At 41.1% G+C, this 143,800-nt stretch overlaps 6 protein-coding genes, 1 long non-coding RNA gene and 1 pseudogene across 26 annotated transcripts in view; 4 read left to right on the top strand and 4 right to left on the bottom strand.

Annotated features, from left to right (window-relative positions):
* Positions 1-8,054, top strand: part of ZNF599 (zinc finger protein 599) — a 13,268-nt gene extending 5,214 nt beyond the window's left edge. For all 3 annotated transcript variants that reach the window (XM_005596140.4, XM_070222876.1, XM_070222875.1), the window contains one exon: positions 5,582-8,054. In XM_005596140.4, the coding sequence (XP_005596197.2) occupies positions 5,582-7,107 (1,526 nt within the window). In that variant the 3' untranslated portion in view covers positions 7,108-8,054. The remainder of the gene's footprint in view (positions 1-5,581) is intronic.
* Positions 8,055-30,595: 22,541 nt separating this feature from the next.
* Positions 30,596-40,265, bottom strand: LOC100057907 (zinc finger protein 181). Of its 17 annotated transcripts, none has more exons than XM_070222874.1 (6): positions 39,779-40,265; positions 38,855-38,924; positions 34,469-34,589; positions 34,112-34,207; positions 32,768-32,841; positions 30,596-32,548 (listed from the first exon to the last, which is right to left on the bottom strand). In XM_070222874.1, exons 2-6 carry the CDS (start codon positions 38,861-38,863, stop codon positions 31,355-31,357), a joined length of 1,494 nt encoding a protein of 497 aa, XP_070078975.1. In that variant the 5' UTR covers positions 38,864-38,924; positions 39,779-40,265; the 3' UTR covers positions 30,596-31,354. The 17 variants fall into 17 exon arrangements, with proteins under 17 accessions (XP_070078975.1, XP_070078974.1, XP_070078971.1 ...); XM_070222873.1 differs by having other exon boundaries at positions 39,504-39,831; XM_070222870.1 differs by lacking the exon at positions 39,779-40,265 and adding an exon at positions 39,504-39,643 and having other exon boundaries at positions 34,112-34,210; positions 38,855-38,997.
* On the top strand, positions 40,023-59,343 carry LOC102149838 (BCL3 transcription coactivator). Its single transcript, XM_023651240.2, is given in 14 exon segments — positions 40,023-40,170; positions 40,387-40,523; positions 44,192-44,281; positions 51,126-51,500; positions 51,502-51,670; positions 51,673-51,859; positions 51,861-51,973; positions 51,976-52,090; positions 52,092-52,159; positions 52,162-52,363; positions 52,365-52,497; positions 54,501-54,631; positions 56,010-56,166; positions 59,236-59,343. Coding segments are annotated over 14 exon segments (2,133 nt in total).
* An 18,065-nt stretch (positions 59,344-77,408) lies between these two features.
* Positions 77,409-103,357, top strand: LOC102149499 (zinc finger protein 543). Its single transcript, XM_014734177.3, has 3 exons — positions 77,409-77,657; positions 89,093-89,219; positions 96,498-103,357. The coding sequence occupies exons 1-3, from the start codon at positions 77,625-77,627 to the stop codon at positions 97,919-97,921; spliced, it is 1,584 nt and encodes a 527-aa protein (XP_014589663.2). The 5' UTR covers positions 77,409-77,624; the 3' UTR covers positions 97,922-103,357.
* A 13,489-nt stretch (positions 103,358-116,846) lies between these two features.
* On the bottom strand, positions 116,847-119,249 carry LOC138915881 (zinc finger protein 773-like; annotated as a pseudogene).
* LOC100057598 (zinc finger protein 792) lies at positions 116,847-124,295 on the bottom strand. Its single transcript, XM_070224019.1, has 5 exons — positions 123,539-124,295; positions 122,792-122,830; positions 120,672-120,798; positions 120,005-120,140; positions 116,847-119,365 (listed from the first exon to the last, which is right to left on the bottom strand). The coding sequence occupies exons 1-5, from the start codon at positions 123,626-123,628 to the stop codon at positions 119,341-119,343; spliced, it is 417 nt and encodes a 138-aa protein (XP_070080120.1). The 5' UTR covers positions 123,629-124,295; the 3' UTR covers positions 116,847-119,340.
* LOC138915880 (uncharacterized) lies at positions 123,683-131,414 on the top strand. 2 transcript variants are annotated; one of them, XM_070224018.1, is made up of 4 exons: positions 123,683-124,324; positions 126,407-126,439; positions 129,767-129,911; positions 131,166-131,414. In XM_070224018.1, the coding sequence occupies exons 1-3, from the start codon at positions 123,683-123,685 to the stop codon at positions 129,884-129,886; spliced, it is 795 nt and encodes a 264-aa protein (XP_070080119.1). In that variant the 3' UTR covers positions 129,887-129,911; positions 131,166-131,414. The 2 variants fall into 2 exon arrangements, with proteins under 2 accessions (XP_070080119.1, XP_070080118.1); XM_070224017.1 differs by lacking the exon at positions 129,767-129,911 and having other exon boundaries at positions 131,166-131,402.
* Positions 131,415-135,469: 4,055 nt separating this feature from the next.
* Positions 135,470-140,901, bottom strand: LOC138915879 (uncharacterized). The gene is made up of 3 exons (XR_011422292.1): positions 140,742-140,901; positions 140,156-140,235; positions 135,470-136,988 (listed from the first exon to the last, which is right to left on the bottom strand). It is a non-coding gene; the product is annotated as an uncharacterized lncRNA (long non-coding RNA).
* Between the last annotated feature and the right edge of the window lie 2,899 nt (positions 140,902-143,800).

Raw genomic sequence — 143,800 nt, 5'->3', positions numbered from 1 at the left:
CAGTCTGCTAAACCTAGCTACATTTGAAAAGGGTAGTAATAATAGTTTCTGCATCATTGAATTGTTTGGGAATATAATTAGATAACACGAATCTGCTTGTTAGCACATGGCCTGGCCCAAAGTAAGTGGCTGAACAGAAGTTACCTGTTAGTAATAATCACGTATTATTAGTCATAATGAATAATGGTATCTCAAACTTACTTCCGGATTCAGAAAAGACAGTCCTTTCTTTTTCTGCAGATTACTATCTCCAGCTATACTTTGCATCCTACCCTTTTCCACCTTCTCCATCCAATCATTTATTTATCTATATATCCATGCATGCATCCTTCCATTTGTGAATCAGATATTCAGAAGTAGTCCCTAACCTTCTTGTCTTCCTGTCTTGTAAAACCTCAAGGGGATATTTACCTTTGTCAGCCCCACGTCTGGGCTGCTAAGGGCCACTGGAGCCATCAAGTATATGGATAGGCACCAATGCAGGTTCGTGATCTTTCCCCTCCCCTCTTCCTTCAGGCTGTTCGGACAGCTCATGAGTGTCTCTGGTCAACCCTTCCTCAGTCCCTCAGAGTCTGTCTCACACCTTCACCCCTCTCTACAATTCCACATCTTCACTTGAATGTTTCAAAGGCACCTCACACCCATCATGCCTAAAAAAGACTTCATGATCTTGCCTGCTCCTCCTGTCTCCCATTTTCAATTAATGGTCCTGCCATTCAGTAAGTCAACAAAAGCAAAAACAAACTTGGACAACCCCTCAACACCTCCATCTTCCTCATACTGAATATCCAGCCATCCCTGAATCTTGATCATATTGCATCATACATGTTTCCTGAATCCATTGCCTTCACCAGTTCCATTAGTTCCAGCATTAATACCCTAGTCCTGGCTACCATCATCTCTTGCCTGCATGATTCTAACAAATTCCTAACTGGTCTCCCCAGATCTACTCTGCGCCTCTGGTTAGCTCTGTCTTATATCCGCTTCCCCACCCACTCATGTCTTGTTCCAAATTTCACCACCTCCGTAGCCACTGATGATCTCAGCATACGACCTACTTCCTGTTGAAAGTGAAGGCTGTGCACTTGGTTTTCTTGCACTTAGCCCTTACTGACTCATCCCTGCAGCTTCCTTCTCGCTTCTGCAGAGGAGTTCTCATCCCTGGCCATGGCCGATTCCCCCAGCAGAGTCTAGATCACACCTCACCTGCCTTCTCAGGTGTATTAGTTTTCTATTGCTGTGTGGCAATATTACCACAAACACAGTAGCTTAAAATATCACTCACTTACTGTCTCTCATCTGTGGACCAGAAGTCCAGGCACAACTTGGCTGGGTCAACTGCAAAGCTGCAATCGTAGGCAGCTGACAACATGTCGGCTTACTTCTTCAAATCAAGTAATGGTGTGAGAGACTCCAGCAAGAGGGACGCTTTCTCTCTTTCTTTCTCTCTTACATTTACATTTCATCATCTTTGCCATATTCTCTTCTTTAGAATCAAATCGAGGTCCAGGCACAGGGGATCCTAAAAGGGTGTGAACACCATGAGGCAGGGATTATGGGAAGCCCTACATAAGTCTGTTCACTGCTTCAGGGGACATGCTTCTTATTTCCTACCTCTTCTATATCTTCATCTTCTCTCTATTTGACATAAAAAAACCTGTGAAGTTCCTGACATGTGGGGGAAACATAGACCAAAAAATGTTCTTAGCTCCTCAATAGTATCTAAATGTTGTTGACTCGGAACAGCCAAGCTTCTTGGAGGAGTTTTCTCATTCTTAGAAGAGACATCTACACAGGACTCCTCTTTACTATTTTGACTGTTTTCTTTAATTTTTGTACTGAGGTATAATTTATACATAGTGAAGGTACAAATTTTAACGGTTCATCTTTATGAAATTTTACATATATAAACCAGAGTATTCACCTCACAGGTCAAGAAATACAGTATTTCCAGCACCTCACAGGCTTCTTGTGCTCCCTCCTTGTTAATATCCCCTTCTACAAAAGGACCCTATTACTATAGATGAGTTTTGAAGGCTTATAAATAAACCCCACAATACATAATACTGTCCTGTCTTCTTTTGATAATCATGACTCTGAGATTCCTTCATGTGGTTGCATATATTTGGAGTTAATTTCTTACTGTGCAATATCTCAATGAATGAATAGATACTATACCCATCTTTCTGTTGATGGGCATTTGGCTTGGTCTCCATTTTCCAGACATTACAAAGAATGTTCTCAATGCTATGAATGCTATGGATATTCTCAATCGTATTTTTTCTTGTCTATAAGCACACATTTCTGTTGGGAATATACAAATGAGCGGACTGGCTGGGTCATGGTATAGGTATATGATTAGCTTTAATAGAAAAACAATCAGTTTCAAAGTGACTACACCATTTCAGATTCCCACCGGTCATGTGTGAGAGTCCTTATTGCTCCACATACTGGTGAGCAGGAGGTATCTTCCCCATTACTCTTGGAGGCCCAGTAGTGGTATTTCTCAGCACCACAGTACTGGAAATGTTCTTATTCGGGTTACTGTTGACATTCTCATTGGCAAATGCAACTGTAATAATTATAATAGATAGTGGTCTACCATTTACTGAACATTTGCCATGCACCGTGCTGATTGATTTAGATACTTTTTCTCATATAACTTGGTTATGGACTGAATGTGTCCTCCCAAAATTCATATGTTGAAGCCCTAACTCCCTGTGTGATGATATTAGGAGATGGGGCCTTTGGGAGATGACTGGGTTTAGATGAGGTCATGAGGGTGGAGCCCCCATGATGGGATTAGCATCCTTATAAGAAGACAAAGAGAGACCGTAGCCTTTCCTAGGTGTGGTCTGTGGTGCTGGGGATTGTGGAGGGGAGAGGGAGAGCTCTCTGATGTCTCTTCTTTTGGGGCACTAATCCTATCAGATCAGGGCTCCACCCTTATGACTTCATTTAACCTTAATTACTTCTGTGAAGGCCCTATCTCCAAATACACATCGGAGGTTATGGCTTCAACACATGAATTTGGGGTAACACAAACATTCAGTTCATAACAAAATTTGTTTTTTGGGTAAATATAAGGCTATTCAGATATTCTGCTTTTTCTTGTGTCAGTTTTGGTAATTTGAGTCTTTTAAGGAATTGTCCGCTTCATCTAATTATCCTATCTGTTACTTTTAAAGATTATTTCATCTTAAAAAAAAAAGATTGTTTCATCTTAAAATGGTAAATTTTGTATTATGTATATTTTACTGCTAAAAATAAATTTAAGATATGTACATATCATTTTTGCCATTAAAAACTGACATTCTCAAAAAATTTGCAAAACTGTTTCATTGTACTCATGTGAGTATATTTCACTTTTTTATTTAGATGATTATAAAAAGTATACCATAGTTTATATTGTCTTAGGGGATTTGAACTTTTTGTTCAACAGTATATCACTAAGCTTCATGATGCATATAGCTATAGTTTACTCATTCTTTTCTTCTGTAGCTGTTTGCATGAGTGTAACACTTTGTATTTATGCACTCTCATGGGCATTTCTTGTTTCCAGGTTTTTTTACCCACAAACAGTGCTGCCATGAAAATTCACATACATGTGTCCTCATGCACATGTGTAGGAATTTCTCTTAGTTCTATTCCTAGGACTGAAATTTTTGAATTACAAGGTAAACAAAAGGAGACCTTCACTAGAGGATGCTCTGTTGTTTTCTAAAATGGTTAGTTATGCCCATTTACACTTCACCTGCATTGTATGAAAGATTCCTTGGATCCACATCCTCTCCAACACTTGATATTGTCAGGTTCTTAAGTTTTTTCAGTCAGGTGAGTATAAAGTGGAATTTAATTGTGGTCTTAATCTGCCCTTTCCTCATATCCAAGAAGGTTGAGTACCTCTTCATATGTTGATTGGCCAGTATACATCTTCTGTGAAATGTAAGTTCATAGTAATATGTTCAGTTTTCATTTTGGGTGTGGAGTGTTGAAGTTTCCAGCTGTAATTGTGGTTATGTGTATTTTTCTTTTCAAATCAGTTTTTGGTGTATATATTTTGAGCCTCTGATATTTGGTGCCTACAGACTTAGGATTGTTATGTCTTCCTGATGGGTTGATCCTTCTATCATTATATAATATATCTCTCCTTTGTTTCATTTTCTTTGCCCTGTAGTCTATGTTATCTGATATTAATATAGGCACCTTTGTTTGTCTTTTTAAAAATTTTATGTAGTTTAGTCAAATTGACTAGTCTTTTATAATTAATGCTTTTGTATCTTGTTTATGAAATCTCTCTCATTCCCAAGATCTCAAAGATATTCATTTTTACTATTTACTAAACATTTTTAATGTTTAGCTTCTAACTGTTAAGTCTTAATCAATCTGGAGAGAATTTTTTGTGTGGTGTGAGGTAGGAATACAATTTCCTTTTACCCCATATGGCAGATGTCTTTACTAGACCCATTTTATTGAATAGTCCCTTCTTTCCCACTGGTGTCTCTGCTACTTCGTCATATATCAAAGTTTCGTATATACATTCTGAGCTCTCAGTTCTGTTTTCTTCCTATTACATTTTGATAGTATATCTTATATCTGTGCCTACATCACACCACCTTGATGTATATAATTTCATCATAATCCTAATTCCTCAAAGGGCAAGTCCCCTACTTTACCCTTCTTCTTCAGAGATATCCTGATCTCTTTGTGCTTTTCTGTAAATTCCACAATCAGCTTGTCAATATCCATGAAAAACCCTATTGGGATTTTATCTGAAGTTGTATTGAATTTATAGATGAATTTGAAGAGAAGTGACAACTTATATTATTAATCTTTCTTTTCATATAGATCTTCATTAATGTGCTATTTTATAATTTCTTCATCTAGATTTACTATTTTGTGTCTGTTCACCTAGTCTTTACTCAGACATAGTAGTAGACTCAACATGTGCACCCAGTTGCTTCTCACCTTCCTGTACTTTCACACAGTTCAGAATCCTGAGATTTTGTTTCTCCTCTGTCCCTGCCTGCCTCTCCATCCTCATCTCCACCATCCTCTCATCCTCTTCACTTCGCCTTCTCTCAAGACTCTCAACCTTTGTACTTCCTGTCACCTGCTGCAATCTCTCTCCTAATTCCTCTGTCAGGGAGATCCTACTCTCCTTTGGAAATAAGCTCACATAGCCTTTCAGGTGGTCCTCGCTGACCTCATTCTGTCTCGCAGCTGGGCCAACTTAGGTGCACCCTCCCTGTGCTGTCATAGCACCATGAGATGTTAGAGCACAGACATTACATACAGTGTAATCATTACTCTGCTCACCAGCCCCCATCCTGGAGTGAGGAGGAGTCTCCACTCCAGATTCTCTGTCCTCTGCCCCAGCTTTTCCTCCTGGGTTACCTTTTAAAGATATCTAGAGTCCAAGGATTAGTAAAGGAAGAAATTGTGAACCTGGGTTTAAGAGATGTAAAAATGCCATGGGCATTAGAGGCATTACTTTCATCTTCATTCTACCACCAAAGTGGTAATTTTGTTTGTTCTCTGTTGATGTCACTGACACCTTTTTTGTATTGGATTTCCTCAGGTGAAAGAAGAAAACACGAGACCACAGAGCTTACTGCTGCTTCCCACCTGGCCTTCACCGAGGAAGCTCCTTTCAAGGAACAAGTGACACAGGCAGCCCCAAGAGATTCCAGATTGGGGCAAGCAAGAGATCAGGAAAAGCTGTCAGAAATGCAGGAAGGGAACTTAAGGCCAGGAACAGACCCTGACGAGGAGACATGCCCTAGGAAGTTGAACCGTAAACATGATTTGGAAACAGATGATAGTCTGTGTTTAAGGGTTTTACAGGAGCGAGTCACTACACGAGATGCTCTGCATGAACATGATTCCCAGGGACCAAGAAAAGACCCTGTGATTGATGCAAGGAATAACCTCTACAAATGCAAGGAGTGTGGAAAAGGGTTTAGCAAGAATTGGGCCCTTGTTCGGCATCAACAGATTCATGCTGGAGTGAAGCCCTATGAATGCAGTGAATGTGGGAAAGCCTGTCGTTATATGGCAGACTTCATTCGACATATGAGGTTTCATACTGGGGAAAAACCATACAAGTGTATCGAGTGTGGAAAAGCCTTCAAACGTAGGTCTCACCTCACAGAGCACCAGCGTATTCACACTGGAGATAAACCCTATGAGTGCAAAGAATGTGGTAAGGCTTTCACCCACCGCTCCTCTTTTATCCAGCATAATATGACCCACACTAGAGAAAAGCCCTTTTTGTGCAAAGAATGTGGGAAAGCTTTTTACTACAGCTCTTCCTTCGCCCAACACATGAGGATTCACACTGGAAAGAAACTCTACGAGTGCAGTGAATGTGGAAAGGCCTTTACTCACCGCTCCACTTTTATCCAGCATAATATGACCCACACGGGAGAAAAGCCCTTTTTGTGCAAAGAATGCGGAAAAGCTTTTTGCCTCAACTCATCCTTCACTCAACACATGAGGATTCACACTGGAGAGAAACCCTATGACTGCAACGAGTGTGGCAAGGCCTTTACTCACCGCTCCACTTTTATCCGGCATAAGAGGACCCATACTGGAGAGAAGCCCTTTGAGTGCAAAGAATGTGGGAAAGCCTTTTGTGACAGCTCTTCCTTAATTCAACACATGAGGATTCACACTGGTGAGAGGCCCTATGAGTGCAGTGAATGTGGAAAGGCCTTTACACACCACTCTGTTTTTATCCGACATAACAGGACCCATAGTGGAGAAAAACCCTTGGAGTGTAAAGAATGTGCAAAAGCCTTTTACTATAGCTCTTCCTTTACTCGACACATGAGGATTCACACTGGAGAAAAACCCTATGTATGCAGAGAATGTGGAAAGGCCTTTACCCAACCTGCAAATTTTGTTCGGCATAATAGGATCCACACTGGAGAAAAACCCTATGAGTGCAAAGAATGTGAGAAGGCTTTTTGTGACAACTTTGCCTTAACTCAACACATGAGAACTCATACTGGAGAGAAACCCTTTGAATGCAGTGAATGTGGAAAGGCCTTCAGCCACAGTTCATCTTTCACTCACCATCGAAAGATTCATACCAGAGTTTAAAAGATGTAGGAAGAGCTTTTGCAAGTGTGTTCACTTCAATTTTAGTGCACTCATACTGGTGAAATACCTTTCCTTTTGAATATAGCTATTCAGGAAAATCTTTTGGCCAGAGAAATATCTTACTCAGTATCTGATAATTCATACTGAAGAGAACCATCATAATTGCTATCCATGTGAAAGCTTTCTGAGGAAGGTCATCTGAAGGGTCATTAGAAATTGACCTGCCTAAAGCCTTATGCTATATCTGAAAATTATCCACAAGAGAGACCCAGGGGTTATCATGCATTTAGGAAGAATTTCAGCAACAGTTCTGCCCATGTTTATACTACAAATTCATCTCGAGTATTTTAAAAGAACAAGGAGAGGTAGAAGAGGAAATGTATAAGAGAAAAGAAAAAGAAATGCGTTTATGGCTTCTTTTTAGTTTCCCTGCCAAGCTTGTAACAATTTGTCATTGCGGGGAGTGGTGTTGGGGATACAAGAGATAAAAAGGCCTCATCCCCTTTATGTGTTTTTTATACATCCATAGTCAGGTGGGTTGGACCATTCAGGGCAGCTCTGCCAACATTTATTAAAAGTATTCTTTACTCCAAAACATTGTCCTGTCCACCCTTGAGAAGCATAAGTCTGTGAGAAATATAAAGGCCTGAGTCATGGAATACTTCTTACAGATACACACACACACGCCTATATAGGTGCAGTCAATTCTTGTTATGGTGGTTAGATTCTATAAATTCACCACGAACACTGAATTAGTGAATGCTGGACCATTGCTCCTAGGGGAAATACAGGTTTCGTTTCCTTTGAGCCTCTGTTCACATTTTCCTCAACCAATCAATACATAACCTTTATGGAATGCTTTTTCTCTGTTTAAAGACACCTTATTTAATATATGTTTCTTATAAATATATGCAGTATTTCATTATAATAAAAATATTTCAATTACATCATCTTTGTATAATGTGTTCTATCATTACTGCTTTAACTTTCACTCAGTCATACACACATGTAAACAATAGATGCAGTGCTCCTACAATAAACACAGGAAATGCTATACAGTACAGTCATGCAAAGAAAGTCCTAGAAAAACATTAAATATTAACTCAAATGAATTAAAAATCAACATTAACTACAACTCTAATTTTGATAGAGTTGCAGGATGTGTGATGGGGCAGTGCACTGTGTGGATAAACCTCTTGCCCTTGGCTTGCCCCAAGAAAACCAAGGGAGAGGTTGAAGGAACTTAACTCTGTAGAAGCGGAAGACATTGACGAGGGTGGCATGTCAACATCTAGCCATTCTACCTCAGGACTGACTCTTGCCACTTGTTGATGGCATCAGCAATTTTCTCTCCTGAACCAGCCTGAAAAGTTGTATCAGCCTTGTCTGCTTGGCTTTTTGCGTCAAATCTCTAATTGTCTCACCATAAGGAGTGAACACGAGTAGAGGTTAGGTTCTTAATTTAAGACTGCATTCAAGCATAGAATCACATTCTTTCATGTCATTGAAAATTTTCCCAAGGCAGAATTTCATTCTGCTATTTTGGCTGCTATGCGAGGGACAATTCTTGGAGTCTTAGACTGGTTTTCATCACCATCCTCATCATCACTGAGCTGATGCCTTACTTTGCTGTCTTTGTTAGTGGGTTCTACTGCCTTCTCTGCCAAAATTTTTTCCACATCTTTCATCACGTCATTGAAGCCTTTTCCACTAACTCACCCTGTGATGTGCATGATATGTATGACACAGTCCTTTATATTTTCTGTAACACCTTCAAGGCCTTTGAAATTTTTTAGGCAGTCTGGCCAAACATTTTTCCAACCGTTATTGATAGTCTGCTTGATGCTATCCCAGGCTGTGCCAACACAGTAACAGTGCGAATAGTGACTGATTTCCAGTAGTCCATCATGGTGTCCTTGTTGGTGTTGAGAGCTTTGCTATAAAGCTCCTTTGTGTTGTGCACATGAAAGATTTTATTATGCCCTAGTTGAAACGTTGGAAGACAGATACAGTCTAGGTTGGGGTGGGCATTTTCAAGTTCTTCATGGCAATAAACTGAAACATCATCCAAAATTAATAAAACTGTGGAGGCAGAAGTTTTGCCCTGGAGATAGCATTCAACTTCTTGGATAAGCAGAATATTTCTGACATCACTCAGACTTTTTCATTCCACCTACTGTGGACTGACACATGGTTCAGGTTTTTCCTTTAATTTCCTGTGGATTTGGGGCTCTGTACATCACTAGGGACTTGCACTTAAAGTTACCCTTGGCATTGATACACAATAGCACGGTTGCATCATATTTGAAAAATTTAAAGTTGGGGAGCTTTGGAGGCCATTTGCATCGTATGGGTTCATTTGCCAACAGCCTTGTAAAGCAAGCCAGTCTCATCAGCGTTGAACCCTGCTCTTCCACATAACACGCTTCCTGTATAACACTTAGAAGGCATTTAAAAAATTATTCCACAGCCCCCTGATCTGCAGAACCTGACTTGCCTGCAAGTTGAACATTTGTCATGTTGTACTGCCTTTTGAAATGTATAAATCAGCTAGCACTAGCTGATCAGGGTTTCAACATTTTCCTGACCTGGGTAATGTGATCGTAAATTTTGACTTTTACCATTACAACAATGGTGTCTCCTGTGCTTTTTCTTCATCAGTCTTCATTTCATGAATCCACAACTTTAGCCATTTTTCCATCTTTTTCATAGCTGCATAACACACTATAAATGTTTTAACACTTTCTGGAATGGCCTTATGTACCAGTGAATTTCCCCTGTCTACTTTTGAATATGCCATATTGTTGATTTATTAACATTGAACTCACACCCAATAGCAGTATAATTCATGACTGAATGATGCCTATCTAGCACATGTATTTTTTTCTAAGACACACCACAGCCTTTCACTTATGAACACTAGACAACACCTTACCACTAGGCTTGGAGGCCAATTTCAGCAGCAAAATCACCACTGAAAAAATGCAAAAAATGTGGCATTAAATAGTTCATGAGAAGGACACTTTATAGTATGAGAGTTGAAACTGGAAGGCAGAGTGACACTTTGTTTGACCTCAGCTGGTAACATGCATGTTGGGTGACTAATTTTTTACCATTCTGCATGTGTCTGCAAATGACTGTGAAAATACTACAGGTATTGATTTTGGGGTTACAAATATATTTTAGAGAATAGGTGAATTTGCAAATAATGAGGATTGCTTATTAAAGATATATATAGTGTGTATATATAGTATATATGTGTATGTATACATACATACATATATATATATATATATATATATATATGTATGTTGCATAGTATAGTTTTCTAGTCATTGGGAATGCATTGCCTCTCGGAGACCGTGTCTTCCCTCAGGATGGCCATCTGTGCTATGGCTGTGGCTGTACCTGTAGCTGATCCTGGTGGCTAAGAGCCTAGACTCTGGTGATGGATTGGGATTTCAGACCAACCACTGTTTATAACCATGTAACAGTAAACACAAGGCCATGTCACTTAGCCCTGGGCCACAGTATTCTTGTCTGTAGGAGGTGGAAGGTGGACATTAAAATTTAAAGCACAAGAATGGGAACCAGCGGTAAGCTAGGTGATATTCAGACCTAGGCAACATGCAGACGCCCTAGCTAGGTTCAAAGGTGGGGAATAGCAGTCCAGGAAAACAGAACTGCATATCCAAGACCCTGAGGTTGGTAAGAGCTTAGTCTGTTGGAGGAACCAGGTCAAGGCCAGTTTGGCTTGACAGGGAGAATAGAAATTGATAATTGATGGGGTAGTGTAGCAGGGCCAGATGCACAGGTAAGGCACCATAGAAATCTGGATTTAATTCTAATTGTTCTGTGAAACCATAGGATCATTTCAGCAGAAACAAAAGATTTTCTCCTGTTTTTAAAAAAAATTTTACAGTTGAGTGTTTTACATTTTGGTTAGAATTTTTCAACCTTCTAAAGCTGAGATCATTAATTTGAGATCTTTTTTCTTTGCTAATAAAGGTTTTTAGTGCTATACATTTCACCCAAAATACTGGTTGAGTAGCATTCTATAAATTTTGACATTATGTTTTAATTTTCATTTAGTTCTAGTAATTTTTAATTTCCCCTTTGATGTATTCTTTGGTCTGTACAATTTAACATAATTTGATTGTGGTTTGAGTACATACTTTGTATGACTTAAAAAGAATCCTTTTTTGTTTATTGAGATTTGTTTTATGACCCAGAACGTGGACTATCTTGATAAATGTTCCATTTACCTGAAAATAATGTGTATTCTGCTCTTGTTGAGTGTTTTGTAAATGTCAAGTTGGTCAAGTTGGTCAAGAGTGTTGTTCATGACTTCTATGTTCTGATTTTCTACTTGTTCTACTAATTATGTAATGGTTTTTAAAACTCCTACTATAAAGGTACATTTGTCTGTTATTTCTTGCATATCATTTTTTCATGCATTTTTAAAACTCTTTTATTAGGTACATATATGTCTTTGCCTGTAGTCAACTCTCTGATGTTAATATAGCCCCTCTGGTGCTCTTTAGCTTATTGTTACAATGGTTTATCTCTTTTTGCCCTTTGACTTTTAAACTATTTGTGCCTTTATAGTTGAAGCAGTTTTCTTATAGGCAGCATATTATGGGTCTTACTTTTTATCTACTCTGAAAATCTCTGCCTTTTAATTAGAACATTTAAACCATTTACAGATAATTTGATTATCCATACTGTTGGGTTTCAACTAACTATCTTGCTATTGGTTTTCTCTTTATTCCATCTGTTCTTTATTTTATTTTCCCTCATTTTCTGCTTTTGGATTATTTTTTATGATTCTACTTTATCTCCTTTAATTGATTTATTAGCTTTTTTGAGTTTAGTGATTGATTTAGAGTTTATAGTACACATCAGAGACTGACAAACTTTTTCTCTAATGGGCCAAATAATAATTATTTTAGGCCAAGAGGAAAAGTCAAGGATATTAAATCAGTACATATATAACAATTGAGAAAACAAATTTCCACACATTTTTAATTCTTAAAAGTCAAAATAAAATAATAATTGACCATATTTTTTTGCAATATAGGTATATCAATGCAATGAAAAGAATTATTTGGGGGGAGCTAACATTTCACTTAACTATAGATGAAAGTTAGTGTTTTTATCAAAATACATTACAAATGTTCATCTGTTAATGCTCATCTGTGATGAGATTTTACCCATACCACTTAAAAAAAAGTACAATGAATTTTAATTAAATTCAATATAGCACCCATAAAATGTTACTATTTCATCTTTTAAACTTTCTTGAACACACATTGATATACTATCAAATACTGACACAATCCATGAGCATTTTTATCACTTGGGTGGCATTTATAGAATTCAATTAGATTCTCTTTTTGACATTTGCCCTTTTTGCATGTAATTACATGCAGATTAATCACTTCCAATTGTGGTGATTTCCTGTCTGGAAATTCCTCAGTGGCACAGTTAAATGGGTTTTTAAATAAGGAAATTTCTCTTTCACTTGCATCAAGGTCTGAAACCCATGCTGTAGTTGTAGTTGGAGCCTGGGAACCATATCAAATGCAAATGTGTGAAGTGAAGCTCTCTCGTTATAACTAAAGCTGCTTGATATTGTGATTGCAAAAAGGTTAGTTTTTGATGAAAAGAATTTTCTGTGGTTTAACTTTTGTCTGTAAGTGCTTATTTGCCTTGTAATTTTAGCTTGAAGTCATTAGGAAACATCAAGTCTGAAGCAAAAGCTAATTTCCAAATGTATTGTGTTCAATAATAGCAATTGAAAGTTTTTCTCATTCAAAAAAATTTTATTCTTGTCACTGAGTTTAAAAAATCACAATAAACTGCCACTACTATGTGATTGAACTGCTATATGAGGGAGCAATTCAAGATATTCAGTTCCTATTTCTGCCAAAATTCATGGAACTGATAATAGTTAAGTCTATGTGAATGAATAAACCATTGACATTACTAGCTCACTCACACATGATAGACTCAATTATTTTCCACAAAGTACCTACTGTGATAAGATATTCCAATGTAAATTTCCAAATTTTTCTGACCACATTTTTTGTGAATAGTGAGGAGTGCTTAATCTGGTATTACTGATTTATTGTTTCTATCACAGCTATAGCTTCATTGTATATTGAGCACAATGTTCTGTCATTTAATTCAATAACAAAATAACACATTCTGCTGTGCCTTAAAACAATCATATTTGAAGTCCACTTTTCCCTTCTTATTTTGACATGATGGATGTACACTGGTAAAAACAATAATAAAATGCCAAGGTATGGAGATATGCATGTCACTCAACCTATTTTTAACTTATAGCTGGGACCGGCCCCATGGCCAAGTGGTTAAGTTCGTGTCCTCCTTCAGTGGCCCCAGGTTTCACTGGTTTGGATCCTGGGTGCAGACACTGCACCGTTCATCAAGCCATGGTAAGGCAGCATCCCTCATAGCACAACCAGAGGCACTCACAACTAGAATATACAACTATGCACTGGGGGATTTGGGGAGAAGAAGAAGAAATTTAAAAAAAAAGAAGAAGATTGGCAACCATCGTTAGCACAGGTGCCAAACTTTAAAAAAAAGTTATAGAGGAGTGACATCAGCAACATGGCAGAGTGAGCTCGCCCAGGACTCTCTCCCCTCCAAATTACAACTAAGGGGAGCAACTGCATTCCAACCAAAGAAATCCTAATAACACAGAAATCGTCAGAGACCCACAGCAGTCAAACGAGGGAGGGCAGAGAGGCTGGAGCTGCCCTCAGAGGAGCTGAATGGGGTAAGAGAGAACTTCGCTCCCTCCCCTAGAGACTGGGATCACTGCTGCAGGAGACTCCATGCAGGAAGGAGCAGAGGAGGAGAGGAGTGTCCGTAGGATTGTCCAGGACTCCCACAGACCCGTGCAGTGGAAACCCTCTAACGGGGGAAGGCTTTCACATGGGGGGACTCCAGCAAGCCAGGGCCCTGGGAGCCCAGAGGGCGACAACTGATCAGAGTCCAGGTCTGCACACGGGAGAAGGTGCCCCTCCTCACCCAACCAGTGCTGTGCACTGCCATTGTGGCTGAAGGTGGAGGGCTCACAACACGTGGCTCTTGACCCCCATCTAGTGGTAACAGGCTGTAACTGAAACTGAATAATAGCACTATGTGCAAAAACCGCTCCTCTACCATCCAGCCATTTCTAAAAGCTCCAGACCTAAAGGAAAACAATAAAAACACAGAAGTATGTCCTGAGGACTTGGAAATAGATAAACTAAGTGAAAATGAATTCAGAATAGCTATCATCAAAAAACTCAACGAGATAAAGGGAAACAGACAAACAAGTCGACGAGTTCTGGAGTTACTTCACAAAAGCGATTGAAACTATAAGGAAGAATCAATCAGAAATACTAGGGATGAAAAATACAATGGATCAGATAAAACAGAATACGGACTCCCTGAACGCCCATGTAGACACCATAGAGGAGAAAAATAGCATAATCAAACATAGACAGGCTGAATGGCTCCAAACAGAGGAAGAAAGAGAACTAAGAATTTAAAAAACTGAAGAAAATCTCAGAGAAATATCTGAGTCAATGAGAAAATGCAGCTTTAGAATCATCAGAATTCCCAAGGGCGTGGAAAAGGAAAATGGAGCAGAAAGTGTGCTCAACGACATAATATCAGAGAAATTCCCAAATCTAGGGATTGAGAAAGAAATGTGTGTGGAGGAAGCTTTCAGATCTCCTAGATTTGTCAATGTAAAAAGACCTTCTGCAAGGCATACAGTAGTAAAAATGGCAAAAATGAATGACAAAGAATACTCAGGGCAGCAAGGCAGAGAAGAAAATAAACCACAAAGGAACCCCTATCAGACTTTCAGCGGATTTCTCTACAGAAACCTTACAAGCTAGGAGAGATTGGAATGACATATTCAAAACTTTAAAGGATAAAAATCTACAGCCAAGAATACTCTATCCAGAAAAAATGTCTACAGATATGAGGGAGAAATTAAATCTTTTCCAGACAAACAAACGCTAAGGGACTTCATAGCCACAAGACCACCCCTGCAAGAAATCCTCAAGAAGGCTCTCATACCTGAAAAAAGAACAAAAGGGAGAAAGGGGTCACAAAATACAGAGTAGGGAGACAAATACATAGAACCAGAATAGGATAGCAAATATTCAATTATAGCATTAGGATAAAGGGAAGGAAACCACCAAAGCAAAGACAATCTTATAACTCTAACCACAAACTCACAACACAAGTTGGAATAAAAGATGAAAATAATAAATTAGGAGGGGAGAAGGAAAGGGACTGAATCAGTTTAGGCTAAGGACGTAAGAGGCCACCAGAAAATGTACTATGTTATGCATGAGATTCTGAATACAAACTTCAGGGTAGCCACCAAACTGAAAAACAGAACAGAGACACAAAACATAAATAAGGAAAAAGACAAGAAACCCAGCATAAGAAATTGTAGAAGTCAATGGGTAGGCTAAAACACACAGGACAAGAAACAAAGGAAACAGGAAAACGGGAAAATGAGGGACAGAATGACAGCATTAAGCCCTCATGCATCAATAACCACTCTCAATGTAAACGGATTGAACTGTCCAATAAAAAGACACAGAGTGGCAAGATAGATTAAAGAACAAGATCCAACAATTTGTTGCCTCCAGGAAATACATCTCAGCTCCAAGGACAAACACAGGCTAAGAGTGAAGGGGTGGAAGACAATATTCCAAGCTAATAGCAAACAAAAGAAAGCAGGTGTTGCAATACTTATATCAGACAAAACAGATTTCAAGATAAGGCAGGTAAAGTGAGACACAGGGGGCCAATACATAATGATAAAAGGACACTTCATCAAGAAGAAATAATGCTTATAAATAGCTATGCACCCAACACAGGAGCACCAAGATTCATAAAGCAACTGTTAACAAACCTAAAAGAAGATATCAAAAATAACACAATAGTGATAGGGTAACTCAACACTCCACTCACATGAATGGACAGATCATCCAGACAGAAAATCAACAAGGAAACAGGGGAGTTAAACAAAAAGCTAAAACAGTTGGACCTAATACACATATATAGATCACTTCACCCCAAAACAGCAGAATACACATTCTTCTCAAACACACATGGAACATTCTCAAGGATAGACCAAATGTTGGCAAACAAGACAAGCCTCTACAAATTTAAAAAAATTGAAATAATTACAAGCATCTTCTCTGATCATAATGCTATAAAGCTAGAAATTAATTACAAGGAAAAAGCTGAGAAAGGCACAAAGATGTGGAGACTAAACAATATGCTATTGAACAAACAATGGATCATTGAAGAAATTAAAGAAGAAATCAAAAAATGCCCAGAGACAAGTGAAAATGATAACGTGCCATATCAACTCATATGGGATACAGCAAAAGCTCTATTAAAAGGAAAATTCATCGCAATACAGGCACATCTTAACAAACAAGAAAAATCTGAATAAGCAATCTTAAACTACACCTAACTGAATTAGAGAAAGAAGAACAAGCAAAGCCCAAAGTCGACAGAAGGAGAGAAATAATAAAAATTAGAGCAGAAATAAATGCTATTGAAACAAAAAGGCAGTAGAAAGGATCAATGAAACAAAGAGCTGATTCTTTGAGAAGATAAATAAAATTGACAAACCCCTAGCCAGACTTACAAAGAAAAAAAGAGAGAAAGCTCAAATAAACAAAATCAGAAATGAAAGAGGAGAAATAACAACAGACTCCACAGAAATACAATGGATTATAAGAGAATACTATGAAAAACTATATGCCAACAAAATGGATAACCTAGAGGAAATAGATAAATTCTTGGATTTGTACAATCTCCCAAAGCTTAGTCAAGAAAAAGCAGATAATTTGAACAGACCAATCACAAGGAAAGAGATTGAAACAGCAATCAAAAGCATCCCAAAGAATAAAACCCCAGGACCAGATGGCTTTCCTGGGGAATTCTACCAAACTTTCAGAGAGGATTTAATACCTATCTTTTTCAAGCTATTCCAAAAACTTAGGGAGGATGGAACACTTCCTAACACATTCTACAAGGCCAACAGCATGCTGATACCAAAGCCTGACAAGGACAGCACGAAAAAGGAGAACTACAGACCAATATCGCTGATCAACATAGATGTAAAAATTCTCAACAAAATTTTGGCAACCCGAATTCAGCAATTCATCAAAAGGATCATACATCATGATCAGGTGGGATTCATACCAGGGACACAGGGATGGTTCAACATCTGCAAATCAATCAACGTGATACACCACATCAACAAACTGAGGAATAAAAAACACACGATCATCTCAATAGATGCAGAGAAAGCATTTGACAAGATCCAACAGCCATTTATGATAAAAACTCTGAACAAAATGGGGATAGAAGGGAACTACCGCAACACAATAAAGGCCATATATGACAAACCCATAGCCAACATCATACTCAACGGGCAAAAACTGAACCCCATCCCCCTGAAAACAGGAAGGAGACAAGGATGCCCTCTATCACCACTCTTATTTAACATAGTACTGGAGGTCCTGGCCAGAGCAATCAGGCAAGAAAAAGGAATAAAAGGAATCCAAATAGGGAGGGAAGAAGTGAAACTCTCGCTGTTTGCAGACGACATGATCTTATATATGGAAAACCCCAAAGAATCCATTGGAAAACTGTTAGAAGTAATCAACAACTACAGCAAAGTTGCAAGGTATAAAATCAATTTGCATAAATCAGTAGCATTTCTATACTCCAGTAATGAACCAACAGAAAAAGAACTCAAGAACACAATACCATTCCCAATCGCAACAAAAGGAACAAAATACCTCAGTGTGGATTTAACTAAGGAAGTGAAAGACCTATAGACGAAAACTACAAGGCTTTTCTGAAAGAAACGGATGATGACATAAAGAGATGGACAGACATTCCATGTACATGGATTGGAAGAATAAACAGTTAAAATGTCCATTCTACCTAAAGCAATCGACAGATTCAACGCCATCTCAATCAGAATCCCAATGGCATTCTTTTAAGAAATAGAGCAAAGAAGCCTAAAATTCATATGGGGCAACAAAAGACCCCGAATTGCTAAAGCAATCCTGAGAAAAAAGAACACAGCTGGAGGCTTCACAATCCCTGACTTCAAAACATACTACAAAGCTACAGTAATCAAAACAGCATGATACTAGTACAAAAACAGGTGCAGCGATCAATGGAACAGAACTGAAAGCCCAGAAATAAAACCACACATCTATGGACAGCTAATCTTCGACAAAGGAGCTGAGGGCATATAATGGAGAAAAGAAAGTCTTTTCAATAAATCGTGCTGGGAAACCTGGACAGCCACATGTAAAAGAATGAAAATTGACCATCCTTTTTCACCATTCATCAAAATAAACTCAAAATGGATTAAAGACCTAAAGGTGATACCTGAAACCATAGGCTTCTAGAAGAAAATGTAGGCAGTACACTCTTTGACATCAGTATTAAACGGCTCTTTTCGGACACCATGTCTTCTCAGACAAGGGAAACAATAGAAAGAATAAACAAATGGGACTTCATCAGACTAAAGAGCTTCTTCAAGGCAAGGGAAAACAGGATTGAAACAAAAAAACAACCCACTAATGGGAAAAAATATTTGCAAGTCATACATCCGTCAAAGGCTTAATATCCATAATATATAAAGAATTCACACAACTCAACAACAAAAAATCAAACAACCCAGTCAAAAACTGGGAAGGAGATATGAACAGACATTTCTCCAAAGAAGATATACGAATGGCCAATAGGCACATGAAAAGATGCTCATCATCGCTGATCATCAGGGAAATGCAAATCAAAACTACACTAAGATATCACCTTACACCCATTAGAATGACAAAAATAACCAAAACAAATAGTAACAAATGTTGGAGAGGTTGTGGAGAAAAAGGAACCTTCATACACTGTTGGTGGGAATGCAAACTGGTGCAGCCACTATGGAAAACAGTATGGAGATTCCTTAAAAATTTAAAAATAGAATTAACATACGATCCAGCCATCCCACTACTGGGTATCTATCCAAAGAGCTTGAAGTCAGCAATTCCAAAAGTCCCAAGCACCCAAATGTTCATTGCAGCATTATTTACAATAGCCAAGACATGGAAGCAACCTAAGTGCCCATCAACTGATGACTGGATAAAGAAGATGTGGAATGGAATACTACTCAGCTGTAAAAAAAGAACAAAATCATCCCATTTGCAACAACATGGATGGACCTTGAGGGAATTATGTTAAGTGAAATAAGCCAGTTAGAGAAGGATAATCTCTGTATGACTCCACTCATATGCGGAATTTAAAAATGCAGACAAAGAGAACAGATTAGTGGCTACCAGAGGAAAGGGGGGTGGGGGTGGTCACAAAGGGTAAAGAGGTATACCTACAACACGACTGACAAACAATAATGTACAACTGAAATTTCACAAGATTGTAACCTATCATTAACTCAATAGAAATTTTTTTTAAAAAAAGTGGGAGGGAGAGCCAGAGGCAGGGAGCAGAGGGGGCTTGAGTGAGACTCCAGGAGAGAGTGAGGGAAGGGGGTGGGCCTGAGACTGAGAATGAATGTGTTAACATATTCCCTGGTTTAGTGTGCAACTGTGCCTTGCATCCCCAAGGTTGGCGTGGGAGACAGAGTAACCAAAGTTTCTGAGCTTATTTTGTAGGACAGCAAGAGGACCACTGATGAGACAGCTTGCTGACAGCCCCCAGCTGGACTCAATGTAGTGTGGGAGTGTTGAGAAGCTAGAACAACCAATTGTAAACTTTAGGCGTCACAGACTAAAAATCCACCACATGCAACACATAAACCCCCTGAATTTGCACGTGATCTATGAAGAAATATGAAAGACAGTCGTGCCTGTGCAGAGGACTCTTCAAACTTCAATCCCCAAAGCCCTCCTACTCACTGTCCTACCCAAAACCCTAGACAAAAACCCCAACTTTTTTCCTTAAGGCAGGTGGGTTTGAGTTTTAGCTCCCATCTCCTCATCTGGCTGCTTTTTGATAATAAACCTCTTTCCTTGCTACCAAAAAAAGTTTTAACTGCATCACTGTAAGCGTGCACATGCAGCATTGTGAAGCAGTGAAAGTACCACGTCGTCTGTTTCATAACTACTCAATTCTGTGACCACAGTACCTAAATAGCCATAGACCATATATAAATAAGAGTGTGACTATATTCTACTAAGGCATTTTTTATGAAAACAAATCTTAATTTCAAATAATTTTCATGTGTTGTGAAATGTTATTCCTCTTGATTTTTTCTAAGCATTTAAAGTGTGAAAACCATTCTAAGCTCATGGGCCACATAAAAACAACAAGATTTGGCACCTGAGTTGTAGTTTGCTGACTCCTGATAAACATCTCTAACTTATTATAGTGTACTCTCAGTGATATTAAACTGCGTCACACAGAGCGTAAGAACTTCACAAACTTTTTTTATTGCCTCCCATTCTCTCTGCCATTATTGTTGAACATTTTGCTTCTCCATGTCATACACCCCACAACAAATGTCTATTATTCTTTAAACAGTAGATTATCTTTTAAAGAGAGTTAATTACTAAGAAACAAAATACTTTTACCCACGTAGCCACTGTGTCTGGTGCTCCTTCTTTTGGTTTTCCTTTGGCATTTCAAGTATCATTTTTCTGGAAGGAAAATCATATTTTCTTTTTTTTAAAGATTTTGTTTTTCCTTTTTCTCCCAAAGCCCCCCAGTACATGGTTGTACATTTCAGTTGTGGGTCCTTCTAGTTGTGGCATGTAGGACACCGCCTCAGCATGGCTTGATGAGTGGTGCCATGTCCGCACCCAGGATTCAAACTGGCGAAACTCTGGGCCACCAAAGCAGAGCACATGAACTTAACCACTCAGCCACAGGGCCGGCCCCTGGAAAAATCATATTTTCTGTATTCAAAGTTTGCTGGCACTGAATTTTTTGTTTTGTATATCTGAAATTGTCTTTATTTCACCTTTGTTTTTGAAATATATTTTCCAGGTAATTTCTTATAATATTTGAAAGATGTTCTACTATTTTCTGGCTTGCATTTTGCCAACAAGAAATCTGCTGTGATTGTTATCTTTTTTCCCATTTACATAAAATATCTCCCCTCCCTCCTTAGTTGCATTTAAGATTTTCTATTTATCACTAGATAGTAAGCAATCTGATTATGATGTGCCTTGCTGAAATGTTCTTGTGCTTGGCATTCATTAAACTTATTTGTTCTATAGGTTTATAGTATCCAACAATTTGGAAATATTTCAGGCATTATTTATTTGAATGGTTTTCTATCCTTCTACCTCTCTCTCAGCACCTAATATGTGTATTAGTTCCCTACCTCTCTCTCAGCACCTAATATGTGTATTAGTTCCTTTGAAGTTGTCTCACAGCTCATTGATATTATTTGCTTTTTTTAGTTTTTTTCTCTCATTTTCATTTTGAATAGTTTCTACTGCTATATCTTCCAGTTTCCTAATCTTTTCTTCTGCAATGTCGACTCTGCTTTTAGTCCCGCCCAGTGTATGTTACATCATAATTTAGTTTTTATCTCATAGTTAGATTAGGGTCTTCTTTATGTCTTTCATGGCTCTACTTAACATGTTCAGTTTTTCTTCTATTTTCTTGGACATATGGAATACATTTTTCTGTTTTAGTGTCTTCTACTTTTACTATCTGTCATTCTATGCCTGTTTTGAGTGATTTATTTTTTTTCTCATTTTGGATTATATTTTCCTACTTCTGTGTATGACTTTATTTTTGATTGGATGTCAGACATTCTGATTTGGGAATATTTTTGTATTCCTGTGAATATTCTAGTGAGGAAACAAGCATTCTTGCAAAAAATTATATAAACAAACGTAAACCGACAGTTCTGGCAATATCTATGAAAGGTGGAGTCCTCAGAAGGGCCATCAAGACTGCTCTCAATTCTCTGCATTTAGATGCCAGTGGGTTTGTCCTTATGTACATCTCCTGGGGGCTGAAATGATCGCTGTGATTGGCTTTTACATGTTAGAAAAATTACACCTTATCAAGCCTACATCATTTGTACAGTCACAAATAATAGTAATCTACTCATCCTCCTATTTGACTTGGTAGATGTTGTGTCTCATATATGAAAACATAACTGGATTGCTTGTAGGACCAAGACCTCAGTTCTACCTCCAACCAGGTGCTTCCTGTGAGTCCACCTGCAGCCCAGAGGTGTGGGTTAAGGCCCCCCAAAGGGTTTGTAAAAAAAAAAAGTCTGACTCAGTTTCCACTATGGAGAACCTGGGCAATTTTATAATAGCTCTGGGCCTGGCCTCCTGTGGAGAAACTGAAAGACCCTGCAGTAGAGGCTGAATGCCTGAAACAGTGCCTCCTAGAGGTGGGATCCATTCTTCTGTGTACTATAGCCATGCCCAGCACTTGTTCCCTTATTAATGGTCCAGTCTGTTTCTGGGGCATGAAGAGGGTGCCCTTTTGTTCCAGTTCCCCTTTGCTCTTAGGATGGAATCCAAACCCATAATGTGTCAGAAAAAAATACCTCACCCTCCAGTCCCTCCCCTCTCTGCCTTGATGAATGCTCTCCCAACCACCCCAAATTACCTCTACCCAACAGATCTTCTTCCCCTCCCTAAAGCTCAGTCCACCCAGCTACCAGACCTTTGTTCAGATGTTCCTCTCTGCCAGGAATGATCTTCTGAGAATTTGCATTTCTCTCAGGTTTCCAGGTGATGATGATGTTGCTGGTCCAGGGGCCACACATTGTAAACTATTGATTCATTTAATTATTATAAAAATTCACATATTCTCTAAATATTTCCTGTGTCCATGTCTTGGGCCTTATTTCATTGCTTCAATTCTCCCAAGATTTACAACCAGGAAATGTTCTGGTATCATCCATATCAATTTCAAAATTTACATCATTACATAATTAGCAAACTAAGGTCATCAACAAATGGTTGCAGACTTGGTTATTTTCTCACATAAATACTGACTAATTATCAATGAGTAATCTTGTATGAGACTACTATTTTTACAAAAATAATTTTTGAAGGAGAAATAAAACTACAAAAACTTAAGCAATTTCTTTACATATTAGGACCTGCCACCTTTCCAGGAGATCAGATTCTTCTCATTGTAATCGATGAGCACTTATGGACTTCATTCTCTCTGTCTGTTTCTTGACATGTTTCAGTATTGGCATGTAATTTCCATTAACTCGTCTCCTGATGGGTTCTAACAGAGATAGGTTAGCTCAGTTTCAAAAGAGATAAAAGCTAGCAGGTGTGGTTTGTGGCACTCTGAAAATTACCCTGAAATAATGATTGTATATGGGATTTGGATAATTTGATTGGGCTTCTCCCTTTTGCCATACTTCTCTTAGAATCAAAGGCATAACATCTAATTTCCCAAGAACAAGGAAGGCTATTTTGTGTATTGTTTTTCTGTCTTTTTTTATTGTAAGATATATATAATATAAATTTTACCCTTTTAACCATCTTAAATGTAAAATTTAATAGCATTAAGTACATTCACAACGTTGTGCATCCACCAGGACTATGCATTTCCAGAACTTTTTCATCCTCCCAAATAATAACTCTGTATCAATTAGACAATAACTCCCCCTTCCACACTGCCTCCAGCCTCTGGTAACCTCTATTCTACTTTATGTCTCTATGAATTTGCCTATCTTAGGTACTTCATACAAATGGAATCATACAATATTTGGTTTTTTTGTCTATGGCTTATCTCACTTAGCATAATATTTCCAAGGTTTATCCATATTACAGCATGTATCAGAATTCCATGAACTAGAATGAACTAGGAAGTGTTGCCTCCTCTTCAAATTTTTCAAAGATCGTGCTTTCCCCTTGAATGGTCTTGGCATCTTTGTCAAAAATTAATTGGCCATATATATGTGGACTTACTTCTGGGTCCTCTATTCTATTTTATTGGTCTGTGTCTGTCCTTATGTCAGTACCATACTGTTATAATTAATGTAGCATTGTAATAACTTTTGAAATTGGGTAATATGAGTCCTCCAGCTTTATTCTTTTTAAAAATTGTTTTGGCTATTTGGGGCCCTTTGTAATTTCATATGAACTTGGGGATCAGCTTTCCCATTTATGCAAAAAAGGCTTTTGGAATTTTGATGAGAACTGCGTTGAATCTGTGTATCTCTTTGGGTAGTATTGACATCTTAACAATGTTAAGTCTTCCAATTTTCTTTTGAACATGAGATATCTTTCCATTTATTTAGGTCTTCTTTAATTTCATCCAGCAATGTTTTCCAGCTTTCAGCATATAAGTCTTATACCTTCTTGGTTAGATTTCTTACTAAATATTTTATTCCTGTAGGAAATATTATAAATGAAAGGAGTTTCCTAATTTCCTTTTTGGATTATTAATTGCTGTTCTATAGATAGACAAATGACTTGGGAGTATTGATTTTCCCTGCAACTTTGCTGAATTCATTTATTAACCTTATTAACTTTTGTAAATTCTTTGGAATTTTCTATATATAGGATCACACCATCTGCAAAAGATAGTTTTACAACTTCCTTTCCATTTTGGATACCTTTTATTTCTTTTTCTTGTCTTATAGGTCTTTTGTCTTTTTCTGATCTTAGGGGAAAAGCTGCCAGTCTTTCACCATTGAGTATGATGTAAGCTGTGGGTTTTTCACAAATACCTTTATCATGTTGATGAATTTTCCCTCTATTCCTAGTTTTCTGAGTATTTTTATCATGAAACATTATTGGATTTTGTGAAATGCTTTCCTGCATATATTGAGAAGATCATGTGGGATTTTTCTTCATTTTATTAATGAGATGGATTACATTGATTGATTTCCTTATGTTGAACCACCCTTGCACTGCTGAGGTAAATTCCACTTGGTCATAGTGAATAAACTTGTTAATATGATGCTGGATTCAACTTGCTAATATTTTGTTGAAGATTTTTGCAACTATATTTACAAAGAATATTGGTAATTTTCTTTTCCTGTGATGTCTTCATCTGGCTTTGGTATCAGAATAGTGCTGGCCTCATAGAATAAGTTAGGGAGTATTTCCTCCTCTTCAGTTTTTTAAAGTTTGAGAAGGATTAGTGTTAATTCATTAAATGTTTGGTAGATTTCACCATGCAGCCATCTGGCCCAGGACTTTTCTTTGTTGGGAGGTTTTTGATTACTAATTCAATCTCTTTACTTTTTATAGGTCTGTTGAAATATTCTATTTCTTCTTGAGTCAGTTTAGGTAATTCATGTGTTTGAAGGAATTTCTGCTTGGTTATCTAATTTATTTACACACAATTGTTCATTATATTGTCATAATTCTTTTTTTTTTTTTATCTCTGTAAGGTCAGTAGTAGTATCTCCATTTTCATATTAGTTCTTTGGGTCTTCTCTTTTTCTCTGTCAGTTTAGGTAAAGCTTTGTTAATTTTGTTGATCTTTTCAAAGAGTCAACTTTTGATTTCATTGATTTTCTCTGTTGTTTTTCTATTTGGCTTATCTCCACTCTACTTTTTATTTCCTTTCTTCTTTTGGTTTAGTTTGTCTTTTTTGTAGTTCCTAAAGGTGTTATGTTAGGTTATTGATTTCAGATTTTTTTTTTTTATGTAGGCAATTACTGCCATAAATTTCTCTCCTAGCACTGCCTTTGCTGTATACCATAAATTTTGGTATGTGTGTTTTCATTTTCGCTAGTCTTTAAATATTTTCTGACTTATTTGTGATTTCTTCTTTGACCCATTGGTTGTTTTCTTAGTCCATTCAAGGTGCTATAACAAAATACCAGAGACTGAGTAGCTTATAAGCAACAGAAATTTATTTTTCACAGTTCTTGTGGCTGGAATTCGGAGATCAGGGCGCCAGTGTTGCCGAGCTCTCTTCCAGATTGCAGACTTAGCATATCCTCACATGGCAGAAGGAGCTATATAGAGACCTATGGGAACTCTTTATAAGAGTACTAATCCCATTCCTGAGGGCTCCATCCTCATGACCTAAGCATCTGCCAAAGGCCCTACCTCCTAATACCATCACATTGGGCAGTAGGATTTCAACATATGAATTTTGGGAGGACACATTCAGACCACAGCAGTTGTTTGAGAGTGCATAGTTTAATTTCTGCACATTTGTGAATTTTCCAGTTTTCCTTAATTTCTAACTTGATCCTGTTATGTTCAAGTTACCTAGTATGATATCCATCTTTTTAAATCTATTGATACTTGTTTTGTGGTCTAATATAAAAGCTACCCTAGAGAATGTCCCATGTGCACTTGAGAAGAATGTGTATTCTGCGGTTTTGGGGTGGAGTGTTAATTGTCCGTTAGATATACTTGGTTTATTAAGCTGTTCAAGTTCTCTATTTCTTTACTTATCTTCTGTGTGGTTGATCTATCCATTATTAAAGGTGGGGTACTGAAGTTTCTCACTACTAACGTAGAACTGTCTATTTCCTCCTTCAATTCTGTCAATTTTTGCTTCATATATTTTGATGGGTGTTATTACGTGTAAATATTTATTGTTATATCTTCTTGCTGTGTTAAACATTTTATTAATATATAATGACCTTATTTGTCACTTGTAATTCTTTTTGGATTTAAAGTCTATTTTGTCTGATATTAGCAGAGACAGCTCAGCTCTCTTTTGGTTACTATTTGCATGAAATAGCTTTCTCCACTCTTCCACTTTCAACCTATTTGTGTCTTTGGACATAAAGTGAGTCACTTGTAGACATCATATAGTTGGATCACGGTTTTTTTTAATCCATTCTGCCAATCTCTATCTTTTGATTGGAGAGTTTAATCCATTTACATGTAAAGTAATTACTGGAAAGGAGGCACTTACTTCAGCCATTTTGCTCTTTGTTTTCTATTATGTCTTATTACTTTTTTATCCCTCATTTCCTCCATTATTCCCTGAAGATTAGGGGTGCCACCTAAAGTGAACTTTGCAAGGTGGGCAGCAGCCTCTCCAGCAGGTGAGTTTGGTAATAAAGAGAATATGGGGGACATTCTAGGCTGAAGTAATAGCACAGCCAAAGAGAATATTTTTTGTTCAAGGAGGCATGAGAGGACCTGTGTGATTGCCAAGAAAAACCTTGATATTCTGAGACAGAATATTGCCAGGAAGGCAATTTGTATGTATGGTCTTTTACTGGATGTTCAAATCGAAGCTATGTTCCTGAAATGTGTGACTCTGGAAGACTTGCTAGAGCCGCCTGAGTCTCAGGTCACTGACAATGCCATAAAGATGATTATGGCACTTACATTATAGTCTGTGGGAGGATGAATAAAAGAAAAACACACCAAGCAACTTACATGTGCCAAGCACTCCATTGTTGCTTACGAATATTTTCTCTTTAATTCTCACAACCACCTGGTAAAGTGGGAATTATTTTTGTTTTGATGCAGAAATCAAGGCTTGAGACATGAAGTAACTTCCCCAAAATTATATAGAAGGTAAGTGTCAGTGTCAATAGGCTGATTCAAACACGGGAATCTGGGTCCAGAGCTAGGAACTACTGCTTGAATGCCGCAACATAAAGCCCTCAGCATACAGTCCAGCTATACAGTATACAGTCCAGGTATACAGCCATGAGGCTCAGCTGCTACTGCTGTTAACAATTACAACAATTACTTGTGTTATTACTACAATTTTTCCCCTATTCATCTGTAATGCCAGAGCTCTTACTTTCTGTGCCTCTCAAGCCACAGAGACTTGTCATTGTTTTTTATTAATGGCTTCTTCAGAGGTTTTTTTTTTTTCCTAACACAATTGCATCCTGTTTAAAGGCAGTGTCTGACTCCCCCTTGGTACTCTGCACAGACCTAACCTCCCAAGAAGTACTCAGTGCCTTGGTTCTTTCAGGATCTTTACCAACGACTGCACAATGGGCTCTAATCACATCTGACTAGCCCAAGGCTAGTGATTCCAGGCATCATTGAAGGTTTTCAATGACATGGTTGTAACCTCTATTCAGGAACAGTCAGGGCAGTTGCACTCAGCCCACAAGACCTTGTACTGAGAGGTGATGCCAAAGTCCTTTAGGCTTCTTGTCTCACTGGGTAAAGCTTCACCTCTCCTCCATATGGAGACCTCCTCCTTCGTTCTGCCCTTTCTCCAAAACACATCTGTAGAGCACCCTCCCAACTTCCTGCAGCCCTGCTGTATTCGTGTCTCATCTTCTCCTATCTGGTGCTCTTTGCGTCACCTCACAATGTTTTGGGTAATAAATATATTCCCCCTCAAAATGGTTCAAATACCAAGTAAGAATCTGTTGGAAGAAAATGGAAGCATCATATAAGAACCCCCCAAAAAGTGAAACAGTAAGTAGATAAGAGTGGCAAGTGACTAGGAAGACCCAGCAGAAGATGTGACATTTGAGACCAGAATGATGAACCAGCCATGTGAAGATAATGATGATGATGATAGCTAGTACTCACTGAACGCTTTTGAGGTACCAGGCATCATAAGCATTTTATCGCAATTAACTCAATCTTCGTAACAACTGTGTGGCATGTTATCACCACCATTTTACAGATGGAGAAACTGAGGCATAAGTGAAGTAATTTGTCCAAGGTCATACAAAGCCAGTATACATGCAAGTTGGATTTCTACCCTCTAGCTTTCTTTCCCTAGTTCAGCATCACTGGGAAGTACTTCAAATCAACTGTAAAACATTATCATGTGTATGCTCATGCTTTTTAAATGACTAAGCATGGGTATTTGGATGAATCCTCTCATAACAAAATAAGATGGCATAAAACTATGTGTATTGAAAGCAAATAAAATCTGGGGGATTAAAGGACTACTTCACCTTTGAGGTACCAGTGCTTGGGAGAGCTGAAGGACAGAGAATGTGAGAAACAGAAAGATACTGCCATTATCCCACAACTATATATACATAGCAGCCAGTCTATCCATAATTACAACTGTTCTTAATCCTTGTTTGATACCATGCCATGCTTCCTTAATTATCAATCTCTCAAAGATCCTTCAACATTTCATAGAATATCAAAATAAATCTCATGACTAAAAATAAATCAAAGGAAAGATTAAGTCCTTGCTTAATATTAAAACTTCACCATCCCATTCCAAACCCACTAACTCTATTGAGAATTGCTATGGAACATGCCTTCACCTCTTGGCTTTCACTTAAGGCAGCACAAGTACTAGGCTCAGAGAATAACTTGTCTAAAGTTGGAAACACTATCACTCATTTCACACTAGAATTATCGTATCAGTGACATTCCTTTTTAAAATAATTTTACTTATTACTATCAAATATCATAGAGAACATAATCTGAAACATGAGCTACAGTAGCCCCCCTTAGCCGCAGTTTCACTTCCTGCTGTTTCAGTTACCCACAGTCATCCATGGTCTGAAATACAGTGCAGCATTTTGAGACAGATCACATTCACCTAACTTTTATTACAGTATATTGTTATAATTGTTCTATTTTATTCTTATTGTTGTTAGTCTCTTACTGTGCCTAATTTATCATAGGTATGTATGTATAAGAAAAAACATAGTATATATGGAGTTTGGTTCCAGGTATCCACTGGGGGTCTTGGAACGTATCCCCTGCAGATAAGGAGGGACTAATGTCCATAACTGCCCTTTACATTAAATAGTATTTACACAATCCTAATCATTGATCTGTATTACCTTTATCATCACAAGATAGGAAACCATGGAGACAGAAAAGACTATTCCATTTATTATCTAAAATTTAGAATATCTGAAGCCATCCTCCTTACAAACCATAATCATCTGTCAAAGTACAGTGCAGAAAACAAAACTCTCAAGTATTTCAAGAAGACACATATTGCAGGCAATTAATGCTTTCAAAATTGGTGGGCAGGCTGGAGAAGTAATGGGGATGGCTCTGGACTATTAATTTCAAAGTAAATCCCCATTATGATCCAGGGTTGGAGAAATGACTACTGCTGTTACCAGTGCTGCTGCCAGCAGTACTCCTCAAAGCCACAAAACTTAAAACTAGACATTAGATCATGGAGTTTAGCTGCAGCAAAGATGACAGAACTTGCTTGTCTGCTTTGCACAGAATGACCCCCAGAGTGCATATGCCCACACAGCAACATAATTAGTACTCTTCTTTTAGAATTTAGATTAAAAAGCACATCCACAGTTAAGCCTGTTCTGATCTCTCATAGTATGTTTCTTGGTTATGTTCTCACAGCACTTGTAAAAATTAAAATGTGTGAATTAAGCCACCTAGAAATGGACTGTGAATTATCCTCACCAAAATAATGACACTCCTAGCAGAGATCAGGCCACTTTTCTCTAGGCTTGCTAGTCTCCCACTGAAGACTATAGAAAGGCTGATCTTAATTCTTCAAGAGGAAAGTAGTGGAAAATTCTGCAAGAATTACCAGTGTCACAGTGAAAGAGTTTACTATACACAAAATGATTTTATTAGAGACCAAAAATTTTATCCACATCACTTTTTACTTCTTTTGCAGTTTTAATTTTCAACCTTATAACATTTACTGGATCCAGTGGGCAACTCAGTATCTTCACATGCCCATTAGCTAACTTCTATGTAGGACTCGAGTAAAATTGCATGCTACTGCTATAAGAAATGCATATTCACTTATGCTTGTTTGCTCTCCTGCAAAATTGTTTACAAATAGCATCATTGCAAAGAAAGATTTACACTTAATTCCTACATCTCCTACATCCTTCAGAGTGTTCTAGCATTAATCTTCTGATGTCTAGCAAGATTAGAATTTAGTGAACACTTTGCTACATTTCTTACAGGAGCTTTCTCTCCAGTGTGAGTTCTGTGATATAGAATGAGAAATGCACTTTAAACGAAGGACTTGCTACAATTTTTATATTCATATTGCTTCTCTCCTATGTTTGTTTTATACGAGATTCATATCGCCTAATGTCTTTCCCATATTTGTTACATATATAGGGTTTCTCTCCATTGTGGACTGACTGACGTCAATTAAGGGATTAATACTGGCTAAAGGCACATTGACTGCCTTCATATGGTCTCTCTCCAGTGTGAACTGTGATGTACAATAAGGTTTGTACTATTGCTAAAGACCTTCATTCATTACATTCATAAGACTTCTCCAGTATAAGTTTTCTGATGTTGAATCAGAGAGGATCTATGGCTAAAGTATATTACAAATACTTCATTCAAACAGTTTCTCTCTTGTATGACTTTTCACTTGTATAGTGATTCATACGGCCTAAAGGCTTTTCCACACTTACTGCACCACTGGGCTTCTCTCCACTATGTATTCTCTGATGGGCAGTAAGATTTGAGCCTTTGCTAAAAGCTTTCCCACATTCACTACATTTATATGGCTTTTCTCCAGTATGAATTCTCTGATGTACAGTAAGGTTTGAACTACAGCTGAAGGTCTTCCCACATTTAATACATTCATAGGGTTTCTCTCCAGTATGAATTCTATGATGTTGAAGCAGGGATGACCTATGACTAAAGGCTTTCCCACATATACTACATTCGTAAGGTTTCAATCTAGTGTGATTTCTCAAATGCATACTCAGTGATTCAGGCTGGTTGAAGGATTTCCTGCATTTTTGACATTCAAAGGGTTTTTCTTCAGAATGAATACTCTGATGCTGAATAAGAAATGAGAGGCTGCTAAAGACTTTCAGACATTTGTTGCATTCAAATTGTTTCTCTATAGTGTGAATTCTCTGATGTCGAGTAAGGTGCGAGCTACAGCAAAAGGCTTTTCCACATTCACTGCATTCATAAGGTTTCTCTCCAGTATGAATTTTCTGATGGTGAATGAGAGATGACCTATGAATGAAGGCCTTCCCACATATTCGACACTCATAGAGTTTTTCTTGAGTATGAATTCTCAGATGTTCAATGAGATGTGAAACACGACTAAAAGACTTTCCACAGTTCATACATTCATATGGTTTTTCTCCAGTGTGAGTGCTTTGATGATTAGTAAGTGACGAGACATGGCTAAAGGCCTTCCCACAGTCAATACATTTGTAAGGTTTCTCTCCACTGTGGCTTATCTGATGTCGAGTAAGGGATGAGCCATGACTAAAAGTCTTCCCGCATTCACGACATTCATAGGGTCTCTCTCCTGTATGAATTCTCCAATGGCGATTAAGGGTTGATTGTTTGCCAAAGGCCTTCCCACATTCACCACATGTATAGACTTTCTCTCTGTCATAAGCCTGGTGAAGGGTAAGAGATTTGCTCTGGCTGAAGGCTGCCACATTTTCATTAGAATTCAAAAGTTTCTTCCCACCACTCATATTCTCCTTTTTTATAAGTGACTTTTTTGGTAAGTTCTTCTTAAATGTATCATGTTTATGTGATTTCCCTTCAGCAGAAATTCTCTGTGGTTCAGAAAGAATAGACTTTAAGTGGAAAATGCTTCCAAACGTACTGTATTTGTAAACACTTTCCCCAGTGGGACTTTCTCTAAAGGTGAGGGTCACTGGTCTGAAATGTTCTACCTGATTTTCGAGCTTCCCCTCCAACTTCTCTACATATTCCTGGTCCTTGTTAAAATTTGGAAATTCATGACTTTGTTTTATAATTTTTTCTATTATTACCGTTTTGGGTGAACCTTCATCATAAATATCCTCCTCTGTTGACAATTCCTTGTTTCCCCATCTTGATTCCCAACCTGAAATATACCAAGAAAGAGAAACACTGCTTTTTCTGTTCTTCCTGAAAAGGAATTCCTATGGTAGAAATAAGAGAATAAAAATAAAGATAAAAATAAAACTGGATAAAAAATAAAGTCGTCCCCCCCCCCCTCCAAAACACATGGCTCTGACAACTCTCATATATTCAGTGACTTCTGAACAAAGTTCGAATGGAGCACTGAGAATACAGACAGCTCAGAGAGGCTGGAACAGAGTGTAAGATGGGACATGGGTTAAACACAGGCAATCAGTAGGTGGAAAAAAATGAAACTATCAGAAAGAAAATGTGGAGGGCATTCTGGATCCCAAGCCAACATTTTCTACCTATATTTATGTGAAAGACCACATTTTGCCTCACAGCCTTGGTTCCCCAACCTTCAATGAATCTCAATTTGCTGTCATATTAGTATGCTTAAAATGCAGAATTTATAGTGCTGCATTAAACAGTTACAATGACAACAAAATATTCTAAATATTCTTCATGGTTCAGAAAGATTTAGGCTTTATGAGTTTATGCAGGATCTATGTGAAATCATATCACTTACTGGACATTAGAAAATATTGTTCCTAGAAACCTTCTTACACATTCCTTACTTTCTCTAACACTTATGTTTATATTTCATCTTTGAAGCTCAATCTTAGAGGAAAAGCGACTTTCCATTTCACTGACAGTTTCTCTTAGCCTAAAACCATCAATATATTTTTCCTTAAGAAGACTTAAAAATAATAATATGCTTTATTTTGTTTCAAATAAAATAATTTGAATTATGACGGCAAAATCCTCTACTTTTGAGATGACACAAGTAATACAGAAAGATGATAATTTGAGACAGGAAGTGGTGGTTTTGAAATCTAAGCTAAGGATCCCTTAATTTTGTTACATTTGGGATCTCTGAAGATAGTATCCCTAAAATATCCTAAAATGCCTCCACACTTTCTTTTTTTTTTTTTTTGAGGAAGATTAGCCCGGAGCTAACTACTGCCAATCCTCCTCTTTTTGCTGAGGAAGCCTGGCCCTGAGCTAACATCATGCCCATCTTCCTCTACTTTATATGTGGGATGCCTACCACAGCATGGCGTGCCAAGCAGGTGCCATGTCCGCACCCAGAATCTGAACCGGCGAACACCGGGCCACTGAGAAGCGGAACGAGTGAACTTAACCGCTGTGCCCCAGGCCGGCCCCCGCCTCCACACTTTCTACAAGCATCTTTAACAAAGATCTCTTTTGCCTGATTCACCATAACTTACCTGAATACACACCTTCTGACAGTTTTTTCTCCACCATCCAAGGTTCTTTCCCATCCTCCAATAAAGTGATCACATATGGCTTAGGTATAGAAAGACCTGCTTGTAGAAAAAATACACAACTTGTTTAAGCTGTGGTCCTCATGGAGGAGAGGCCACCATCACAAAAGGGACAAAAGGAAGGTTTGAAGGATGTTCACTGAAATGGAAAGATAAGCTTCAGGCAGCGCATAAAAGAGCTATACGTTTCCTTGGAAACGTGAAATAAAAACGCAGCAATTTACTCAGGAGGATCTCTAGTAACTCAAAGTGGCAGAAGAAAGATCTCCCTCAGTGGGGTGGAGGGGGAGATATGCTTACCTAGAGAGACCAGGTTCTCATAATTCTGCACCATCACATCCTTGTATAAATCCCTCTGAGCAGAATCTAGCCATCCCCACTCTTCATGAGAGAAGTCTATGGCCACATCACTAAATGTCACCTGAAACAGTAAACACATTTAGGCTCAACCATAGCCCAGGTCTCTTCTGTCACCAATCACAGGGTAAAATTACCCTGGCTGTGGAAGAAGGGAATAAGATTTAGCAGTTGTAACAAGGATCAGGAATCTAAGTTGAGTAATAATTGGATAATTATGTGTTTGACATTGTTATACAATAAGGGTAAAAGACAAATACAAGAGCTATGCTTTAGGAGAGTTAACTTTGTCAAAGGGAATAGAATTATAAAACTTTTAAAAATCAGCATTCAACTCTTGACAGCACATGGACAAGAGCTTAGTCATGTTTTTATAGTTTACATGCTAGGTAAGTAATAAAAAATGATGATCCACTAAGGTTCAAAAGAAAAAGTGATCCAACAGGTTCTGAAAAAAGATATCTTTATATTAAAGACAGACATAAACATAACTAATTTATAAACAAAAAACAAAAACATTTATGATATATAACTCAACCGTATACTGATAATCAATCTATAATCAAAATAATTTGAGACCCCTGGGCAAAAAGACTAAAGGATGGTTTCATGCCATAGGTAGCCCTTGAATAGGATCTTAAAGTAAGGGCAAAGAATAAAACAAAGGATACATTTCAAGAAAAATATTTTAAGGAAACAGATTTCTTCTCAACAGCACTCATTCATGGTATTATTTAAAATAGCAAAACTTTAGAAAAGCTTAAATGTTCAATAAGAGCTTACTGGTTAGTTGAATTATAATATGTCCCAGAAATGTAGATAATATGCGCATGCAATTAAAATGGCATCATTACTATCTTTCATTGGTGAAATAGACATTGTTTGGCTATGGTAAATTTTTCCATCCAAGAGTGGGTGATTCAATATTCTATTACTTTATTTGGATATTTTGCATGTATGTCTACCCGTGACACTGTTCTCTGGTTTTAAAGAGAGAATTTACCTTTGTGAGGTGTTGAGGAAAGAATTAAAAATCAAATCTGCCAACCAGAGAATCCACTCCACAATGCAGACAAGAAAGAGAACAGTTTTATTATTGAATAAGCATTAAACCAGACTGTAATACACTTCACAGGCAATCAGTAATGAGACTGCAAGGACAGAAAGAAATCTCACCCTTTTATAAAACCAGGCAGGTATAATCCTTTACATGTATGTTTTCAAAATAAATAATAACTTGTCCTCGAGTAAGAGGATTTGACAGCATTTTTTGCTGTACATAGTTCACCCTAAATTCACCTGGTAACTGGAGTGGCCATCTGCCTTTACCCCAAAGGAAAACAAAACTTGTCTATCTTTATGACAAGTAGGTGGATAGAACTTGAAGCCAGCAGCCTAGGCTAAACTCTCGCAAAGAAAGGGAGACAGGTGCATCTCCCTTCATGTTTCCATTTCAAAGAACTGGCTCCAAGGCCCTTAAGAAAGACTTTACTGCCTCGTAAAATTGGCAGAGGCTTATTTAGCTTTGAAAAAGGTTTACAAGTATCTCAAAGGGACATAGAAAGGATTTACAATTACAGGTTTTTCTCAAGGAAATGGAAAGAGAGAGACGGTCTCCTTCCCTTTTGGAACCAGGGAAAATTCTTTTTTACATTTGTATTTACTCTCACCCAGGTATTAGGAATATGCTACCCTTGTCATATGAGCTGAAAAATTCTCCATCTTTTCCTACTGTCCACGATGGTCTTAAAACGATTGGCTTTCACAAATCGCACCTGATAAACCAAATACAATCATATGCTGCATAATGACGTTTCAGTCAACAACAGACCACAAATACAACAGTGGTCCCGTAAGATTAGAACCATCTAGCCCAGGTGTGCAGTAGGCTATACCATCTGGGTTTGTGTAAGTATACTCTATGACGTTTGCACAACGACAAAATCACCTAAGGATGCATTTCTTTGTTTTTAAGCGACACACGACTGCAAAAAAAAAACACAACACCCTATTAAATGCATAAAACACAATGTTTTATTCCACCAATGCAAAGATATTTCATATTTTAAACTTTGAAAACATATTAATGAATGTCATTGAATTAATAGTCTAAAGAAGAAAACCTACATAATCTCATTAATAGATACTCTTTGCTCTTTGTTTAGATCAGGGTTTCTCAACCTTGGCACTACTGTCACTTTAGGCTAGATAATTCCTTGTTGTGGGGAGCTGTCCTGTGCATTGTAGGATATTGAGTAGCATCCCTAGCTTCTACCCATTAGATGCTACTGGCAACTCCCCTCCTGCTGTAGGGTTGTGACAACCAAAAATGTCTCTAGGCATTATCAACTGTCCCCTATGGGTGGGGCTAAGGGGGACAAAAATCGCCCCATTTGAGAACCACCACTTTAGAAAATGTTTGCAGTTCCTTGAAGGGCTCTCTTAGGCCTCTCTACCTAAACTCGAGGCGTTCTCCCAGTTCAGTATAACTTCACTTTCACCTCTGCCTCCCCAGTACTGTGGGCCAGAAAACCACTTCCAGCCCTGCTTCCCCAGGGGCGCTTCAGCTCTTCCTTCCCCCTCAATTGCCTGGGCAGCCTGGGATGTTCATTTATCTTTGTCCCCAGAAGAACTTAGGGTATTTGTCCTAGCACTTAGGTTAACTTCTTATGCTTTCTTACTTTTCTGCCAGTCTTGTACCGCTCAATCAGTAGCCACTAGCCACATTTGGCTATATAAATCTAAATTAATTAAAATTACAAATTAAATAAAATTAAAAATTCAGTTCCTCAGTCACTCTAGCCACAGTTCAAGTACTCAACAGCCATACGGGGCTAGTGGCTACCACACTGGACAGCACACATATAGAAATTTCCACCACTGTAGAAAGTTCTCTTAGACAGTCTTGTGCTAGATCATGAAGTCCCACATGTCAGTATATACTCAAACCTATGTAAGTTTCTTCCTAACAGGTACTTCACAAGTGTTTGGAAAATGAGTCAATGAACGGTTTGGCAATTAGTTCACTTTAGCTTTTACTTGAAAAAAAATAGTTTTTTCAATTCTAATATTTTCAAGAAACCAGACTCTGCCCAACACGCACATCTGCCACTCATCCCTTCTCTTGTGCAGGCTTCACCTTCCACCCATGATTCTGCCCCACTATTTCTGCATCACTCATTCATTCAACAACTATATACTAAGCATCCATTTTGTGCCAGGTACCACTCTGGGTACTAAAGATAATACAGTCAACAGAAAAGAAAAAATATCCCTCTCGGTGGGAGGAGACAAACAATGAGCATATGTATTACTAACTATACAGTGTATCATATAATGAGTGATAAGTGCCGTGGAAAACAACAAAGCAGTGATGGAGGAGAGGAAGTGATACTCAAGAGAAGGTAACTGCAACTTTAAATAGGTGTTCAGGGAAGCTTTTCTGAGAAAGCAACCATTGAGCAAAAATAAAAGGCAGTAAGAACGCACACTTGGGCATGTCTCGGGAAGGACTATTCCAAGCAGATGGTACAGCAACTTCCAAGGCCTGGAGGCAGCTGCCTCTGTGGCTGGAGCCCACAGGTAACAAGGAGACAGAGAAGGAAGATGAGATCAGAGAAGTAACAGAGAGCCTAAGTGTACAAATGTTTTCAAGTCATATAGAACGCTGACTTCTACTCTGAGGTAGCGCACCAAGACTTTCAAGCTGAGGAATGACAGGATTTTAGACAACATGAGGATCACCGTGACAGCTGTACTGAGAAGAGACTGAAGAGGGTGAAGGGCACAAGCAGAGAATCCCGCTAGGGGGCTACCTCAATGATCTAGGTGGCTTGGACCAGGGCGACAGTGGAGGTGGCGGTGACGGGTAACCCGTGGCCGATTCTGTAGACATCCTGTATATATTTTAGATCAACTGCAGTGTCCGCATGTGAGTTATAAGAGAATGGGAGGAATCGAGGATGACTCCAAACATCTCCTGACTTGAACAACTGAAAGGACTGAGGTACCATTAATTCAGACCACATTATACAGCTTTGATAACCATAAAGCAAATAACCTAAAATTCTCAACTCGAATTTTGAATTAATAAAAAAACAAGTTTTGCTCAAGACTACTGAGGCTTCTAACAGAAAACTGTTAGGAAAGAGGAGCACTGAGATAAGACAGCATTTTGGAGTTCTGCGGGCTCCAGCCTTTCCCATAACGAAAGGAATCAGAGATCCAGTCTTTTAAGGACTTCTTAAGGGGGAAACTGGTAGGAGAAGCAAAGCAAGCACTCCGGAGGCCTGCTAGGTGCTTCAGGAAGATGGGGACACGCCGACTTACCTGGAACATGACTTCGCAGTTCCCAATAGTCAACAGGCCTCCTTGCAGGCTTCTGTAGAAGGGCAGCGTCCTGGGAAGGCGGATCAAGAACAGGAAAAAGCCGTCAGGAAAACGCAGGCTTCTCCTGCAGCTCTGCCACGCGCCTAGAGGGAAAAGCACGCTGGAGGCGGCTCCCAGGGCTCCACGCTGGCCCTGACTCGCACAGCGTTCCCCGGCACGGCGTAGCCACCGGGTGCCGCCTGCGCGCACATCAACTATTGCACAGAGGAGACACACTCGGAAAACAACAGTAACGGTGTCAAGAGTCCGCTCCATCTCCACCACCATGCACGGCGGGCATTCACGGTACTACGGATTTCTTTTTTAAACGACGAGGAAACAAACTCAGCAACTGTTCACGGTTACACAACTGGGAAGCGTCAGCTTCACGATGGGTGACAGAAACCACCGCAGACGGCGTTTGCCCCAGCGCGGGCTGTGCACGCCCGCTCGCCCGCGTCCTCCCGGCTCCCCCGTTCCGCGCAGGCCCGAGCGGCCCGCACAGCCAGGGCCCCGCCGGCGCGCACACCGCGGGGCAGACCCCGAGACCAGCAGGGCCCGGGGCCGCTGGCCTGAGGCCCGCCGGCCGCCCGCCGGGCCCCACACTTGCCTGACTCCGCAGCGGGACCTCCGGGCCCCGAAGCCCGCGCTGGGCCTCGCCCGGTGCCCCGAGGCGTCCAAGGCGGGCACCTCCGAGGACCCGACGCGCCGGGTCGCGCCTAGCGGACGATAGCCGCTGCCCCCGGACCCTGCCCAGAGGCCTCCCAGGTTCCAGGACGGAGAATCCGCCGGCTGGCCAGAAGCTACCGCGAGGCGGACCAAGGGCGAGGGCCCCAGCCCGGAGCAGCACTTCTAAGGCGACTCCGCCTCAGGGACAAAAGTTACCGGGGCCTCGCACGGTAGCCTCCTGAAAAACCACACGTCCCAGAAGTCTCCGCGGCCGCACGCGTTCTCGGCGCACCGCGAGAAAAACGGCCCGGGCTCCCTAGGAAACCACAGCGCCTGGGGCCGTCGTCGCAGAGTGGCTCAAGCAGGACACAGATGCAAAGTATCGAGAGGACAACAGTCGTCTCTGGAGAACTCTGCTTCCCAGAACCAACGGCAGCCCTCTACGGGCGTTGTGAAGACAATGACTTCCGAACCACAAAACTACACTTCCCAGAAGATGATGCGGCCGCGAAAGGTCTTCCGGGTCATTCGTTCGCTCGCACAGAGGTTCTTCTGCCCGCGCACGGGCGGCCCCTGCTGCTGCCGGACAGGAACTGGCCTCTACCCTGGTAGGGCTCTCATCAGAAACCCTCTCCACGCTGTCCAGCTCGTGTGTGCCCGCAGCATTTGGCGCCCACTTGCCCTGGACTATATTTCCCAAAATGCCATGTGTCTGGGGTGTCACAACAATAATTGAGGACAAGCGACACTTCCCGGCAACTCATGCGGTCACGTCATCGGTGTGACTCTGACGACCGCTCTGAAGTGCTACTCGCCCTCGAAAGGCTCAGAAATATCAGACTCGAGGGAGCTCATTGAGGACAAAGACCTCAGTCCTGGGAAGAATCGCTCCCGTAACCGACAGAGCCTGACCCGCCTGTCCCCAGACGCGCTTCTTAGTTTGTGTCCTTGTCCAGCCCAGGCAAATGGGCGCTGGACACATGCGCATAGGCCAGAGCAATCTACTGTTGGTGTCTATGTGGGTTGTTCCCTTTACTTTCTTTTCTAAATTTAATTTAATTTATTTTTTAAAATTATAAAAAGTACGACTATGAATTTTCTTGTAGAGGTCATGTACTCATGTGCATAAGATTCGTTAGACAGTGCTTCCACTTTGGTACATCTTGTGGCTGTGGAATTTAACCCCGGTAGCAGCAGTAGTTTTAAAAAACATTGTCACATCAGCTAGATTCCTCTCCAAGCTTAGAGTATGTAACAAGGAAAGATTTGCCAGTGCAAAGTGTATTCCCATCTACGTCTTTATTGTACAATGGCAAATTGTTTTCCAGTTGTACCAATTTGCGCTGCTATCATAGTTCATAGTTATTTTGGTTGCCAACTATCAGTGCCAGCTCTTGATTTTGTGAAACTTTCCAATTTTGCCACTCTGCTAAGTGTGACATTATAACTCATCATGGTTTAAATTTGCATTTCAATTATTGTTAATAAGATTGAGAATCTTTTCATGTGTCTGTTGGCTTTAGTATTTCCTGCTCTGACAATTGCATGTCTTTTGTTCAATGTTCTTTTAGAACAAAGGCCTTTTTAATATTAAAGTTCAACTTACATAGAAAAATGCAAGATGTTAAAGGGGGAGTGCAGAGACTAGGATATTAAAATTTATTTCCTCTTTAGAATCCTGGACTTTGACCTGGATTCAGTAACCAAATGTGTTTTCTACAGTTTTTGTATGTTTCAGGACGTTAAGTTCTCCCATTTATCGCCGGCTTGGGATATGTTGAGCCCCTTGAATCTGTGAAGTGGCATCCTCCTGTGCTCAGCACATTTTTCTTTCTTCATATACTGCCCTTTCCCCATTCTTTCCCTCTCCTCTTCTTGTGAACTCCAATTAGCTGTAAAGTAGGTCTTTCCACTCTATCCTCCACGTGCCTTAAATTCTCCTCTGTAATTTCCATCTTTCAGTCTCTGTACTGCATTCTGGATAATTTATTCTGATCTATTTACTGTTCATGATTCCCTTTCCAGGGGATTTTTCTTATTTCGATTTTTCAAAGATTTTTGTAACATTGTAGGCACAGTTGATCCATAATGTGCATCTGATAGTACCAATAACTCAAGGTTTTATGAATCTCTTTGTAAATTTATTTTTATTTTATTTTTTAAATTTATTTATTTTTTTCCTTTTTCTCCCCAAAGACCTCCTGGTACATAGTTGTATATTCTTTGTTGTGGGTCTTTCTAGTTGTGGCATAAGGGATGCTGCCTCAGCGTGGTTTGATGAGCAGTGCCATGTCCGCCCCCAGGATTCGAACCAACAAAACACTGGGCCATCTGCAGGCGAACTTAACCACTCGGCCACGGGGCCAGCCCCTGTAAATTTGTTTTTTGAATTCTTCACTCAGTTTGCTTTGTTTTGTTTTTGGTTGGTTATCTTTGTGTGTCTCTCTGTCTTTGAAAAGAGATTTTATCAGGCTTCCCAGTATCCTTGGATGAAAGTGCCTTTCTTTTCTAGAGATTATATAATTTTATTTTCAGACAAGATCTGGGATTATCACCGCTCTGGAACCACTTTAAACTATGCTAAAGACATAAAGGCCCTGCTCAGTCCACTCAGAAAATCTTACATAGGGACTCTTCATTGTTGCTGCTTTTCCTCATGAGCTTCCTGGAAGAATTATGACGCCTTTCCATCATAAGCCCTCAGATATCTGGGACATGAATTAAGTTCATCGGGGAGCAGGGAGCTAACATTAAAGAACTAGATGTGATTACGGGAAGAGGTGAGAAGAACTGTAAATGGAGGCCTAGTCCTCTTGTTTCAATAGCTACGTCTGGCCAGTTCTTAACATTGCTTCGATGCTGGACCCCTAACATGTGAGTGCTCCGTGATTTGCATTATTAACAGAAAGGATAGAGGCACTCCGATGAGTAGAGACTAAGGAGGAGAAATGCAGGGGCAGGTGGAGTGGGGATCCACAGGCATAAGTAAGCCAGTTTTAAACACATATGCCAGTCCCTTGAGAAAGAAAACAGGGCCAAGAAAGATCAATAAGGAGAGAGGAAATTACTACATGCCATGCAGAACCCACTCCCACCAGCCCTGAGCTGCCTTCTTTCCCTTTTCTGTTAGGCAATATTTGCAGTAAATGATTTTGCTATTGGAATTTATCTGGTCAAGGGCACATTTTAGAATATGAACTTCAGAGAAGAAAAGCCAGTTCATGTTGATGCTGAAACTGTTCCAAGACTGAGGGTGATTAGGGAGTTTGGGATTCTAGCTTCCAGAGACATCAAAAACCATATGTATTTGCCATAGAGAGAAACTCCTGCTGAGACCTCTGGCAGAGATCTTTGTCCCTGTCCCTGGCTCATCCTCTACCTTTCACTTTGGAATAACCCTACACATCCCACTATGCGCCAAAGTTTTAAATCCAAGAGTCTAGTCCCAGTTCTGTCACTGGTTTGAAGAACTGTCCACACCCAATCGGGCCCAAGCCTGACCCTAAAATGCCCAATATCGAACCTGTGCAGAGCCTCCAACGAGACCTTTGTGTTGTCTCCTTCCACTCTTGAGGACCTCTGACATCCTGCATCACAGATTATTTATCAGTATCAGGCTGACACCAGACTCAAGGGTGAACCCAGTAGGCAGTGCCAGGTGCGCATACGTTTGACCAACAGCGTACAGCCATTGCTTGGTAGATTGGCTGGGTTCCCTGAGGGACACTAAGAGCTGGTGTCAAGGGCCCTGTTTGTGACTATCATGGGGAGAAGGGTGCCCATCTCACTTTTGTCCCTCTCAGATCATAAAGGAATTGAAACAAGCCTTGCTTTACTTCCATAAGAAGGGACTTCGCTTACACCTTAAGCCTGAGAATACCCTCATGGGACTTACTATGTAGAGAGCTCAAATTTTTCCTACTTGTTGACTTTGCATGATTTCTCTAAAAAAAATAGCTTGGGGAAGATGAACTCCAATATGTATGTTAGTCTTGGAAAATAAGTGGATGGAAGAAAAGTGTCACTGTTTTTGTAAAAAGTTCAATAAACACTGCTGCAAAATTAAAAAAAAAATTCATTCTGTCTACCTATAGAAAGTGACTTAACATGCTAATCTATTGAAAGAAAGTTATCACTTATTCACAAATATAGATTTGCATTTTGTGTACTTTTATCCTTTTTCATTCAATCCATTGTGAATGTCTTGCTATATTAGCAACGTATCACCTACGTTGTCATTAGAATGTCCACAGTGTCCCATATTAAGAATCGTAACAGGAACAGATTTAAGCTGTCTCCCCTTGGCGAACATTTGCTTTGTGCTTAGATTTTTGCTTAAATGTGTGAAGAATATCCTTGTACATACATTGTTGCATATATATTTGGGGTTTCTTTTAATGTTAAGTCCCCAGATTCTATATTACTGGCCAAAGAATTTGCCCATCTCTGGGCTTCTTTGATACGTAGCAACAGAATGCCCTGAAGAAGCCTATTCTGTTCTGTGTTTGGTCCTTAAGACAAAGTCTGGAGTTTTCTAGAATCTAGTTCCAAGTTTTTGGGTAACTGGTGAAGGGGTCTACCAGCCTCTGGGACCCCTTTTTAGTGTATTCTCTTTCACCCAAACTGTAGGAGGAAAACAGCATGTGGGGCTCTGGACTGCCTGTACGAGTGGTGATTGAGGACCACAACCACAATGGGGCCCTCACCTGTGAGCTGCTGGTGGGTCCCTGCCGTTCAAGAGCTGCTCCTGAAGGAAGAACTAAAGGCCTGAGAGGTTGTTTTGGTGCATCGTTTGGGGCTGTAGTGGTCTGTATCAACTAGGGGGCACTGAGGCAGCTTTTGGTCCATCTCATTCCCTAATTGGGGGAAAGGACAGCAGGACATTGTCAGAAAAACATTGACTATAATGTTCCACCATGAGCACCTCTGAGAAGCTGCCCTGGTCCAGGTTTTGGAGGAGCCCAGTTCGGGCCCACTCTCAAAAGCTCTTGCCACCTTAAATTCAGTCTTATTTCCAGAGCCCTCTCTGCCACAAGTACCTTCCTGAGTGTTCAGTGAAGGAGGAATCCCAGTATGGTCTTTTGTCTGTCTTATGTCCTCTGTGACAGACATACAGTTGGTACTCAATAAATGTTCTATGTACCCTGCTCTGATGGTTAATTTTATGTGTCAACTTGTTTAGGCTATGGTGCCCAGGTGTTTGGTTAAACACCAGTCTAGCTGTTGCTGTGGAGGTGTTTTTTTTTTCAGATGGGATTAACATTTAACATTAAGTCAATAGACTTTGAGTAAAGTAGATTACCCTCCATCATGTAGATGGGCCTCATACAATCAGTCAAAGATCTTAAGAGAAAATGATTGAGATTCCCTGAGAAAGAAAAAGCTCTGCCTCCAGACTGCCTTCAGACTCAAACTTCAACGTCAACTATCCCCTGGGTCTCCAGCCTGCTGGCAAGAACTCAGACTTGCCAGCACCCACAATCATGTGAGCCAATCCCTTAGAATAAAAACATCTCTATCTCTGTCTCTGTCTATCTAATTTATGAACACACACACCCCTTATTGGTTCTGTTTTCTCTGGAGAGCCCTGACAAATATGGCTGCCATCTGTCTCATGGAGCTGATTCTGTGCACTGTCACCATGCTCTACTATACTGCTCTATGGGCTCTGGAGCATCACTATTAAAAAATGCTAACCTTTTCTTAACACTAACCCTTTCCTGACACCTAGGCAATAATATCCCCTAGCAATACATGTACTTCCTGCAATTGGCCATTCTCTCTCTTTAATCAACACTTTTTTCTCTCTTTGCTAGATCTTTCCCATCATCTTTCGGACATGCTTAGGTGTCTGGAATAGCCTCGTCTTTTAAAAACCCTCTCTTTACCCAAAACTCCCTCCAGCAAATGCTCTACTTCTCTTCTATTCTTAGTAGAAAAGCTTCCTGGAAACTTTTTCTACATTAATCTTCTTTAATTCTCACTTCACAATCTCTCCATAACTATGCCATTTCAGAGAGCAGTCCTATTATTTTCCTGAGACTGCTTTTCTCTAGGTGAGAGTAACCTCCACTTTGCTAAATCTGAGAGTTGCTGTTCTGTTATTACATTTCTTGGCCTCTTGACATTTGACGCAATTGACCACTTTCTCATTCTTAAATCTCTTCTCTTGGTTCTATGACACTACATTTTTCTCAATTTTCATCCTAATAGCTGCTGCTTCTCAATTTCCTTTACTTGTTCTTCATCTTTTCTTTGATCTCTAAATGTTAAAGGGACACAGAACTTGATATTTGGCATCCATTTTCCATATTTCCTATATATGTTCTTCTATGCATTTTCATGTGTTTTAAATCATTTTTCAAAAATGACTCCCAAGTCTTCATCTATAGTCCAGCCTTTACTCTCCTGGGAACTCTCAATCCGTACAGCTAGCTCTTTACCTCCCAGCTCGTTTTTGTTGTTCATTGGCAACTCAAACTCCACATGCTTCACGTGGCCCGCCCGGAGGTCTTGATAGTCTCCTCATCCCACTCCTCTTTCAAGGTCCCACCATTTAGTAAATGGAATCACCATCCACCTATTAGATAAAGCTGAACATCCACACATTTTCCTTTATTCCCCTTTTGTCTTCGCTTACCCTCCCCACACATCCATTCCAGCAGAGAGGGTTGTTTTCAATGCTACCTCAAAGCAATGGGACATCAGCCTTCATTTATCCATGTCAAATTCTCACCTGAAACACTGCAAGGGCTGCCAAACTGGTCTCCATGCTTTCACTCTTGCATCCATACAGTCCACTCTCTATACAGAAATTAGATGATTTTTGAACTCCATAGCAAGTATTCCACCTTGTAATGTCTTTTAATGTCTTCTGATCTCTCAAAGAATACAGTCCAAACTCTGCATGTTGGTTCACACAAACCACACTTGACTCTGCCTCCTTCCATTCTTCTCCTTGCTCCATTCTTCTCCTGTGGTGTCCTCACAAAGACACCAATGTTAATTCAATGGCCTGCCTTATCTACCTTTCATAAGCCAAACTTATGCCACCTTCAAGCCTTTTGCCTGGAGGCTCACCCTCATGGTCTCACTGCTGTTCTTTCTTGTCATCCAGGTCCTTGCTCTACTGTCACCTTCTCAAATAGGTCTTTCCTCACCACTCTCTCTAGAGGTGCCGTCTAGTTACTCTGAATACCATCATATTTTAGTTATTTGCCCAACACTCATCATTTTTTGTTACTCATGTAGTTATTCACCATAGTTTGTTATCTGTCAGCAAGCACTTAACTGGAACTTATTGAAAGAAGGAACTGGGTCTCTTTTCACCACTGCATTTCCTACATGAAGCTCATTGCTGGGGTGTTGAAAGTACTTTCTAAGTCTGAAAGAATGAGAAAAAGAGAGAGAAAGAAAGGAGGAAGGGAGGGAGGGAAGACAGGCCAATGGCTTTTTCTTTTAGAAAAAAAGAGTGAGCCAATGTCTTTTCCTTTGGTAGCTACATTTCTTGAAGCAGTTATCTGCATGCTGTCTCTCTATTTCCCCCTCTCCATGCAGACTGCAACCCACTGCCAATGGACTTCTACTGATACAACTCTTGTAGGAATATTATTACCATAGTCAATGAAATTTCATGGCCAGTAAATGCAGAACACTTCCAAGGCTTTTTAAAAAATTCTTTCCAGGGTCTTTTTTTTTAACAGCTTTATTGAGATATAATTCACATAGCATACAATTTACCCATTGAAAGTGTATAATTCAATGTTTTGTAGTATATTCACAGAATTGTGCAATCATCACCACAATATTAGAACATTTTTATTACCCTACATGAAATCTTATATACATTGTCACTCTCCACTCTCACTCCCAATTTTATCATCATTCCCAGCCCTAGGCAAGCAATAATCTACTTTAAGCTTCTATAGATTTGTCTATTCTGGGCATTTCATGTAAATACAGTCATAGAATATGTGGTCTTTTGTGAGTGGCTTCTTTCACTTAGGATGTTTTCGAGGTTCATCCTATTATCATATCAGTACTTCACTCTTTTTATGCTCTAATAATATTTCATTGTATGGATATACCACATTTTGTTTATCTATTCATTAATTGATGGACATTTGGGATGTTTCTACTTTGGGGCTATTATGAGCCTCTGAAGATCTTTTGATAATTCTAGCCTCTTTTTGTGCTTTGAAATTGATTCTATACTGCCACATTCTTCCATTTATCCATGCTCATCTGACAGTTCACTTTCTGATTCTTTTGTAGGATCCTATTTCTCTCCCTTACAACATAATACAGATGTTTCTATAGGGTCTAAGGAATCATGTGTTAAGATATTTTGGAAAATTTACTGTGAAAGCGTATAGTGTGCAAAGAGCCATCTCCTTAGTTTACAATGTTTCCTGACTGAGATATTGTTCCCTGCTTCCCTCCAGGTGAGACCCTCTCAGATTCCACCGACCACAGGAAAGTTTCTCTCCATCTTGCTTCTCCTTGCCCCTTGGGAGAGTGTGGCAATGGCTAGTAATTGTTTCCGGTGTTGGAGACAACAGTCTTTCAGAGTTATTCTCAACTCCCCAAGCAGGCCCTGTCATTGCTGTTTTGTTTATTTATGTGATGATCATTCAAGTGCAGCCACAAGAGGAAATATAAGAGAGGCCCAGGGAAAACAAAGTTTATTATACTCACAGGTCCTCGAGGGACAGTGTCACTGCATACCACAAAGGGCCACACGAGAAGAGTGCCTAGGAGGCAGGCTCTACCAAGCTGGTGGGGAGCTGGGAGAGAGCGAGGACGCACAGACTAGTGCCTTCACGGGGGTTCAGGGTGGAGTACGCAAGAAAAGATTCTAGGGAATTCCACTGGTGTGTTTGAATGTTACTAAATCATGGTTGGTGGGGCCACGCAGGGGAACTTGTGGCGGAGACCAGCTCTGTTTCAGGATAAGGAATAAGTTGTAATATCAGGAAAAGGTGCTCTGCTTGCTAGAGTTGAGACTGGTACACTGATAAAAGCTTCTAAACAAAAAGGAGGCAAAAACTAGACTTCTGAAGAGAACTTGCAGGTGAGACACTACATGCCCATTTCTGACTCCTCCTTTTTTTTTTTTTTTTTTTTTTAGATTTTATTTTTTTCCTTTTTCTCCCCAAAGCCCCCCGGTACATAGTTGTATATTCTTCGTTGTGGGTCCTTCTAGTTGTGGCATGTGGGACGCTGCCTCAGCGTGGTTTGATGAGCAGTGCCATGTCCGCGCCCAGGATTCGAACCAACGAAACACTGGGCCGCCTGCAGCGGAGCGCGCGAGCTTAACCACTCGACCACGGGGCCAGCCCCTCTGACTCCTCCTTTTTGATGGTGTGATCAATGGCGGTGATGATTGGAGTAGATCCCAGCAATGAGGAAATCTGATTTTTCAGTTATTTCAGATTATAGTTATGTAATTAGACTCTCAGGTCCTATTTGCAGCATCAGAAGGAGGCATACCGTTGTTATCACCATGCATGTGATGATGAATATAAAATTTGCTAAGTTCTCAGATCATGTATTTCGATGAAAATTGTTGGAATATGAACATTTATCACTTTAACTCTGAGACCCTCGTGTGATTAATGGAAACTAATTTTTTTCTCTATAGATGACACTTGTGTTTCTTGAAATGTTTCTCCATATTGGAGAAAAGAAAGCAGCCTTAAGGGGAAAGGTGATTTCAACAATGCAGATTTCAGAGAGCAGAAACATCCAGGCTCTTCAGCAGGTACAAGACTATAACAGTTCCTGTAATGGGTTTCTCTGATTTTCATGAATATTTCTAAATCTCATTTTGCAGTCTCGTTATTCATCTTCTCTTCCAGTTTTCTCACCTACAGCTTTTCCATGGTTTACAATATGCCTTTACTGTTGAAGAGTTGAATTATTGTGTGTGAAAGATGAGAGGCATATGGCCTATGCATTTCAAAGTTAATGAAAAGATTGGGAGGAAATTTGAAGGCTAGGAAGCCCAAACCTGCTATTTTGCAAAAAGAAAAAAAAGTGGAAACAGACATAAGTTATGATTGCTCTGATATGTAGTGACAAATGGGACTCCATTCCACTACACTGAAATTATGACTACAAAATTCCATAGATATGTACGTACAGTTCATCAAATTGCCACATGCGTGGCTAATCGTAAACTCCTCTTTGGAATGAGTATGAGTTAACTGTGATGTGGAAGTATTGATGCTACTCCTCTGAATGATTTGTGAAGTTTCTGTCTTTTTTAACATTTCCATTGTCGTTAGTTTGGTCTAGAGCTCCACCCTCCCCCAAATCACGATTAAAGCCACCACCTGTCGTGACGCTTCTCATGGGGCCTTGCCCAAATCAGAACCTGCTCACATCACTCTCATTGGCTAAAATGGTCATCGTACTTCTTATTTCTTTACAGTCACGAGACAAACTCCCATTTGAGGACTCTCTATTCAGTTTCATCAGTATATGTGTTTTATTCTTACATAAACCCTAATTTTTAATATTTAAACTTTGTGGAATACTTTTGATAAATAGTAGGACAAAATTCCTCTTATTCACATTTATCTAATTATTGTTTATCCATTCTGACAGTCTCTGTCTTTTAATTGGTGTATTTAGACCATTCACATATAAAGTGATTACTGAAATAGTTGTATTAAATGTCTCTGCCTTTTAATTGGAGTATTTAGACCATTCACATATGGAGTTGATTATTGAAATAGTTGTTTTCTATTCATTGCTTTCGTTCTTTGTTTCTTTTTTGTCTTCCGTTCTTTTTTCTGCCTTCTCTGCTTTTAATTGAACACTTTATATAATTCCATTTTCTTTTCTCTTTTAACATGTCATACTTTAAAATTTTTTTTGATTGCTCTGGAGTTTGCAATACACGTTCACAACTAATGCAAGTCAACTTTCAAAGAACACTACACTGCTTCATGAGTAGTGTGAGTACCTTCCAGCAGAGTATTACTAATTCCTCCCTCCCATCCCTTCTAACGTTGCTGTTGTTCATTACATTTATCTATAAGCTACATTCACCAAACACATTGCTACTGTTATTATTTTATCTGTTAGATCAATTAGGAAAATAGAGATTTTATTTTGTTCCCTCTCTAATGCTCTTTTTTCTTTATAAAGATCCTAGTTTCTGGGGCAGGCCCCATGGCCGAGTGTTTGGGTTCACGTGCTCCACCTGGGCACCGGGTTTTGCCGCTTCTGATCCTGGGCACTGACATGGCACCGCTCATCAGGCCATATTGAGGCGGCCTCCGCATAGCACAACCAGAAGGACCTACAAGTAAAATATACAGCTATATACTGGGGGGATTGCGGGAGAAAAAGTAGGGGAAAAAATCCTAGTTTCTAACCTATATCATTTTCCTTCTCTGAAGAACTTCTTTAATGTTTCTCGTATTGCACATCTACTGGAAATAAATTTCCTCAAGTTTTGTTTGTCTAAGAAAGTATTTCTCCTTCACTTTTGAAGGATAATGTTTTTGGATACAGAATTCTAAGTTGGTATTTTTTTCTTTCAATACTTTAGGTCCTCCTTCACCACCCTCTGGTGTGGCAGACCCAAGCAACACTCCTGCTGCCCACTCTGCGCTGTCCCCGAGGCCCTATGCCCCCTTGCCCGGGGAGCGCAGCAGGGACTGGGGGCCCTGGACCTGCGCACTGGCCCCACGCTGCCATTCTGCAAGTGCCTGTTCCAGGCACCCTACCTGGAGCCCACCCTGGCCCACTCAGCTCCTGCTGTGGGCCAGTTGTCCCCCCGGATCCCCTGCGCTGCAGCTCGGACACACCGGCTGTCCCCACAGCTCACCACGGCCTGGCTCTGCTTTACTGCCAGGGACCTTTACTGCCCCTGTACCCCACCCCGGCCACAGGCTCCTCTTCTCCTCTGCTGAACCTGCATATGGCCCCTGTACCCCATGGTGTGCCCCATGGAACATCCCCTTTCAGCTGACATCGCCATGGCAACCCCTACAGATGAGGACAGAGACAGGCCACTCCACATCCCAGTGGTGCAGGCCAATCTGCCAGCTGTGCATCCGCTAGTCAACCTCTTCCAGCATGGGGACTGGGAACTGAATACCTCAACCTACGGCAGAGACCACTCCATCTAGCTGTGATCACCACATTGCCATCTGTGGTCCGGCTCCTGGTAATGCCTGGTGCCAGCCTCATGACACTGGACGGCCATGGCCAGATGGCAGCCCACCTGGTGCGTGAGCACCACAGCCTGACCTGCCTGTGGGCCCTGCTGGACAGTGTGGCCAGGCCTGGTGGACCTGGAGGCCCACAATCACAACGGGCTCACTGCCCTGCACATGGCCATGAACATGTAGTGCCGCGAAGCCATGCTGTTTTGGCTGGAGTACCACACAGACATCATGCAGTGGACTTTAAGAGCGACCACTTGCCATTCATCCACGCAGTGGAAAACAACAGCCTTAGCATGGTGCAGCTGCTGCAGCATGGCGCCAACGAGAATGCCTAGAAGTACTCAGTTGAGCAGCGGGCTCCTCCCCCTGGTGCACACACTGGTCCACAGCAGCCTCAAGAACTGTCACAACCGCTGCTCATGGTAGCGCGCAGTCGCGGGATCATTGACATCCTGAAGGGGAAGGCTACGTGGCCTGCTCAGGCATCACAGCCACAGCCCTCCCCCAATCAGAGTGCCACCACCTCCTCGGAAAGCAGTGGCCGCCTCAGCTCCAATGATCTTCTTTCTGCATCACCATCCTCCTCACCCTCCCAGTCTCCTGGCAAGAACCCCCAAGATTCCCCATGGCTTGCCCCGTTTCTTCCTTCCTCCCTCATCTCCACCTGCCTTTCTGCCCTTTGCTGGGGTCCTCCGAGCCCCTGGCCCGCTGGTGCCTCCCTCCCCATCCAGGAGGCAGCTGAGAGGGATGGTGGGGAGCAGATCTCCAATTCTTGACGAGGGAGCTCCCAGCCCTGTGTGGTCAACCCTCCTGGAAACTGTGAAGACCTCACTCCACGCCCCCCACCACAAGCCACCAATCTTCAGGATGAGGATTTGCACAGAGGCACAGGCATCCCCCCCATAACCCCCGTCTTCTGAACAGATAGCCCCCTCTCAGCCCCACCCAGACTCGTACTCCTCTTGTTCTCAGGCATGAGTCCCCTGTCTGGAGTTCTATCCCAACATCCGTTTCCTGCTCCTCTCCCAGAGCTGGTGGAACCAGGGAAGAGCTGCTCCCTCTGCCCTCTGCCCCAGTCAATGAGTAGAGAGAGACAGGCTGTAGCTGGGCAGTGATTACAATGTAAATTATTAGGCATTTTGGTTGGATTTCTTTTGTAATAAACTATTTTTGTACCATAAATAAACCACTTTAAATATTTTACTCCATTCTGTTCTTGCTTGCACAGTTTCTGATGAGAAGTCTTGTGTTATACTTATCCTTGTTCCTCTAGAGGTAAGGTTTCCTCTGGTTTCTTTCAAGATTTTCTTTGTCTTTGATTTTCTGAAGTTTGACTATACTATAACTAGGTATATGTTTTTTGGAATTTATCCTCCTTGGTATCCTCTGAGCTTCCTGGATCTATGAGTTGGTGTCTGTCATTAATTTTGGAAAATTTTCGGTCATTATTACTTTAAATATTTCTTCTGCTTCCTTCTCTTTCTTCCCCTGCTAGTATCCCTATTATGCATATGTTACACCTTTTGTAATTGTCCCACAGTTCATAGATATTGTTACTTTTTTTATTCTTTTTTCTCTCTGCTTTTCAATTTGTGAAGTTTCTATTGACAAATCTTTAAAACCCCTGGTTCCTTCCTTGGGTTTGTCCAGTCTACCGATGAGGCCTCCAAAGGCAGTCTTCATTTTTGTCACAGTGATTTTGATTTCTAACATATCCTTTTGATTCTTTCTTAGGGTTTCCATCTCTCTGCTTTTACCACTCATCTCTTCTGGCATGTTGTCCACTTTTCCCATTAGAACCTTTAGCATATTAATCATAGTTATTTTAAATTTCTAGCCTGATAATTCCAAAATTTCTGCAATATCCAAGTCTGGCTCTGATGCTTGCTTTGTATTTTCAGATTGTATTTTTGCCTTTTAACATGTTTTGTAATTTTTTGCCGATGGCTAGATATGATGTATTAGGTAAAAGGAACTGAGGTAAATGGGTCCATAATGTAAGGTTTTATGTTTATCTGGGCTAGGAATTAGGCTTTGTTACTGTTTGCTGTAGCTGTAGATGTCAAAGGCTAAAATTTCTTCTAGCTCCTTGTTTTCATCTCCCCTGGTGCTTAGGGGTTCTCTAGAGACTCTTTTTTAAATAAAGTCTGAGACTTTCAGTTCTATCAGCTGTAATTCCCTATTAACTACAGGAGCCCAACTGACGTGGTGGTGAGGTATGGGGGAAGGTAGCATTCTATAGTCCTATGATTAGGTCTCAGTCTTTTGGTGAGCCAGCACTCCTGGGCTACTTGTGACCTTCACAATGACTCAGCTTTTCTCCCCCTTAGGTGAGACAGGAAGGCTAGAAGGGGCTGATGTTGGGCATTTCCCTCCCCTCAGGTCGTTAGGCTGTGGTAGAATAGTTCCCCTTGAGGGCAGGCTTCTGTTAGGGAGAACAGAATGCTCTGGGAGTATTTCAAAATGGTTAATTTTCCCCTCTCCCTGCCAGAGGCATGAGGAGATTTTTCTCTGATCTTCACTCTGAGAACCTCGTGGGGTTCCTGGGGGTAAAACTCACGAAATTGTGGGGCTTTCCTAATACTGGGCCACCTGTAGCTTTTAGGTCTCAAGCTCGTCCACACTGAGCCTTCAGGAATTTGTCAATTAGTTTCAGTGTTCCTACCAGTGCCAGCTCCAGCGGCAGCTTCTGATCCTGGGTTTCTACCCCAGTAGTCTGGGATTCTTTGTATTTGCCTCTTTCAAATTTTCAGGGTGGTGGTGTGCCCTGTGCCCTCAACTCTCTGAAGGAACTGAGAAGAATTGTTGATATTCAGTTTGTTCAGCTTTTTTCTTGTAAGGGTAGGAGTGACATCTTCCAAGTTCTTTATCTGTCAGACCAGAAGTAGGAAACCCTAATTATTCTTTAAATAATCTTTATTGTTGCCAATTCACATTTATTAGTCTATTTTATAAATAATTTAAAATATAATAATTTAGAAATATTCTGACAGCTGATTAGAATTGCAGTGATGTTATACAATTCTTGTGTAACACTGGAGCTCCTAACAATGGTCAGATCCAGGGACACAGTGTGTCTGTGTTTATTTACAGATACCATTAGTGCCTTTAGAATTTTGTTTTTATTATTTATACAATGCACGTTTCTTGTCATTGTAATTCAAGGTTTCAATAAAAATGTTAAAATGTGAAATAAATATTTTAAATATATTTTCATATTGTTTGATGCTGAGATATATGAAAACCATTGATTTTTTGTATATATTTTCTTATATTTGGGCATGATATGTTAATTCTACTAAATTTTGATTTAACCCTCTTTGCTTAAAAAGCAGATGGGTACATTATCTAAAATTAAAATTGAGTAATGGTTTGCTTTACAACCTTTTATATTTTCATTTTCACGCCCTATTTTGGGGGATAGGCTTCATGTTTTTGAACATTTGCTGTGATAGTGGTCATTATACTCTTGTTCCTTGCTGAAATGCAACTGAATCTTCCACTTCACTGTCCTAATATTGAATGGCTCTTGCACTCAATAATCAAGTTTGGTTATGGTAGATTTTTCTGTTAGTATTATACGCTGAAATAGGTCATCCATATTATATCTTGAACACCAGCATTTTCTTTCAAATAGGAGACTGTGCCTATAAAACAATTATTTAGTCATTAACGGGACATTTGACCAAAGAAGAGTGCCCAAGGACATTATAACACAGATAGAACAGAAATGGCATAAGGACAAGGTATATATGGATGTGTACTATTTGAAGAACTGAAACAACATATTTTTTAAGTATACATTTTGAACTTAACTGACATTCATGTTCAATCTTTTAAGAAGCCCTTAATGTAAAGGATCTATTTTGTAGCAGGTACTTCTGAGTGGTGAAGAATGGCTAGCTGTATCCAATGGGCTTCAATTGCCTTGATAAAGTATACCATTTATGTTTTTTCTAGGATTTACTGGTCCTGAATAAACCTGTTGTCCTTGTGATTGACTGTTATCAGTGCTCTGGTCATGGGAATTACATTTGTCTCTCAGTTGGGAGGTAGAACACTAGGGAATATCTTACTTCTTTGTTACTACAACTTTATTTACTGTATTGGATGGAGATTAAGGCACGCAAATTTGATTTTCAAGAACCTAATATTTGCCAACTGTTTGGTTCTTCTCTCTAGGGGAGTTTTCCAGACAATAGCAATTTTTGGAATAAAACGTTTCCTGAATATGTATGCATACTCATTTTTTATCTTCATAGAGTAGCCAGAGGGATGTCACTTGGCACCACCTCTATCTTGAATGGCTTCCAGGCCATCACGATCAGCCCCAGCAGCTCTCAGTGGAAGGAGCTCAAGGTCAAAGCCCCCAAGTACATTGGCTTTTCCATTATCCTCTGCTGGGACCTTCACATGCTGGTAAATTTTATTGTTTCTGTGTATTCGAGGCATGAGGGAAAGCAAAATTCTCGCAGAGGAAAAGAATTTGGGATACTGTTCTGGCACAATTGTTGATAGAACTATATACTGATTGCATTTATTGATATTTTCCTCCAATGATGCGTTGTTTTGACTCTGTGATTTAGGCCTATGGTCCACAGTGTTCATCTCATAGGGACATAAAGCAGAATGTCCCACACATTCACAGCAGAAACCTCTTACCAAGAAAATGCTCCACTGAGAGCAGAGCCACTCAGAGCATCCTCATCTTTGTGAGCATATTCGTCTCTTTTTACTCACTGCTTTCATTCTTTATCTTTTATATGTCTTATTTTGATTATCCCAGTTGGTGGTGGGTGAACACCATCCACTTACTGCTGCAGGTTTCCCCACTCTCAGCCCTTCTGTGCTCATCAACAGAGACCCCTGTGTCTCTAGACTCTACTTTACTTGCTGCACAAGGATAAAACATTTCCCTAAACTAGTCGGAGCACTATAAAAGTTAGAGCTTATGCCTCTAAATATTGTTCATTTTAAAATTCATTCTTTTTTTCCATCTATTTAAACACTTATTATGACCAGGTCAGATTGTGGACAGAATTAAGAACAAAAATAATTTATAACTTAGCAAAAATCTAGGCACAAAACAAAGTTTTGAATTCTCATTCAAATTCCTTTTACATATGAGGTTTCAAATTCAGAAATCCTAGTGCTCACAACCGGAGCTGAGCAGAACTTGGTGCTTTCCTCTCAATCTTTTTATTCATGTATCCTCTCATTGTTATGAGCCCTGCTAAATTTCTCTCTGCTACTATCTGTCCCTACCTCCTTGAAGATTAGGGGGGAAAAGCCTTCTATTGTCCAGGGCAATTTAACTCTTTTCCTACTTATGTACCCCAACTCCTACACTCAAGATGCTATTCTAAATGAACACACTGTTATTACAACTGATCGGTGCATAGTTAAGAGTAGCTTGACCAGCCTTATCATAGGCAGGTGCTCAAACAATGTATTTAGCACAACTAGGTTTCATCCTAAAATTAGATTCTGCTTCTAAAAATAAGAGTTTTTAAGCTCTTATTACACAAATTGGGGAACTTAAATTTTCAGACTGCAGGCAAGTGGGACAGGATGTTACTTACATCCACGGAATGCTACCTTCCATTCCCTCCGCAGGGGCGTAGGAGCATTCATTCCAAAGAGAATTAACAAAGCTTCCTGTCCTCTAGCAGGAAATATAACATAACCCCTTAGATGAAGGATCAAAATGTGTCATAAAGTAAAATGACTCAAGAACAGCTATTACAGGAACTTACATTGCTGATGAAGCTGCCAGTCCTCAAAGACATTTTGAATAGTAACCAATATATTTTAAAGTTTACAGTACATATACCCTTTGACCCAGCAACATATTGCTGGGAATCAATTAACAGAAATAAAAGATCCATTACATAAGAACTTATGTATAAGCATGCTAAAAGACACACCGTTCCTAGTGGTAAAATTCTAAACCAAGTTTAATGCTCATTAATAGGTAAGTAGTTGATTAAATTGTAGTTTCTTTTCACCATACAAAAGAGGGAAAAATGGTTTTATAAAGTATAAATAGTCTATATGGTATGACCACATCTATTTATTTATGTAAAATTATATATGTATATTACGAGTATTGGCAAAAAATTTTTTCTTCACAAAGAATACACACCTAAGCACTTGCTCTGATCCTCACTGGAGTAGTGGGAGTGTGGAATTTGTCATTGTTGTCATTGTTGTCGTGCTTTTCTCTTCCTTCCAAAATGAATTCAGTGAGAATTAATGACTCTTCGTTGTAAATACAAAAACAAGTTATTAAACATTTAAAAAATAGCCATTGGTAAGATAAATTATGTTTATGGATAATTAAATAATTTATTATGTTAAAAAGTTCATGTTTATGCAAAGTGATTATTTTATTGAGACTCAAATATCCCATATCATGTATAATAAAATATTATTGAAAGATGAGGTGGTGATTTTTTTACCTTAGACTGTTGTATTTGACCCTTCCAAGCAGTCACCATATTTTCCTTGAGTCTCGTTATGTGTCAAGAAATGTGCTGGATCCTAGGGCCCTCTAAGGCACGCCTCAGGCAGACAGCTTGCAACACAGAAACGTACAGCTTCTGACGGGAGACATACAAAGAAACAAATCCATGCACTGTAGTGTGGTGAGGACTCCAGAACAGATGAGCCTGGGCCACGACATGGCACTCGGGAGTAAATTTCACAGTATAGGATAAGTGAAGCTGTGGCAGAAAGGGATAAAAAGGATGTTTAAGTGGTAAAGGACCAAATGGGATAAATGAATACATAAAAAGTAGGGAATATGGCTTTAGCGGGAGAAACATCATGTTCAATTTCAGAGGAAACAAGAGCTTATCAATCTTAAATGCCTTGCCAATTACGTAATATATTCACTGACTCCAGTCTAGGATCTCAGGCTCCCATCTCCCAGCTCCTTCCCTGAAACGACACCTAAGACATGGCTTCTTAGATATCGTCCGAATCTAAAATTCATGAACCCTTCATTTCTCTGTCTGAATTTGGGCCTTCCAATCTTCAGTGTTCTCCCTTCCGCTTATACTCTTCCCTTAGCTCCTTGCCCTGTTGTAGTTTCATTTTCCCTCCAGCAGGTGAAACTCCAGTTCTCCGGCTCATCCTTGCCTGCCTCAAGCAGTTTTATGTGCTTACAAAATATCACCCCGGTGGACACGTTGTTGACACTATAATTCCTGCTCACCAATCTTGACCTTCTAAACTACTGACTAAATTTGAGTTGTGCTGATATCTACAGCAATTTTTTAAAGCATACCACTAATTCCCTCATTCTTCATATATATTTTTCTTCCTATATCATAGAGAAAAAAAGTGATCAGATAAGAACTCCTTGAGCTTCCTACCACACAATCTACAAGTTTATCCCCACAAATAGCCATCTCTTTCCTCCCTTTATGTCAAAAATGAATGTGAGTTTCCCCTTCCAGTTGTGGACTTCTGTCTCTCTCCAAGGTATGGATTCCACCCTTCCTGGCTGGTGATTTTGATCCCTTGCTTACCAATTCTCGCTACCGTAAATCCAACCAGTACATCTCTTCCGTGCTGTTCCATCAGCAGTAAACTTATGCTTGAAGTTTGTCTTTTTAAAAAAGTAACAATTTCTTGATCCTTTACCCCCAGAAATCTCTGGAAACTGGCATCTCTTTCTCTTATCCCTTAAGCTTCTTTACAAAGACTCCACATTCCCACCTCCACACCCCCAACGTACTTGATAGCTCCCTGCAAATTTGCTTTCCACCACAAAATTCCATTTAAGTCTCAGTTGTTGTCGACATAAACAACTTTTTCCCTTAATTCTAGTGCTCCATTTGACCATTTATCTTACCTTTATTCATGACAGCATTTAAACCTTTTGACCCATTTCTCCTTTTTGACATGAATTCTGCGCCCAGGCCCTCTCCCAACTCCTTACTGCCTCTGTGATAACTTCTTCTCCACCCATTCCTGAGTTGATGACACTCCCTCTCTCTTAACTGATAGTGTTCACCAGAGTTCTAAGGGATAATAGGGAAACATTTTCCAGGAAAATCCCTCTTCCCATTGCCCAGAAGTCTTGGCTACAGGCTTAGCTTCTTTTCTTCACTCCCTTCCTGGGCTTTGGGAACATCTGACCGCATCACTGCAGGGTTAAGTGGAAAGTTTCTCTTCCAGCTATTTCTAGAAGCAATGCTGTGTGTTCTCATGAATGACTTGTAATTGGTTGTAATTTGTACCAAAAGCAAAGATTTCAGAGATAGCCCAACTTCCCTTGCTGACACTGTCAACTGAAATTATAGAAAGCAGTAAGACTCCAGCTCTGGAGAGAGATGAAGTCAGGTAATTCCAAATGTAAAGCTCAGCGGTCAGCCTTCCCTCTCTCATGTATACTGTGGCCCTGGTCCTGGGATTCTGGCAGCAGGGCTCCAGTAAGTGAGTGTCCTTTCATTCTGGCCAAGAGACAGGGTCAGTAAAGGAATAGGGATGCATGTCAGGACATGGGAAAGCAATATTGTCTGGAAACCTGTTTCCTAGAAAAGACTCCAAAATAGGGAGGAATGTATTCTAACATCTGCAGAGAAAAGCCGTGTTCCTACCCATCTTACCTGAAATGTCCCTTCAACTTCTTCCTGTCTTACTTCTGTCTGATTTCTCTTTCCTCTTCACCTGCAGTTTTACCTCACAGAATTTAAATTCCTTATTTATCTATTTTTTTTAAAGATTGGCACCCAAGCTAACAACTGTTGCCAATCTTCTTTTTTTGTTTTTATTCTTCTCCACAAAGCCCCCCAGTACACAGCTGTAGATTCTAGTTGTGAGTGCCTCTGGTCGTGCCATGTGGGACGCCACCTCTGCGTGGCCTGATGAGCAGTGCCATGCCCACATCCAGGATTCGAACTGGCGAAACCCTGGGCCACCAAAGCAGAACATGCAAACTTAACTGCTTGGCCACGGGGCCAGCCTTAAATTCCTTACTATATTCATAAGATTTGTAAGACCAACTTATTAAGAGTGTTTAAACAAATAAATAGGACTAAGCATGTGCCTTGTACATAGAATATCCTTAATAGTTCAATGCCATTTCCTCCTCCAAATGTCCCCATCTACATGAAACAACTTGGAAAATGCATGTATATTTAAAATTCCCTTCCCGTGGTTACAGGGTAGTGAGCACAGGCTCAGTCACCACCACCACCGGATCTGAAATTTGGTTTTGGTCGCAGTCACAAGCCAGTTTATCATCTGATGTGTATTCCTAGTATTTCTTATTTCCTTCCAGAAAACCAGGGCTTGGAAGAAAAGTGTCCAAGAAGGGCAGTGCTTAGCCTAATGTCAAGTGCTGAGTGAGGGTTAACGGACATGGTAAAACGTTATTGTACATTTCCTCAAGTCATTTGTAGCTCTAACGCCACCTCAGGGACAGCTCAGTGTCCCTGGTCAGCTCGGTCCTGACCATCTGACAGGATGCCTGCTTCTGTCTGTCTCCTCTCTCCTCGCACGTGCTCTGTCTCTGTCACTGTTCATTTCAGCCCCCTGTGAACAGCTCCCGACGATGAACTGACTCAGGAAGACATACCTTCTTATAAGACACATATACTCTGGGCCAGTGATTCTCCAGAAATTTCAACCAATGCCTAAATTGTTTATAAGTTTAGTTCTTTCCAGATATCCATTTCTTCAATGAAATGTCTCTCTGGGCTTTTTTTTTCTTTACTGTGGAATTATAACCTCGTTCATTATAACTATATTTTCTCTAATACTGGTCTCTTCTATTCTAGTTTGGGTTTGTACAATTCCACATTTTCTCTCTGTGTATGATTCTTTTAACCATTGCCTATTTTATTATTGATAAATCCATATTTCTTTAATGCATTAATGGGAGCAATGTGTGCATATTCTATTACAGCCTTTTTCTCCCCTTTTTTGCACACCTCCCTCCTGACTTCCTCCTCACACTTCTCCTTAGTCTAGCCACCCTCCCTGCACTCCCTGTGACTCCTGTTAGGAAATGACTGTGTAGCCTTCCTCTTGTCTTTGTGATCAGATAAATCTTTTCATATGAATTTATATACAGTTTTCATCATTTGTTCAATAAAATGGGTTAATTTTGTTTTATCACAATTCTTCAAAGAAATTTCTATAGGGGCTATGATGTACCTGTTAGTCCATCTTCTTAATGACTGTATAATTTTCATGGTATGATTACATTATAATTTATTCAGCTATGTATTTAGGATTGGCCCTTCCATTAAGCTCTACTTGCTACTTTAAATTATGCTTACTACTTTAAATTACAAACATTTTTGCACATATATCTTTACACAGGGGTACTTTTATTCTAAGGAATAGTTTTCCCTGAGTTTACCTGCTTGCTGATACTTATACGTATTTTAAGAGCATTGCTTTTTAACAAACTGTAACACCACCAAAGAGTGAGTACCTTTCCCCACATCCTGCCCATCAATACAGCACTTGTAAGTTTTGTCTTTTAGATGTTACATTTTAGTGCAATTTGCAATTATGTATGTTTCAGTGAAACTGGGGAATTTTCCATGTATTTGTTTCCCATTAAAATTGGATTTTCTGTTACTTGTATGATCTGATCTGCCTCTTTTTTCCTATCATGCTACATGTAGGAGTTTTTTGCATATTACAGAAAATGCCACTTTGTTATGTGGCTGAGATACATGATTTTTTCTGCTCTATAATTTATCTTACTTTATTGTGATATCTTTTGCTATACAATGGGTTTGTTTTCTTATAAAGTCAAACAAACCCATCAGTTTTTTGATTTCTCAGGATTTTTATTCTTGGCAGGAAGGGGTTTGTTACAACTAGGTTGTATAGGTGGTCTCATTGTTCCTCTTGAAATATTAATATTGTTTTCATATTTACAAATGTCTTTAAAATATATAAAGTACAATTTTGATGTTATGTAAATTCATATGTACTCAAATCACTCCAAAATTTTATTTTTACAGTAACGCCTCATTAATCCCCTTCCACAAGCCCCTGCTAACCACTATTCTACTTATGTCTCCTTGAGTTTGACAAATCTGGGTACTCATATAGGTGGACTTGTACAATATTTGTCCTTTTGTGTCTGGCTTATTTCACTTAACAATATTTTCAAGATTCATCCATATTGTAGCATGTATCAGAATTTAATTCCTTTTTAAGGCTGAATAATATTCCATTGTGTGTGTGTGTATATATGTATATATATACACTACATTTTGTTTATCCATTCAACTGTTGATGGATATTTGGGTCATTTCCACTTTGGAGGTATTATGAATAATGCTGATGTGGTCACTGGTGTACAAATATCTGAGTCTATGCTTTCAGTTATTTTGGGTTTATACCTATAAGTGGAATTTCTGGAACATATAGTAATTCTCTATTTACTTTTTTGAGGAAACACCATACTGTCTTCCAAAGCAGCTATCCCAATTTACATTCCTACCAGCAATGAACCAGGGCTCCAATTTCTCCATATCCTTGCCAAAAATTATTTTCTTTCTTTCTTTCTTTTTTTAAATAAAAGCATCCTAAAAGATGTGAAGTAGTATATCATTGTGTTCTTGATTTGCATTTCCCCAATGATTAATAATGTTGAGCATCTTCTCACGTGCATGTTGACCATTCGTGTATCTTCCTTGGAGAAATATCTATTGAAGTCCTTTGCCCATTTTTAAATAAGGTTTTTTGGGTTTTTTGTTGTTGAGTTGTAGGAGTTCTTTACATATCCTGGCTATTAATCCCTTATCAGATATATGACTTTTCTCCCATTCTGTGGGTTGCCTTTTCACTCTTTTGACGGTGTCTTTTGATGCACAAAAGTTTTTATTTTTGATGAAGTTCAATTTATCTATTTTTTTTTGTTGCCTGTTCTTTTGATGTCATATCCAAGAAATCATTGCCAAATTCAGTACCCTGAAATCTTTCTCCTGTGTTTCCTTTTAAGAGTTTTATACTTTTAGCTCTTACATTGAGGTCTTTGATCCATGTTTAGTTAATTTTGTATGTATATAGTGAGGGTTCACTTTCATTCTTTTGCATGTGGGTATCCAGTTTCCTCAGCACCATTTGTTGAAAGACTCTCCTTTCCCCATTGAATGATGTTGACAACCTTGTGGAAAATCATTTGGCCATATGTGCAAGGATTCATTTCTGGGTTTTCTAGTCTATTCTGTTGGTCTATGTGTCTATTGTAATGCAGTCCCACACAGTTTTGATTACTGTAGTTTTCTAGTAAGTTTTGAAATTGGGAAGTGGGAGACCTCCAACTTTGTTCTTCTATTTCAAGATTGGTTTGGCCATTTGGGGTCCTTTGAGATTGCATACGAATTTTAGGATGAAATTTTCTATTTCTGCAAAAAATACTGTCAGAATTTTGATAGCAATTGCATTGAATCTGTAGATTGCTTTTGGAAGTATTGATGTCATAATGATGTTGTCTTCTAATCCATAAACATGGGATATCTTTCCATTTATTTGCGTCTTTTTAAATGTCTTTCATAATGTTTTGTAGTTTTCAGTATACAAGTCTTTTACTTCCTTGGTTAAGTTTATTCCTAAGTATTTTATTCTTTTGAGGCTATTGTAAATAGGATTGTTTTCTGAACTTCCTTTTCAGATTGTTCATTGTTGGTGTACAGAAACGTAATTGATCTTTGAGTATTGATTTTGTATCCTGCTACTTTGCAGAATTCATTGATTCGTTCTAATTGTGTGTGTGTGTGATCTTCAGAGTTTTCTGAGTATGTGGTCCTGTCATCTGTGAGCAGAGATAATTTTATTTCTTCCTTTCCAATTTGGATGTCTCTTATTTCTTTCTCTTTCTGAATTGCTCTGGCTAGAACTTCCAATACAATGTTGAATAGAAGTGTTGAAAGTGGGCATCCTTGTCTTTTTGTGGGGAGAGGGGGAGGAAGATTGGCCCTGAGCTAACATCTGTTGCCAATCTTCTTCTCTTTCCTTTTTTTCTCCCCAAAGCCCCCCACTACTTAGTTGTACATCCTAGTTGTAGGTCCTTCTAGTTCTTCTATGTGGGATGCCACCTCAGCATGGTTTGATGAGTGGTGCTCAGTCCGTACCCAGAATCAGAACCAGCGAAGCCTGGGCCACCAAAGCAGTGCTCGAACTTAACCACTTGGCCACAGGGCTGGTCCCCTTGTCTCATTACTGAACTTAGAGGAAAAGCTTTTAGTCTTTCACCGTTGAGCATGATGTTAGCTGTGGACTTTTCTTTTATGGCCTTTATTATGTTGAGATACTTTCCTTCTGTTCCTAATTTAAGTGTATTTATCATGAAAGGGTGTTAAGTTTTGTTGAATGCTTTTCCTGCACCAATTGAGGTGATCATGTGGGATTTTTTTCTTATTCTGTTAATGTGGTGTATTACAATGATTTTCATATCTTGAACCATCTTTGCATCCTGAGAATAAATCACTCTTGGTTGTGGTGTATAATCCTTTTAATATGCTGCTGAGTTCAGTTTGCTTGTATTTTGGTGAGAATTTTTGCATGAATATTCATAAAAGATACTGGTCTGTAGTTTTCTTTTCTTATAGTGTCTTTGTCTGAATTTGGTATCAGAGTAATTCTGACCTCACAAAATGAGTTAGCAAATGTTCCCTCCTCTTCAATTTTTTGGAAGAGTTTGAGAAGTGGTGTTAATGTCTCTAAATGTTTAGTAGAATTCACCATGAAGCCACTTGATCCAGGGCTTTTCTTTGTTCGAGTTTTTTGACTGCTGACTCAATCTCCTTACTAGTTATATATTTATTCAGATTTCCTATTTATGTCTCAGTCTTGGTAGGCTGTGTGTTTCTAGGTATTTTCCATTTTGTCTAGGTTATCCACTTGGTTGGCATAAAACATTTCCTGTTTCCTGTACAAAAATATTTCATTTTTGTAAAATTGGTAGTAACATCCACATTTTCATTTCTGATTGTAGTAATTAGAGTGTTCTTTCCCTTTTTCTTAGCAATCTAGGTAAAGGTTTTGTTGATTTATTAGATCTTTCAGATCAAGAAATTTTTGGTTTCGTGGATTTTCTCTATTTTTCTATTCTTGATTTTATTCATACCAGCTCTAATCTTTATTACTTCCTCTATTCTGCTAGCTTTGGGGTTTGTTTGCTCTTCTTTTCCTGGTTCCTTGGTATGTAAAATTAGGTAGTTAACTTGAGATCTTTCCTCTTTTTCAGTCTTTGCACGTACCACTATAAACTTGCCTCTTAGCGCTGCTTTCACTGCATCCCGTAACTTTTGGTATGCTGTGTTTTAATTTTTCTCAAGATATTTTCTAATTTCCTTTCTTGTTCCTTCTTTGACCCAATGGTTGTTTAAAAGAGTGTTGTTTAATTTCCACAAATTTGTAAATTTTGTAATTTTACTTCTATTGTTGATTTCTAACTTGATCCCATTGTGGTTGGAAAAGATACATTGTATGATAAGGATCTTTTTAAATCTATTGAGATTCATTTTGTGGCCTAACATATGGTCTTTCCCAGAAAATTTCCCATGTGTACTTGAGAAGAAGGTGTATGTTATTGTTGTTGAATGGTGTTGTGTATATGCCTCTTAAATCCAGTTTGTTGATTGTGTCAAGTCCTCTATTCCCTTCCTTATCTTGTGTCTGCTTGTTCTATCCATTACTGAGAGTGGAATATTGAAGTCTCCGATTATTACTGTGGGAATGTCTATTTCTCAATTTGATCCTGTCAGTTTCTGCTTCATATCTTTGGATGGTTTGTCATAAGGTGCATAAATGTTTATAGTTGTTACCTCTTCTTGCTGTTTCAAACCTTTTATTATATAATGTCCTTCTTTATCTCTTGTAAACTTTTAAAATTTAAAGTTTATTTTGTCTGATGCTAGTATATCTACCCCAGCTCACTTTTAGTTATTATTTGCACAGGAGATCTTTTTCAATCATTTCACTTTCAATCTATTTGTGTCTTTTGATCTAAACAGAGCCTCTTGTAGAGGGTATACAGTTGGATCATGTGGTTTTACCCATTCTGCCAATCTCTGTCTTTTGATTGGAGAGTTTAATCCATTTACATTTAAAGTAATTGCAGATATGGAGAGACTTACTTCTGTCATTTTGCTATTTGTTTTCTATATAGCTTAAAGAAAACAAAGGTGTAGCTTTTTTATCCCTAATTTCCTGTGTCACTGTATTCTTTTGTGTTTAGCTGATTTTTTTGTAGTGAGAAGTCTAAACCCTTTTCTCATTTTCTGTTGTATATATTTTATAGCTATTTTCTTTGTGGTTACCATAGGGATTACATTTAACATATTAAAGTTATTACACTGTAATTTGAATTTATGCCATCTTAACTTCAGTAATATACAAAAACTGCTCCTTTACAACTCCATCCACATCCTTTTGGTTTTTGACATCACAAAGTTTTGTGTTTATACGCTGTGTGACCAAAAATATAAACCAACGATTATTTTCAATGAATTAGTATCTTAAAATATGTAGGTTAGAAAACGCAGAGTTACAAACCAAAGTTACAATAGTGCTAGCTTTTAGACTAGTAATTATTTTTTTAATAACGTAGGAAACAAAAAGTAGATTTACAAACTGTTGTTACAATAAAACTAGATTTTATCATTACCCATGTATTTACCTTTATTGAGATCTTTATTTCTTCATATGGCTTCAAGTTACTGTCTAGTGTCCCTTCATTTCAGCCTGCAGGACTCTCCTGAACATTTCTTTCAGGGCAGGTCTAGTGGTAAAAATCTCCTACAGCTTTTCTTTATGTGGGATGTCTTTTTTTTTTTTTAATTTTATGAAAGATTGGCCCTGAGCTAACATCCGTTGCCAATCGTCTTTTTTTTTCTCTTTTTCTTCTTCTCCCCAAAGCCACCCAGTACGTAGTTGCATGTTCTAGCTGTAGGTCCTTCTGGTTGTGCTATGTGGGACGCCACCTAAGCATGGCTTGATGAGCCGTGCTAGGTCTGCACCCAGGACTCAAACCAGTGAAACCCTGGGTGCAGAGCATGTGAACTTCACCATTCAGCCATGGGGCTGGCCCCTATGTGGGAACGTCTTAATTCCTCCTTTGCTTTTGAAGGACAGTTTTGTCGAATATAAGCTTCTTGGTTGATGATTATTTTCTCTGAGCACTTTAATATATTGGCCCACTGCCTTCTGGCCTCCAAAGCATCTAATGAGAAATAGGCTGATAATCTTATGGAGGATTCCTTGTACGTGATGAGTTACTACTCTCTTGCTGCTTTCAAAATTCTCTTTTTGTCTTTGTCTTTTCAAAAGTTTTATCATAATGTGTCTTGGGGTGAGTCTCTTTGAGGTCATCTTACTTGGAGTTCACTGAGCTTTTGGCTTATTTATACTCATGTCTTTCATCAAATTTGGGAAGATTTTAGCCAGTATTTCTTCAAATATTCTCTCTGTCCTTTCTCCCTCTCTCCTCTTCTGGGACTTCCACAACGTGTGTGTTGGTCCGTTTGATGGCGTTCCACAGTTCCCTTTGGTTCTGTTCATTTTTCTTTAATATTTCTTTCTATTCTTCAGACTCAATAATTTCCATTGTCTAATCTTTGAGTTTGCTGATTCTTTCTTCTGCCTGCTCAAATGTGACTTTGAAATCCTCTAGTGAATTTTTCATTTCAGTTATTTTACTTCTGAGCTCCAGAATTTCTTTTTGGGTTTTTTATGTTTTCTTCCTCTTTATTAGTATTTCCTTTTTCTTCATATATTATTTCCTTGACTTCTACATATCTTCTGTTAGTTCTGTGAACATCTTTAAAATAGCTATTTTAAAGTCTTTACCCAGTATATCCGCCAAAAGATCTTTTAAGGGACAGTTTCTGATGATTTATTTATTTTTCCTTTGAATGAGTCACATTTTCCTGATTCTTTGTATGTCTTGTGAGTTTTTTTGTTGTTGTTGAACACTGGAGATGTGAATCTAATAATCTGGTAATTCTGGAAATCAGATTATCCCCTTTTGCCAGGACTTGCTGTTTTTTGTGATTATTTTTATTTTATTCTGATTGTTATAGGCAAGGATCATCCATGGTTTAAGCTTAAGGTCTTCTCAGGTCTTTTCTGGGCCTGCACCTTTCCTTGGTCATGTTTAGTCACTTTCTCATTTTTCCCATATATGCAATTGCTTTCAACTGTCCTAATCCTTAATTTCTGGCTCCCAAAATGGGAAAATGAAGGGAGGAAAAAAGGGTGCTAGTCCTTTAAATTTTCTAGAAGTCACATCAGCTGGAGTGGGAGGGGCTGGCAACAATGGGAAGACGGCAACAAGAACAATGCCACATTCCTCACTTGTCTGCACCTCTGTGATCAGGAGCAGCAATGAGAGAACAGATACCGGATGTTTGGAGAACAGGGTCCTTTTTGCCCTGGCTTGCAAGAGCTCTTTGTAGGTTACACCAGGAACAGGTGCGCAGTGGCCTGCCACAGGGCTGAGGGTGGGGGATTACTAGCTGCTTCTGTGCTAAGGGCTGGAATTAACTAACATTAACTGCAACTTATATCCAAGCCTTCCAGTGGCATTTTCAAGGCTTCAGTGGACTACAGAGTTGCATCTGTAGTAGACTACCAAATAGTTACATCAGACAGATTCTGTCACTAGAACTGTCTAGGCGGGGAGAGAGAATCCTGGTGCTTCCTGCTCTGCCATCTACCCCATACACAACCTCTTTTTAAAAGCAGTATCACTAATTCATATCTTCTAGTTGAAAAATGATTCCCCTTCACTCCTTGACTCAATGTTTGTTCCACTGCTTTCTTAGCACCCCCACCTTCTTCCTGTTTTGTCTACATACTATTTAATTTAGTAATTTTTTTTTTCATGTTCCTGCCCATCTTTCTTAAATAGAATGTGAGCTCCGTGAGGACAGGTGTCTTTATTTTCCTTTCCTTTCCTTTCCCAATGTCTCCCATACACTGATGATAGTGCCAAAAATCCATTATTTGCTCACTGAACATTTGTTAGAGCAGTGAATAAATATAACAGCCCCACTTTCCTGTTCATTTTCACCATTCTGGAAAATCTTTCTAAATATCTCCTTTACTACTTTCTTCTAGTGGGTTTTGCCTCAATATTTTAAGAATTAAAAAGATATACATTTGGAAGAGAAGTCCTCAAATGTGTCAAAATTTCTGGCATAGCATAGCACATACTATTACTTCTCCTACTCTTTTTTTTTTTTTTTTTTTGATGTAACACTGGTTTAGAACATTATGTAAATTTCAGGTGTACATCATTATACATTGATTTCTATGTAGAATGCATCATATTCACCACTCAAAGACTAATTACCATCCATCACTGTACACATGTGCCCTGTTACCCCTTTCTCCCTCTTCTCTCTCCCATTCCCCTCTGGGAACCACCAATCTATTCTCTGTGTCTATGTGTTTGTTTGTTGTTTTCTTTCACTTATGAGTGGAGTCATACAGTATTTGACTTTCTCTGTCTGACATTTCACTTAGCGTAATACCCTCAAGATTTCATCTTTTTTATGGCTGAGTAGTATTCCACTCTGTGTGTGTGCGTGCGCGTGTGTGTGTGTATGTATCTGTGTATATATATATGTGTGTATATATATATGTATGTATATGTATATGTATATATATGTATATAGTGTGCATGTGTGTGTGGTGTGTATATATATACACCAAATTTTTTTAGGACTCTCCATACTGTTTTTGATAGTGGCTGCACCAGTTTGCATCCCCACCAGCAGTGTATGAGGGTTTCCTTTTCTCCACATCCTCTCCAACACTTGTTATTTCTTGTCTTGTTAATTATAGCCATTCTGACGGGTGTGAGGTGACATTTCATTGTAGTTTTGATTTGCATTTCCCTGATAATTAGTGACGTTGAACATCTTTTCACGTGCCTGTTGGCCATCTGTATGTCTTCTTTGGAAAAATGTCCGTTCAGATCCTTTTTTTATTTGGGTTGTTTGGGTTTTTTGTAGTTCAGTTGTATGAGTTCTTTATATATTTTGGATATTAATCCCTATAAGATGTATAATTTGCAAATATTTTCTCTCACTAGGTACGTTGTCTTTTTGATCTGCTGATGGTTTCCTTTGCCATGCAGAAGGTTTTTAGTCTGATGTAGTCCCATTTGTTTATTTTTTCTTTTGTTTCCCTTGCCTGATGAGACACGGTATTCAAAAAGATACTACTAAGACCAAAGTAAAAGAGCATGCTGCCTATGGTTTCTTCCAGAAGTGTTATGTTTTCGGGTCTTACATTCAAGTCTTCAATTTATTTTGAGTTAATTTTTGTGTATGGTGTAAGATAATGGTCTACTTTCATTCTTTTGCATGTGGCTGTCCAGTTTTCCTGACACCATTTATTGTAGAGATTTTCCTTTCTCCATGGTATGTCCTTGGCTCCTTTGTCAAAGATTAACTGTCCATAGATATGTCGGTTTATTTCTGGACTCTCAACTCTGTTCCATTGATCTATGTGTCTATTTTTGTGCCAGTACCATGCTGTATTGATTACCATTGGTTTGTAGTATATTTTGAAGTCAGGGAGTGTGATACCTCCAGCTTTGTTCTTTTTTCTCAGAATTGCTTTGGCTATTCGGGGTCCTTTGTCATTCCATATAAATTTTAGGACTATATGTTCTATTTCCATGAGAAGTGTCATTGGTACTTTGATAGGGATTGCACTGAATCTTTAGATTGCTTAAGGAAGTACGAACATCTTAACTTTGTTAATTCTTCCAATCCATGAACATGGAATATCTTTCCATCTCTTTGCATCTTCTTCAATTTCTTTCAACAACATTTTATAGTTTTCAGTGTAGAAGATTTTCACCTCTTAGGTTAAATACCTCCTAGGTATTTTATTCTTTTTGTTGTAACTAAATGGGATTGTATTCTTAATTTCTCTTTCTGCCATTTCATTGTTAGTGTATAGAAATGCAACTGATTTTTGTGTGTTGATTTCATACCCTGTAACTTTACTGATTTTATTATTTCTAATAGTTTTTTGGTGGATTCTTTAGGGTTTTCTATATATAAAACCATATCATCTGCAAATAGTGACAGTTTTACTTCTTCCTTTCCAATTCGAATTCTTTCTATTTCTTTTTCTTGCCTAATTGCTCTGGCTAATACTTCTAATACTATGTTAAATAAGAGCGGCTGGTTTCTGTTCTTAAAGAGATAGCTTTCAGTTTCTCACCACTGAGTATGACATTGGCCATGGGTTTGTCATATATGGTCTTTATTATGTTGAGGTACTTTCCTTCTATATCCACTTTATTCAGAGTTTTTTAAATCACAAATGGATGCTGTGTCTTGTTGAATGTTTTTTCTGCATGTATTGAGACAATGATGTGATTTTTATTCTTCATTTTGTTAATGTGGTGTATCATGTTGATTGATTTGTGGATGTTGAACCATCCTTGCATCCCTGGAATAAATCTCACCTCTTCATGGTGCATGATCTTTTTAATGTATTGTATTTGATTTGCTAATATTTTGTTGAACATGTTTGCATCTATGTTCACACTTCTCCTACTCTCACTTCTCAGACTTCAGTTTCTCCTGTTCAATCTTCCTTAAGATGTTAACTTTTTTCACTGTCACAGATATGCTTTCCAAGGACTATTTCTGCCACTATCTTTGAATAACCATTTAATCATTGTTAACAACTTTCAGAAATTTAAACAATTTACAAGTGTTTTTTGGTGATACTCTTACTCCCCATGCAGATATTGTTTCTGCAATTATGAGTGAAGTGATAATCACTTCCTAGTATGGAATTGAGACAGTGAAGTCATAGATCTTTGTCTCAGGTTTCAGAGACCCCTTTGGCATACTTGCAGGTGTTGTGAACCTGACAGCTCATTTCTTGTCAGGAAATGACATTCTGTAACTGGCTTTCCTTTCCAGATCCCTAAAAGAAATTGAATATGTTTTAGGGTGTGGATTAAGAAATAGCATTTGGGTAAAATAATTTTGCTGGCTGGGTTGGACCCATTGATGTGGATCAAGGCTGTCCCAGGGAGAGAAGCCTAAGGTGTCCTAGCCTACATGCTGATCTGTATAACCCAATTCATATCTAAAGTTATACGATGACACAATAACCAGACCCCACCTGCACTGATACCATTTTAATGACTTTTTACATCATCTTTTCTTTGTCTAGTAAAAATAAGTCACAAACCTATGCCTTATAAATTTAGCCCTCTCAACACATTGCAGCTCTTCAGTGCCCATGGGTCCTGTCCCCACGCGTGCAGCCCTTCATCACCTATAAGTCCTGCCCCCATGCCATTTTCTGAATAAAACTGCACTAGTACCAGACCTTGAGAGTCCAAGAAATCTTTCTTTCGACTCCTCGGCTCCCCGAGCCTGCATCAACATCACTGATTATACCAACAGGACAGATGTTTTCCGAGGCAATCAGAGGCAGAACATCACTCATGTTCACCAACTTCAGGGCCGCTGAAAATCTTCCCCGTCCTCCATCTTTCTGTCCCTGCTGGAGTCTTCTCTCTTATCCCTAACCAAACATACTAAAATTTACAAAACCAACTCTAAAGCTGCAATCTCCATGTATTTGAAGAATAGCTAGATATCCTATATTTCCTCTCAGCTACAAGTACACACTTTATGCTACAGTAATAGTACATGGTATGGCGTTTTCATTAGGTCTGTAGCTTTTTGGAGCATCTGAAATCATGTACTTTAAAGTTATCTGTGTTGGGTGGCAGATAAATGTGCGTGCATCTGAAACCAGCAAAAGGCCAGTTTGATGAGTAAGCATCTAGGTACTAAAGTGTTTTCCTTTTTGCAATGACTGATTATAGCTTTTAGCTGTTTAACCCGCCCATTGTTAACTGTGCTGTTTAGGCAATATGCTGTCTGACTCCCACGAGGCTCATCTCCCCTGAGCCTGGTCACCATGGTAATGGGTGTGTGAGCTTCCAGGAATTAGAACTCCTTGTCCACTTCAGGCCGGTTGAGACCACCAACTCATCAAGTGGGCCCACAAAGATGTCCAATAGGCAACCTTTTGATGTCAAGAGGCTAAAAACTCCACCCTCAGAGCATGCTAACGCTGCCATTTTGCAAACATGGGTCCTATGAAGAGGGATGGTCTGACTACGCTTGTGCAGCTCATCAATTACCTCAGCTCTCCTCACCTCCAATCATCTATCTCCACATTTCAGACCACCTTGCTTCCTATCCCGTAAATGTCCCTGAGTTCCTATTTTCGGGGAAGTGAATTTGAGGCTCACGCTCTCACCTCGCACATGGCTGCCTTGTGATTAAACTCTCTCTGCTGTGACCTCATCCTCTCAGTGTTTGGCTTTCTGGGCAGCAGGCAAAAACGAACCTGGTTTGGTAACACTTCCCCTTTAAGAATATCCACGCAAATAACCAATAGCCATTTCACAGAAAAGAGAGAGAAGGTGAATTTTGCTTGAACTAGGAAGGCAGTCTCCACAAGGGAGAAAGCATTCCAGAGAAATGTGGTTTGCAGCACGATTATACACCATTTTGGAACAAAAAACATACATCAGTCATGACAGGGATACATGTTTTCAAAGTAATGTGGACAGATTTTGGGGACCCGTCTCCCTGATCTAGCAAGCAAACTGCACAGGCTTCAAATCAGTAACATAAATTCCATGCTGTTGTTGATGAAAATAATCCATAATCAACCTATAAATGAAAATTTGGGAGAGTTTATTCTGAGCTAAAATGTGAGGACCATGGCCCAGGGCCTTTCTTCCTTCAGGAAGAAAGGGCATCAAAGAAGCGGGGTGCACAGAGTGATCATATACCCCCAAAGAGGATGTTTCACATAGGACTGAAATGTCCCTTTTACAATAGTCACAAGACTGCTCTGTCGGCACAGCGATTGATGGACACAGCAGGTAGGTCTGCTGTCTCAGTGGACACAGCAGGGTGGCAGGTCTGTTGTCTCGAGCTGGTTGGTCACAGGTGAGCTGGGTGGTCAAAGGTGAGCACAGCAATCAGTTCCTAGCCTAAGGAAAGATGCTTATCCTTAAGGAAATGCCAATGTTGGGGGGAAGCTGCACCTTTACCTTAAGGCCATTTGTTCTTGCCATAGGAAATGTTTAAAGCAGATATACAATGCATGCTCAATGGCCATGTCAGGCCCTTTTGGAAAAAACAAAGTCAGGCCGAATTAGGTTTACGCCAAGTGGCTTCCTCATATACTCCAATACATCCTATTGCTTGACATTTCTATTTGTCACTGTACTGTGAAGCAGCTGTGCAGGCCACTGTTACCAAGCAAGGGCTCTCTTTCTACCCATGTGCACAGAAGCCGATACTGTGCACACCAGTCTTTGAGGGAAAAAACAGTTTATTATTACTGGTAATGGACTGGTAAGGCGACAGAAGGATAGTCTCTCAACTCTGTCTCCCTGATCCAGGGTATAGGGTAAGGTTTAAGGGACTAGGGAGCGCAGGTTGGTATGCAGAAGCACTGGCAGGATGAGTTTCAATCGCCTCTCCCCTCTGTGCATACTCCTGGTTGTCTCGCAGACTCTGAAAAATAGCCTTAACATTCTGTAGTTAAGATGAGGTCAGCACAGTAAACAATGGCAGAGTTGCTAGGTAGATTTAAGTCATTCCCTTTTCTACTGATAAGAGTTTCTAAAGATTTGGTGGTCTGGCTCAGAGAGCAAGGCACCCTTACAAATGGAAATATGTCTTATAATGTAAATTTCCCCTACAAATGGGTAACTTCTATTAGGTTTTCAGAGCTTTTTCACTGTGTCAGCTCTTTCTGAAAAATATTCAGCCTAAAATAATTCTTATGCCAAAGAGGCATATTTTGGGGTGCCAAATTCTGCTCCTGGTCCTGTGGTACACCATCTTCAGCCTGTGTCAAAATGACCTCGCAACCCACACTTCATGATGGAAGACAGCAGCCGGACACATCCACAACGGGAAAAGATAAAGGGGTACCTCACTCTCACATTTCCCAGCTGCAATTCTTAGAGATGGAGGGAATAATTAATGACCCTGGTCCTTGCCTCCCTCCATGCATAGATAACGTCAGCATCTCTGAACTTGTTTGATGTATAACCAAGAAATTCTTATGTTACCTTCAACGTAGAATCTAGAGAAAAGCCCAGATGTACTCAATCCCCCTTTTTTGGACATACATGAAATCTAGCTCTAAGTTTTTTTTTTCCTTTTCCTCTTGCCCACACTTACACTCTTTTGTGAAAGAGATATAAGCTGCACTTAAACTCACACAGCCAGGAGGAATTCCATCAGAACACTCTGTTGAGTTTTTCCGGGGTTCAAATTCCTGATGCTGATTATTGAATAAATTCCTTTGCTAATATCACCTGGACTGTGACGAGGATCAGGGGTGCCCCGGCCCCAGGGACAGAAGTGCAAGATGTCCTGCCCTACATGCCGATCTACATCATCCTCTGGGAAGCATAGGACGTCCTGACCTGATTTCTATCGACAGTTATAGGACCACCTGATAACCAGACCCCACCTGCACTGATACCATTTTAACGAGTTTTTCACGATCTTTCCTTTATCTTGTAAAGAAATAACTCACATACCTATGCCTTGTAAATTTAGCTGTAACCCTCAACACATTGCAGCTCTTCACTGCCCATGGGTCCTGTCCCCATGCCTGCAGCTCTTGCTGCCCATGGGTCCTGTCCTCGTGTATTCTCTGAATAAAAGAGCACTACTACCAGACCTTGAGAGTCCAAGAAATCTTTCTTTCGACTCCTCAACTCACTGAGCCGGCATCAGACCCTATTTCAGTCGACAGCCACGAGTAGATATTTTGCTGCAGTTTAGGACGTACACAGCTGGTTAACTTTACCTTGGTTTCTGGGAAGAAAAACTATCTTCCAAAGAACCCTAGTATTGAGGTCAGAGGGCGTGCGCCCCTATCTTCAAAGACTGCATCCTTTGGTTTGGGATAGTGAGTTAAAGTAGGCGTACAATGTATGTCTGTCAGGCCATAGTCAGGCAGCTCTGAACAAAATAAAATTCAGGCGAAATCATGTTTAAATCAGAATAGCTTCCCCATTAAAGGGAAAATGGAGTCACTATGGACAATTAGACCCGAGCAGTTTCTCGGCAGACATGACTCAGCATGTCCACTGCAGGCAGGGAATGCGCCAAACCGTGTATGTAAACATATCTATGCAACCTGCACTGGCTGTGTACCACTTTTGTGTGGAAGTCATATAAAAACGGCCGCAGGAGAAGCCATGGGGCTCCTTCCCCATGTCGGTGGAAGAGAATAAAGCATGCCTAAGAGAATAAAGCATGTCTACACTGCCATCGGCTCCGCACATCTTTTTTCAACTCTCCAAGCCCTATGGTCCAATCCTCCGCCGCTCCCCTCCTGCATACACCCATATACTCTCTATTTTAAATCTTTCTTATATCAAGAAGATGCCAAGCCCCACATTCCAAAGAGCTCTGGTCACTTTTTCTCAGCGTCCCAACGCGGCTCCCTAGCTGTCCATCAGGAGATTGGAAATGGGTCCGGGCCCCTGCTGCACGCAGGAGAGAAACTACATTATCCAGAACTGCGTGCGCGGTGGGAAGCGGTGGGAATGGACCAATAAGGGACGGGGAAAAGGTCTCGTGCGTCCTGCCCTGTTGGGCGGGACTTCCGGCGCCTTGGGCAGGTTCGTTCTTTTCAACCTCTGCGGTTGTTCGCGCACGAGCTCCCCGGGCAGGTGATACTTCAGCGCCTTGCGGAGAAACGCCCAAGGAGACGAGAGCCACGCCCGTGTCTTGTAGGACCGGCGGGAGGGTTCGAGTGACCCGTCTTGGGCGCTGCTGCGCACACAGACTTCCATGACGGTGCTGGCAATCATGGACCCGACACAGGTGTGTGGAGGGTGTCCGAGATCCCTACCCGCTCGGACCCCTACCTTGACTGTCCGGCGTCCTGATGTGGGAGATGCTATCCAGGGGGGTCTTCACCTTCCCCTCGGTGCCATTGGGTCTGCAGGCCCTGGCATGGAGTCACTCGGAGCCCATGGTATGGAATGCGGGCTGGAGTGTGCATGGCGAGGTCCTCATTTCTGGCAGTCACCGGTTTGCGGTGTGGAAGAGGGAATGTAGCTTCTCAGAATCTCTCCAGTGCGCGCAGTCCGCATGGACCTTCCCGCTGGATGGGACAGGGCTGCTGAGTCCTCAGTGTGGATTCTGCCCTCACCCATCCCAGGGCTGTGACCTCTCCAACTTCCCTGCCTAAGCTGGGCCTCCATTTCGTCGGGTGTAGAATGGCAGTGTTAACAGTTGTTCTCTTTTGGTTTAGGGAACTGGAGAGGGAACGTGTGTTATGTGCTTCTGTTCCCCAGCACTGCCCAGGGAACAGCTTTGTCTGCTGTGTTGCCAGGGAGCCGCGTTCCTGGGTCCGCCATGATGTTAGGGGCTCACCCCAAGAAGAATCTGGCCCATGGGCCTTCCTGGGCTCTAACCTCTACACAGCTGATGAGTCGGGTGGGAAGGGGAATAGCCCGGGGGGAAAGGTGGGTGGGAATAACGCGTTTGGAATTGCTGCTGCTCTGCTATGGCACAGAAGATGGCAGATCAGGCTGGGAGGCAAGAAGGCCCCTGAATTCACCTTTTGCAATTGCCATCTGATTCTTGCAAGTGGGGTTGACTTGCAACTGTGTGTGGTGAACCCGTTTAGACACTCACCGTTGAAAAGCAGACCCATTCCATGTTCAGTGGTGAGTGTGTGCAGGAGTGGTTTGTCTTTTAGCCGTAAACATGCAACAGGCCCCGGATTACTCCCTAGCGTGGCACCCTGTTTACTTTTGTCATACTCTTAATCACTGTCAGGACTTGTCTTCCTTGCGCATTTGCCACATGTGGTTCCCTTTGTCACTGCATTTCACGCTCCCTCCATTGTCCCCTCCTTGAAAAGTCCTTCCCCACTCACCCCATTTAAAGTCGACCCAGTCTCTGGAGCCCTTCCTCTGTTTTATTGTCTGTAGAATTCTCATGGCCATTCGAGATTGTATTCTGCATTCCTTGTCCCCAACCCTGGAACGTGAGCTCCTCTTCTCTGCCTTATCCTCATACCTGGGACAGTACAGGGCCTGTAACCGGTGCTCCATAACTGCATAATGAGTGAGTGACTCTCCCCTCTGGGGACTCCTGTCACACTTAAAGCCAAACTTTCCCCCATAGCCTCAAGTCCCACCTACATCCACCTCTGCCCCCTCCCCTTCTGTCCTCTCCTTCCATGCCTCCTCCTCACTGCCCTCCAGCTGAGCTGTCTTGAACATTCCGAGCTCTTTCCCACATCTCAGCCTTTGCCCTTGCAATTCCCTCAGCTCTGCAAACTGCCTTCCCTACCTCCTGCCCCCGCCCCATCTGTGCAGAGCTGCCTCTTCCCTCCCTTCCCAGCTCTGCACCAGTGTCTCGGAAGGGTCTTTCCCTGGCCTTGCTGGTTCTACATAAAGTACCCCCTTTCCCACCTGTGCATTTTGTGGAATCTCTGTGCACAGAATCTGGTAGAGTTACAAAAGCAGAGATAGGGGGCTTGGTTGATTTTGCTTTTCAGGGTATTCTGAGAGCAAAGAGGAAAAATACCAACTAAACATCCACAACAGCTGGCCCTCATTTAACCCTTTAACTGTGCTGAGACCTTCCAGCCAGAGGGAAGTGTGTGCACGCTGGAAGGGAGTGTCTCTGAGACACCTCTCAGGAGGGCGAGATGGTGCAGTCTTTTCTGGATGTTCAACTTCTGCCTCTGCTCCAGGGCCGCGTGACTCTGGGTGACTTGCTAGAGCTGTGTGAGCCTCATGCCACTGACTGTGCCCCAGAGATGATGATGGCATTGACATCCTAGCTGGGGGAGGATTAATAAAAGTAGGAAAAACACACTGAGCACTGACCTGTGCCATGCACGCCAGCGTTTGCTTCATGAACATTTTTTTCTTTAATTCTCACAACTAGCTAGTGAAGTGGGGGCTATTATTATTATTGATGTGGAAATCGAGGCTCAGAGAAATAAGTCGACTTCCCCCAGGCTATAGAGCAAGTAAGTACCCTTCTCAGTAGGCTGTATTGAAAGTCAGAATCTATCTCCAGAGCTGGGAACTAGTCACTGCTAGAGTATGGCATGTGGAGCCTCAGCAGCATGCAGGCACACGTTGGGGCCCAGTGAGGCTCAGCTGTGCTGCTTTCATCATGATGGGATTATGATCCTTGTCATGTTCCCCCTATTCCTCTTCATTCCCAGAGTCCTGGCTGTCTGTGCCTCTCAGGCCATGGGGCCTTGCTGTTGTCTTGTGTCTTTTGTGAGTGGTTTCAGCATAGAAGGCTTTTGTCTCTAACATAGTCACCGTCTGTCCATCGACCTTGTCTGCCTCCCCTTGGAGCCTGACACAGCTAGGCTGTGTTGGGGAGGAAGAACTTTTCCTCTACCCTCTTGGTTCTGCTGGCTGGTCTAAGAGTTAAATTGACATGAGACAGACTAATAAGAGAAAATCAAATTTAATGAATTTTGTACATACAGAGACCCCCGTATCCATAGGAGTTCAGAGACAGAAAAGTAAACTGAGGTATTTATGCCATCTCGAGCTAACGATGGGGTAGGGACCTGGGCTTCATTGGGGAGGAGGGTAATTCACAGGATAAGAAGAGCACATGTTCAGGAATTAGGTGCTGCCCTATCGTACAGATAGGTCAGTAAAAGGTTATTTCTGGTAATAGGCAAGCCCCTTAATTTTAATTCCTCAAGGGAGACATAAAAGTTTCTCTTGAGCCTAGTCTCAATTGCCTTCATCTCAAAACACTCCACGTGCCACAGTGGCACATCTGCGACGGCCTTCCCTGAACCCCACCAACTCCCTCCTCTGAAACTTCTTGGAAGTTTCACATATTAAAAGTTGAGCTGGTGACTGTGGAGAGAGAAAACAAATTCGTAGCCAAGTGGTAAGAAATCTGCAAGGGGAGATAAAAACATAGATTAGAATGGGAATGAATAAACAGAGAAGAACAAATTGGAGCATGTCTCCCCCCACCCTGTTAAATCAGTTCCCCAGGCCTGGGAATAGGTCAGTCCAATAAAATGCCTTTGCTTCATTTGTCTGATGGAAAGTGTTAATCTTCTCTTCAATAAATGTAAGTTAGATGCTACTTAAACTGTTTGATTCACATAAAAGCAACATTTTTCACCAGTGATTGCCCAGGTTCCTCCTTGGTGGGCAGTCAGTGTTTCTAGAGCACGGTGATTTTGGCGTAACACAGAGGCTAACCTCTCGACTTCTGACTGGTGTATTTTCAAAGTTTGCATAGTAGTGTTGAACTCTTGTTCCATTATCATGGAGAGATTTAAGATTGCCTTTTCCAGTTCATAATTTCCAAAGCTTGAGAATAAGACCCTTAGTGCTGAAAAGAATTTGGAGTTGTGATACACAAGTGGATTCTGATTTCTCCAGTGGCCTGTGTATGTGGCACGACTTTGTGAACAAAGGAGCCCATGTATGTAAGTTGGCTGGCATTTCGGGTGGAGTATTTGTTGATAGAAGGAGCCAGGTACCCAAGTCCAGTGTCCTGACCATTTAGGTGGGAACTCTTTATATACTTTGTTGCCACATAAAAATACCAGTGTGGTTTATAGACAAGGCTAGAATGAAACCTGTAATTCCCAGGGTCTGGATTATTCCAAGACCTTTGCCATTGCTACTGTTAGTGTCCAAACACCTCCATCTTCCATGTGCACCTGTCAGTCTGCGAGAGCAGAACAGACTGCAAAGTAGCTGGTATAGGAGGCCTGTAGTCTAGTTTTGCCGGCTGTAAAGCTTGGTTCTGTTACCCAGCCAAGTAAATCCAGATTTTTTATCCACCCATATACAATGTGTGATATTGGGAAGCTTAATCGTGGGGACAGCTACAATAGCTCAAGTTGTACAGGGGTGGCCTGTGAGCCGTCCCGGACAGTGGGTGACTTGGCAGATGTTTGTGCCAAAAAGGGTGATGCTGGAGTCACAAATTTCTTGAGAGGTTTGAAGATGCCACCTGTGGAATCAAACCACAGAGTTTGATCGCAGTATTGTCCTGGTATTTCACCCAGGAAAGGTCCAGTGTCTTGTGTGTTTTCAGTGCAAAGGAAAAAGTTTCCACCTATTGTCTTTACCTGGGCGAGGGGCAGTCCGTGACCCTTTGTGAGGTTTTCCAGGGCCTAAATGCCTCACCAGGAGAAGAGGCAGAGTGGTGTTTTTCTTGTTGTGGACACCATATCCTGTCGCTTGTCTGTCTTCCGTCCTTTGCCCACCAGGCGTGCACATCGGCAGGATTGAAGACTAGTTTAGGTTCCTTTGAGCTGTCTAGATGTTGACATAACCAACAGTCAGATTGATTAGTTAACTTGGCCATGGTTTGGTAAATGGCATGGGGGGCGTTTGGTCTGTGCCCGACTTGTTGAAAAAGAGAGGGTTAGAAAGAGCAAGACACAGGTTGATAAAGACCCATAGTGGAGACTTAGAGAGGAGAAACAGCATAGATAGGGAGAGCACTCTCCAGGCAGCCTTCTAATAACTGATTAATAAATGAAAAAAAGGTTCATTAATAAGAAAAGGTAGCTGTTGAGTTTTTGTGTGTGTATGTATGTTAAAAACGGAAATGGGGAGTAGGTGAAAGCAAGGTTTCTTGATCCGCGATTTGGGGGAAAGCTGTCTGCTTTGTGGGGCCAGCTGCTTCTGGGGCCTGGGAATTGGCCCTGGAAATCCTTAGTTGAAGGCCACTTGCGGGGACTGTCTCCCAGTTGTCTTGAGAGTAATGTCCTGGGTCTGTTCTGGCCTTGGCTTGCATGGATCCAGGAAGATTTTCCTTTGTTTTGATGGCAGTGTAGGTGGTCAGTAGGACTTCAAAAGGTCATTCCCAGCAAGGCAACAGCACGTGTTTTCTTCTCAAGACCTGGAGGTACACCCAGTCTCATGGTCCAAAGGGATGGCAAGACTGGTCAGTTGGTGGAGGCCATGCCCTTTTACCTGTCGGTGATGTGCTCCAAGTATACTAGTTAGTTCTTGTATAGAGCTAGTGCTAGCATCAAATTGTTCGCTTAAGTTCCCACAATATTCACTTAATCCAGAAATGCAGGATGTAGAGATGCCAAGAGGCATTGGGTGTACAAAAACTATTTCAAAAGGGGTCAATCCATGTCTCCTATTTGGAGTGTTCCAGATCTTTGTAAGGGCCAAGGATCTTTATATATTCTGGCCGTTTAAGTCTGGTTTCCTGACACATTTTTCCTAAAGTCCTTTTTATGTCTAGATTTTTATGTTCCACTTGCCCAGACGATTGAGGATGATGTAGGGTATGAAATTTGAGTACCCCAGAGTTTTTGCAAGCAAGTAGTTCATCTCAGCTATAAAATGAGTTCCTTGGTCTGATTCAGTCCATAAAGGAATGCCAAAATGACAAATAATCTCAGATATTAATTTCTTTACCGTTCTGGCATCTGCATGTCTGGTCGGGTAGCATTCAGTCCATCCACTAAACATGCAGACAGTAAACAGTGAGAATAGCCTAAAGCTGGGGACAAGTCTGTAAAGTCCATTTGGAGTCCCACAAAGAGCAATGAGGGCCTGGGAGGACTTCCTGGGGTACGCTGATTTCTCCCAGAAACTTGGTGAGATTTGCAAGTAGTGCACTGGGAAATAATTTGGTTGGAAATTTTGTGGGTGCCGGGGCAAAACCAATTGTCTTTCAGCTCTGTAACTACCCTCCGTCTGCACATGTGTCCTGCTTGGGGGAGATAAGTGCAAGCCAAAAAGACAAAAAAGGGCTGCAGGAGGTCCGTGTGGCCCAGTGTGTAATCCATCTGATCATTGTTCTACACCCTTTTGTATCCATTTGTCTTTTTCAGATCGTAGGGCATCTGCCTGATAGCTAATAATATCAGTCAGGGATAAAGACAGGTTTAGAAATTGGATGGAGAAAGGATAAGGGGGTCCTTGGTGAGCTGCATGCCTTGCAGCTTTATCAGCCTGTCCTCTTAGTGTGGGCTGAACGGTGACCAGTGGCAATTTGAGAAGGGAGCTGAATAGCTTGTGGCAGTGCAGCAATCATCTGCCCATTAGCAGTAGAGTTCCTGCAGAAGTTGCGAATCCACGGGATTTCCAAATTGTGCCAACAGCTTGGCAGACTCCAAAAGCATATCTGGAGTCTTTGTAAATAGTGGCATTTTCCCTTTTGCTCTCGGGCAGCCTCCAGTGAGAGTTACGAGTCCAGCAGCTTGACCTGTCTTACAGTGGGCGAGGAGCGTGCCTAGGAGTTTCCTGTGGGAAGACTATGGCATGACCAGTTGTTATGTTTCCCCAGAGATTTCGTTTATAGGAGCTGTCACAAAATAGAAATCTGGATTATCTGAAAGGATATCTGAGATCCTGTCATGGCTTTGAGACCATTTCTGTAGTTGCAAGGCAATCAAGTGGGATAGAGTGGGGTGCTCCATCATCAGAGAAGGGTAGTCAAGTAGCTGGATTCAATGTGCCATGACGATAAGGTGATGGAAGGGTTGGTTAAAAGAGCCTGTTCATCGGTGGTCTGTCGCCCTTGAGAGGTGCTGCATCCTATGAACTTGTGAAGTAGCAGGCACAGCATGGGGAACATGGGGAGCCTAAAGTCAGAGCGCTGGCTTTGTCAGTCAAGGTGGCAGCTGTGGCCCCCCCTACGAAGCATGGGGGCAAACCTGATGCCACACGGTCTAACTGGCATGAGAAGTATGCTGTAGGTCGGATCTGAGAGGCACAGGATTGTCCTAGAATGCCTGCAGCAATCCCCTTATTGTCATGGCAATATCAATGAAAAAGTTTGTCAAAATTAGGTAAGCCAAGAGCTGGGGTTTGGACAAAGCTAATTTTAAGGTTTCAAAGGAGGTAAATGCCTCTGAAGGCCAGGAGATCGGCTCTGGGGTGAGAGCTGGGAGAAGGGTGTACAGAAATTTAGCAAGGGCTGCAAAATTAGGAATCTGTTGGCGGCAATAGCTTTATGTAACTGTTTTTTCATTTTGGGGAGAGGGATGGGCAAAATTAACTCAAGGCGCTTTAGGTGAGCTTTTAAATGCCCCAGGGAATCTCGTGTCCTAGGTAGGTAACAGTCACTTGTACCCACTGAAGTTTAGATCTGGAGACTTCCTGGCGTTGTTCAGCTGGTGACTTTAGGAGAAGAAGGGGATCTGTAAGCACTGCCTGCTTAGTTTGATTACAGAGTAAAAGGTCATCCACTCACTGGACAAGCGTAGAGCCTTGAGTAGCGGCTACAGAATCGAAGTCTGCTGTAAGGATTTGGGAAAACATTGAGGCGACTCACAGCATTCCTGAGGTGGGTGAGCCCACGTGAATTGTCTCCCATGAAGTGTAAATACAAAAAGAAGTTGTGAACCAGGGTGCCATGGGATCGAAGCAAAGGCTGAGCAGAGGTCAGTCACAGTGAAGCAGGCCGCCTCAGCGGGGGTCAAGGTAGGAATAACAGCTGGATTAGGAACCACTGGATGCCGAGGAATTACAAAAGAGTTTATGGCTCTGAGGTCTTGTCCAAATCTATAGGTTTGGTTCCCATGTGAGTCAAATTTACCTCCTTTTTCACTGGCAAGATTGGAGTGTGACAGGGTGAGGAGGTGCCCACCAGCGCACCGTGCTGCGGAAGGGAGTCTGCTAAGAGTCAGTTCCTGCCCTGCCTCCCTGGAGAGCGGGTATCAGGCTATGATGGCAGCAGTTTATTCTTTTTCCAAGGAATGTGCACGGGTTCTGCACTCAGTAGCAGTCCTACTTCATTTGCATGTGTGGCCCAAAGGCTAAGTGGAACATCTTTTAGAAACTCATCTTCAGAGGAATTTAGATCAAGATGAGTTTCTAGTAAGGAAAGGGGGAGATTCAGAGTTTGGTCTGAGGTCAGAGAGAGAAAAACGCCTTTCTCATTACAATTTATGGTGGCATTAAATTTACATGACAAGTCTCTGCCAAGAAGGTTTGCTGGTGAGGAATTGAAAACCAGAAAGGCATGATGAGCGTTAAGGGGGCCTAAAAATGTTAGAGTGGGCTGAGATGTGAGCAGCGAAATAGGCCAGCCAGAGACTCCAACAGCTTGAATAGCATCACAGGTGACCAGACTGAACAGTCCTCTGAGTGGATGGCACAGAAAGTCACACCAGTATCAATTAAGAATCCAGTTCCGGACTCGATTTTAGGGGTTTGACTGAGGTTTGACTGACCCCATCATTTGAGGGGGAAATGCCCCTCAAGAGGAGAAAAATGAACCTGGGCAGACTGGGACCTGAGAGGAGGGGTGTTACTTCTTGCAGTTTGCTTTCTCTTAAGCACTGGACAATTTCCTTTCCAACGTCCTGGCTTTTTTACAATACCTGCATTTGTCTGGAGGCAAATCGGGGGAGGCTCTGAACAGCCTTTAAGGCCTTTTCCATATCTTGCTCTGTCTTTCTAAAGATTCAAGTTGCAGAGCAAGAATTGTTGCTTTTAACTCTTTTTTCCTTCTACGTTCCAGCAAACTATTTTCAAAGAATTACTTGGCAGCCTCCATTATGCGTAACAGTTGCCCTGACCAACCAACTACACTATTTTGAATTTGTGTTTTTATATGGGGAGAAAATTGCCCATGCAGCAGAAATCAGATTCCTCTGCTCTGGGCATCCGGGTTTGACGCAGTGTGCCTTCGAAAGGTTCGTATAAATGGTTCGACAAAGGCTTTTGGATGTTCTCCTCCCCTGTGAGTGCATAATTCAATCCTTGGCCAATTAACTTTAGGAGGAAATGCCTCTAAAACAGCTTCCATTAAACCCTGAATATCAGCCTGCAGCAGAGCCATCCCCTGCGGGAAGGGTTTTCTCTAGAGGCTGTCTGGCCTGTCTGCTAACTGCAGTGTAACCATGGGTTGGAAGAACGCGCCTTAGTAGCCAGTCAGTGGGGTTATGAATAGTCACTAATCGTTCTAACTCCTCTCTCAATTTTGTAGGATCTTCTGACAGTGGAGGTAGGAGGGTTTTATCATTTAAAAGATCGGCTGCTGTCCAGGGGACCTGAATTCTTTGTGGAGGAGGTCTAGAGTACATCCACAAGGGACACTGCGTGTGAATGTATGAAGTTGGCAGGGCCAGTTTATCGCACCCTGGAAAGTAGGAGGAGACATAAGGGACAGCACAGTGAGCCTTCCTGCCCTTCCTGACTGCGTCTGCTAAATTCACTCCTGGTGTTCAGCATTGACGCAAGTGACCCCTGTCCGCCTTGCTTGGAGGTCAGGCCTGAGTGCCCTCTGTAGGTCTTCTAGAGAAAGGGAAGTGAAAACAGTCAGGTGGGTGTTTTCTGGACAAGTGGGAGTCCTAGGATCTAAGGGAAGTGGCTGAGGAAGTGGAGCTGGGTTCTGAGGGAGGTTTAGACCAGGGGCCCGGTGATCGCAAAGACCTGGAGGGTCAGGGACAGGGAGCTGGGGATTCAGGGGGTATAGAGGGAGGAGAGGGAGAATTTATGCTAGCTTTGGTTTTGAATCCTTACTCTAGGTCTGTCTTGTGTTCTTTCATTTTATTAAGAGATTCCCTGAGGCTAGCCACTTCTTTGGATTTTCTCTTCAATTTGATCCTCCCATAAATACCAGTAAGGCGGCTGCTTGGAATGAGAGCTCTCTAAAAGTTTTTTCAAATATGGAAGTTCCGTATTTGATTCAAAAGATTCATCATCTGGCCACTGACAAGTAGGATCTTCATTTTTATATTTATTCCAATAGCTATTCAATCCAGTAAGCGTTATGGAAAGACCTGGAGGTAACTTTCTAGGCTGAGAATAAATCTTTACCGTGGACACAAGAGCCATCCCTGGAGTGGGTGCACGTGATGTAACCCCCATGATACAAAAAAGAGTTCACGACCAAAGATAGTCTTAAGAAAGAAGGACAAACTCCCTTGAGAGCTCAGGACTCAGAACCCCAATCTATTCAACTGGCTGCCAGATGAACCCCAGTATATGCACCTCCTGGATTGGTGGAGATCAGAGAGAATTTTCTCACTGGTTAGAAAAGCCAAGCTCTCAGGACACATAACAGGATGGAAGGAAAAACCTTGTAGCTTGAGGTTCCTCACACAGGGCAACCCTTCCAGACGGCAATACCCTTGAGCTGACTTTGCCTGTGGAATTTCCTTCTTGTGACAACCATCTCTGGGAGGAAATGCATAAAATAAAACCAAGAGTAGTCTACCAAATTCACTGGAGTTGTTAAGTTCAAGAAACTATTGAAGGGCCGGCCCCGTGGCCGAGTGGTTAAGTTTGCACGCTGCGCTGCAGCTGCCCAGGGTTTGGATCCTGGGCGCGGACATGGCACTGCTCGTTGGGCCACGCTGGGGCAGCATCCCACATGCCACAACTAGGAGGACCTGCAACTAAGATATACAACTATGTACATGGGGGTTTGCAGAGATAAAGCCAAAAAAAAAAAAAAAAGAAAGAAACTACTGAAGTATTGAAATAGTTTCACAAATATTTTGTCCTGCTAATCTAAATTTAGGAAAGAGAAAAAGAGACTTAGCACTCTTGCTTCCAGTGGACCTGCAGCAGTCAGAGATCTGGGGGACTGATGGGGTAAGAACCCTTACCTTCTGTGGCGCTCGTCAGATGTCTGTCCCAGGATCTCTCAGCCACAGCAGCCTCAAAGGGAGCAGAGTCCCGCTGGAGAAGTTTATCCTGCCGGCTACGCCAGCTGTTGGAGAGAAAGAAATTTTCCTCTACCCTCTGGGTTCTTGTGGCTGGTCTCAGAATTAAATTGTCATGAGATAGATTAGTAGGCAAAAATCACATTTAATTAATTTCATACATATTGGAACCCCTCATCCATGAGAAGTTCAGAGACAGAAAGGTAAACTGAGGTATTTATGCCATCTTGGGCCAAGAATGGGATAGCGGGCTGGGGCTCCAAAGGGGAGGAGGTAATTCACAGGAGGATAAGAAGAGCAGATGTTCAAGAATTAGATGCTACCCTATCCTACAGATAGGTCATTAAAAAGGTTATTTCTGGTAATTACTCTCCTTATAGGCAAGACCATTAACTTAAATTCCTCAAGAGAGAGGTAAAAGTTTCTGTTGAGCCCACAAGGTGTAAGTTGCCTTCAGCTCAAAATACTCCACGTGCCAAAGTAGCACATCTTGGGGCGGCCTCCCCTGAACCCCATCGGCTCCCAGGAAATGCTCAGTGATTCTGGCCTTGGGGCTTTAGGGTCCTTTGCCAGCGGCTGAGCATCGGGCTCTGGTCTCATCTCAATGGCCCAGGGCCAACAAAGCTACCTCTGTTTGACTTTCCAGGTATCAGTGACCTTCAAGGATGTGGCAGTGACTTTTACCCAGGACGAATGGGGGCAGCTGGACACTTCCCAGAGGACCCTGTACTGGGAGGTGATGTTGGATACCTGTCGGCTCCTGGCCTCTCTGGGTAAGGCCTCACTGCTCCTCTCCTTGGGGACGTACACCCTCCTTCATCCTGCCCTTTGTTCAGAAGCCTTCCACATGACGCCCTCCTCTTCCTCGCATCCGTCACATGCATTGGTTTCACCTTCTGCTGCCTAGTGTTCTGTGTCTCTCACAAGGAATTTTGGGCAAGAAACATAGTTCCCCTCAAAACGGCTCAGATATCAAAGAAGAAGGATTCATTGGAGGAACTGTGGGTGCCTTTTAATATTCAAGGGCAGGATGTCCAGTCAGTACTATGAGAGCCTAAAGTCAGGAAACGGAAGAAATCCTGATTAGATCTTGGCCTCGGGGACTTCTGATTTTTGTGTCTCTTTATGAGTCTCCTTGTGCCATTCTCAGCAGACTGGCTTTTTCTGCTACAAGGAGTTCATGGCCAGAAGTGCCTGCCCCTGTCCTCACTCTGAGAAACATCCCCAGTTCCGAGTTTCTCCTTCTCTGTATGTTTTTTCCATTTCTCTGTCTTTCTCTCCAGCTGGCTGTCTCCGCATGGGTGTCCTCCTGGCAGGAAACCACCACCCAAGCCCACACTTCCCTTTACCTCTCACCCTGGGGCTCAGCACAGGCTGGCCCTAGTCTATCCCTTCTCCAGATTCCCACGACTTGGAAACTGAGTGACCAAGCTTGGTTGGTTCACAGCCCAGTCAGCAGGACCGTAGGTAATGGGATGTTCTTCAGAAAGTGAGTGAACTAGTCAAGATACCAGAGGCGGCTGTGTGAGTCCTACTGCCGTCATTCTAAACAACACAGTCCCATTTCAGAGGCTTCTTTGACACCTGATGTCTACATGCTCTGTCCTGTATCCTTAAGTCTGGGCCATGACCCTCTGTTGGGATGGGAGATGATTTTGGAGGGTGCACAAACACAACAAATGGCATTGATGGACAATCAGAGAAAGCCATTCCTTTTTCTCTCTTCCTTCCTGCTTGCTGATTGTTTAGGGAGGAAATATCTGTTTTGTGCAGAGTCTTTAATGCCCTTGGACTGTTGGTAATTTCCCTTTTCAACAGAAGGGACAGCCTCAGACTCAAGCCCTGAGCAGGCACTGTGAGTTCACTGAGACTTAACAGTGCTATTTTGATTTTCTTGTAGTAATTTTCCACTTGTGGCAAATGAAACTGGTTTTTCAGTTTTTCAAACTGACACAAGATTCCCTTTTTTAAAATCTGTTAAAGTATAATTAAAAGTTGGTCAAAGAAAAGCAATTAATAGCAATGGTCATAGTTAATGTGCCGTTGCCATTGGTATACCTGGGTCCCACACCCGCATCTGAACAGTTTTGGGGCTCTCTAGGATGGAGGTAAGGGAGATGGATCAGTTTAGACAGCCAGCACTACCTTACTCAACCTTTAGGACCCAATGATGTTCTTGGCCTTGGTTCACAGGTCACTGATCAGTGTTGTGTTTGTGGACAAAGCAGCCTCATTCCGAGGTCTCCTTTCCATCCTGAAGTCCCAGACAGCATTGAGACAATTCTTTTTGTCTTTGCTAAAATACGCATATCGTACTCCTTTTTCCACAAACACAATATCCAGTTCCCAAACCAGAGCTGATCCTCTCCTGGAGTGCAGGCAGGAGCTATGGACAGTGAAGACAGGCCTTTCCCAAAGCGCCTGTCCCGGCGGGTGACCAAGAAATAGGCAGTGGGGGTCACGGCAGCCTTCCCTGAGAGGGGATCCCTGCCTCTGCAGTTCCGTGGGAAGCTCCTTGTTGTGGCCTCCTTGGGTGCTTGGGTTGCTGTAGAGCTCTTAGTCTTTAGGTCGCTCTGTCCTCTCACCCCAACCCATTCTTTCCTGCCACCAGCTGAAGAACCTGTTTGATTAGGTAAGAGTGAGGCTCTGGGCTCCAAACACTTGTTCTTAAAACCTGCCTTTGCCCCTCTCCAGCCCTGTGACAGTGGGGAAGTTGCATGCTGTCGTTGTGCCTCATTTAGCTAAGTTAGGCTGAGTTAATGTTGCTGCAGTAACATAACTTCCAAAATCTCAGTAGCTCAACACATGAAAAATATTTTTCTCACTCATGGCAGGGTCCATGTGGGTCAGCCTGGGAGTTCGTATGACACAGTTATTCAGAGACGCAGGTACCTTCTGTCATCCATATGTGGCTTTATGGTTACCTTGGCAACATTCCACTGGCAGAGGGGAAACGAGAGCAAGGATGGAAGTCACCCCCAGTTGCATGCACACACATCACTTCTCCCACTGTTGATGAGAGCTCATTAGTTGCTCATCCCTCTTTGGATGCAGCAGGGAAATGGAATTGAGGGGAAATGGTGCCCAAGAAGAGCAGAGGGGTTTGGTTTACACTCACCCAATCTGCAGCACTCAGCCTACTCTTGGAAAATGAAAGTGATAATAATTTCTAACTCGTTGGGCTGTTTGAAGATAGAATCATTTAATGCATGAAACTGCTTAGCCCCATGTCTAAGCCATAGTTAGGAGCTCAACAAACGTCAGCTATTAGGGCCTTTCGTGTAGTGATTATCAACCACACAGCATCTCTCCCATGCCCTTCTGGACTCGGAAGGAAAAGAGCCTGTCTTACTCTGCGTGCCTACACTCTGCATCCCACCCTTCTCTATCCATTGATCCATCTTCCTATTTGTGAGACAGAAGCAATCCCTAACTCCATTGTCTTCCTGCACCTCCTTTACTGTAAATGCTCAACATCTGGCTTTGTTTGCTACACATCTGGGCTGCTGAGGGCAGTTGGAGTCATCAAGTGTGTTGAAGGGTGCCACTGCAGAGTCATGGTCTTGCCTCTCTCCTGCTTCCTGGCACTGCTTAGCCAGCCCCTCCTCAGCCCAACTGACTGTCTTCCTAATACTTACCTTTTAGTTACATTCCATATGTCTCATCACATTCTTCATGCCTAAGAAGGAAGTCATGATCTTGTCCACTCCTCCATCCTCCACAATTTCAGTGGATGGCCCTGTGAATCAGACAGTGGAGATGGTGGGAAACAACCTTGCACAAACCGATAACATTCTGCCTCCGTCTAATCCAACATCCAGCATCCTCATCTTGCTTACTTTTTGTTTTTCACATCCAGTGAAACCATCACCTCCGCCACCTCCATGAGCTTCACCAGGAACCTCCTAGTCTAAGCTCTCATCATCTCTTGGCAATGTGATGCCAACACACTGCTCACTGGTCGGCCCACATCTGATCTTTGTTTCTGGTCAGCTCTGTCTCTTGCACCACCTTCCCCATCCACTTGACCATTGATCCAAACAATCACCACTCCCTGAGCCACTGTCTCAGCATGCAACCCAGTTCATGTCTTTCTGCTCTTGCTCCTTGGCCTTCCAGGTTCATCTCTGTCTTATACCTATAGCTTCCCTTCTCACCTCCATGGAAGAGGTTTTCATGCCACACCTGCACTGGAGACCAAATCATACCTTTTTCTGCCTTCTCAGGGACCTTGCTTCTTCACTTATTTTTTTGTTAATAAGCATTTTGAACTTCTGTTTTAGATGTTAAAGAAATCTTTCTACATTCCTTATATTAATGTCCTATTAACTATATGTGTTGCAAACTTATTGTAATTTTTACTCTGTCTTTTGTCTTTCTTTAACCTTTTATTGAACAGAACTTCTTATTAATACTTTTGACAATTCATGAATAATTTCATTCAACTATTCAAGTTTGGCATTGTTATCATCTAATATAGTACCCACCTCATATTTTCTCCTGTCTGTATTGTTTGAGATGAATCATGATTGATACAAGGTTTTATCCCAAATCACAAGTTCCCTTAATATTGGCATTAGAAGAATTGTTTTCTTTATTACAATTTTTTTTTTTTTGAGGAAGATTCGCCCTGAGCTAACCTGCTGCCAATCCTCTTCTTTTTGCTGAGGAAGACTGCCCCTGAGCTAACATCTGTGCCCATCTTCCTCTACTTTATTTGTGGGACACCTGCCACAGTATGCCTTGCAAAGCGGTGCCACGTCCACACCTGAGATCTGAGCTGGCAAACCCTGGGCTGGCAAAGAGGAACATGCAAACTTAACTGCTGTGCCACTGGGCCAGCCCCATACAATATTTTCATAGGTGTAATTTTGATACCACATGTAAAACTTACTGTATAGCTTTCAAAGGAACCTTCAGAAGTTTTTTTTTTTTTTTTTTTGCTGAAGAAGAATCACCCTGAGCTAACGTTTGTGCTACTCTTCTTCTATTTTATATGTGAGTCACCACCACAGCATGGCTGACAAGTGGTGTATGTCTGCACCCTGGATCCGAGCCCATGAACCTGGGCCGCCAAAGCAGAGTGCACCAAACTTCACCACTATGCCCCAGGGCCAGCCCCCAGAAGTTCATTTTTAAGTAAATTTTTTATTTTAGAATCATTTGAGGCCTACAGAGAAGTTATATAAATAGTATGGAGAGTTTCCACATATATTTCCTTCTTCCTAACGTAAGATATTACTTCTCACGTTAACATCTTACATGACCATGCTACATACGTTAAGTTCTGTTTATTAACTAAAGTCCAGGCTTGATTTGGATTTCACCAGTTTTTCCACAAGTGTCCTTTATCTTTTCCTGCATCCAACGTAGAGTAACACTCCCTTTGGTTGTTATGTCCCCTTAGTTTCTCTGGCCTGTGACAGTTTCTCAGCCTTGCCATATTTTTCGTGACATTGGCAATTTTGAAGAATACCAGTCAGGCACCTTGTAGAATGTCCTTCAATTTGGGTTTCTCTGATACTTTGCTCCTGTTGAGACAGGTTGTGGCTTTTAAGAAGACTTCCACAGAGGTGAAGTGTCCTTCTCATCACCTCATATGAGGGATATATAATTTCCACATGACATTACTGGTGATGGGGACTTTAATCACTCATTTAAGGTGGTGTCTACCAGGTTACGTGACTGTAAAATTATTGTTTTTCCCTTTCTGTACTCTGTTCTTTGGAGATGAGTCCCTAACTCCAGCCCATACTCAACGAGAGAAATATCTACATGTGTTACTTGGGATCCTCCATTGAGAAGACTTGTCTCTTCTTCCACATTTATTTATTTATCCAATTGATCATTTATTTATATCAGTGTAGATTCATGTATGTTTGTTTTATACTTTGGGTTGTAATCAATGTTATGTTTATTTGTTTTCTTGTGCAAATTGTTCCAGGTTTGGACATTGAGAGCTCTTTCAGGTTGACTCCTGTGTCCCTTTAACATGTCCCTATTCTTTAGTTGTTGAGGACTTTCTTATTTCCTTGCACTGTGAGAGGTTCATTTCTTTTCTCTGTCACTGCCATAGAGTCAGCTGTCTCTCCGAGGATCCCTGCTTCCTTTTCCTCAATACTGTTGAATAATAGTATTTAGGAACCAAGATCTAGGCCTAGGCGTTGGGTGGGCTTGTTCCTACGGTGTTGCTTCTAGACCTTCTCAGAAGAGAGCTAAGAAATACAGGTGTGTATTTTCTAATTACTTCTCAACTCTAATCTGGTATAACATGGTTCATTCTAGCCTTCCCTCCCTGCCTATTTGTAACTTCTTTCTCTGACCCTGACAAATCTGGCTTTCATTGTCTACCTTTTATCGACTTATTTTTCCAACCCAGTTATACATATAAGGTAGTTTCCCTGGGAAACAGATTGACCAACTAGGGTGCAGTGTTTATGTGTAGCTATTTTTGCCTTTAGTTTTACCATTTTACACTATTTTCCAAAGTTTCCAAAGTCACCATACAAATTCTGCACTTTTTTTTTTAAGATTTTATTTTTATTTTTTCCCTTTTTCTCCCCAAAGCCCCCCAGTACATAGTTGTATATTCTTAGTTGTGGGTCCCTCCAGTTGTGGCAGATGGGACACTGCCTCAGCATGGCTTGACGAGCGATGCCACATCCATGCCCAGGACTTGAACCAGCAAAACCCTGGGCCACTGCAGCAGAGTGCACAAACTTAACCACTCGGCCACAGGGCTGGCCCCTTCACATGTTAAATTTATACTTAGTCCTTTCTATTCCATAGGTTTTTGAGAAGATTTTTTTTTATTTTTAAATGTTCAATCAGCCTTTCATTTCTACCTTGACTCTCTCTTCTTTGTGATGTGTTATCTTTCATATCTTGGATTCAGTTGCTAATATATTGTTCAGTATTTTTGTGTCTATGATCTGAGAGAGATTAGTCTGTAGTTTTTGTAATACCTGCTTTACTTTTACTATTAAGGTAACAGGAACCTCACAAAATGAAGTGGAGAGTCTTCTGTCCTCTGCTGTTTTCGGGAAGAGATTGTATAGTGTTGATGTTTGGTATTATTTCTTCCTTAAATGTTTCATAGAATTTAATGGTGAATCATCTGGCCCTATCTTTTTGACCCTTTACTCTTCCACATAAGTTCTAGAATTTTTCTAACTCTAGAACTGTGAAAAACCCTGATGTGAATTTATCTAGACTTTATTGAATTTATAGATCCATTGAGGAAGGATGAACACCTTTATATTGTTATCTATTTACATATCTATGTGTAATGCCTCTAAGTAAATATTTATAGTTATCACTATCCAGATTGTATCTACTACGTGTCTTTTTACCTGGCTGTTCCTCCAGCAGAGCAGACTCAGTGTGTCTGCTCTGATTGTGCTCACTTCTGCCTTGTCTGAGGAATGGCCGTGACTGTGCTCACTGGCACCTGAGTCAGAGCCCTGGGCTTATCCTCTGCCTGCCTCAGCCTCCATATCGCCAACATTCTCTCATGCCCTGAAGCTCTCCAGGCATTGAGGTTTCACTCAAGACTGGTTTTGTACATACGTCTCCTTTGCCTGCAGCAACCCCTCCCACTTCCTCTGTCAGGCAGTTTCTACCTCTCTATTAAGAAACAACTCAAGGTGCACTTCCTGGGAAAGTTCTTGTGATCTCTTCACTCTCCCATGTGGACTGGAATTGGTACATCTTACTTGTGCTTTCCTAGCACCTGATGAGACGTTCTCTCTTAGAGTCAGCATACTGAATGCAATGTCATCACTTTTCTGCCCACCCTCCTTGACTCGAGACTCTAAGGAGGAGTCTTCCACCAGACCATCTATCTTCCATCCCAGCATCGCTCTCTTGAGTTTCCCTTTTTAAATGTCAAGAGCCCAAGGAACAGAAAGGAACAAAATTATAAACATGGGTTTCAGAGATGTGAAAACATATCAGGCTCAGAGATATTATTTTCATTCTAAAGTGGTCATTTTGTTTCTTCTATGTTGGCATCACTAGTAGGTCACTCTTATTTATTGAATTCTTTTCAGGAGCCAGAGCAAATTCAGAGACTACAGAGCCAACCATTTCTCAGCTGCTCTTGTCCAAGGGACCCTCACTTCAGATATCGATGACACAGGGAGCTTCAAGGGACTCCAGGATTGGAGAAATCGAAACTCGGGAAGTGCCATCAGAAATTCAGGAAGGAATCCTAAGGCCAGTGACAGACCCCCACAAGGAGGCTGGCCCTGGGAATATGAGCCCTAAATGCAGTGAGTTGGGGACAGATGACAGTCTTTGCTCAAGGGTTTTACAGGAACAAGTCTCTCCAATAGGTGTTCTCCATGGAAGTGATGCACACGGACAAATTACAGACCCCATGGATCATGCAGAGAAGAACCATTATGAATACAGTGAGCTCAGGAATCAGGATCTTACACAACTTGACTGCATTCGTGCTCGAGTGAAGCCCTATGAGTGCGTACGCTGTAGAAAGGCCTTCAGGTCTACATCAGATCTCGTGCAGCACCAGCAGATTCACACTGGAGAAAAGCTTTTTGAGTGCAAAGAATGTGGAAAAGCCTTTAAAGATAAGTTCTACCTTACATATCACCAGCGGATTCACACTGGAGAGAAGCCCTATGAGTGCAGTGTTTGTGGAAAGACCTTCACCTTCCAGTCTGTATTTGTCCGACATAGGAGGATCCATACTCAAGAGAAAGCCTTAGAGTGCGAGGCATGTGGAAATGCCTTCAAACACAGGTCCCACCTCATATATCACCAGCGTATTCACACTGGAGAGAAGCCCTGTGAGTGCAATGAATGTGGAAAGACCTTTACCCAAGTCTCATCTTTTTTCCAGCATAATAGTATCCACACTGGAGAAAATTCCTTTGTATGCAAAGACTGTGGAAACACCTTTTCGAATAGGTTTAATTTGAGTCAACACATGAAGATTCACAGTGGAGAGAAGCCCTATGAATGCAGTGAATGTGGGAAAGCTTTTTATCGCAAGTCACACCTCACAGAGCACCGACGGAGTCACACTGGAGAAAAGCCCTATGAATGCAGTAAATGTGGAAAGTCTTTTGCCTACTACTCTGGTTTTGTCCAACATATTTGGATGCACACTGGTGAGAAACCCTTTGAGTGCAAAGAATGTGGGAAAAGCTTTTGCTCCAAGTTTAATTTGAGTCAACACGTGATGATGCACGTTGGAAGGAAGCCCCATGAATGCAATAAATGTGGAAAAGCCGTTAACCAACACTCATCTTGTGTTCATCATGGAACCCACACTGGAGAAAAACCCTTTAAATGCAGAGTCTGTGGGAAATCATTTTGCTACATCTCTAGTTTAAAACGACACATGAAGAAGATTCACACTGGAGAGAGAAGTTCTGTGAGTGGGGAAAGCTTTCATTCTCAAGTCACACCTCATAAAACACCAGCAGATTCACATGAGATCAGCCAGTAAATGTGGAACAGCCTTCACTTAACACTCATCTTTCATCCAGTATAATAGGATCCTCACTGTAGGAAACTATTTTTTACTACCTTGTGAAATACCAAAATGCCCCTCCGTTGCTCTCCTGTTCTCCATGGTTAAGTCCTTGCATTCACCTCTCCTTCACGCCTCCACAGCCTGTTTTCTCCAAGGCTGCTGGCTCCTGACAGGGCTGCATGACGTTTCCTGCTTGGTATAGTTCTCTGAAGCCCAGTCTCTGACACCATAACACCTGGTGTCAAATCCTAACTCTGCTGACTAGGAACTGTATTGCCCTGTGCAGGATACTAAATCTCACTCTGCCTCAGTTTCTCATTGGTGAAATGGGTAATTTAGTAATGTAGTATTTACTTCACAGGGCTGTTGTGAGAGTAAATGGTTTAATGTATGACAAAACTGAGAGCAGAATCTATGGCTCCCTGAGTGTGTGTGGGTTGGCACTTATGCTCTCTTCTGATGTTGCTGTTCATTATTGATGTCACCATCGTTGTCATCATCATCTATGTCATGTCTGGATTCAAGACCTTTGGAGCAATTTTGTGAAGCTTTGTGGTTAAACAGCGTATATATCAGACAGCCAGACCTAGAGTCCCAACTTGGATCAGCTGCTTACCATTTCCATCTATTTCAGCAAATCAGATTATTTCCTTGGGCTTCTTTATCTTCATCAACAAGTGGTGCTTTTCAGGAACCTGCATCATATGGATTCCATTAGGAACACCTAGAATGAATCACTTTATGCCATTTTATTTAGGATGTAAAAAGACTTTGCTCAGTTTAACATTTATACAGGGTGGCATCAGCAAGATAGTGGAATAGGAGGTTCCAGCCCTCATTCTGTCACAGAAACTCCAATTTGACAATGATCCATGCATAAAAATACCTTCTTGAAAGCTCTAGTTTCCAGGTGAGAGGTTATAGCACTCAGGTGGAGCACAGAAAGCAGAAAAGATGCATTGAAGAGGGTAGGATCAACAGTTTGAGTTCACCTGCATCGCACCTTCTTCAGAGCTGTTTAGATGAGTGCCAAGGTTGATGTTAAGTCAACAACTATCACAAGTAGCAGTATCATTTTATAATAAGGGTCAATTCATCAAGAGAATATAACAATTGTAAATATATATGCACTCAGCATTAGTGCACCTAAACATATTAAGCAAACTTTGACAGATCTGAAGGGGGAAATAGATAGCAATATAATACATTAATAGTAGACTTTAATACCCCACTTAGAACAATGTACAGATTTTTCGGACAGAAAATCAATAGGTTGACAGTGGATCTGAACTACACTATTAGACCAGATGGACCTAACAGATGTATACGGAATGTTCCATCCACCAGCAGCAGAATACACATTCTTCTCAAGCTACATGGAGCATTCTCCAGGATAAATCAAATGCTAGATCACAAAACAAGACAAATTTAAGAAGAGTGGCATTATTCCCAGTGTCTTTTGCAACCAAAATGGAATGTAACTAGAAATCAATAACAAAAAGAAAATGGAAAAATTTGCAAATAAATCTAAGTTCAGCAACGCATTCTTGACCAACCATTGTGTCAAAGAGGAAAGCAAAAGGGAAATTAGAAACTATCTTCAGACAATTGAAAAGGAAAACACAACATAGCAAAACTAATGGGATGCAGTAAAAGCTATCCTAAGAGAGATATTTATAGTGATAACTTCCTGCATTAAAAAAAGATTTCAAGGGGCCAGCCCTGTGGTCAGGTGGTTAAAGTTGCAGTCTCTCTGCTTCAGCGGCCTGGGTTTGTGGGTTCGGATCCCAGGTGCAGACCTACTCAACAGCCATGCTGTGGCAGCATCCCACATTTCACAGTAGAGGAAAATTGGCACAGATGTTAGCTCAGGGCTAATCTTCCTCAAGCAAAAAAAAAGAGGAGGATTGACAACGAATATTAGCCCAGGGTGAATCTTCCTCACCACCAACAACAACAAAAAAGTGACCTCAAAATAACCTAATAATAGACCTCAAAGAATAGAAAAAGCACAAACTAAGCCCAAAGTTAGAAGAAGATGGAAATAATAAAAGAGTTGGTTCTCTCAAAAGTAAAAGTAAACTTTTAGGTAGGCAAACTAAGAGGAAAAGAGAGAAGACTGAAAATCAGAAAGGAAGAGGAGACATTACAAGCAATGCCACAGAATTTTTTTTTTAAATCACAAGGGACTATTATAAGCAATTATATGCCAACAAATTAGATAAATTCCTAGAAACATCAACCTACCAAGACTGAATCAAGAAGAAACGAAGCCTCGACAGACAAATAGATAATGAGATTGAATCAGAAATAAACTTCCAAGAAAGAGAAGCCTAGGATCAGATGGTTTCACAGGTGAATTCTATCAAACATTTAAAGAAGAATTAATGCAAATCCTTTGTAAAGTCTTCCAAAAACTAAAAGAATATGGAACACTCCCAAACTCTTTTTATGAGGCCAGCATCATGCTGATACCAAAGCCAGACAAAGACACTAAGAGAAAACTACAGGCCAAGATCGTTGATGCGCATGGATGAAAAGTGCAAATATTTGCAAACTGGATTCAGCAGCACATTAAAAGGATCATAACTATGATCAAGTGGGGTGTATCTTTGGAATGCAAGGATGGTTCAACGTATGCGAAACAATGTGATACACTACATTAACAGAATGAAGGATAAAAACAACATGGTCATCTCAATGGATACAGAAAAAGCATCTGACAAATGCTTCTGGCAAAACACCCTTTCATGATAAAGACCAAACAAGTTAAATATGGAAGAAACTTACCTCAACACAATAAAGATCATAAATGATAAGCCCACAGCTAACATCATTCTCAGTGGTGAAAAATTGAAGTTTTCCTCTAAGATCTGGAACTAGGCAAGATGGCCACCCTTGCCATTTCTATTCAACATAGTAATGGAAGTCCTAGGCAGAGGAATTAGCTATTAAAAAAAATTTTTTTAAGGCATCCAAATAGAAGTAAGGTTATCTGTGTTTGAAGATGACATGCTCTTGTATGTAGAAAACCCTAAAGGCTCCACCAAAAATTTCTTAGAACTAATAAACAAATTCATTAATGTTGCAGGATATAAAATCAGTACAAAAGTCAGTTCCATTTCTTAACGCTAACAACGTATCTCAAAAGTAAGAAAGCAATCCTATTTGCAGTAGCATCAAAAATGAATGAAATACTTAGGAATAAGCTTAAGAGGTGAAAGCCTTGTAAACTGAAATCTAAAAAACAGTGATGAAAGAAATAAAAGCAGTCCACAAGTCAGTAGCAAAAAAATCCCAAACAACCTAACTTAAAAATGGGCAAATGAACTGAACAGACATTTCTCCAAAGAAGACACAAAAATAGCTAACATATGAAAAGGTGCTCAGCATCAGTAATCCTCAGGGAAATGTAAATCAAAACCACAATGAGAAATTGCTTCACACCTGTTGGGATGACTTTTAAGAAAAGGAAAGAACAAATGTTAATGAGGTTGTGGAGAAAAGAAATTTGCACACTGTTGATGAGAATGTAAGTTGGTGTAGGTGCAATGGAAAAGAGTACGGACGTTCTGCAGAAGAACTAAATAGAACTACCATGTGATCCAGCAGTCTCACTTCTAGATACATGTATCTGAAAGAATTGAAAGCAGAACCTTGAGATATCTGTACCCCCATGTTCATAGCAGCACTATCCACAATAGCCAAGACATGCAGGCAGCCTAAGTGTCCGTCAGTGGATGAATGATAAAGAAAATTCGGCATGTACATTGTATTATTACTCTGCCTTCATAAAGGAAATCCTGCCATTTGCGATAAAGTGTGTGAACCTGAGGACCTTATGCTTAACTGAAATAAGCCAGATACAGAACCAATACTGTATGATACCACTGATAGGAAGAAATATAAAAACAGAGTGGAATGGTGGTTTCCAGGGCCTGGGCAGAGGGGAAAATTTGTGGTATTAGTCAAAGGGTACAAAGTTTTGGTTTTACAAGATAAATAAGTTCTAGAGATCTCTACAGCACAGTGCATAGTAAACAATACTGTTGTATACTTAGAGATACACTAAAACAGTATATCTTTATGTTAAGTGTTCTTATCACACACAAAAAGAGTAATACGAGGGTGGGGGGGGAATTTTGGAGGTGATAAGTTTATGCCACAGGTTGTGGTGATGGTAAATCGTATGCTTATTTTGGGTTCATCAAATTGTATATATAAATTATATACAGCTTTTTGTATGTAAAAAAAAAATTTTTAATAAAGTCATTCTAGTAGTTGTGGAAAAATAATAGAGATGAAGAACACACTAAGCTCATACAGTTAGTGAAAGGAAGATTTGAATCTTGGCTGTGTGATACGAGAGCAATTCAGAGTGGTGGCAGACGATATAAAATACTTCCCAGGGAAGGTGTTGCTTTCCCTGAGTCTTAACAAATGAGGATTATCCATAGACACAAAGTTCTATCTTGTCCTCTTAATCACGGGAGGAGGATGCAGCATGTGTCAGGAAATTAAAGTGGAAATGTTAACTGAGGCACCAAGGTCTGATGGACACCAGATACCAAAGTGAGTTGTAAGACACAAAATAAAGATATTTATTGGAAATGCCCGATAATCAATTTCACAACTCTTGAGCCTTTCAACCTGGATGTGGACCTAAAAAGAGTTAAGATCTGGAGATAAGAGAGTCTTGAAAGGCAGTTTCATTTGGAGGAAGCAGCATGGTGAGACCCTAACTCTCTTTAAAGGAAGAAGGATACTGTCCTACAACAGACCCATTTTGAGAGTCTGATATATATCCCCTGCTTTCAGGAGAGCAAGATCAATAACAAAGATGAAATGTGGAATTGTGTTGCAGAAATACCTCCATTTGTTTTCATGGTAGGGCAATAAGTTAAAAGTGTTTTCTAAAAAACAAAAGACTAATCATGTTCTTAAATGAGGACAACACAGTATGTTAAATATGTCAGTTCTCCAAATTCAGTCTCTTTTTTTTTTTTTTTGGTGAGGACAATTGGCCTTGAGCTAACAATCTTGCGCTTTTTGTTTTCTTCCCAAAGCCCCAGTACATAGTTGTATATCCTAGTTATAAGTCATTCCAGTGGTTCCATGTGTGATGATGCCACAGGATGGCCTGATGAGCGGTGTGTAGGTCCGTGCTCAGGATCTGAAGCTGTGAACCCTGGGCCGCCAAAGCAGAGAGCACGAAGTTAACCACTCGGCCATGAGGTTGGACCCCAAGGACTTTTGAGGTGATGAAAATGTTCTGTAGTTGGCTGTAATGGCTGTTGCACATATCTGTGAATATATGGGAACCCAATGACTTGTACACTTTAACTGGGTAAATTGTGTGTTATATGAATTATATCTCAATAAAGTTGTCTTTAAAAGATGGTTCCATTATATGGAGATATAAAAATTTTAAACTGATTTATAGTGTCAAAAAGCATGTCAGTTGTTACCTGCCGCCAAGAAAGGAGAAGAGGATGTAGGTTGACAGCAAATAGATACAAGCAAAATTTAGATTTATCGATGTATTTTATGTTTGATTGTGATGGTGACTGCATGGGTGTGTATATTTGTCAAAATTCATTCATCTATACATATAAATCTTTTTTTTTGCAAATTTTAAATAGAATTCACGTAACGTACCTTTTTTCTTTTCAGTTGGCACCTGAGCTAACATCTGTTGCCAATTTTCTTTTTTTTTCTTCTCCTTCTCCCCAAAGCCACCCAGTACATAGTTGTATATTCTAGTTGTGAGTGCCTCTGGTTGTGCTGTGTGGGACACCGCCTCAACAGGGCTTGATGAGTGGTGCCATGTCTGCGCCCAGGCTCCGAACTGGCAAAACCCTGGGCCACCAAAGTGGAGCATGCGAACTTAACCACTTGGTCACGGGGCCGACCCCAACATGTACCATTTTTAATAGACTGTATTTTTCAGAGGTGTTTTAGGTTTACAGGGAAATCGAGGGAACAAAGTTTACATATACCCCTTCACCTCCAGTTCTCCTATTATTAAGACGTTGAATTAGTGTGGTGCATTTGTTAAACTGATGAGCCAACATGTTACATTATTACTAACTAAAATCTACAGTTTACATTTGTGGTGTTCTTTTTATGGGTTTTCAAAAATGTGTAATGACATGTTCACCATTACGGTATCACTGCCGTAAAAATCCCCGGTGGTGCACCTGTTCATTCCTTCCTCTCTGTCCCGAAACCACTGATCTTTTTACTCTCTTCATAATTTTATTTTTTCCTTAATGTCATATAGTTGGAATCATACACTCAGTATCCTTTTCATATTGGCTTCTTTCACTTAAAAACATGCATTTCGAGATTCCCCCCTGTCTTTTTGTGGTCAGATAGCTCATTTCTTTCTGACACTTAACATTCCACTGTATGGATATACCACAAGTTGAAAATCATCTTGGTTGCTTCCAAGTTTTGTCAGCTATGAATTAAGCTGCTATAAATAGTTGTGTGGGGGCATAAGTTTTCAGCTTGTTTGGATAAATACCAAGCAGCAGAATTGCTAGACCTTATGGTAAGTGTAAGCTTAGTTTTATAAGAAATTGCAAAACTGTCTTCCAAAGTGGCTGTACCATTTTGCATTCTCACCAGCGATGAATGGAAGTTCTTGCTTCACTTCCCCACCAGCATTTGATTTTGTGAAGGTTTGGATTTTAGTCATTCTACTAGGTGTGTAGTGGTATTTCATGGTAGTTTAATTTGCAATTCCGTAATGACATTTGATGTTGAGCATCTTTTTATATGCTTATTTGCCATCTGTATATCTTTGGTGGTGTGTCTGTACAGGTCTTTTGTCCATTTTATAAATGAGTTGTTACTGAATTGTAGGAGTTCTGGTATAGTTTGGGTACCAGTTGTGACAGTTAATTTTATTTGTCAACTTGACTGGGCTAAGGGATACCCAGATAGCTGGTAAAACATTTCTGGGTGTGTCTGTGTGGGTGTTTCTGAAAGAGATTAGCATTTGATTCAGTAGACTGAGTGAAGAGATGTGCACTCACTGATGTGGACAGGCATCATCCAAACCATTGGGTCCTGAATGGAACAAAAGATGAAGGAAGGGTGAAAAGTCCATCTCTCTCGCCTCGCTCTCTCCTCAAGCTGGGATGTCCATCTTTTCTTACCTTGGACCTTGGACTCCTGGGTCTCAGGGCTTTGGACTTGGGGACTTTACACCGGTGATTCTCAGGCCTTCCCTTGGCCTCAGACTGTGAGTTAGTCCCTCAGCTCCCCAGGTTCTCAGGCCTTTGGACTCAGACTGACTTGTATCATAGGCTTTCCTGATTCTCCAGCTTACAGACTGTGGGACTTCCCAGCCTCCATAACTGTGAGCCAATTCCTATAGTAAATCTCCTCTTATATATATGTATCTATGTATCCTATTGGTTTTGTTTCTCCAGATAGTCCTAATACACCAGTCATTTATCAGATGTCTTTTACGAATGTTTTCTCACAGTCTGTGGTATTCGTCACCAAACCCAAGGTCCCCTAGATTTTCTCCTTTGTTATTGTCTTTGAGTTTGATAGTTTTGCATTTTACATTTAGGTCTATGATCCATTTTAAGTTCGTATGGGTGCAAGGTATAACGTCTGTGTCTAGATTCATTTTCTTGCATGTGGTTGTCCAATTATTACAGCACCTTTGTTGAAAAGACTCTTTTCTCCAGTAAATTGGCTTTAGCCCTTTGTCAAAGATTAGTTGACTATATTTCTATGGGTCTATTTCCTGGCGCTCTGTTCTGCTCCATTGATCCATCTGTCTATTCTTTCGTCAATACCACTCTCTTGATTACTGTAAGTTTATAGTAAATATTGAAGTTGAGTAGTGTCAGTCCTCTAACTTGAATAGGGAGCCATAAAAGTGGACATCCGTACCTTCTTGATTTTAATGAAAAATCATTTAGTTTCTCCCCATTCGGTATGATGGTAGCTATAGGTTTTTTGAGATGGTCTTCGTCAAGTTGTGGAGCTTCCTTCTATTACCAGTTTGCTGAGAGTTTTTATCATGAGTGAGTGTTGGATTTTGTCAAATGGTTTTTTCCTGCACCTATTGATACCATGCTTTTTTCTTTAGCCTGTTGATGGGGTAGATTACATTGATTTTGAATGTTGAAGTAGCCTTTCGTACCTGGAGTAAATGCCACTTGGTTGTTGCTATGGACTAAATGTGTCCACTCAAATCGCAGGTTAAAGCCCTAATCCCCAGTGTGATAGTATTTAGAGATGGGGCCCCTGGGAGGTAATCAGTTCATGAGAGTGGAGCCTTCATGGTGGGATTAATGACCTTATACGGAGAGACACAAGAAAACTTGCTTATTCTCTGCTCTCCACCACGTGAGGATACAACAAGACAATGGCCATCTGCAAACTAGGAAGCAGGCCCTCACCAGACACCGCTTCTGCTGGCACATATCTTGGATCCCCAGCTTCAGAACTATGAGAAATAAATGGATGTTACTTAAGCCGCTCAGACTATAGTAATTTTTTCTAACAGCCCAAACTACGACAGAAATTAAGACAGTTGTGGTGTATAATTCTTTTTATACATTGTTGTAGTGGATGTGCTAGCTAATGTTTTGTTGAAGATTTTTACATCTATGATCATGGGACATAGGGGTCTGTAGTTTTCCCTTCTTATAATGACTTTGGATTTGATATTAGGGTAATGCTAGCCTCAGACTGAGTTAAAAAGTATTCCCTCTGCTTTTATTTTCTGGAGGAGATTTTAGAAAATTGGTATAATTTCTTCCCTAAATGTTTGGTAGACTACACCAGTGAATCCATATGGGCCTGGTGCTTTCTAGTACGGAAGATTACTAGTGGTTGAATTTCTTTAATAGATATGGACCTATACAGATGATCTGTTTCTCTTCGAGTGAGTTTTGGTAGATCGTGTCTTTCAAGGAATTCATCCAGTTCATCTAGGTTATCAAATTTGTGGGCACAGAGTATGTTCGTAATACTCCTAAAGATCCTTTTTATTTCTAGCATTTCCTTTTGATTCCTTTTTAGAGTTCCCATCTCTGCTTACATTACCCGTCTGTTCTTGCGTGTTGTTCACTTTTTCCATTAGAGCCCTTGGCACGTTAATCACAGTTATTTTAAATTCCCAGTGTCATAATTACAACATCTCTGCCACATCTAAGTCTAGTTGTGATGCTCGCTTTGTTTCTTCGTCATATGCTTTTTCTTGCTGCATTGTTCCACTCAGGCTGCCATGACAGAATAATACAGATTGGGTGGCATAAGCAAAAATTTATTTTCTCACAGCCCTCTGGGCTGAAAGTCTAAGATCAAGGTGCTGCAGGACTGGTTTTCCTTAGGTCCCCTGCCTTGCTTGCAGATGGCTGTCTTCTTGCTGTGTCCTCACATGGCTCTTCCTCTGTGGACACAAGTTCCTGGTGTCTCTTCCTCTTCTTATAAGGATGTCAGTCTTAGATTAGGGCCCCACCTGTAAGACCTCATTTAACCTTAATTTGTTAGAGGCCCTGTCTCCAAACACAGTCACATTAGGGAGTAGGGCTTCAGCATGTGGATTTTGAAGGATGCAATTCATTCCATAGCATTTGCCTTTCAGCATGTGTGTAATTTTTGTTGGCAGCCAGACATGATGCATTGGGTAATATGAACTCAAGTAAGTAGGCCTTTAGTGTGAGGTTTTAGGTTTGGCTAGGATTCAGACTTTTGACTGTTTGCTGTAGTTACAGATGTCAGAGCATTCAGTTTCCTCGAGTGTTCTTGTTTGTGCTGTTATTTTTGAGTTTCTCTAGAAATTCCTTGTTAAATGTAGTCTGTGTCTTGCAGGTCTCTCAGCTGTCAACTAAAGTTAGCATAACATTGCTCACTGCTTTGATGTGTTGATAAGGTATTGTGGAGGGGCAGCATTTTATGATATAATTAAATCAGTTTTTTAAGTGAGTCTAACTCCCTGGGCTGTGACCTTCAGAAGAATTTCTTAGCCTTTTCTTCCGTCTTATGTGAGATAGGAAGTCCAGAGGGAGCTGAATTGTCTAATTGCCCTTCAGATTAGGATGTGGTAGTTTCTCTTGCAGGCATGCTTTTGTTATGTATGTTGTATTTCAAAATGCTTATGTTTCCCTTAGTGTGTTCCAAAATGGCTATTTTTCCCCTCTCCCTGCCAGAAACGCCAGAGGATTTCTCTTGTCTTCACCATAAGAATCTGGTGGGTCTCCTGGAGTTAAATCTCCTGGAAGTAGGGGGGATACCCATAAGAAAGGGCTTCCAGGAGTTTCTAAGTCTCAAGGTTATCCACCCTCAACTTCCAGCAATTTTTCAGTTACTGTTATGTGTGACCGCCAGTTTCTGGCTCCACAGTCTCCTGCTCCTGGTAAGCTGATACTCAGTATTTGCCTGTCTCTCCAGTTTCACAGTGTTGTTTTGCCCTGTTGAATTTCATTTTGTTCAGTGTTTTGTTATGAAAATGAGAGAGATGACTTCCAAGCTCTTTACATGTGGAGTGAAAACCAGATATCTAGATACATATTTTTAATTTTGTGTTGATTGTGAGTGATTACCAAATAAATCTAGTTAACATCCATCACCACACGTAGTTACAAATTTATTTTCTTGTGATGAGAACTTTAAGATCCACTCTCTTACCAACTTAAAAATATACAGTACAGTATTAACTATAGTCACCATGCTGTACATTACATCCCCATGGCTCATTTATTTTATAATTGAGCATTTGTACTGATGGAGTTCAAGGCAGGCTGCCCCAAGATGTGCCACTCTGGTAATGTGGATTATTTTAAGCTGCAGACAGTAAAGGTTCAGAAGACTCAGGAAGAATATTTGGCCTTCTCCCAGGTTGCCTAAATAATTTAAGATAGAAGGCCTGGTCCAGGGAGGAGCTAATACCACAAGATAATTATAGTATAATGTAAAATAGATGTGATAAGAAAGACACCAACATGCCCATCTTACCAAAATTCTGTCTCTTGGGCCATGTTCTCTATAGGTGGCCCAGCAAACAGTTGTCTAACAAACGTTTGCTTTTCCATCTCCATGTGAATGCCTTCCTCCCCTTTGAAGTCCCAAAGTGTTACCCCCAACATCCTCCTTTGTCTTTAGCTGAAGGTGGTATTTAAGGTGGTGTCTTTGGCCATTGTGGCGAGTTGCTCAGTTTTCCTGGATTTCTCCCATGTATACATGTTGTTGAACTTGGTTTGATTTTCTCCTGCTAACCTGCCTTTTTAATTATTTGACCAGCCATAAGAAGCAGAGGGAAGGAGTTGGGGGGAAATTCTCCTTCTTCCCCTACAGTACCTTTTGGCCACCTTCACCCATTTTGCCCACCCCCACCCCCTGCCTCTGGAAACCACCAATCTGTTCTCTGTATCTGTGAGTTTGGTGGGGGTTTTTTTGGTGGTGGTGGGGAGGATTACATAACATATATGTGAGATCAACTGGTATTTGTCTTTCTCTGTCTGACTTATTTTACTTAAAGCCTCTAGGTTCCATCCATGTTCACAGATGGCCTGATTTCCCTGGTTATGGCTGAATGATATTCCATTGTATATATGTACCATATTTTCTTTATCCATTCATCCATTGATGGACACTTGTGTTGCTTCCATGTCTTAGCTACTGTAAATAATGCTGCAAAGGACATGGAGGTTGACAAGAGATTTTCACATATTGAGGTATATGGGGTAACTATTCAGGTTCACAACTGACTTGGCTTGAACTAAAAAGCCTCACTTGTGGCCTGTCAAACTTACGTTGTACATCTGCTTAACCACTGAAGAATGCACTCTCGTAAGGTAAGAATGCATAATTCTCCTGCCCTATTGGTAACACTCTATGGGTAACTCCTGGATTAGTCCCTTTCCCTACACCAGGGTCATGTTGACCTGCTAATTTGCACCTAAATACCTCTGAAACTTTAATGAAAATGTATCCTGGGTGTGTTTAATGTATGTTCTTTGTTCTAAAAAGATATGACTTTATTGAGAACCATGCTTCTCTAGAATGCTTTCTAAGGCTTTGGGTTATAATCCTCACTTTGCCTCAAGTAAAACTCACCTCATTTCTCTTATCTATAGAATGGTTCTTGGTTATTTTGCATCAACAGGGTGCATATATCTTTTCAAGTTAGTGTTTTTGTTTCCTTCAGATAAATACCGAGAAGTGGAATTGCTTGATCATATGTTAGTTCTATTTTTAATTTTTTGATGACCCTCCATACTATTTTCCATAATGGCTGCTCCAATTTACCTACCCACCAACAGTGAATAAGGGTTCCTTTTTCTCCACACCCTTGCCAACACTTGTTATTTCTTGTCTTTTTGATAACATTCTGAACAGGCATGAGGTGATTTCTCCTTGCAATTTTGATTTGTATGTCCCTGATGATTATTGATGTTGAGCATTTTTTCCTGTATCTGTTGGCCATCTGTATGCCTTCTTTGGAAAAATGTTCAGATCCCTGCATCCTTTTTGGGGGCGGGGGGGGGGGGGGCTGTTGAGGAAGATTCACCCTGAGCTAACATCTGTGTCAGTCTTCCTCTATTTTGTATGTCGGTCACTACCACAGCATGGCTGATGAGTGGTGTAGGTCCACGCCCAGGATCCAAACCCACACACCTGGCCACCAAACTGAAGCATGATGAACTCAACCACTAGGCCACAGGGCTGGCCCATCCTCTGCCCATTTTATAATTGTATTGTTCATTTGTTTTTGCTATAAAGTTGTATGAGTTCTTTATATATTTTGTATATAAACCCCTTATCAGATGTAAGATTTGCCAATATTTTCTCCCATTCAGTAGGCTTCCCTTTCATTTTGTTAATTGTTTCCTGTGCTGTGCAGAAGCTCTTTATTTTGATGTATCTCACTGGTTGATTTTTGGCTTTTGTTGCCTTTGCTTTTAGTGTCAAATCCAAAAAATCATTGCCAAAACTGATGTCAAGGAGCTTACTTACTGCCCATGTTGCTTCTAGTTTTATGGTTTCAGGTCTTACATTGTAGTCTCTTAGGAGCTTGTGTATTTCTGTGGTATCAATTATAATATTTCCTCTTCTGTTTAAGAGTCCTCTCCCTTTTTTTCTCGGTGAGTCTAGCTAAAAGTTTTCTGTTTTCTATATCATTTCAGAAATTCAGCTCTTTGTTTCATTGATCTTTTCCATTATCTTTTTATTCTCTTTTTCATCACTCAGATCTTTATTTCATTCCTCCTACTACCTTTGGGCTTTGTTCTTCTTTCTCTAGTTCTTTGAGGTGTAAAGTTAGGTTGTTTATTGAGATCTTTCTTGTTTCTTGATGTGAGCATTTATTGTTATGAACTTCCCTCGTAGGACTGCATGTCTGTTAATGTTTGCTTTATATATTTAAGTGCTCTCATGTCAGGTGCATAAATCTTTTCAAATATTATGTCTCTTTGTTGGAGTGACCACTTTATCCTTATGTAATTACCTTCTTTGTCTCTTAGTATGTTTGTGTCTTAAAGTTTTGTCAGATCAAAGAATAGCTCCCTCAGCTTTCTTTTGGTTTCCATTTATGGAATATCTTCTTCTACCTCTTCACTTTCAGTTTGTGTCCTTACATCTGAAGTGAGTCTCTTGTAGGCAGCATATAGAAGGGTGGTTTTTATTTTTATCCATCCAGCCACTCCATGTCTTTTGATTGGAGAATTTAGTCTATTTACATTTAAAGTAAATATTGCTAGGTATATATTTATTTCCATTTTGTTAATTGTTTTCTGGCTGATTTGTAATGCCTTTGTTCCTTTCTGCTTCTCTTGCTCTCTTCCTCTGTGATTTGATGACTTTCTGTAGTTGTGTACAGAGATTCCTTTCTCTTTCTCTTTTGCGTATCTACTACAGGTTTTTGCTTTGTGGTTACCATGAAGCTTAGATAAAACAACTTATACTTATAACAGTCTATTGTAAAGTTGATAACAACTTAAGTTTGAATGTGTTCTAAAGCTCTATATTTTTACTCCTTCCCCGATGTTTTATGTTTTTTGATGTCACAATTTACATCTTTTTATCTTGTATATCCATTAACAAATTATTGTAGTTATAGCTGTTCTTACTACTTTTGTTTTTTAACTCTTAGACTAGCTTTATAAGTGATTAACCCACTACCTTTACATTATCCTAAATATTACTATATATTTTCCTTTACCAGTGAGATTTACACTTTGATATATTTAACTGTTACTATTAGTGCCCTGTCATTTTAGCTTAACGAAGTCCCTTTATCATTTCTTCTAATGCCAGTCTGGTGGTGATGAACTCTGTCTTTTGCTTGCAAAACTCTTCATCTTTACTTCAATTCTGAAGGACAACTTTTCCAGGTAGAATATCCTTGGTTAGCAGGGTTTTTTTCTTTCAGGACTTTGAATATATTGTGCCACTCCCTCTGGCCTACAGTTTCTGATGAAAAAATCTGCTAATAGTCTTATGAGGGTGCCTTATTAACAAGTTATTTTTCTCTTGCTGCTTTTAATATTCTCTCTGGGGTCTTTAACTTTTGGCACTTTAATTATAATGTGTCCTGGTGTGGGTGTCTTTGGGTTCATCTTATTTGGAACTCCATGTGCTTCCTGGATCTGGATGTATGTTTCCTTCCCCTGGTTAGGGGAGTTTTCAGCCACTATTACTTCAAATAAGTTTTCTGCCCCTTTCTTATCCTTTTGGGATCCCAATAATGCAGATGATCTACTTGATGTTGTCCCATAAGTTTCTTAAGTTATCTTCACTGTTTTTCATTCAGTTTTCTTTTTGCTGATCTGATCAGGTGAGTTCCATTGCTCTGTCTTTGAGTTCACTGTTCCTTTCTCTTGCTTCATCTAGTCTGCTGCTGAATCCCCCTACTGTCTTTTTTCAGTTCAGTTATTGTATTTTTCGGCTCTGTAACTTCTATTTGGTACTTTTTTTTTGGCAGGGAAAGATCTGCCTAGAGCTAACATCTAGTGCCAATCTTCCTTTTTTTTCCCCTCCCCAAAGCCCCAGTACATAGTTGTATATCCTAGTTGTCAGTCAGTCTAATTCTTTGATGTGAGCTGCCACCACAACATGGCAACTGACAGATGGGTGGTGTGGTTCTGTGACTGGGAAGCAAACCTGGACTGCTGAAGTGGTGAGCACCAAATTGTAACCACTAGGCCATCAAGGCTGCATCTCATTGGTACTTTCTTATGTTTTCTATAACGGACAGGCTTCTGGTTTGGCACACATCAAGGGGCCTACCGAGGTCGTCTTTGGGATTGGAGGCCAGTGGACATCATCTTTGTGCTCTCCCTCTGCCTCACTCCAGCTCACCAGTTGAAATTCTCACTTTTGTTTATCCTTTCTTCTGAGCTCAGTGATCATCTTTATGACCCTTATTTTGAACTCTTTGTCATGTAAATAACTTATCTACATTTTGTTAAGGTCTTTTTATGAGGTTTTACCTTGTTCTTTCATTTGGAACATATTCCTCTATTTCTTCATTTTCCTTGTCTCTCTGTGTTGGTTACTGCATTAGATAAAATAGCCACTTCTCCCAGTCTTGAAGGAGTGGCCTCATGTAAGAGATGAACCTTATTCACTTCTGGTCTAGTTCTTGGTTGTCTCTCAAACCTTTGTGATTGCCCAGGCAGCTTACTGCTTTATTTTTAATGGCTCCCAGTAGTTGAGGGGGTGCCAAGACCTGTCAGAACTCCAAAGGGGAGGATCTCAGTCAGCAACTAGATTCAGGCTGATTGGAAGCCAGAACCCCAGGCAGCAGCTTTTAAAGTATGGAAATAAACCTCTTTCAAGGATATCTTGGGAAATGAGTGATTCTGTCTGGGCCCTCTGCACTGACCTTGGGGTGAAAGCCACTTAAGAATTATTTCTTTGCTACCATCCTGTTGAACTCGTGAACACAAGCCCCACTGGCCACCAGAGCCAGGCAATCAAGAGGCATCCCCTGGATGACAGCCACAAAAAATGGGGCACCAGATGGGTACAAGCTCTCCTCCAGGAAATACTAGCATTGTGGAGTGCAGCAGAGGGACAGCATAAACACAGCATCCATCCTTCAAGGTCTCTGGTAGGATTACAGTCAGCCCTTAGATGTGTGTTTAATTAGAAGCTTGCCCCTTATGCCACAATAGGAAGATAAGCTAACAGGCCTCTTTCACAAAGACTGGGCTTCTCAGTCTGTTGCTTCTCTGCTGTGCCCTAGAGGTGGTAGCTGGTTAAGAACTCTCTCTCTCTCTTTGTTATAGTCCTATGAGACCTGCGAGCATAAGCCCCATGGGTACCAGTGCCAGGCATTCTAGAAGTGTCTTCTGGGCTGCAGTCGCAAAAATCAGGGCACCAGGTGTACGTACAAGTTCCTTTCCAGGAGACATTGGTGAGCTGGAGTGAGGCAGGGGGAGAGCATAAACATGATATGTCCACTGGCCTTCATTCCTGAAGACCACCTCAGTAGGCCCCTAGATCTGTGCCAAACCAGAAGCCTGCCCCTCAGGCCAAAGCTCCAGGACAAGAAAATAGTCCTCTTTCACACAAAGACAGGATGCGTTTCAGCTGAATCTCTGTGCTGTATCCTAGAGGTAGTAGCTAGTAAGTAACTCTTTTCATTTGTTAACAGCACTTTGTGGGTCCTACATGACCCACGACTGTGAGCCCAGCTGGCCACCAGAGCCAGGCAATCTAGAGGTGTCCTCTGGGCAGCTACAAAAATAAGCGTACAGGATGAGGGTACAACCTCCTTTCCAGGAGATACCAGTAAGCTGAGCAAGGCAGAAGGAGAGTGCAAAGATGGTGTCCATGGGCCTCCATCTTACAGAGTATTTTGGTAGGCCCCTAGATGTGTGTAAAATTAGATGCCTGCTCCCCAGGTCAATGCTTCAAGATAAGCAAAAGATCTCTTCATAGAAAGACTGGGCACTTTTCAGCCAGCTGCTTCTGCCAGGGGCCCTGGGGTGGGTAAGTACGCACACACAAGCCATTTAAAGCCATTTAAAAACTGTTTCTCAGTTCCCTATAGCATTGAGGGTCTCATGGACGCAAGCCCCAATGGCTTTCAAAGTTAGAGGTTTTGGGGCTCACCTCTCAGGTGCATGTCTTATAAGTTGGGGTGTCAGATGTGTGGTTCAAACCTTTCTCTTAAGGAGCAGCTCAGGGTTTTGTATTCCCTCCCAATTGTGGGTCACCATGCCGGGGGTGGGGTTTATGGTGAGACTGTGCCTCAGACTCTCTCACCTGCTTTGATGTGGATTTTTTTCTTATTTCTCCATCACTCAGCTACTTGGTTTTTCCCCCCAGAGGAAGTTGTTCCATATGCAGCTGTAGAGGTGAGGAGGTGAGTTCAGGATCCTCCATGTTGCCATCTTGAACCACCCCAGATATATTTTTTAATATATATTTATCATTATTTATTTCTCATCCCAATCCAAATCTCAGCATGTTTTATTAGAAATTGGCAAGTAGATTCTAAAACATTGAAATTTTCTGCTGAAGGAAAAACTCTTAAGAGAATGAAAAAAAGAGCCATAGGCTAAAAGACTATATTGGCAAATCTCATGTAATTAGGGACTTGAATCTAGAATTTATTAAGAATTCTCAAAACTCAATAATGTAACAAATTTTAATGGGCAAATGATTGGAACACATGCTTAACCAAAGAAAATAGAGGGGTGGCATTAAGCACATGTAAAAAGCCTAAACAATATCAGTCATTAGGGAAATACAAATTGAAGTCAGAGAGAAATACCACAACGCCCCTAACGAGAATGCTAAAATTAAAAAGACACCATATTAAGTGCTGATGAGAATACGGAGCAACAAAAATTCTTTTACACTGCTGGTGGGAATGTAAAATGGTATAACCAGTTTGGAACAGTTTGTCAGTTCATAAAACCATACACATCCACTTACCCTTTGACTCAGTGTATTTACTATGTTTTTTATTTTCTGTATTTTTTGACATCTTCAAAAGCTGGCTGGGCAGTGAGACATCACCTCTCCCAGGGCTATCCCGTTCTTGAGGTAGCAAAGGGTTTAGCCAGGAGCACATCTCATCTAGAAACCAACCAATCTGAGTCTATATCCCTAACTCCTTATTTAACTCTCATACATCAAGCCAATATTTCCCCTGCCCTAAATCATCCCAGGGCCATGTCACACAAAGACCAATCCTATAGTCCAAAACCCACTGGAAGTATTCAAACTAGTCAATCCTAAACTCTGCCCTGCCTTGCTTCTCCCGTGGAACCCTGAATAACGGCTGTGGTCCATGGCTTCCCCTCACTCTTCTGTGCCTCCTGACACCAACACTGGAGCCCTCCATGTGGCTCTGTCTGGCATAGCATGCCACCTTCCTCTGGGAAATGTAAGTTATAAATTCTTTCAAGAATGTTGGCACTCAGTCACCTTCATAAATTAAAATGCCATGGGTCTAACTGATACACTCAAGACTTTACTGCAAAGTATTGACCCAGGAGAAAGACTAGTACATGAATGTTCATAGCACAGTTAATTTCTAATAGCTCCAAACTAGAATAAATCCAAATGTCCATAAAAAGATGAACAGAAAACAAATTATGGTGTATCCATACAAGTGAATACTCTGAGGTATCATACGTGGGACATGGAGGAATCTGAAAATAATTACACTGTATGGGGGACAAAAGGGCAATAGTGAGTAAACATTTTGTTATTCCATTTACATAAAATTCTAGAAAATGATGTGTAGTGTAAGACAGTAAATCAATGGTCATGGGAATGGGGAGCCAGAGAGGGAGGGAAGGAGGGATTATAAAGAGGGAATGAGGTCACTTTGAGGGTGATGGATATGTTTGATATCATTGTCATGATGGTTTCATGGGCATATACATAAGATGAAACATCACAATTTACACTTTAAATATGCATAGTTTACTGCACATCAATTATATCTCAATAGAGCTCTTAAAAATGGTTCTACATAAAAAGCTGCATCTCCTGCTTCTCTTAAAAGCTGTTAGATTTGACAGACATGTTGACTGTTACTATCCTCATCCCTCTGGTGCAGCAGCCCTCCTTCAATGGAAGGAAAGGCTAGAGAGGAATAAAGGTTGTGAGTCACAGAAGTCACATCCTTGGACTACAATCTCTTCTTCTTTCAGTCTCCATCTTCTTGCCTGTGTAACAGTGCCTTTGTGGTACATAGCTAAAGTAGCCCAAGAAATCTAGAAAACTTTAAGATTGTTTGCTCTGCCAGTGACCTTGTCTAAAGGAGATTTAAATCTAAAAGTCCTGAGAATATCTGTACATCCTTGTCCGTCACAACTATAGTGACCAGAATATTTCTGGAAGCACCTTTAGAAGGGTCACATTCTCTTTAGTTTGCTGCCTCCAGCTCTCTTATTAATCACATCCAGTGTGTGAATGTAATTACAGTGGCCTCCAATGACCTTAGACCACTCGTGATTTCCTCCAGGGAAGCAGGGAGTACAGACGTCTGCCTTCCCTGAGCACATCAGGTAACCTGATGCACATCTGCCGGCCGGCAGAAGTGAGATGGCTTCTGCCACAGGTACTGGCAGTGATTTAATTCAGGCAAAGGCCTTCCGCAGGTCAGAAAGTGCAATGCAGGTCCCGAAAGCTTCCTACGTACCCAGGAGTCACAGGGAATCTCTCCAGTGTGGATGTTCAGATGTATGACATACAAGTCTTGTTTTATGGCTACTTCACAAAGGGTACCCTCAGAACTTCCTGGTGTCACTCATGTTGACCAAGCAAATAGCACCTAACCTGCACTCCAAAGGCCTTTCTCCAGTTTTAATCTTCTGGTACCAAATGAGGGAAGGCCATTAGCTTAAGTGTCCCACATTCACTGCACTTTAAGTCTTTTCTACAAGTGACTTCTCTGATGTTTAATCAGGCTGGACTTGTGGCTAAATAATTTCCCACATTTGCTGCACTCATAAGGCCTTTCACCAGTGTGAACTCTCTGGTGTATCATGAGGCTGGAATTTTGGCTAAAAAATTTCCCACATTTCATGCATTCATGTGGCTTTTCACCAGTGTGAACTCTCTGATGTGAAACAAGGCCAGAGCTTTGCCTAAAGAATTTCCCACATTCACTGCACTTATGAGGCCTTTCTCCAGTGTGGATTCTCTGGTGCAGAACAAGTGTGATTTTGCACCTAAAGGATTTTCCACATTCACTACAATTAAAAGGTGTTGCCCCAGTGTGAATTCTCTGGTGTTCAATAAGGATAGAGCTTTGCCTAAAGAATTTCCCACATTCACTGCATTCATAAGGTCTTTCTGTAGTGTGAATTCTCTGGTGCTGAACAAGTCTGCATTTCTTGCTGAAGGCTTTACCACATTCACTACACTCAGGAGCTCTTTCTCCAGCATGCATCCTCTGATGTTGAACAAGTCTCTTTTTGTAGCTAAAGGCTTCCCCACATTCGCTGCATTCATAAGGCCTTGCTTGGTATGAATTCTATGGTGTACATAAAGACGAGTTATGGCTAAACAATTTCCCACATTCACTGCACACATAAGGCCTTTCTCCAGTGTGAACTCTCTGGTGTTGAACAAGCATGGGTTTGTTGTTAAAGGCTTTCCCACATTTGTCACATTCATAAGGCCTTTCTCCAGCTTGAATTTTTTTATGCCGAACAAGGTGGGTGTTTCTGCTCTAAGTTTTGCCACATTCAATGCACTCATAAGGCCTCTCTCCAATGTGAACTTTCTTGTGCCGAACAAGGTTGGAGTTTTTGCTGTAGGCTTTCCCACATTCACTGCACCCATAAAGCCTTACACCCATGTGAACTCTGTGGTGGACAATAAGACTAGAATTATAGTGAAAGAATTTCCCACATTCAATGCACTCAAAAGGTCTTTCCCCAGCATGAATTCTCTGGTGCTCGATGAGACTATTTTTGCAGCTAAAGGTGTTCCCACATTCACTGCACCTCTAATGCCCTTCTCCAGTGTGAAAAGCCTCCCTGCCCTCAGTTCTTCTGGGTGAATTTCCACAGCTGTGAGCAGTCTGGTGCTGGAGAGGGCCCAAGCTGGGCAGGAGGTCTGTCTCACCATCCCCACAGGTGAAACGATTCTCTAACATGAGGACTCTGCAATTCTTAATAAACAAAGCCCAGTCTTCATTCTTTCTGAGGTGTTTCTCTCCACTGTGCTGCTTCTGTTGCTGGTGAATGCTTACATTGAACCAGAGTTGTCGCCCACAGGCCACACACACGTGCAGTTTCTGCCTGGAGCATATTCCCCAGTGCTCAGCCAAGTGCAAAATGTCCTTCAAGACTGGGACTCATATCCCACAAGGGTAGGCTTTCTGGGTAGTTGGACCTGCCTTGGGAACCCTGAGTTGTGACAGGCCTTGAAAAGGTGCCTGGTCATCCTCCATTCAAAACCAACAACCTGAAAGCAGAGAAATGTTGGTGAAGTACGTGTAGACTTCAGTGGGAGGGGGTGGCCCCATCACAAACGTGTTTTCACAGCTTGAGGAATGCGTACACAGGACGGCAGGGAGGAGGACAAGGGGGCTGAAGTTAGGGTGAGAAAGAGTCTGCTGTGCAGCTGAGCCTGGAAGATGATACACTGGGGAGGTCTACTGTGGGGAGAGGACACAGCAATAGGATGTAGCACAAGAAGGAGAGGCTGGGTCCCCAACTCACTTCACAAACGGCTTTCAGCAGGGGCTTGTCTGCGGATAACACATGCACTGAACAAAAGGGAAAATCTTTTGCAACCAAGTAGCTGGTGTTCAAGGACTTCTCAGCTTACATATACATCTCACAACATGTTATATGTGGCTCAGTGTTGGAGAGCACTTCAGAGGGAGCAGTGGAGAGGAACAGGGGAGACTTGAAGACCAGATAGGGTCGATTAGCCCTGGCCAGAAGTCAGGGTAGAAATGATAAGGGGACAAAAATGTCAAGAATGGAACTGAAAGACAGAAATGAGTTACGGTTGGTCCTTGGTATGAAAACAATGATGGGTCTTAGAGAGGTTCCTGGTATGATCTGAACCCAGCCTGACATCAAGCCAGCCACTTACTTCCCATTTACCAGGTCCAGTCCCCCAACCCAGGGCCCTCTTGCTGTGGCTGGAGTCATGTCTGCCTTGTCAGGCACCCAGGTCTCTCCCCTGAGCTCCAGTTGGGCAACCACGTGGAACCTGGAAGATGCAAGTCCTAAGGGAAAGACAAGGCAGGTGAGTGGACAGCACTGGTGCAGAGTGACCCACCCCATGACAGACTGCAGGAGAGAAAACTAGTATTACAAAAACAACCTTGGAGAAGTGTCTTACAGGAATAGCCCAGTAGTCCCCACAAGTAGTGACCATCTGATACCTGCAATTCTGGCACAGTCAGGCACAAGGGAATGTCAGCTGGAAGGAAGGGGACAGAATCTCGGGCAGAGAGTTACAATGAATCTGGACAGTCACTTTGCCAGGGTGAGGCCTAATCTGGCGGGATCCACTGATTTCACTGCAAGACTCCTGATCCTCATATCTTTCCCTGCAAGGCCTCTGGGATGCTGAACGGCTGCTTGGGGAAAGGATGGGGAAAGGGTGCCCCAGCCTGGCACCCACAGCACCTATGCAAGAAACTTAGAAAGAGAGCAATGTCCAGAGTGTGGCTGTGAGAAGGAAAGAGCGGTCCCCAGAGAAACAAGGAAGGAAAGAGCCCAGTCAAGGATGCTGGGATAAGTGAGGGACTTACCCAGTGAGGCCACAAGTGCAAAATTCTCCAGCATCACATCATGGTACAGCAGTCTCTGAGTCCCATCAAGAAGCTCCCACTCCTCCTGAGATAAGTCCACAGCCACATCCTCAAAGGTCACGCTGACCTACCATGATGAGGAGAGAAGTGTCCCTGAGCAGCCTCTCTCACCAGGACCCTCAGTTTATCCCCCAAACACCTACTCCCTGCCCATTCTCTCCAGCTCCAAAACTCACAGGCTATACAAGGCCCAGATGATACTGGTGCTGGCTCTCTCTTTCCTACTGATCACTGTGTCACCCCACATCAACTACAGGCACACAGGCAAATAAACAAACACCATCCAAGCACTGCTGTGGCATGAAAGGCCCCACCTCCTCTCTGCCAGCAAGTTCCCCAGCGGTTCCCACATCATGCCTCCCAGACACAACCAAACATGGGTTCACTTTCCTCCCTTAAGCTCCTAGGAGCAAGTCCCTGGGACCTTCAGTTCTCACACTCTCCATTGAGTACATCACTCTGTGGGCCATACCCTCCTCACATCCCCAGCCCCCCACCACCACTGCCACCTCCTCCACCCCAGCGGCATCTTCCTGGCCTCTCCACATGCCACTCTGCACACGGAGAGCATCCACAGAGAGCTTGGCAAATGCAAGCAGGATTCCATCCTGCCCAGACCCCTGAAGGCCCACACTGGCAGGGGAAGCCCCTGGCTCTGCTTTAAAGGCCTCTTCACCACGCCCTGTTCCCTGCTTCAGCCTCGGCCACCCACAACCTCGTGCAGGTGTCAGATACTCTAAGTCCTCTTCCACTGCTGTGCTGCACGTGCTGTTCCCTCACCAGTCTTAGCCTTCCTCTTTCCACTCAACCCTCAGTCAGTCCTCACACCACTGGTCCCTAGCCCAGGCCTACCTACTTTTCCCAGCTGACCCATTTGTCCCTGAGCTTATCTGCCAACGTGTGTGAAACCCCACAGGCCCTGCCAAGGGTCACCACAAAACTCTAGTGAGCGTTTAGAGAGATGAATAAGCACTGGCCTTGGCCTCACTGTCATCGCACCTCCATTACTGCTATGCTTCCACATCCATCTCATGTCCACTCCCCCTTGGAAGCCTTGGCCATATGCTGGATCCACCTCTCCCTGACACCCACCTCTTCCCCCACAGCCACTCTCCCTCATCTGTCTTTTTGATGCCCACTAATCCCAATCAGGTGCTCAAGAAAGAGGCCCAGTCCTCCAATCTTGCCTTCCCATTCTTTGCCCCCTAACAACATTGTCACCATAACATGAAGACTCTTCCTCCTAAACGTGACTCACAGTTACTCTCGAATCCACACACAGGCCACCAATGTATAGTGTCTCCAACCTGAATCCTTCCCCTGAACTCCAGACCTGTGTGTCCAGTTGTCCTCTCAATGCCTCCACTTGGGTGTCTCTGCAACATCTCAGACTCAACATGACCAAAACCTAACTCCTGATATTCCCTCTGAAAATTACTCCTACAACTGACTTCCCCATTTCAGTTCCAGCTGCAAAGGCCCAAACTTAGGCTCATCCCAGACTCCTCCCCTTCTCCCTCACTCTCCACATCAGAAAGTTTCATTGGACCTACCTTAAAAACAAATCCAGAAGCCATACGTTTCCTCTCAGATCCACAGCCACCAACCTGGTCCAAGTGTCACCAACACCCATTTAGACCATTGCAGCCCTCACCCCTACTGTCTGTTCTCCACTCTGCAGCCGGAGAAAGTCTGTTAAGGCCTGATTCAGATCACTCCCCTCTTCTACGTCAAACCTTCCATGGCTCCCAGTACCCTCGGAACAGAGGCACAGATCCTTAGCCTGCCCAGAAGACAATGGAGAACTGTGGCTGCACTCAGTCTCACCTCCAAGCATTTGCACATGGTGATCCCTGTGCCTGTAATACCTTCTACAGGACAGTCTATTGGTGGCCAAAAATTGGGACCCCTTCATATAACCCCTGGCCTGGATTCAAGATCCTGAGCCTTGGGGGAGGTCTCAGAACCAATGGTAGAGTGGCAGGCAGAGTCCCAGGACACATCCAGAGACCACGTGTGGGAGATAGGGAGGGGGAGGGCCTGAGACAATCTTTACTCACATGTGTATGGCTGGTAAGTGCTTCTGAAGCCATGGAAACCTGTGGGAAAGTGAGACTGTGAGTGAAGGGCATCCACGGTGGGGTCCCAAGGGCTGATCCGACCCCCTATGCCTGCCCTGAAACAAGGTGACCTCCAGCTATCTTTAACTCCTGGACTCCAATCCTTGGTGCTGCCTCTTACTGTGCCACCTTGAACCAGGATTCAACGTCCCTGTGCCTCAGTGTCTTCATCTGTAAAACGAGCATAAGAATGGTACCAGCCTCAAAGGGCTGCTGTTGGCTCAAATGCATTAGTGTATGTAAAGCGCTAAGTATGAGCTATTATTGAATTAGAATTAAGGATTTTGTCAATGTTTTCAGTGAAACCAATTTGACGGGTTTTTGAAATTTTAGATGGATGTTATACTTACCTTTTAAATATTTAAGAAACTGTCATATTTAAGACTTTTTAGCGTCTTAATATATTGCTTTGTGGTACATTAAGGTGAAAACCAAGTAAATGCTTGCATAAACTTGTTAAATTCATACATTTCAGTGTTCAATTGCCTACCTATATGCACACATTTAGAAAAATACTGATTACTTAAGGTTGAAATAAGTGGGTATCTCATAACCTCAAGTTAAAAATGGGAAAAAGGGGACTGTGCAGGCTGAGTGGACGCTAGGTTTCTATCCTAAAGAATCTTCGCTAACAGGGTCACTCCTCCCGGCTCTACAGCCGCCGCTCTGCTCCAGCCCCCACGGTACCTCATGGCGTCCGCGCAGCAGCCTCCACAGGGTCATCCCATCTCCACACTCGTCAGCCACCCCGCCCCACGTCTGCTCTCCTCTGAGCATCCTTTGGGAATCTTTTAAAATTCTCAGATCTAGCCTCTCTGTTCACAACCCTCCATGGCTACCAGCGCCGTCAGAACGCAGGCGCAGCCATTCCACATGCGGCGCCCCCGCGCACAGTGCCTGCCCCGGCTCGCAGCCGCGCCGCAGGTTTCCCGAGTGCTCCACGCCTCTGCACGTGCTGGGCCCTCTGCACGCAACACTCCTGCTCCTCATCGCGCTGGGGGGCAAAAAGCGGGACTCCACCCAGGAACGCTCCTCTGTCCTGACCTAAGGGGACAGGCTGAAGTGACCTGGGCAGGCGCCCCTCATTCGGGGCTCCGGGCTTCGGAGGTGGGGTCAGGGCAGGTGAGGACCTGGGACGCGAAGCATCAGCCTGCACTGAGCGCCTCAGCGCGGCCGCCCGAGAGCCTGCGGCGGAGCGAAGCCGGCAGAGGCGGGCGACGAAGCCCGGTGCCGCGAGCTCGGCAGAACCCCCAGCTCAGCGCATTCCCCGCGCATAGTCACCCCAGGGGGCGCCCTCTCCGAGCCACAGACCCGCCTCCCTGCGCTGTGGACGACGTCGCCTCTGGCCCCTCCCCCTCAGTACACCTTGGGCCGGACCAAGAGCGAGAACCTGATCAGCACGACCGACCCGAGGCACTGAAATGGCCGCCCCCGGGAGGACGCCGGAAGTCCCGCCTTGACGTTTCCCGCAAGGTAGGGAAGCGTCCTTCTCCTCGGCTTTCTTTGACCCAGCCCTGCAGAGGCACAGCGCAGAGGCATCTGGGTAGTGTAGTTTTCACCCGGTCGTGAACCTTAGCGAGGTGTGCCTTCTCCAGACCTCCGGGCACAAGCCAAGATGCCGCGCGAGGGACGTTGGAAAGTGGTGCCCCGAAGGGCCCGTGAATCGATGAGGTCTAGCTCCTTTTAAAGGGGAGGCACGGAGATTTCCGTGGAGTGTAGTCTGCAACCAATCACAGAAATATTTAGAGACATATTATTCAGATTCTTCCCAAAGCTACAAAATCAAAGTACACACTAAACCTTGTCAGTCCGATGCGCAGTGCGTCTACTTATTACCTGGAAGCTAATAAATATTATATTATTTCTCTTCAATACATGAAATCAGTTTTGTGGGCTTCAGTATATTTGGGCAGTGACAAGTGAGAAAAAACTCCAGACAGGGTCATAATGGGGAAGATGGAAGAAGGATGTTGGATGATCTCAGTAGTTGGACAAACGTGGAGCTCTGCTGCTGGTTCCCACAGTAAACGTCCCTGTCTATGTAGTCAGTGGTTGTGTCCAACCCAGGAGCAGCACTGTTTATCCAGACAGTATGTCTTACTCTGTAGCCTGCGATATAGTAAATTACTTTTTTGGAATTTGACGTCTATCTGAAAAGGAGAGACACTCATCAAGTGACGTTTTCCGTGGGGACAGCATCTGCAGTGATCTCAACTGGAGAACATGTGGAAAGGGGGCATCTTATCCCTGAGATAAAGAGTTAGCTTGCATGATCTTTCTTTGCTGGGAGGTGATTGTTATTTCACCTGCAATTGCAGTGAAAATGTCTACATTGGGAGTTAAGAGTATCTTAGGAAAACTGCTGTGAAATGTCTAATAGCTGAAAGCTATTCATAAATTTGCTGTATGTTTATTCAAATATGGCCAAGATAGTTCTGAGGAAACATATCATGAGATGTGAAAAATAGTTAGAATCTCAGAATTTTGATCAAGGGACCCTGGAGTCTGGGAAGTGAAAGAATGAAGCTACTTACACTGGAAATTTGGCCATCCTAAGGCTTTTGCCTTGGTAAAATGTGATTTAAAAACAAATCATTCTTCAGGACACTGAGCAATATCAGCTTAAAGGGAGACAAAAGAGGGCATCCAGATAGAGTTGCCAGAATACTAAAAATGGACAGGAAATCAGTCGTGTTACAAAGATCCTTTGCTTGAGCAAACTTTTGTCAGGCTCCTGAAGCTTCTCCCAGGCCCATCTGTGTACTTCCTTATAAAATCCAGTTTTAGCAAGAACCCTGCTAAGTCAGTTTAGCAAGAACCCCCACCCTCGAGATCCGATCACTCTTGATGCCTGATCAGTTCCTTATCCTCCACTGTCCCCCAGGTGATGTTGTTCATCTTGGGCTGTCTTCAGCAAGAATCCTGTTAGGTCATTTTAGCCAGAATCCTCCAGTACCCCTGATGTTTCCTCTTGGTAATTTTCCACACACTACTCCTGCCCCCCACCTTGCTCGTTGGCTATAAATTCCCAACTGCCCACGTTGTGCCCGTTGCAATGGTCTCTATACTTATTACAGTGGTCCTAAATAAAGTTTGCCGTACCATCTTTAACAAGTGCCATGAATAATTTTTTTTTGGCAGTGTCATATTTATTCCCTGCTTAAAGAATATTCATTAAATCCCTACTATATTCCAGGCACTATTGTAGGTACAAGGGACGTGTTAGGATCCAAAGAGACAAAGGCCTCTGCCCTCATGTGGCTTACATTCTAGTCAAGGAAGATAGAGAGTAAACATGAGTGACAAAATAGTAAATTATATTTTTTATATTATACATATAATGGTAAGAAAAAGAGAAGGTTAAAGGTGTTTAAAAAAGGGGAATGTTTTGTTTTGGTTTTGCTTTTTGGATTTGGGGACATAGATTCCTAAGGGAAGTCCTCATTAAAGGAGGTGAGGGTCTAAAGCTTGTAGATAACTTGGGGAGTAAGTTCCAGGCGGAGGAAACAGGCATGGCAAAGACTCTAAGTTCAGATCATTTCTGTTCCATTCCAGAAAAAACAAGGAGGCTGGTGTATATTCAACCAGGTGAGTGAGGAGTATACAAAGAGATGCGTAAAGGGATATAACAGGAGCCAGATATGTATAGCATGGCAGGCCACTTTAGGGACATTTTTATGTATCACCAAGTGAATTGAGGAACCCTGACAGGAATTTGAACAGAAGAACAGAACCTCTATATTGATAAATTATCGTGACTACTGGGTTGAGAGTTGTTAGAAGCAGGGAGACTGTTTAGAAGACTAGTACCCATATCCAGGTGGTTCTGACCATGTGATGGTGAGAAAATGTGGTCAAGATCCTTATGTAATTTTCAAGAAGAGCCAAAATGATTTCCCTGTTGACCTAGACATGGGGACATAGGTTATGTGAGAAATACGTATAGCAGGACAGTGTCACATTTCCAAATGTCTCCACGAGTAATAAAGTAATACTAGCAGCTTGAAGAAAGTGAGGGGTTCTGGTGATAATGGGGGATCCTCAACTAGAGCAGGGCTGTGGCTTTTCTTCTCTTCCAAGGGCTAAATTAGACTTCAATAAGTCTCTCGAAAGGAGACCTTAAAATAGGCAGTTAACTGTCCCAGGACAAGAAAAGGGCTGGCACCAGCGGAAGCAAGCAAGTGAGGAGGAGAGCGAGAAAAGAAGAAACAGGCACCAGGCTGTGTGAGACTTGTTAAGGATTTCATTTTATACTGACTGAATTGAGAGCCATGAGAGGGTTTAAACACTAGAGAGACGGGACCTGACTATATTACGCATTCACGACTCATACCGGCCCCTGTTTTGAGAATGAGCATTAACGTTAGAAATGAGGAGTACATTCAGATGGGATCCAGGTGAGAGGGAGAGTGGTTCCAACCAGGTGGAAGCTGTGGTGGTGTTGAAAAATGTTCACATTCTTAACATATTTTGAAAAAATCCAACTGGATTTCTTACTGGATTGGATGTGGATTGTGAGAGAAATTAACTTGTTGCAGAATAGCGTCACATTTGCAAAATATCTTTGAAAAATTGTGGTTTATTTGATAGAAAAATACAAATGTTAAAGAGAATCAAGCGTTTGACAATGTTGTATGTCTCTAGTTAGAAAAGAAGTATGGTCTTCCTAGCAATGAGGAAACTCACTAACTGTTCCAATGGCAGATAAAAATCAATTATCTCTTCATCTCATAGGCAGAGTTACCCACTTACCCTAATTTCCCTCAGCTCACTTTGGAAGCTTTAACTCCCTTGTCTGTGCATTACTGAGCAGTTTCAATAATCTAAATAAATAAAGTTTAAATAATAGTTTAAATAATCTAGGCTTTCTGATAGCCTTCACAAAAGTTACTTCAAAGTTTTTTCATCATTCTCATAGCTTTCCTCAGTATCACTCGTTTCAGACATTCTGGCCTCCCATGACACAGGGAATATGGAAATCTTAACCTCTCTCTTTTCTAACACAAAACCACTTAATTTAACCTTAAGAGGCACGCATGTATGAAAATGGAAATGGCACCTCTCCTCTATTTAGGTAAATTCTTTTAATATTGAAGGGAATGGGGGATCCCTTCCCAACTCCCCAACCGTGTTTAATCTACTAGAAGTGCATGTATACTGTTACTAATTAACTTTTGCCCCACAACAATCCTGAGCAAGTTTCTTGTGTTCTCATCATATATTATGTTTGTTACTGTGCAGCTGCACGTGTGGGTGCTTACTCAGCTCTGTGTTCTCAGATGGCTCAGATTGGAACCAGATCTCAGCCTCCTGTAGTCCTCAGTGTGTCACACTGTGAGAGGAGCAAAGATAACTCCTAAGCTCTTGACCTGAGCACTGACAGCATGAATTCACCATCAGCTGAGATGGGGAAGCTGTAGGTGAAGGAGGTTTGGAGGGAAGATCAGGACTTTAGTTTTGAGTGCATTCATTTTGAGCTTTCTGTGAGACATTGAAACATATGTGTCATGAAGGTAGTTCAATATATGACTGGATTTTGAGAGAGGGATCTGGAGTGGATATATAAATTTGAGACTGGTTGCTTATGGTCCTATGTCAAGTTGTGATACTGGATGAGTTCATCAAGGGAATGAGTGTATATAGAGGATGGAATGGACAGAGGATGAGCCCTGGTCCACGTTGAGGCCAATAGGATAAACTAACAATGCCGTGTTAGGAATTCCAAAAATGATCTGAAACCCATAGAAAGCAAAGTCATAGAAGTCGACACTGGATTTAATAGCTTCTTCTTCATGGCTCTGAAAGTGAGAAGTTAAAATCCAAATTTTAATAAGTTGAGGATGTATACGGGGTGAGAAAATGGAGGCAGAGAGTGCAGAAAATGCTCTCCAGAGATTTAATCATAAAAAATGAGAGAGAATCATGATGATGGGACATAAATTGAGTCAAGGAAAGAAGTTATTTTTCAAGTGAAATATATGCATTTATTTTGTTGTTTTTAAAAAGAAGTTGTGGATAAACATGGTTCAGTTATCAAGCAACAAATGATAAGAGCCATATTGGGCAATATTAGAGTAATTTACCTAAATAAAGGGGAGATGCCATTTCCATTTTCACACATGAGTGCCCCTTAGGGTTACATTGAATGATTTTGTGCTAGGAAAGAGAGAGGTTAAGATTTCTATATTCAGGGGCCTGCCCGGGGGCGCAGTGGTTAAGTTCGCACGTTCCGCTTCTCAGTGACCCAGGGTTCGCCGGTTCTGATCCTGGGTGCAGACATGGCACCGCTTGGCACGCTGTGCTGTGGTAGGCGTCCCACATATAAAGTAGAGGAAGATGGGCACGGATGTTAGCTCAGGGCCAGGCTTCCTCAGCAAAAAGAGGAGGACTGGCAGCAGTTAGCTCAGGGCTAATCTTCCACAAAAAAAAAAAAAAAAAAAAAAAAAGATTTCTGTATTCTCTGTGTCATGGGAGGCCAGAATGTCTGGAATGAGTGATAGTGAGGAAAGCTATGAAAGTGATGAAACAACTTTGAAGTAATTGTTGTGAAGGCTATCAGAAAGCCTAGATTATTTAAACATATTTAGTCAACTGGGTAGCACTGAAGCCTTGGTTAAATGCTGCCCCTTTCTACACTGGTCTGAACTTAATACCGGGGACCAAAGAAAGCAGTGAAGTTATCAGCTCTGGAACCTGGCAGGACAACCATCTTAGGCCACTCCCATGAGAAAGTGTTTACACAACAAATAAGGACCTACCCAGTCACACACAAACATACGATTGCATGAGAACATGAGAACATATTGTTCTCTACTGTCTGACTTCAGGCTAGATCTCAAACCCTTTTCTTGTGGGCTGAATTATGTCATCCCAAAATTTATATGTTGGAGTCCTAATGACTGTTGTCCTTATAAGAAGAGGAAATTAGAACACAGACTTGTACAGAGGGAAGACCATGTGAAGACAGAGAGAAGACAGCCTTCTGTAAGACAAGGAGAGAGGCCTCAGAAGAAGCCAACCACGTCAACACATTGATCTTGGACTTCCAGCCTCTAGAATTGTGAGAAAATTAATTACCGTTCTTTAGGCTACCTAGTCTGTGGTACTTTGTTATGGCAGCTCAAGCAGATTAATATACCTTTGAATGTAAACTTTATGAAAACAGCTAAAAGACTGAGGAAATAAGTCCATGTGAATGTGTGTGTGCGCATGTGTGTGCATGAAATCCTACGTTTCTATCTCTCTGTGGATGTATGTATATGTGTGTGACCGTTTGTACCTTTCCATTTTTGTATGTCCTTGGGTGAATGGGACTATCTTCATATATGTACATGTGTACCTGTCTCTGAATATATCTCTTTGATTGTCCACATGTGTCTCTGTGTATATTTGTCTCTCTCTGTGTCCAGAAGTCGTTTTCTGTGGGTGTTCCCATCCGCTCTTTCTGTGTGTAACTCTGAATGTGTCTACATCTATGCATGTGTGTTTGTGAGGATTCTGTTTGCCCATGTGTATCTGTGTGCATTTTTCTTGGTGCCTGTATGTGGGTGCCTTTGTGTATTGGCGTCTGGGTACCCCGTGTTTGTGTCTCTCTGTCTTCATGGGTGTTTAGGTGTTTATCCCATATAAACACACTCCCTGTGTTCTGTGTATGTGCTCTGGTATCTGTTATGTGTTGGGGGATGTTGTATGAATGTCTCTATGAGAGTGAACATCTACGCATATCTCCTTGTGTAGCCCTGTGTACGTGTCTGTGTCTTTAGTGTCTGTATTGGCCTGTACATATCCCATAGAGATTCTGGCTGTGCCCTGTGTCTGTCTCTGGGTGGCCATGACAATAGCAACTCCCATCCTGCCAGCCCCAGCTTCCTTCCTCTGCTCTTGTCAGTCACTCCTGGCCAAGTGATGCTCAGGCTCCCCCAAGAGCCCGGGAACTCCTGCACTCTGGGACTGAAGTCTTTTCCTAGCTCAAAAGTCTCCTTAATGACCAAGAATTCTCTTTCCTAAATAATATGAGTGACTGCTGCATTTTTAGTCCCACTTCCTTCTAGGTAAACATCTTCTCCTGCCTTCTAGGTAAACATTTTCAAGACCCCCTGTCATAGAATTGATACCAACCTAGGACATGGTTGACATGAGGAAAGCAATATTATAACTCAGAATGACTTTTGACTGACTCACCCACATTGTATATGCTTTCACTTACACGTAGTCTAGGTGATGGATGTACAATTCTGTAGATTTTACAATCCTGGCTGACATATGTACCTCCTTGTAGGGATAGATGACAACTTTGTTCTTTTGAGTTTCTTAGGAATATGATGACCTCCTCAGAGAAGAACATCTGTGCTGGCATCCATCATCAGTAACAACTGAAAGCCCTGGTGTGGCACCTCCAGTCACCAACGCCAGATGGTCAACATTCCTGAGCCACTTCTCCACAGTCCACTAGCTCTATATAACTGCTTAAACTTTCTGCTTGTTTAAGATGGTTTTGGGGACAGGAGTCCACCATCCTCCAATTTTGCTGGCTATTCAAATAAATCCCTTTCTTGACCACTGACTCATCTTGCAGTCGATTGGCTTCAGGTTTGTGATGAGCAGAACGAGCTCTTGCTCAGTTACAGAATCAGTCCCACTTCCTGATAGTGTTCAGTCCAGAGAAATGCTCCACTTCCTTAAGCCCTCTCCAAAATCACCTAAGAAAGGCTGTAATATGTCCTTTCTAACACCATCTTACTAAGACATCCATTATTTGCACCATGTACAGTATCCTGCATTGCAGTGCACCAATACGCTTCACTTTGACTACAGGTGTGTTCCTGATATTCAGTGGCTGCAGGGCACTGATACACCCCATCTTCAGCTCACAACAATTCCCTCAACTCCAGACTTGTGTATCTAATGAGATACTCACTATGCCGTTGTGGATGTCTCAAATCAAACATGTCCAAAACTGAATTCTTCATCACCCACTGCTCCAGACCTGCTCCTCCCCCAGGCTTTCTGATCTTAGGACATAGCAACTCTGTCTTTCTAGATGCTTGACGCTGAAGCTCTTAATCTCAAATTTATATGCCTGCTGCTCAGCAAACCAATCAGTGAGACTTCAGTGCTTGGAGATGGAGAAAGTTTTATTAGAATTGGCCAAAATGAGAAGGCAAGAGTACAGTTTCTCTCAAATCCATCCTAACAAGAGAGAAAAGCAGGGGGGTTTATAGAGCCTAGGGGCTTGGCAGGAAGAGATTTGGAGAAACAAAGGGATAATCTGTGTTTCTTTCACTCCGGATAAGCCCTTGGGCAATCAGACTTCTGGGCATCAATGGCAGCTGGAGGCTGATTATCTGGTGATTGTAACTTCCTTGAAGGCTTTCTTTTTCTTCTGTAAAACAGGCTCATAAATCCTTATGACCCTTGAGTCGCCCCTCAGGTTAGACAAGAAAACAGCAAATTGACAAGATTAACTTCTTTTCATCTATGTCTGGGTTGAGAACAGGGTCAAAAGGTAATCTTATTGAATATTTACAGTAACCCTCAGGTACCCAGCTTCATGCTCAGACTAAAGACATCCTTTGTCACCCTTGACTCCTTTTATTTCTTCTCACATTCAATTGGTCAGCAAATTCTGTCCACTTTACTTTCAAATGTACCCAGAAACCCACCACTTCTCACCACCTCCACCATCACCTCTCACCTACATTATTGCAACATCCCTTCTCTGGTCTCCTAGCTTCCATCTGTCGACATAAAATAAGCAATGACCATTCTATAGATAAGAGAAATAAGGTGAGTTTTACTTGAGCCAGAGTGAGGATTATAACCCAGGATGGCGTTTTCCAGAAAGGAAGAAAGCATTCTAGAAAAGCATGGTTTTCAGTACAGTCTTATATCTTTTTAGAACATTAAACATACCCAGAATACATTTTCAAAGTTTCAAAGAGGAGTTTAGTTGCAAATTAGCAGGAAAACATGACCCTGGCGTCTGGAAGGGGACTAATATGGACATTACCAATTAGGTGTTACCAAGAGGGCATAGGAGGGGAAGTATGCATTCTTATCCTAAGAGATGTGTTCTTTAATACTTAAGCAGATGTACAATATGTGTTTGATAGGCCATAAGTCAGGCTTCTTTCATTCAAGCCAAATCAGTTTTGAACCCAAATAATTACCCCATATACCTCAATATGTGAAAATCTCTTGTCACATCCTCACCCCCTAGTCTCACCTTCCCGTTGAAACTAAGGGATCCTCTTAGATCATCTCATTCTCCTGCTGAGAAGTCTCAATGTCTCCCCTCTCCCTCCAAGTCAAGGCCAAAGTCCTGAAATGCCATCCCCTCCCTGTTGCCTCTCTATACTGTATCTCCTACTCCTTGCCAAATTTCAATCCTCTTCAGCCATACTCGCCTCCTTGATTTTTATTTCTAAGCACCTGTGGAAGGCTAAAAAATGTCCCCCAGAGATAACAATCCCTGGAACCTGTGAGTGTTAGCTTATATGGTAAAATAGATTTTGCAGATGTGATTAAGGATCTTGGGGTTTGGAGATTATCCTGGATTATCTGCATGGGCCCTAAATGCAGTTGCCAGTGTCTTTGTAAGAGAGAGGCAGAGGGAGGTCACAAACAGAGAGGAAAATGCAATGTGACCGTGGTGGTAGAAATTGAAATAATGTGGCCAAAGCCAAAGAATTCCTATAGCCACCAGAAGCTGGATGGAGCAAAAACCAGATTCTCCTCTTCCTTAAGAGAGAGCACAGCCCTGCCAACACCTTGATTTCAGCTCAGTGAACATGACTTGGGACTTCTGGCCTCCAGAATTTCAAGAGACTGAATGTGCCTTTTAAGCCACCAAGTTTGTGGTAATTGGTTACATAGCATAGGGAAATAATACAGCACCCCAGTCATGCTCCAACCTCAGGGCCTTTGCTCTTGCTGCTCTGTCTGGAATGGCCTCCTCCCAAATGTCTCTTCTCCAGTTCCCTCACTCCTTCAGGTCTTTACTCGGATTTCTCAATGACCTCCCTGCAACCATCCCATTCACATGACCAGTTTCCCATACATACCTGTCATCCTTCTCCACACTACTTTTCTCCTCAGCACTCACCACCCTAGGACTTATCGTGAATCTGATTTGTATGCTTGTTTATAGTCTGTCTCCTCTCCCTGGGATGTGAGCTTTCTAGGGGCAGAATTTCAGCCTCAACTGTCCATCTTTAATTCTCCACAGCTTCAAATGGTGCTTGACACATATTAATACTAATGTTAAGAGTTAAAATTTAGAGTTGTTTAGTTTTCATGAGTCTCTCTTATGTTTTAAAACTCTGAGTTTCTCCTGTTAAAAAAATTAAAATGTATTCAATCCTTACTACAAGGCAGTCAATTTTCAGAAGGGGAAACTGAGGCATGGAGAGGTTAAATAATTTGATCAAGCTAGGTCAGGAAGTTGCAGAGTATCAAACCCAAGCCATCTGTCTGCACTGTCCTACCCCCAACCCCAAGCATCCAGTTCATAGCTCAGATAATCTCTCTGCCTTCCCAGCTGTACCCTCCACCAAGCCCTGAGACCCTGCCACACCATGGACTTCCATGCTGCTAAATTCTGTGTGGTTTCAAGGAGTTCAAGGGCTGGATTCCAGGACGTCTTTGGCGGCCACTGATCACAATGAAACTGGGGATTGTTCACCATACCTTAAAGAAGCGGTTGGGGAAATAAAGATTTCAAAGGTGCTTCTGATGAGGTCTCAGATGGAAATGAGGAAGAGGTTATTGGAAATTGGAGGAAAGCTGATCCTTATTATAAAGTGGCATGGAACTTGCCCAAATTGTGTTCTAGGGTTTTGTGGAAAGTAGAACTTGTAATCGATAAAGTTGCACATTTAGTTGAGGAGAATTCTAAGCAAAGTGCTGAAGGCACAGCTGTGTTTCTCCTTGCTGGTTATAATAAAATAGTACAGGAGTGGGATCAATTAAAGAAGGAATTGTCAAGCAAAATGTATCAGAACTCGAAGATTTGGAAAGTTCCCAGCTTATCCATATTGATATCGAACCTGAAGTGAGTTCACTCACCCGTTGCGCAGCAAGCCAATCTCTGACACTGGGTGTGGTGGAAGAAAGTAGGAATGTTATTATTGCACAGCACTGAGCAAGTAGAGAGGGCAGCTAAGGCTGAAATCCCAAACTCCCCAAAAAGCTAAAAGGAAGGGTTTTTATTTGGGGTTTTAGGTAGGGGAGGGGGAGCATAGGGCCTTGCTGGTTGGAGCTTTCCCACCAGCCTGTATCTCTTTGTGGGGAGGAGATAATGAAACCAGGTGCTTGTCCTTGGTGGCATCTGTCTCCATGGATGATAGTGGATTCTGGAGCGAGGAAGCCAGGGAGAAAGCAAGGAACGAGTGTTTTGGTTTTAACCCCATATATGATGGGTTTAATGTAGGGAAACTGATATCAAAGTCTGCATCAATTCCCCCTCCTGCTTTATGTCCATCCCTCAATCTTGAGGGATTTGGGGTAGCAACCGATCTAGCTACTTCCTGCTGAAACGGGGCATAGGTTGTTCCATCTCACTGAACCAGTCTTTTAATAAGGCGGTGATGCAGGCAGGCTCCCAAAGTTAGGCCTGTATCAGGTAAGTAAGTAATCAGGTATTTAATAAGAAGTTTTTCTAGAGAAACAAAAAGAGAAAAACAAGGTTAATGGTTGGAGCAAATTATAAGCCAGTTTCTGAGCCCAGGGCACAGCCAATCAAGATTCCTAGAAGTCAGGGTCAAAGCATCTTTTGCAGTTTGAAATGTCTCTGATGGTGTCATTGGGCACTCAGGTAGCTTTTTGAGTGGCTTACGCAGCAGTAGACATGAATCTCTCTTAAGTTTGTAATAGGATCTCCAGCTTCAGTTTGCAAGGCTTTAGGAAAAAGGGCAAATTTAGTTTTCAATGACTCCAAATGAAAATGATGGGAAAAAAATCCTGAAAATGTTAGTTTGGAGATTTGTAGCCAGGTACTTCAGGAGACTAAAAGAATTCAGGATCCAGTCCAGTTAACAGATGTAATAAAAATCTTAACGACAATTGACAAAACCAAAATCCAATATCCACAAATGTGTATTGTAGTCTATTGAAACATAATCTTTCTCTCTAAAATCATCCTCTCTTTCACTAGAAATAGCCAAATTAAGACTAGCTGGTTTGCAAAATAAGTCTAGTTTTAATAAATTTCGCATAATTATTTACATAAGTACAGCAAGAATAGTAATTGATCATATAGGCTCTTTTAAATCTGCTTTGCTGGAACCTCATAAGGAATCTCAGGTTGAACTTTAAAGGCCTCTCAAGGAAAGCCAAGCAAAGGACCTGTCGTCAGATTCTGCCTGCAGTACCTACAGATTTGGGTGAATCCCTCTCTTCATGAGGTTCCCAAAATATTGAGGTTCCTTGTGCCTGCCAGAGGGAGTGACATTCTTTGCTCAACCTTACCAGGTCACTGAACCCATAAGCAAGGTACCAGGCCAATATTTCCAAGTGGCTTTATTCCAGAATGTCAACCTTCATTCCTCAAAAGCTGTTTTATTATATCCAAGCCTGTATGTTTTTTCAGATATGATGTTCCAGTCAAAGTCTTGGTGATATAACCAGTGTTTCCAATTGTGTCCTGTTATCAGAAGAACAGATTTTTATTGGACTTAAGCAAACAACCATATTGCCATGAGTATAAGAATACTTACTCATCAGGAGTTTTTACGTTTTGGAGGGCTCGGATAGGGAGACAAAGATGAATATTTTAACTTTGTTTACAGTTGCTATAAATCATAGTTCCTTAAGAGAATAGAGAAAAAGGTTTTCTTAAAACTGGAAAAGAACAAAACACCAAAAATCAGCAATATCTCAATGAAAAAGCCACAAAAATGATAATCATCCCTATTGGTTTATTCAGTCCTGTGTTTCTGGTTCTTGATCTTAGTCTGTGTCAGCAGTTTGTGAGGCGATCAGTTTCTCTGCTGGAGTTCTGTAATTTCTACCCAGTTTAGTTTTACAATCTGAACGTGTATCAGAACCTGTATTCTAGAGTAAGCACCGGAGTCCTTTCCATGAATTTCTCTGAAGATGAAACATATTTGCACAAACATCAAAGTAAAACAGCCACTGTCTGCAAATAACAAAACATTCAAAAATGGTAATTGACAAAGACACTTGACCATTCTTGTGACACATAATACTTCAAGATAATAACCAGAATTATGGCTGACAATCAGAACAGATCAGAATTTCAGATAATTTTTAAAATACTTATATCAATAACACTCATTTACATAGTGCCATTTAAGAAAGTTTATCATTACTTTATTTGACAATGCTTCCCATGTAATCTAATATGCCAAATAAGGGGAATTAGTTCAGCATTTTTTCTTATAGGAAGAGAGCAAATCTTCCGAGAAGTCCCAGGGGCCCTCTGAAAATCCCCAGAGAAACTCTCACTCCTCTTCCAGGTCAAAGGAAAGCTTTTGTTCAGGACTTGAGTATTTGTGTGTAGGGGGAAGCTTGTCACAAATATTAAAAGCTTTAAAACATTTGTTCGGATAGGAAACAAAGCTCATCGCGAAACTGTGTTCAGGTTTCTACCCAAAGTGACAACAGATCAGTCAAGGGGAAACAGAGTTAAAATAGTCAAAAAAGGCCTTTTTATAATCTTTTTATCAAAAGCAGATTAAAAGTTTGGGAAAATTATCTTTTAAGAAAGAGGAAACCAAGTTTTAATTTTGTACCAGTTTACTTTTGACATATAAATTTATTTACTTAATTGGATTTACTTTAATCTTAGCCAACTTGACCATACATAAAACTCTTTGGGGCTTTACTTTTACAAACCTTTGGTTACTTTTTTCACATTCAGAATTTGCCCCAGTACTTTAGGACAAATTTATCTTTCTCAACTCAAGAAACAAAAATATTTCCATTCTTTATATATTTTTACTGAAAACATATATTTTACTTTCTTTGTATACAGACCTTTTAGAAATACATGTTTTCTTATAGAAAATTCCTCAGCATACATAAAACATGTTTATCAATAAACCTAAGCACTTTTTAGTTTCTTTGATATAAGAAACCAAATGCAAACAAATATATGCTTAGTAGTTAACCTTTAATATGTTATCTTATATGGAAATGACCTAGATACCCAATAAACTGTTATTATTTAACTTACCTTGATAAAGCTATAAAGTTTGTGTCCAAAAAGATTTTGGAAGCTGTCTTTTTAAGTGTACAGACTATAAAACATAATTATTGTACTTAAAACTCTTACCCAGTTTTAACAATTATGTTTAAATTACTCTTAAAAACTTTATGTGACATTACAGCAGTTAACTATCATCTTCAGTTGTTTCAAGTACATACATCATAATATAATTATTATACATATAATTATACATATAATTATTGTTAAAGTTTTTCCAAAAACTTTTATCTTTTTACATTTATTTAGTTTACCTCTTCTTAACAATTATATTTAGATTGTCTACAAAAATCTTATGAAACATCAAACAAAATTAGCTATGATACTGAGTTATTAGTTTTGCTAATAAATTTTGTAGCAGAGATGACATGAGCTCATTTGACCAGTAAATCCAGGCTGTATGTCTGCATCATAGCCAATGCTGATAACTTGGAGGACATGTCTATTTTAAATCAAACCAGCAAACTTAAACAGGCTTTCATTCATCAAAGATCATTTTATATCATGTTAAATAACTTTGTCCCTTAGAAGTTTTTGCATATTCATTAAAGACTGCATTCCATTCTGAGAGATTTTGAGTCCTCTTCTGAAACAGGTTTCCAGAATGGCCATGACAATTCCAAATTATCTCAAAAGTTTACTTATTCTCACTTATTCAATTTTAGATCAGGAATTTTGGGGGAGTTGAAGCGAAGCGAAGCTTGCTGGGAAGCTCAGCAAGAGAGTAGACAAAAGCAGCAGATTTGGGTTCAGCTGCTGGCATGTTTATTTTTTCTTAAAGAGGCAGTAAAGTATTTCTGATTTTGTTTAGAAGCCTCAAAAGATTAAAACAGGCTCCCCATTGTTGCAGCTGGATTTTCCACTTGCATACATCAGTTTGGGTGAACTGAAATTGGCCCGTTTAAGTATATCAATTTTTACAAAACTTTATCTTAGTTTTACTAACTCTTATACTGTTAATTAGAACTTACATTAGAATTCCATTAACAAATTTTGGTATTACAATATTGTGTAGGGGAAGCATTCCCAGTTGGACGTAACATTTATTCCCAAAGCAAACATCCAGGCAAAGTTGACATAATCTCTTCATATGATATTAGCTTAAACACTTTAATTTTTATAGTCTTATTAAACTTAGTAGCCTAACTGTTGCCCCAAACACTTGTTGGTCAGGTTTCTCACTCTGATTTCTGCCTCCTGACCTTTTAAATTTTTCAAACTGGGGTAAATAGAACAGGTTTGTCTGATGCCCTTTAATGTTGGAGAGCCAATAGGGGGGTCCCTTTAGCCCATCCAACCTTAGGCAGTGTTTTATTAAAACCCTTCTTTTAACTTTATTTATATCTGTTCCATTTATCCCATTTTTCTTTTAATAACTAACTAAAGATTTTTATCCCAATTTTTATCCCAATGAGTCATAGGACTCATCTCAATGATATCATTGGCATGAGTCCTGTGACTCTTTCCTTTCTGATTTCTCTTTGTTAACTTAACATTTTTATTAGCATCTGTAAGACTACGAGAAGCTGAGACCCCAAGTTTGTTTAAGTTCTTAAGACTAGTCATTATAGTTTCCTCTTAATTTGCTCTTTTCATAGGTATCAATAAAACAGCTGTTTATCTTAAGAATGCTCTAAAAAGTTTCACAACTTAAGGATCCATTGTTTGGCCATTTTTTTTTCTCCAGAGTCTAAAGAATATTGTGGCCTCTGGTTTTACAAAAGAAAATCATCCCTCTTTAGACATTGGCTTATAACTATAGGTCGACCATCAGCCAGAGTTTTTCCCAAGGGGCTCTTAGGTGGACTAGATGCAGCACCTCCTATGTTAACTCTTTTAAAAGGAAAGACAAACAGACAGACAACAAATACCAAACAAGCACACTTTCCCAAAAACCATTGGCCACAAATGGAAGCCAAAACAAAGACCAAAACCAAAACCAAAGACCTAAGTGCTTCCAGTCCCAGCTTAGTCCGTGTCCTACACTTGGTGGGCGCCCAACAAATGAAGATCCCCTATGCAGATCTTCCCAAATGAGCAAGGACAAGGGACCTTGGTGTGCACACCAGGGGACTTACCAAAATCTGGACAGGGCATCATGACTTCAAAACAAATGGAGCCCAGAGGGCTGCCGGGTACCCATTATTTCTGGCCGGTCCTGTTGGAAAAGGTTAACATAAGGACAAAGACAAAAACTACCAGCTACTTACAGGAGATGTCTTGCTAAGCCCTGAAACTAGCTTCTTCCACCACCAAAGAAAAAGCGCCATGGGCCAATGACGTCTGATAAGCAGCCAGTTGCTTGGGGCTGTCCCTGAGACAAGGGGCTCAGGCAGCTGCAGGACAGCTTCCAAGAGAGGCCTTTAGCCAGAGGCCGGTGTGCCACAGCTGAGACATCCACTTGGGACATTGTCGCATCTGGGTCACCAAATTGATATTGAACCTGAAGTGAGTTCGCTCACCTATTGCACAGCAAGCCAATCTCTGACACCGGGGGTAGTGGAAGAAAGTAGGAATTTTATTATTGCACAGCACTGAGCAAGAAGAGAGAGCAGCTAATACCGAAATCCCAAACTCCCTGAAAAGCTAAAAGGAAGGGTTTTTATTTGGGGCTTTAGGTGGGGGAGGGGGATCATATGGCCTTGCTTGTTGGAGCTTTCCCACCAGCCTGTCTTTGGCCTTGAGACTGCTTGCAGAGAGGAGGGAGCCCGTGACCTTGCTGGTCAGCAGCTTTCCCACCAGCCTGTATCTCTTTGTGGGGAGGAGATAATGAATCCAGGTGCTTGTCCTTGGCGGTGTCTGTCTCCATGGAGGATAGTGGATTCTGGAGCAAGGAAAACAGAGAGTAAGCAGGGAATGAGCGTTTTGATTTTAACCCCATATATGCTAGGTTTAACGTAGGGAAACTGATATCAAGATCGGTATCAATATTGCAGAAAATGAGGGAGTAACATCGGCAAGACGGCAGAGAGGAAGCTCTGGGAACTCACTCACCCATGGAGACGCTGAGTTAACAACAGTACATGAATCAGAATACCACTGTGAGAACCCCAGAGACCAGTCAAGAACCTGCAACAGAAAAGTGAAGGGAACCCAAAAAAAGGCATCCAAAAAAAAGGGAAAAGAAAAAGATAGGAAAGTTCGCGGCATTTTGCTCGCCCTCCCCCCTCCCTCTACTGAGCTCCGTGTGATGCAATCAGGAGGAAACCTCCCAATTCCTGCCTCTTCCTTGGGATGGAAAGAAAAGAGTAGAACTTGCATCCAAAGTTCTGGCTCCTCTGAGGGCTGCCCAAGAGGCTGGCTTCAGTCTCAACCAACCTGAGGTGCTGATGGAAGCGGTAAGATGGCTAGGATGCCAGGTCAGAGCAGAAGTTTTTAATTTTAATGAAGTCCAACTTCTCAACTTTTTTCTTTCATGGCTCATGCTTTTGTGTTCTATGTAAAAACTTTTCACCAAACCCAGGGTCCATCTTGATTTTCTCTTGTTTTATCTTCTGGAAGTTTTATAGTTTTTCATTTTACATTTAAATCTGTGATCCATTTTGAATTAATTTTTGTGGCAGTTGTAAGGTCTATGTCTAGATTCCTTTTTTTGCATGTCGTACCACCACCATTTGTTGAAAATCCTATTCTTTTACCGATCGAATTGGCTTTGATCCTTTGTCAAAGATCAGCTGACTAAATTTGTGTGAGTCTATTTCAGGGCTGTCTATTTTGTTTCATTGATCTGTCTATTCTTTCATGAATATCACTCTTATGATACAGCTTTATAGTAAATTGTTTTGGAGGGGGACACTTTGGCACATATTTATTTCAAAGGCAGCTGTTATTTTAAAGAACTTTTATATAGTGTTAATAGAGGTTTTTTTCTTATTGAGGTATAATTAACATATAACATTATGTTAGTTTCAGGTGTACAAGGAAATAGAGGACTTGAACAGCACTATAGATCGGTTGGAGCTAGCAGACATACACAGAACACTCCGCCTAACAACAGCAGAATATATTCTCAAGTCTTGAGACAATAGTCTCAAGTGTACATGGAACATTCTCCAGGGTAAACCACATGTTAGGCTATAAAACAAGGCTTAGCAAATTTAAGAAGATTGAAATCATACAAAGTACCTTTTCTAATCATAATGGATTCAAACTAAAAATCAATAACATTAAAATCCTAGCAAATTATTTTGTGGATAATGTCAAAGCGATTCTGAAACTCATTGCAGTTTATAGCATGGAGATCTTCTCTCTGGTTGTTCTGTGCAATAGTGAAAGTGAGGTATTGAAGTCTCCTACTGTTGTTGTTTTGCTGTCTATATGTCCCTTCAATTCTGTCGATGTTTGCTTTGTATATTTAGAAGTGCTGTTGTTGTCTTCCACACATGAGTAAAATCATACAGTATTTGTCTGTCTTTGTCTGACTTATTTCACTTGGCATAATACCCTCAAGATCCATCCATGTTGTCACAAATGGCAAGATTTTATCTTTTTTAATGGCTGAGTAGTATTCCATTGTGTGTAAATATATATGTGTGTGTGTGTATATATGTGTGTTTGTGTGTGTGTATATATATATATACCATATCTTCTTTATCCATTTATCTATCAGATGGGCACTTAGGTTGCTTCAAAGGCTTGGCTATTGTGAATAATGCTGCAATGAACATAGGGGTGCATATATCATTTTGAATTAGTGTTTTCATGTGTTTTGGATAAACACCGAGAAGTGTATTCCACTGGAATGTGCTGGATCATATGGTAGTTCTATTTTTAACCTTTTCAGAAATCTCCATACTGTTTTCCATACTGGCTGTACTAATTTACATTCCCACTGGCAGGGTACAAAGATTCCCTTTTCTCCACATCCTCTCCAACACTCATTATTTACTATCTTTTTAATAATACCAATTCTGACACGTGTGAGGTGATGTCTCATTGTGGGTTTTGATTTCCATTTACCTAATAATTAGTGATGTTGAACATCTTTTCATGTGCCTGTGGGCCATCTGTATATCTTCTTTGGGAAAATATCTGTTTAGATCCTCTGCCCATTTTTAAATCTGGTTGTTTGTATTTTTGTTGTTGAGTTGTATGAGTTCCTTATATATTTTGGATATTAACCCCTTATTGGATATATGATTTGCAAATATCTTCTCCCAATCAGTAGGTTGTCTTTTCATTTTGTTGATGGTTTCCTTTGCTGTGAAAAAGCTTTTTAGTTTGATATACTCCCATTTGTTTATTTTTTCTTTTGTTTCCCTTGCCTGAGGATACATATTCCAAAAGACACTGCTAGACTGATGTCAAAGAGCATACTGCCTCTCTCCTCTTCTAGGAATTTTATGGTTTCAAGTCTTACATTCAAGTCTTTAATCCATTTTGAGTTAACTTTTGTGAATGGTATAAGGTAGTGGTCTACTTTCATTCTTTTGTGTGTGGCTGTCCCGTTTTCCCAACACCATTTATTCTAGAGACTTTCCTTTCTCCATGTGTGTTCTTGGCTCCTTTGTTGAAAATTAGCTGTCCGTAGATGTGTGGGTTTATTTCTGAGCTTTCAATTCTATTCCATTGATCTGCATGTCTATTTTTATACCAGTACCATGTTGTTTTGATTATTATAGCTTTGTATTATATTTTGAAATCGGAGAGTATGATACCTCCAGCTTTGTCCTTTTTTTCTCAGGATTGCTTTGGCTATTCAGTGTTTTTTGTTCCATATAAAT

Source organism: Equus caballus, chromosome 10 (genome assembly GCF_041296265.1).
Source record: "Equus caballus isolate H_3958 breed thoroughbred chromosome 10, TB-T2T, whole genome shotgun sequence".
Lineage (NCBI taxonomy): Eukaryota > Metazoa > Chordata > Mammalia > Perissodactyla > Equidae > Equus > Equus caballus.
Note: the sequence above shows the minus strand (reverse complement) of the source record. Positions and strands in the feature narration are given on the sequence as shown.

Bases quoted from the DNA above. Each gene is read 5' to 3' on its own strand.
- LOC100057907 (XM_005596141.4), bottom strand. From the start codon at position 39,181: ATGGTGGTGGAGATGGAGCGGACTCTTGACACCGTTACTGTTGTTTTC. The intron at 34,590-38,854 runs GTAAGTCGGCGT...TTACTGTTTCAG, and splicing joins ACTGCGAAGTCATGTTCCAG to GTGACATTTAGTGATGTGGC. The intron at 32,842-34,111 runs GTAAGTTATGGT...GGTATATTTCAG, and splicing joins GTCAGAAGGTGTGTATTCAG to GTTGGGAATCAAGATGGGGA.
- LOC102149499 (XM_014734177.3), top strand. From the start codon at position 77,625: ATGACGGTGCTGGCAATCATGGACCCGACACAG. The intron at 77,658-89,092 runs GTGTGTGGAGGG...TTGACTTTCCAG, and splicing joins CAATCATGGACCCGACACAG to GTATCAGTGACCTTCAAGGA. The intron at 89,220-96,497 runs GTAAGGCCTCAC...AATTCTTTTCAG, and splicing joins TCGGCTCCTGGCCTCTCTGG to GAGCCAGAGCAAATTCAGAG.
- LOC100057598 (XM_070224019.1), bottom strand. From the start codon at position 123,628: ATGCTCAGAGGAGAGCAGACGTGGGGCGGGGTGGCTGACGAGTGTGGA. The intron at 122,831-123,538 runs GTACCGTGGGGG...ACTTTCCCACAG, and splicing joins TGCTGCGCGGACGCCATGAG to GTTTCCATGGCTTCAGAAGC. The intron at 120,141-120,671 runs GTAAGTCCCTCA...TCTTTCCCTTAG, and splicing joins TGCACTTGTGGCCTCACTGG to GACTTGCATCTTCCAGGTTC.
- LOC138915880 (XM_070224017.1), top strand. From the start codon at position 123,683: ATGGCTACCAGCGCCGTCAGAACGCAGGCGCAGCCATTCCACATGCGG. The intron at 124,325-126,406 runs GTAGGGAAGCGT...GTTCCATTCCAG, and splicing joins GCCTTGACGTTTCCCGCAAG to AAAAAACAAGGAGGCTGGTG. The intron at 126,440-131,165 runs GTGAGTGAGGAG...TGAGTTTCTTAG, and splicing joins GCTGGTGTATATTCAACCAG to GAATATGATGACCTCCTCAG.